The sequence below is a fragment of the Ostrea edulis genome, chromosome 10 (assembly GCF_947568905.1).
Source record: "Ostrea edulis chromosome 10, xbOstEdul1.1, whole genome shotgun sequence".
Lineage (NCBI taxonomy): Eukaryota > Metazoa > Mollusca > Bivalvia > Ostreida > Ostreidae > Ostrea > Ostrea edulis.
This window is the reverse complement of record NC_079173.1, coordinates 22,584,380-22,706,275: the sequence shown is the minus strand read 5'-3', so window position 1 is coordinate 22,706,275 and position 121,896 is coordinate 22,584,380. Positions and strand designations below refer to the sequence as shown.

The 121,896-nt window shown below is 35.6% G+C and overlaps 2 protein-coding genes and 2 long non-coding RNA genes across 5 annotated transcripts; all 4 read left to right on the top strand.

Annotated features, from left to right (window-relative positions):
* The first annotated feature begins 312 nt into the window (after window positions 1–312).
* On the top strand, window positions 313–3,502 carry LOC130051045 (uncharacterized). Its single transcript, XR_008799453.1, has 4 exons — window positions 313–476; window positions 1,885–2,053; window positions 2,344–2,524; window positions 2,815–3,502. It is a non-coding gene; the product is annotated as an uncharacterized LOC130051045 (long non-coding RNA).
* A 5,152-nt stretch (window positions 3,503–8,654) lies between these two features.
* Window positions 8,655–30,430, top strand: LOC130046429 (long-chain fatty acid transport protein 2-like). Of its 2 annotated transcripts, none has more exons than XM_056152293.1 (11): window positions 8,655–9,017; window positions 9,420–9,817; window positions 11,715–11,825; window positions 13,735–13,947; window positions 15,684–15,839; window positions 16,126–16,250; window positions 24,740–24,931; window positions 27,061–27,160; window positions 29,046–29,250; window positions 29,345–29,442; window positions 29,836–30,430. In XM_056152293.1, the coding sequence occupies exons 2-11, from the start codon at window positions 9,448–9,450 to the stop codon at window positions 30,147–30,149; spliced, it is 1,884 nt and encodes a 627-aa protein (XP_056008268.1). In that variant the 5' UTR covers window positions 8,655–9,017; window positions 9,420–9,447; the 3' UTR covers window positions 30,150–30,430. The 2 variants fall into 2 exon arrangements, with proteins under 2 accessions (XP_056008268.1, XP_056008269.1); XM_056152294.1 differs by having other exon boundaries at window positions 8,964–9,140.
* A 2,529-nt stretch (window positions 30,431–32,959) lies between these two features.
* LOC130051044 (uncharacterized) lies at window positions 32,960–44,672 on the top strand. Its single transcript, XR_008799452.1, has 6 exons — window positions 32,960–33,251; window positions 38,985–39,146; window positions 39,906–40,019; window positions 42,254–42,310; window positions 44,265–44,357; window positions 44,594–44,672. It is a non-coding gene; the product is annotated as an uncharacterized LOC130051044 (long non-coding RNA).
* Window positions 44,673–50,685: 6,013 nt separating this feature from the next.
* LOC125665548 (long-chain fatty acid transport protein 2-like) lies at window positions 50,686–69,664 on the top strand. Its single transcript, XM_056152292.1, has 11 exons — window positions 50,686–51,753; window positions 52,155–52,552; window positions 54,461–54,571; window positions 56,457–56,669; window positions 58,375–58,530; window positions 58,817–58,941; window positions 63,301–63,492; window positions 66,206–66,305; window positions 68,152–68,356; window positions 68,451–68,548; window positions 68,945–69,664. Exons 2-11 carry the CDS (start codon window positions 52,183–52,185, stop codon window positions 69,256–69,258), a joined length of 1,884 nt encoding a protein of 627 aa, XP_056008267.1. The 5' UTR covers window positions 50,686–51,753; window positions 52,155–52,182; the 3' UTR covers window positions 69,259–69,664.
* The last annotated feature ends 52,232 nt before the right edge of the window (window positions 69,665–121,896 follow it).

The following is a 121,896-nucleotide window of genomic DNA, read 5'->3' as shown; positions in this document are numbered from 1 at the left end:
AGGTATCTCTGCTTTTTTTAAAAAGCATAAAACCAATATTGGTTTATAACAGTTGCACAACCTACATGCAACTTCATAAAACACCTATTGAGAATGTTACATCGGCAGATTGAATTTTAAAAAAGATATATAAAGTACTTCAAATTCAGATATAAACGTTATATTTGTTCGGAATAGTAATAATTTTTTTCTCAGCCAAAGAAAGAAAACAAAAGAGAAGTTCGCCTATATATAGCCTGTATACTTTTATTTTTCCGTGATCCGGATCGCGGGCCTCGCGGGATTTTCTGAAAATGTGCACGGAGAACACACATGTTTCCGTTTCAACGAAAACAACACAGCTTCATCGTGATTGTCACAGCGATCGCTTGTATTTTACATCTTTAAAACGACCTGATGTCAGAAGAAGAAGATGCCCTGGATCTCCTGATGCAGGATGACTCAAACGATCATGCATTCAGTATAAATACGTACATGTAAGTTGATGTAGCCACATAGGCCGACTAAAAAGAAAAAAAAATTGCGGTTTTGTCATGTTATGAAAACTTCACGATTAATTAACCGCGATTTGATGCCATAATTTGTCGTTTCATGAAAGAAAATATTTATATTTTATGATACCTAAACCAAGTGAATAACACCCTGTCCGGGTCCGGCAGTTTGATTAACATCCACCCCCCCCCCCTTTCCCCCAGAATTATCTCCTTACCTGACGCGCGAGTGTAAGAAGGGGGTGTATTTAGTGTATAATGGGATGGGGTGGTTTTAATCAGACTGGACATTCACGACCGCTGGTGAGAAGGCTATTTTCCAAGGTTTTTCCATGTTTATAAAAGAAATTATCTTTCTATGAAAAGAAAACACTATCTGTTAGGAAAACACATTTTGCATTATTGTAATGTTAGAATTTATTATCAAAATTTGAATTATTTTCTTTATTCTGTAACAGAAATATAAAAAAAATGTGTGTTTGGGCCAAAATGGGGGTGGATTAACATCAATCAAAGTCTAATTATGACAGGCTAATGAAAAATCATATTGATTTCTCTTTTATCCAAATGCATGTATTTTATATACACTTAGTAGCTTTATGACCATAAATTACATGTGATCCATGCATGCTGGTACTTGTATGCTATGAGCTGATGGGCACGTGACCCCTTCTTGCCGGCCTCCTCCGTGGCCGAGTGGTTAGAGCATTGCGCTCAAAATAACACGGCCTCTCACCTCTGTCGGCGCGGGTTCGAATCCCGTTCGCGCCGGTAAGTGAGAAAGTTTTCCCAATTTACTTTCGAAAGATCGGTGGTCTCTCCCTAGGTATCTGGGTTCTCTCTTCCACCAATAAAAAAAAACTGGGTGCCACCAGATAACTGAAAAATTGTTGAGTTTAGCAGAAAACATCAATCAATCAATCCCCTTCTTGCCTAGATTTTCTCTAATTTCGACTAAATCCACAGCCCATCAGAGTACCATGCAAGGGGATTTAGACACTGGGTGCCTTTAAGAAGCAATTCAATTCAACTTTTATATCTGGGTTCATTCACTTTCCCTCAGAGTTTCAGTATTTTCGCTGGACCCTGTAGGTTTTAACCTGAATTTCTTCAGTATTTGCCCTCGTGTATAATATATGCTAGGCATAATGCAGATACCTACATAATACATATTTTTTTTCTTTTCATTACCCACTCTGCTACTCTCGCAATGTATAATAAAATATTCGATTCATTTCTAACGCATGTATGCAATCCCTTACCTTATCTTTAAATAAATTTGAGTATATAAATTTAAGTGCGAAACTGTTCCATGCTACCGTGAAACTTAGATTTTGCTTTTTAAACATAAACCAACAATTCGTAATTGTAATTTCTTTTCTTCTTTAAAAAGGGTATTGACACCCCAATATTTAGTGAGAAGTTCCCAAGTATCATCCGCTAGCGACAGTCTACTGGCAAATCCAGACATGCATTGGAAGGATGCTGATGTGGAGGACACAGGAACACCTGATCCCAGAACTGTGGCATTTCATTCGGGGTGACAACCTGGCTTTCAGTTGGTATGACTCTTTGAGGTTGAATATAGGGTTAAATCAGTATAAATTTGATTAACATTCAAATAAATCCAGATTATACATTCACAATTGGAATCATGGCATTATGGTACACTGATATGTGTGTACCATTTTACTGTTTTTTTGTTTGTGTTTTTTTTGTTGTTGTTGCATAACTAGGGATCGTATACATACAAAATGAGACAAAACAATTTCTAATTAGTTTCTAATTATAAGGTATGACACGTTTTAAGGTATGGTGGCCAATACTGATTTTATTTGCAATTTTCTTTCAGATATGGGACCCTATTATTCGGAGAACTGCAGATTTTATGAAGCTGTCTTTGACAGAAGATTTGGTTTTCTCCATCTGTGTTGCCACCAACCATTATGCTGAGATGGTCATATCTAGGGGGAAGGGTTGCCATATACTTCCCAAGGAAGTTTGCAGCCTCTCACTGAAGAGGAACTGTACAGGTATTACAAGTTTTAAAAACCGATATTGTGGCAGTGATTTCCAGTTTAAAAAGAATAATAAAACGCATAGTAAAAAGATTACCTTTACCAAAATTAATCTGGCTGTGGATGTAACTCATTTATTAAATGTGTACTACAATTACCTCTGATAAAATTTCATAAGTAATTAAATGCATACTTTTCAGAGGGCCTTGATTATCAAAAACATTTACAGAGCCAATTGAGTATTCAAAAACTTTGACAATACATTAGTATTTAGGACTAAGTATTAAGAAATACCTTTTTTCCAGATTTTTGTGCATTATCTTATACACGCCTGCTGTGAAGTTCCAGTCGATAGACAGATATTGGTCAACGCATGCCCATGTCGGAACAACTCATTATCAAGAATTATGTCTAGAAATAGGTTTCAAGAGGTTGAATATAAGAACATTTTTGTTAAATATGATGCAAGTACATTTAAATCTAGTGATTGAAAGTAAGTACTTGAACATTCGTATATGTTGAACTTGGAGAGGAAAAATGGTTAGTACTTTTTGATAACATTTGATAAGGTGTTGTTGCTTAGCAACCAAATATAATTGAATAAAAAAATATATTATTTTTAGATTAACAATAATTGAAAGATCTTTGTTTTAATGTTGCAATACTTATTCTATTTAATGGAACATAATGGCAAAACGTCAAATTATTAGAAAATGATGGACAAGTATATAAAGTACGAAGTTTCCATTTGATGACCTTTGACCTTAATTCTCTTCATCATATTTTTTGTTAAAAACCTTTTAAAATGATTAAGATCTATTTAAAGATTATATTTTTAAAATAATGTGACATTTACTAATCATCATGGATTGTAATTACGTTTAAATTGTGTCGAATGGATGCAGAAAGGCAAATTATGGTCAAAATTGTACTATGAGTGTTGTTACTTAGCAACCAAAAATATTTGTTTGTCAATAAAATTGATTAGTTTGATTTTGTTCTTTTTGTAGTATATTAAAAGGCACATTAGCTCAAACATTTAGAATTTCTTATTTTTGACTCTAATCTAGTGAGAGGGGTCGTAATATATATATTTCAGAGAAAAAAGATTGCAAAAATGTGCACTTATATGACCTTTGACCCCGTAGACCTATTTGAGGTCATGGGATACATTGACAAATTTTATAAGAAATTGTTCCCTGTCCAATTCCTAACAAAATTACATGTCATATGCCTACCCCAAATCGTGATCCATGCAGATTTAAATCGATTTAAAAATACTGTCATTTAGTCTTTAAAAACCTCTAAAATGTGCCGGTAGAGAAAGGGTTAAAATATATATGCAAATTAAAGATTGCCCAAGTCCTATAATGAAAAAATGACAAGCATGGTATTATGATAAATATGTACGTTTTTGTTATATGCATAATTTTGCAAGGAACTCTAGTTTTTTTTAAATGCATACATACCTACATGTATATACTGCCCACCATGAATAAGTATACACTCACCAAAATAAGTTACTTGTGCATAAAAAAGGAACATGTGTTACATCATAGATACAGATATTTTGATGCAAATACATAACTCTTGCAAATAAATATATAATGGTAGGCTTTTAACTTTTCATATCCTTCTGGTCTTTTTATTAAAATACTTGATTTTCTGAATTCTCTAAATAAGAGATATTATGTAAAATTTAAATTGAAACTATTTCGAACTATTTACTAATACATATTATTTTGTATTTGATGTGAATATAGTAACTTTTATAAGACCCTTTGATTTTTCAACTGTAATAAATCACTATCACAATTTAACAGACTATATCAAAATATTGAAAGTCCATTATTGTTTCACATATATTGAATTTGTACCCTTAACTAATTATTTTATTGAGCTTAATTGAAAGTTATATTCAGTGAATTAATTTGGCTCTTTTTCATTATATCATATACTATTGGCTATCATTAAGGTACAATGTATCTAGGTTTATATAATTGCACCTGTCAATAAGTTAGTCCTAATACTAAATGCAGTTTGGGCAAGACACACATCAAATATTTGATGCAAGTGTACCTCTAAGTTTTGAGAGGAATTCTTAAATCATTTAACACGTTAAGGGGCAATGGCGAAATCAAAAGTTCAATGTCTGACAAAAAACTAAATTCACATCAAAATTGGTACCGTATACGTTTTACATAGTTTTCACGAAATCACACCCCACTCCCCTTAAATCTAAATATTATGAATGGTGAAACTAATCGATTAACAAGTAAAAACATGCGAGTATAAATAATACTGTTATACTTTTACTTAAGAAATAAGGTATCATTTAAAAATATTTATCGGGATATAAATACGGGTTGGTCACGTGATCAAATTCCATAAAGCCCGAAACTTATTTGAGTTTTTACTCCCCCTGAGGCCCCCTAACTATTTGAATTTAATTTTTTTCCCTGACATTGGTCTTTTGATTTCGCCCCTAAACATGATGGACACTCAACAACCATGGATCAAATTCTGTATGTTGACTCTGCCATTGACCCAATAACCAGAAAACTTACTACAAAATTTATACTTAGTAATAAGTTTTTATACAGGACCCTGCATACAAAATAACCTCTAAAGTAATAATCTTGAATACTTATGATATTCATTGTAAAATTTAATATTGTTTATTTATTCTATTAATATATATCATAGGGGCACATACTTCGTTACGATTTTATGTCTTATTTTAAGTTATACATACACAACTACATGTATATAATTTATTGATTCTTTTAATAGATACCTAAAATTGTTCAAATACATGTTGTCAATATTTGAACAATGCACCCACAGGAAAGAAACATGGAAGAGTGTGGGATGCAAACACAAAACTAAACAATAGTAATTTGTCTGCATGTGCATGTACGCGCACGTACGTGCATTGCAATTTTGGTACAAAAAAATTGAAAATCAGAATTCACAAGGAATCAACATGAAACCTTGTTAGGATGATAGTATATCATTTGTATATACGCAAAATGATAGTCGTGTTGTCTGCACGCGCGTGCATGCACATGCATCACATTTTTCGTACACAAATTTTGTAATCAGTGTAACTTTTTTGTTGCTCATTCAAATGGTTTGATATTCATATTATAGGTAGATATTGAGATCCTTAACTGATCTGCATTGTCAAAATTACCAATCTGCACGCGCATGAACGTGCGCTTCTTTTTGATTGGATAATACATGTACTAAAACATCTGTAACTCTCTTATTAATGAAGTGAATGAGTTGATATTCACTTCATAGGTAGATGATATGTGTATCTATATATTGGTGTAACAAGAAATGCCAACGCAAACGTGCATGCACATGCATCATATTTCAAAAGTTAATTTTTTGAAGGACGATAATGTTTTTGTTTTTCATCAAATTCTTTTGATTTTGAGGTTTTAGGTGTGTCTTGGTACTCCTTACAAATTGGTGTGGTTAAAATTACTGGTCAGCACGTGCACGCACGTGTGCTGATTTCTGATTGGATGATTTTAAAATCACTATAACTTTCTTGTATTTGATGCAAACATTAAGAAATTCTTTCTGTGGGTATATGATAGAAAGGCCTGTACTAGAATGACATCAACAAAAGTACGGAATCATACTTGTGTGTGCGTGTATGCAAGTGCATTGCTTTCTTTTATTTTTTTGCACTGAAATGACCATAGTAAATCATAGTAAACGTACTACATGTAATTAAAGGCTAAAATAAAATGATTTTTGCTATAGGTTTACAATGACTTTACTTTTTAACTGGTTTGGGGAACATATGTAATGGTCCCAGTTACAATTAGAACTAGTTACAAATGGAATTTTGATTTTACTTTAGATTGCAGAATTTTTATCTTTGATATGATTTTATAAAGAAATGCAACTCATTTTTAGCTCAAGTGAGCATTTCTGATCACCCATTGTCTATCGTCTGACTGTCTGTAAACTTTTCACATTTTCGACTTCTTCTCCAGAACCACTTGGCCAATTTCAAACAAACTTGGCAAAAAGCATCCTTGGGTCGAGGCAAGTTAAGTCTGATGAAATGAAGGGTAACACCCTGCTCCAAGGGGAGATAATAGCGAAATAGTAGATATATATTGACAATTTTATAAAAAATTCTCCACAAAAATCCTGTGGGGATCTGTGTTGGAATAGATCCTCAGTACCCTCTTGCTTGACGCAAGAGGCGACTAAATGGGGCGGTCCTTCGGATGAGACTGCAAAAACCGAGGTCCCGTGTCACAGCAGATGTGGCACGAGATAGATCCCTCCCTGCTCAATGGCCCTAAGCACCGAGCATAGGCCTAAATTTTGCAGCCCTTCACCGGCATGGGTGACATCTCCATATGAGTGAAATATTCTCGAGAGGGACGTAAAACAATATTCAATCAATCAATCTCCAGTACAATACTTCCAAAACAAGCAGGCCAATTTCATGCAATGAAGGGCCATGCTACCTTTAAAGGTATGAAAGAGATAATTACAAAAATAGGGAGGGGTCAATTAAAAATCTTCTCAAGAACTGCTGGGCAAGGAAAGTTCAAATGTTCATGGTAGCTTCCTGACAGATTAAAGTTTGTTGAAACCATGGCTCCTGGGGGGTAGGATGGGGCTACAATAGGGGATCAAAGTTTTATATCTGAATATATAGGGAACAAATCTTTAAAAAGCTCCTTCATAAAGCAATAATTATATATAAATATTTATTATATTTAATATATATATTTATTTAATAGTAAATATATATAATGCTATCCATTTCACGTAATTTTTGGAATTTTTTAATTATTCTGATGTCAACCTTACACGTATATTTTTCACAGGTTTTGAATATAATGTCTCCAGTATGGATATGTTTGACGATTGTTACCATGGAAACGAACTCACAGACCAACATGTATGTCAAGACAGGTGGGTTTTTTTGGTAAATTAAATATAGTGGTACCCATTTCAATCAATTTTAGAATTTTTAAATTAGTCATACCCTTTCGTTTTTTGGTGGGTTTTTTTTACAGGTTTTGAACATGATGTCTCCAGCAAGGATATGTTTGATGATGGTTACCATGGGAACGAACTCACAGACCTATGTCAAAAATGTCATTTTCTGATAGAATAGACATAATGCTATCCATTTCACTTAATTTTAGAATTTTTTAATTATTCTGATGTCAGCCATACACTTCCGGGTTCTCTACAGGTTTTAAATATGATGTCTCCAGCAAGGATATGTTTGATGACGGTTACCATGGAAACGAACTCACGGACCTATGTCAAAAATGTCTTTTTCTGATAAAATAAATATAATGCTATCCATTTCATTCAATTTTAGAATTTTTTGGTAACGAACTCAAAGACCTATTTAGAAATGAATTTTTCTGTTAAATTAAAACTAATGCTAATTACTTTAATCACTTTAGGAATTTTTTCACTGCTCTGATGTCAGTTCCATACCCCCTTTTAGACAATTAGTAAATTTCAGTCAATTATAATGTCTCCAGCAAGGGTATCTTTGATGTTCGTTACCATGGAAACGAACTCACGAACCTATCTAAAAAAATGTCTTTTTTCGATAAAATGAGTACAATACTATCTATTTCACTCATTTTAAGGATTTTTTAATTACTCTGATGTCAATCCCATACATCCTTAAATATAAAAAGCATTCATAAATAGTTAAGCGCAGTCCGAAGATAAATTGGTCATGGTGAGCGTAACATTTCGTTATAATGAACAATTCCAGCTTGCAAACTCTCTGATTCCTATTTCGTTGATCCTATCTAGAGATAATACATACACAGTATACACATCTCTGAAATGTATTTTAGTCTACGATGCTCCCATCATATCGACAGTCGTTAACAGCTTCATATTGTCGTCCTGCTCATATTGCCGTCGGCGGGGATTTGTACATACATGTACCCCCACGGTACATATTGTCAACCGTCGGCACACGCTGTGGCTGAAGGCAATATATGCCGAGACCACCCTTTTCCCCAATTTAAGATGGTACAAATTGTCGTCGGCGAAACACACTATTACAATTATTAAATGTACATGGAGTATCAGGCACTGACACAATTTGAAATAAGTTTGGAATTTATTTTTTTTAGGTTTTTGCTTGTTTATCTATTTATTTTGTTTTATTTTATTGTATTTTATTTATCTATTTATTTTTATTTATTTTTTTGCTTGTGAGGATTTATTGAGAAGCCAATACCTCCTTTGCTGAAAAAAGATGTTACGTGTCTGACATGGTATAATATTTAAGGTGCAAAATGTTGATATTCCCTCAATGTCACCTTATCTGTGTATGTATGCACAGGAAACATTTTTAACGCAACAAACGTTCTATAAACTGACCTCCCGTGCGTAGATTACCTCGTCATACCGTGTGTTAAGTAAACAGACAGAAAAAAACGTTCATCAGTCGATCACCGATACACGCATAAGATATGTATTCACGGTAAGTTCATTGTTTGATTTATTCGTTCATTCCTAATATTCCATCCCCATGCATGGTCATAACAGTGGCGGATACAGAAGGGGGTTCCTGGGGTTGGATCCATTTTCTACAGAGCTATAACGGGTAAGAATAACGTATATTGAGGATCGAACTCCCTTTGAAAACCAAATTAATGATACACCCACCCCCCACCCCCCAATTCAAAACTTCCTGGATCCGCCCCTGCATAAGAAAATCCCTCCGTATGATTACCTGGAGCTTCCTTTGAAGTGAATGGCATACAGGAGTTTTTCAGAATACATCCACTGAATGATACATTATACATTTGACTAATATACCACTTATACTCCCCATAACATTTTCATTGTGGCATATTGAAGGGATATTAACAATTTTTTCCAGGTAATAACGGAAAACGAAAATCAAGAAAATGCCACATTCTAGAGACCTGGCTTTGATGGGTATCGGGGGATTCACTGGTTTATCCATTGTAGCCTGGCAAACCATGTTTCCTTGGCTAAAGTATGACCTGCAATTCATAACAACTGTCATGGATGTTGGCAAAAGAGTTGCAGATGACGAAGTGAATGAAAGATATTTAATTCGTATGTTTGAAGAAAGTGTTGCTAAATACCCGAAGAAGACAATGGTCATATTTGAAGACCGGGAATACACATACGAGTTTATGAATGAGCAAGCGAAAAGGGTGGCCAATATTGCATACGAGTGGAGGTTCAATACCGGAGAGACGGTTGCCTTATTGATGCAGAATCACCCGGCATTCATCTGGACATTTTTAGGTAAATATATCTCAAAAGATGATAATTGTTTAGAATAATTTGTCATTTCTATCACAATCAAGAAATGGGTATGGACCGCAGTTCATACCATAATGCATTTTCAAAAATGATTTTTATTTTTTGTACCGGTATTTACATTCTACTTTCATTTCTTTCCGGATTCCCAGTCGTTAAAATAGACGCACTATATTTATCTGTTTTCATACGCGCATTGTTTTACCCGCACTTTCTAAAGAAAGTTCGGGTATATTGTTGTTACCCTGGTCCGTCCATCCGTCTGTAACACTTTCTTCTTCCTCCAACTCCTCTTTTAGTTTACGTAGCTGCCAAATAATATTTTGGAATATGATGGGTGGTGCCCTGTTAGATGTCACAGGCAATGATATCGACAAAGTTTAAATTTCCTGTTAAACAGTAAAGGTATAGAACTTTAAATATAGGGTACTCAAATTCGCCGGGGAAAAACCAATAAACCCTTGGTATAAAATTCTACTCTGTATTCTAGCTTATTCACACATAATCAATCTATATCACCAGAGTTCATCCCGAAATTCCGTGTACTTACTAAGATATGCCAAAATGAAACTGCCTATTATTTTCGCTGGGCCCTGACACTGTACCACTGAAAAGAATATTTGTACAACAAGCGACAAGAAAGCATATGGACTCAAGTGTCAAATAGATCGCAAAAGGCCGACCCCGATTACACCCTTGGTTTAGTTTAAACTTACATGTAAAATAATGAGAAATAATCAAAACATTTACAAAATAATAGTTAAATGTCATAAGATACATACCAACTTATAAATACAATTAAATTGGGTGCATAAAACAGCATAAAAATCTCATCAGAACATTACACTAAATATCAGGACATTACACCCTCGTGTTTAAAAATGTTGAATTATTGTGTCAAAATGCATATAATTTTTTTAATTATTCTTTCATGAATGAAAAACGTATATTTGATAAGAACAAATCTTAAAATATCATATTTTTAAAATCTACATTAGTGTAGAGAGAAGTATTGCCCATCAGGTCAATCAGGACATTATACTTATCAGTACATTACACCGACCCAAAATACTTCAACTATGATATATACTCTCCTCCAAGGAAAACTAATGGCGATCGGCCTTGTGGCGGCCCGTACTTACATAGACTGCGCAACATTAGATATCATTTATAAGTTGAATGGTTTACCCCAATTCGTAAACTGATCATGAAGTCCATACAATAGCTCCAAATAATTGAAAATTACGGCCTGTTTTGACACGGGACCTCATTTGTTGCGGTCTCATCCGAAGGACCGCCCATTTAGTCGCCTCTTATGACAAGCAAGGGGTACTGAGGACCTATTCTAACCCGGATCCCCGGGGGTGAGGGTAAGAGGGGAGGTAATGAGGACCTATTCTAACCAGGATCCCCGGGGGTGAGAGTAAGTAATGAGGAACTATTCTAACTCAGATCTACGGGGATGGGGTACTGAGAACCTATTCTAACCCGGAACCCCGGGGGTGCGGTATTGAGGACATATTCTAACCTGGATCCCCACGAGACGACCAGTGTGATATTGTCGATCTAAAACGTTTAACATCAGTAGTGACTGTTCGTTCGTCAAACATCCGGCATTAGATGTGAAAGTCAGGTGTCTTTCTGATATGACTTAAAACGGAAATGACGTGTAGCGGCAGGCGTTGCCACGTTAAAGAACCCCCGTTGTTACTGCTGTAAAGCTTTTGCATACATAGAAAATTGTGATGCTTCAACTTTTAGCTGGTGCATTTCGCAAACTCTGTGCTAGAATAATATTTTTACATGTACAAAATCCATTAGCAGTTTCTGATGATATGTATATCTGTCTTCGGTACATTTTATTTGACTTTTCTCATTCCAGGACTTCAGAAAGTTGGTCTCTGTGTTGCGTTCTTAAACCACTATAACAAAGGCAGCCCGCTTCTACACACCATCAAAGCAAGCAAGGCGCGGGCAGTCATCGTCGGACCGGGTAGGATATATGTACCTACAAGTATCTACGATGACTATTGCATAAAGGCACTCTTAGTTGTCTTGCTTGTTTTACATTTTGGATACGTAAATGGATGGCCCAGTCCAGTGAATATCTATCATGATTTTTATTACCATTCTATAGTAAGATTTTATATCACTGAATCATCAATGTTTTATCTGTATTAAAACTTTCCTGTTTCATCGTATGATAACATTTCTTGATATACGCAATGCGATGCGCATTGGAAATAAACGTCTATACTCATATTAAAGAAACACACACACATGTGTTGTGTAAGTTTTGCACAGCAATGCATATCCCCTACCGACTCCAAGGCAAGTTGTCTGGTATACTCCAAGATTCCTGGAATTCCTCAAAATTCATTACGACAAATCTGTAACGTGTCATGGTAAACCAATGTACTAAATATCAAATGAATATCTGCTAGTATGGCGAAAAAAGTGCGGTTTACTGAGCATTTATGCTAGGTTTCTTAGTCCACGGGTCATAACGGAGCATGAAAAATCTACGGGTTAGAAGTTTACATTTTCGAATTTAATTCGTAACTTATCATGGCAAAGCAATGCATCAAATATCAAATGAATATCTGCACGTATGACGAAAAAAGTGCGGAAAACTGACAGACAGACGGACGGAAGGAGGGAGTGGAAACCTAACGTCCATCTCTCCTCCTCAAGTAGGGTACTAAAAAGTTGTGTCACAAACCTGAATAAATGGAATGAATGTCCAGTCAATTTATTAAATTGTTCAGTCAATTTATATGAAAAATGGAGGCATTATATCGATGAGTTCGAGCCCCGCTCGTGCCATGGCGGCCAAACGGAAGACGTAAAAATAGGTAGTGATTGCTCCTTTACCAAATACTCAGTATTTAGAAGTGAGAATCACGGGTATTTTGAATATGACCTTAGAAACGGAGGTTCTGTGTTGCGACAGGCGTGGCATGATATAAAAGAACCCTCACTGCTACGGCCCTGAGCGCTAATCATTGGTCTAAATTTCTGGTAGTTTACCTACAGCTGGTGACGTCTCAATATGAGTGAAATATTCTCGACGGAACGTACAGCAAGCAAGCAAGCAATCAATCAAGTATATCAATTTCTCAGATTATATAAAGTACTGCATATTTTCATAGTTGAAATTCTGATTATACAAAAATTACAGAAATCACCACGCGACCCATTCTTTACATCATCCCATTATGCAAACAACGTCGACGGTTGTTTCACAAATACAAAAATCATTCAAAATTCGCCATGATGGTGTTACGTCATTAGTTTATCACATCTACACAATTAAAATACACGTGCGATATTCATGTGCATCAAAATCCTCAAAAGTTGTGAATACACTGTACATACCTATTTAAAGTACATGTATGTTTAAACGCAAAATTTTTAATATCAAACCAAACTTCACCTATCATCTTTACTCTACGAAAACAACACCCTTATTATTTTATGCGGAAACACCATCGCGCATACTCGTGATTATTATTGATGCAGCAGATTAACAGAAAGTATCACAACTACAAACAATACACGGAGTGTTAAGATGACTCCCGTGCTTAACGAAAAGATTTGAAACCTCATCTTCCCCAATTCAGTTCAATTTAGCTGTCTGGCGTGTTTCATACCGATTGTTAGGCCGCTCTTGACAATCTGATTTAACTACGGATTACCCCGTTTATCTGATCAAGATATTGGGCTCACAGCGGGTGTGACCGATCGACAGGGGATGCTTTCTCCTCCTAGGCACCTGATCCCACCTCTGGTGTGTCTAGGGGTCCGTGTTTCCCAACTCGTTATTTTGTATTGCTTATAGGAGTTATGAGATTGATCACTGTTCGTTATCTTCAACTTTAAATGAGTGGATATCATTTCAGAGGCAGAACTGCACAATGCCATTGAGGAAATACGACCAGAGCTTGATATTCCATTATATCTACAGGGCTATTCGAAAACTACTGTTCCAGACCACTACATCTCCTGGGATAATCTCATGTTATTGTCTCCAACAGCTGAAATCAGCAAAAGTCTAAGAAGCAGCTTCAATATGCGTACACCTTGTATCTACGTGTTCACGTCAGGGACAACAGGTTTCACTTTTTGGAAATTTTTTATATGAATTTTTGTTTTGTGGTGAAATATGCTTTGTTTTTTATTCGGGGATTTGTGGTGTCCTGTTACGAACTTCGCATTTTAGACTAATTATCTGTCAGCGACAGTAACGTTTTATATTGAAACGAGTCTACAGGTGACAGTGACGCTTTCTGACAACAGTCTAAAGTTAACAAAAGACAGTGACGCTTTCTGACACGAGTCTAAAGTTAACAAAAGACTGACACGGGACTACAGGTGACAGGGACGCTTTCTGACACGGGACTACAGGTGACAGGGACGCTTTCTGACACGGGACTACAGGTGACAGGGACGCTTTCTGACACGAAACTACGGGTGATAGTGACGATTTCTGACACGGAACTACGGATGACAGTGACGATTTCTGACACGGAACTACGGGTGACAGTGACGATTTCTGACACGAGTCAAAAGTTAACAAGTGACAGTGACGGTTTTTGACACGAGTCTAAAGTTAACAAAAGACAGTGACACTTTCTGACACAGGACTACAGTTGACAGTGACGCTTTCTGACGTGAGTCTAAAATTAACAAGTGACAGTGACAATTTCTGACACGAGTCTAAAGTTAATAAGTGACGGTGACAATTTCTGACATGAGTCTAAAGTTAACAGGTGATAGTGCCGTCACGTTTCTGAAATGATTCTACAGGTGACAGTGACGCTTTCTGACACAGGATTACACGTGACAGTGACGATTTTAAACACGAATCCAAAGTTAACAAAAAACAGTCACGTTCTATAATGACATGAGTCAAAAGTTGACAAGAAACAATAAATTTCTATTGGACGAGTCTACAGTTTATAGAGACAGTAAGGCTTTCTATTGGTCCGAGCTTACAACTGACAGTGAGCTGTTTTATTGACATGAGTCGTATAGTTCACAGGATCACAGTAACGCTTGACTATGTATCATATATCAATAATCCGCACTCGATTCCATCGACAAATGATATATTTTTTATCAATAGTCACATTGCATACACTGTCTTGTTTTAAATTGGGAAAATGTCTCTATATACATCTTCAAAGTGAAATTTCAAGGGGCGGAGAACCGTGATAAATATACATGCAGCGATTTAGAGCAGGAATGTAAATTATGATGTTTGTATACATAAATACATTCTACTGTCACAAGGAGAGTTAATATTGTGTAAAATTGATTATGTGGCATTGAAAATGTTTTGATTTACAATGGTTGAATATATCTAAGTTGGGGTAATTTTGGTTAAGTAGAAGTGAAGATTAGCTACGTTTTCTTCATTTGTGTAGTTGACTTGAAATGATGACAGTACAACGTAATTGATAATTGGATGATCTTTTGACGTCATCGATTTACACAATTTCATATCATTCAAGACTGTACGAGTACATCTAATATTGTAAAAATAAGACAAAATTCCGCACTTTATTGTTGGATTTGAAGGTATCTGCAGTAACCTCCGAGACGGTGAACAAGTTGTCGATTCCAGTGAACAAGTTCTCGCTTCCAGTGAACAAGTTCTCGCTTCCAGTATATGATGTATTCCTTAAGATTAAGTTCGTCCATTCACTGACAATTACAAATATCACTGCATGCTGACACAATCTAAATGAAGACAATAAAGATGACGATTTGAAAAATCTAACACATTTAATTCATAACCATCAAGTATGAAATTATTTGTTTTTATTAACAGTGCATTTGTTTATAGGTCTTCCAAAACCAGCCATTGTGAGCCAAAATAAAGCAATTAAGATGACCAAGGTGTTTTATGCAGTTGGAGGGACACCAAATGAGATAGCCTATATAACTACACCGCTCTACCACGTGCTTGCTCTTTCGTCATTGTTCAGTGTCATAGAAATAGGTGAGAACATTTCCATTTCATATTTTACCTGATCAAACCATAGAGCTCACAGGAGTGTTACCGGACGACAGGGCATGTTTACTCCTCCTAGGCGCCTGATTCCACCTCTGGTATGTCTAGGGGTCCGTGTTTGCCCAAATCTTTATTTTGTATTCCTTATAGGAGTTATGAGATTAATCACTGTTCGTTATTTCACCGTTCATGGATACATTATAAATCCATTTTATTTAAGATTTGGTATCGTTCGGAAATCTACACTTCCTAACATTTTAAAGGTCTTTTCCAGGAGCTACAATCGTTCTCAAAGTCCAGTTTTCGGCTTCACAATTTTTTGATGACTGCAGAAAACACAACGTCACCTTTACCCAATACATAGGGGAGCTTGTCCGATATATCCTGCATCAGCCCGAGGTATACGATCATCACATTAATTGATATTTATTCAATACCTTTTAAGATAGCTCACTACGCTAAAGCTTATACTGTTTATGATATCACGTCACAAGATGGCGATTTAAATGCTTTGTGAAATTATTTGTATCGATCGATTTGTTTATGTACATGCATCACCGTTGTTCAGTGGTTAAAGTATTGGGCTGAAGAACCGCCGATTTCGAGTTCAAATCCGACAGAATTTTTTGTTCATATGTGTTGAAATAATTATTTTATTTTATTTTTTGGAAATCATGTTTTTATCCAAATTTGCATATTTTCTGCCTTTTTGGCATATATACTATTTTATATAATCCGACATGTATATTTTATGAATAAATCAATTCGTACTGATTTCAGAAACCATTTCAGGGTGTAGTGAGCCACCTTAAGGCACATTTATACAAAATCTTTGTTATTGAAAGGCGGTAACATGTCACCGTACACGAAGCATAGGAATGTTTCACTTTTTTCATATATGTACTTCTTCATCGATAAAATTCAACAGCTAACTTCCGGATTTATTTTAGATGTACATGATGTTAACACATGTAGAGCACAAACTGTTTAAAACATTTCATACGATGTTTTAACGCAGTTGATTTATAACTATTTTGTCATATTGATCATCATCATATCGTATTAATCATTAGATAAACATCGAATCGCGATAGCTCAACGGTAGAACAATCGCTTCGTAACCGGGAAGACATGAGTTCTGATTCCATGCCCCGTTCGTGTCATGGTTGCGTCCCACCTAGGTCGTAAACATATGTAGTGGTTGCTTCTTCGCCATACACTCGGTATTTAAAAGTGAAAATCACGGGTCTTTTGGGTATAACCTTAAAAACGGAGATCCTGTGTTGGGAGACGTGTTGTCACGTTAAACAACCCTCACTGCTACGGCCCTGAGCGATATGCATAGGTCTAATTTTGTGGTACTTCACCTACAGCCGGTGGCGTCTCAATGTGAGTAAAATATTTTCAACGAAACGTTAAACAAACAATAAACAGAGCTTCCTGCTGATTGACTGGTATTCAACAAACCAGAAACATGGATCGACATGTTCACCTCCACGTGCCTTCAAGGCAATCTCCAACGTTGGACTGTGAATTTCCAAATTAATACGAATTGTTATCATTCTCTGGTCGTTTAACAAAATCTTGTGTCTCTGATCACTTTCGATTATGAGTCTTGCTTTGTAGCTCTAGTTAAAATGGCCGACCGAGTACCGTTTCGTAGACTCGAATTCCCAATTTTGATGTTTCAAGATATTCAATCATATACTGTGCTCTAATATTGTACCTAGCCCATATCTTTGGTCCTCACGAAAACATTAACAGCCTTGAAGGAGAAACTTCAAACGTAATGTGCCACAACATATGCTAGAAGTAGTGTAAATCAATTATGGATTGTAAAAATTTCTGAAAAACTTTTAGTAAATTTGAAATCGCAAAACTTTTTTCAAATTAACATCAAAACGTATGTCTATTCTACAGTTTATATGTCCTTCCTCACGAAAATTAAAGAATAAACTTTTTGACATTATATGCAGTTGCTTCTTCAACAAAAATGGGAAAAGGAAATATTCATAACTAGTGATCAATCATCCCAAAAATTACTTTGTTAAACATTCCTCTAATTCTACGCACAAGTATTCGGAAATTGAAAAAAAAATATGCTGTAGTTTCTCATTGACAATATTTTTTAGTCTTTGGTGATATGGTCTTCCAACAGTTGAAGTGTTTTGATACTCTTATCAGGCAAAATTTATTAAGAAGCTATTGCATGGGTCCAGCTGGACATGTCATTACTGGTGATGTTGATATAGTTGAAAATGAGGACCTCAAATCACTTATTCTTAAAGGTCCTAAATACAGAGAACCTCGGTCTTTTAATTGGCGTCAGAACTTCATCTCTATTATGAGTTCTGTCGAAGATTATGCCAGACGATGGGCTAAATATGAAAAAGAAGAACTTCATGATCATACATTGTCAGAATGGGTTAAAAGCATAAGAGGGATATTAAAATCCCGCATTAGACACATGAAAACAAAAGTACGTACCATCTATCCTTTTGTGTTTAGTAAACCAGAAGTGATAAAAGAATTAGATAGGTTACATGAGGAATATGTTTTGGTTCCACTGACAAAGCTAGTAACAACATTGTCTTTGTTTGTAAGGCTCATTATTACAACTGTATTTTAAACGAACTTGGCATTAATTCCACTTTTGGTAATCATACTTATACTCCAACTGCTCTTTCAAAAGACGAAATTCTTCAAAACCATGCTTCAGTTTTAGACACATTTAATATTCCAGTCAATGGGTCGAATGAATATGAGTTACCGTACCTATACTGGATTCTTAAACTACATAAAAACTCTTACAAACAAAGATACATTGCTGGATCCAATAAGTGCTCTACCAAGCCCCTTTCTTTGCTCCTCACGAAAATGTTAACAGCTGTGAAGGAGAAACTTCAAACTTACTGTCCGACTACATATGCCAGAAGTGGTGTTAATCAAATGTGGATTCTAAAAAATTCTAAAGAACTTTTAGTAAACTTGAAATCACAGAATTTTTCCCAAATCAATAGCATTAAAACCTATGACTTTTCAACACTATACACGACCATTCCTCACGATAAATTAAAGACTAGACTTTTTGACATCATAGGCAGTTGCTTCTTCAACAAAAACAGAAAATGGAAATATTCATATCTAGTGATCGGTCATTCAAAAACTTACTTTGTTAAACACCACTCTGATTCCACGCACAAGTACTCTGAAGTTGAAATAAAAAATATGCTAGAGTTCCTCATTGACAATATCTTCGTGGTCTTTGGTGATCAGGTCTTCCAACAGTCTGTTGGAATTCCCATGGGCACGAATTGTGCTCCTTTGTTAGCTGACCTGTTTTTATATTCATATGAAGCAGAATTTATTCAAAAACTTCTACGTGAGAAGAAAAAATCCCTCGCTGTGACCTTCAATTCGACTTTTAGATATATCGATGACGTTTTGTCTATTAACAATGATAGCTTTCTTTCATATGTCGATTTGATATATCCCTCTGAGCTCGAAATAAAGGACACCACAGAGTCGTCCACTTCTGCTTCATACTTAGATATTTTATTGAAAGTAGACATTAACGGCAAACTAACAACTCAACTGTATGACAAACGGGATGATTTTAGCTTCTCCATCGTCAACTTCCCACATTTATGTAGCAATATTCCATTATCACCTGCATATGGTGTTTATATATCTCAACTGATTCGATATGCAAGAGCTTGTTCTGGGTATAGTCAGTTTTTAAATCGAGGTAAGCTACTGACAAACAAGTTGATGGTACAGGGATTTCAACAGTCTCGATTGAAGTCAGCATTTCGCAAATTCTATGGTCGTTATAACGATCTAGTTCGTCAATACAACCTCGCATTGGGTCAAATGCTGTCTGACGTGTTTCATACCGATTGTTAAGCCGTTCTTGGCACACTGATTTTGACTGCGGATAACTCCGTTTGCCTGATCAAGATATGGGGCTCACGGCGGGTGTGTCCGGTCAACAGGGGATGCTTACTCCTCCTAGGCACCTGATCCCACCTCTGGTGTGTCCAGGGGTCCGTGTTTGCCCAACTATCTATTTTGTATTACTTGTAGGAGTTATGAGATTGATCACTGTTCGTTATCTTCACCTTGCATGGGAAGAAAAATATCTTGCTGTGGCCTTCAACTTAATATTTATATATATCAACGACGTTTATGTATTAACATTAAGTATTTTCATTAACATGTCGATTCGATATATACCTTTGAACTCGAAATAAAAGACAACACATAGTCCTCCACATATGCTTCATACTTAGATATATTTGATTAAAAATCGATATTAATGGCAAACTAACAGCTCAACTTTATGATAAATCGGATGATTGGTCAACTTCCCATACCCATGTAGCAATCTTCCATTATCACCTGCATATGGTGTTTATATCCCTCAACTGATTCGATACGCAAGAGCTTGTTCTGCGTATGACCAGTTTTTGAATCGAAGCAGGCTTCTGACCACAAGCTGATGGTGCAGTGGTTTCTCGTTTATTATCAACATTTCGCAAATTCTATGGTCGCGCTATAACATTATAGTTTGCTAATACAACCTATCATTGGGTCAAATGCTGTCTGAGCTGATTCATACCGATAGTTAGACCGTTTTTGGCAAACTGATTTTGACTACCGATATCTCCATTTACCTTATCATGATATAGGACTCACGGCGGGTGTGACCGGCCGACAGGGGATGCTTACTGTTCCTATGCACATGATCATACCTTTGGTGTGTCCAGGCATCCGTGTTTGCCCAACTCTAATTTTTATTGCTTATAGGAGTTATGAGATTGATCACTGTTCATTATCGTCATTTTTCATTGATCATTAATAGACAATTAAATCGATAACTAATAATTCAATTATATAATCATAAAAATACAAATATATGCAACAAATTTATAAATGACAGAAGAACATTTGTCATTCCATATAAATTAATCGTCTGTATTTCGAAATCGATAGATATTTAAACAAAAATGACGATGCACGGACAAGTTAAATCTCTTCCTCAAATGTGCAGTTTTCTTGGACTGTGTATTCAAAACAGACTATAGACTTTGTCAACATCATATATTTTTCAAATTAGATATAGTATACCCTACCATCTCAGTTTTTGTCAGCAAAAAATGTAGGCCTAGTCCGTTTCGTAAATGACGTTACGATGACCTAATTCGTAGCTGTAAACGATCGCCTGTTTATTTCTGAGCCTTAGTAAATTTCTTGTTTTTATGATGATGAGGGATAATGTCCTTGGTCTCCAGATGTTGTTTGTTTTAATTATAAACTCCTCAGCTTTTATCCTGTAACATGTAAAACTTATACGGTACCAATTTTGATGCACCAGATGCGCATTTCGACAAATAATGTCTCTTCAGTGATGCTCAACCGAAATGTTTTAAATCCGATATAACTATGAAGTTTTGGGGCTAAATATAGCCAAAAACAGCGTGCCAAAAAAGTGGAGCCAAATTCGTCCAAGGATAAGAGCTATGCATGAGGGAGATAATCCTTAATTTTGAAATGAATTTCTAAATTTTATAACAGCAATTAAATATACATCCGTATTTTCAAGCTAGTAACGAAGTACTTAGTTACTGGGCTGTAGAGACCCTCGGGGACTAACAGTCCACCAGCAGAGGCCTCGACCCAGGGGTCATAATGTAAAACTTATACGGTACCAATTTTGATGCACCAGATGCGCATTTCGACAAATAATGTATCTTCAGTGATGCTCAACCGAAATGTTTGAAATCCGAAATAACTATGAATCCACAAAAATGCGAACTATTTTTCCTAAGGTAACCCCATACTCGCATTATTATTTGATAAGAACAAGAGGCCCAGGGGCCTTATAGGTCACCTGAGTATCATGTAACAACCTTCCAATGTTTGAATTAGGTTTGTGTTTAAATATAAGAATTTTACTTTTGGATGGAAGAAACATTGAATAGCTATGTGGTCAGCCCCGCCTTTGCACCAGAACCCCTGACCCAGGGGCCATAAATTTCAGTTTTGAAAGAAGCATCCTTGATCATCATTATCATACTATTAGTTTGTCTACTTAATACCCAGCAGCAGAGGAGGAGATTTTCAAAGAAATAAAATGCATTTTCATTATATGATCAATAGGGCCCCACCCTAATACCAGAACCCCTGACCCAGGGGCCATAAATTTCACAATTTTGAAAGAGGCATCCCTGCTCATCATAATCATGCTATTGGTTTCTCTACTTAATACCCAAGGACAGAGAAGAAGATTTTCAAAGAAATAATGCATTTTCACTATATGACTTATAGAGCCCCACCCTAGCACCAGAACCCCTGATCCAGGGGCCATGAATTTCACAATTTTTAACAAGAGGTACTGTGAGCAATGCTCACTAAGAATACCCCCAGCTTACCCCAATCTCCCAAAGGGTGTTGGTAATAGGTATAAACTACCTTTTTTCTGAGTGTTGCTACTTCGATGTCCAGTGCACATGACCTTTGACCTTTTGACCCCAAAGTCGATAGGGAACATCTTCATCCCATGGGTAGTCCATATGTATGATATGGTGACTGTAGGTGGAAAGGATAACGCTTTAGAGCCCGGAAACCATATTGCTACTTCAATGTCCAGTGCGCGTAACCTTTGACCTTTTGACCCCAAAATCGATAGGGATCATCTCCATCCCATTAGTAGTCCATATATATGATAAGGTGACTGTAGGTGGAAAGGATAACGCTTTAGAGCCCGAAAACCATATTGCTACTTCAATGTCCAGTGCGCTTGACCTTTGACCTTTTGACACCAAAATCGATAGGGATCATCTTCATCCCATTAGTAGTCCATATATATGATATGGTGACTGTAGGTGGAAAGGATAACGCTTTAGAGCCCGGAAACTATATTGCTACTTCAATGTCCAGTGCGCTTGACCTTTGACCTTTTGACCCCAAAATCGATAGGGAACATCTTCATCCCATGGGTAGTATATATGTTTGATATGGTGACTATAGGTGGAAAGGATAACGCTTTAGAGCCCGGAAACCATATTGCTACTTCAATGTCCAGTGCACTTGACCTTTGACCTTTTGACCCTAAAATCGATAGGGAACATCTTCATCCTATGGGTAGTCCATATGTATGATATGGTGACTGTAGGTGGAAAGAATAACACTTTAGAGCCCAGAAACCATATTGCTACTTCGATGTCCAGTGTGCTTGACCTTTGACCTTTTGACCCCAAAATCGATAGGGAACATCTTCATCCCATGGGTAGTCCATATTTATCATATGGTGACGGTAGGTGGAAAGGATAATGCTTTAGAGCCCGGAAACCATTGCATCTACAGACGGACGGACGGACAGACGGACAACTCGATTCCAGTATACCCCCCACAACTTGTTGCGGGGGGTATAAAGAGGCATCCTTGCTCATCATTACCATCCTATTAGTTTGTCTACTTAATACCCAGAGACAGAGAAGATTTTCAAAGAATTTCTACATTTTCACTATATGACCAATAGAGCCCCACCCTAACACAAGAACCCCTGCCCCAGGGGCCATGAATTTCACAATTTTGGTAGAGGGCTCAATGCTCATTATAATTATGCCCACAGTTTGGCTTCTTGATGTCCAGGAGTAAAGAAGAAGATTTTTTTAAATTACACTCATTTTGATGGTTTTTGCCATTTTCACTATATGACCAATAGAGCCCCACCCTAACACAAGAACCCCTGCCCCAGGGGCCATGAATTTCACAATTTTGGTAGAGGGCTCAATGCTCATTATAATTATGCCCACAGTTTGGCTTCTTGATGTCCAGGAGTAAAGAAGAAGATTTTTTAAAATTAAACTCATTTTGATGGTTTTTGCCCCACCCCTCAGGCCCCAGGGGGGCAGGGACCACGAATTTCACAATTTTTGTTCCCCTTCACCCACAGATGCTATATGCCAAAATTGGTTGAAATTGGTTCAGGGGTTTCAGAGAAGAAGCTGAAAATGTTCAAATGTTAACGCACGACGCACGACGAACGACGACGGACAAAAACAGATAGCAATAGGTCACCTGAATTCATTCAAAAAAGTATCAATACAGAGTGTTTTCACTTTCATTATTAGAGTTAGGACTAACAAATTATCAAATAAAATACATACATGTAGTTTATCGCACTTTTTGAGATGCGAGACACACATAAACAGACTTATAGGCTATATCAACGTCAGAACATTGCAGTTTTCCTTAAACAGCATTATCTACATTTCACAAAAACTGGATATAACGATATGAAAGTATTCACAATAATTTCATGAAACTGTTTCTGTATGTAAAAGAAAACATGCACAATGTCTGTGTAAGGAAAGGATATATATCGCATAATAGACCCGATAAAGACATCAATGGAAACAGGGTTATTTCCCTTGGATTCAAACTTTTTGAACATACAATCAATAATATATTAGTTAGACTTTTGAAATATTTTATGTTTAACAAGATTTTTTTTACATTAACAATCCAACAAAATTAATGCGAATTCTTAATAAATCATTGATTTTGCAAAATATGATGACGTCATAATTGTCATGAGGGTCGGATTACTTTGAATATCATATCATTATATCAAATAATTTTCCGATATCTAAAACATTGCCTATTGTCTGAATCTACTTCTTTCCAGGGGTCCGTGTTTGCCCAACTATCTATTTTGTATTGCTTTTAGTTGTTATGAGATTGATCACTGTTCGTTATCTTCACTTTCCAGACCATAAGAAATGTTCATAAATGTATATCATTTTACATCAGATACTTTTCCAGTTTCTGAAAACTTTGTCGACTATTTGAATCTATATTGCTATTATGTTTCTCACTAGAGACCAGAGGACGGAAATCACAAGATTAGAGTCATGATGGGTAATGGACTTCGAGTTGATATATGGGAAAAATTTCAGAAGAGATTCAAAATTCCCAAGATTATGGAGATTTTTGGAGCTACAGAAGGGACCGCCGCCTTTTTAAACACATGGGGGAGAGTTGGATCTTGTGGTAGATTGTCACCATTCCTCGTAAGTTAGATGCAGTGAAGTCATATATTCAATATAAAGTCATCCTATACTCAAACTTTTATCTATAGCGCTTTCGTCCTGCGGGCACGTCAGTAAATTTTTAAACAATGTAAACAAGTTCCATTATGACGTCATCCTCGTGACGTTATGTTGGCAACGTTAAACATAATACAGTCATGATTGTGACGTCAGAACATTATACAATGTTAATGTTAGACACTTTTAAAAATACAGACATATTTTAAACAGTTCAGTGTATAAGTTTTAAGCGCCTCTAAATTCCTGTACATTAAAGGAAACATTCTATTTAAAATGTACATGTTAAATAACATGAAGTAAAAATATTAACAGTTTAGTTTCGGCTTAAACAGTCTTATGAAATAGTTTTCCTTGGCTTTGCGTAATTGTTCATTTTCCTCTTTTACTTTGTAAAATGGGAAAATATAAAAACTGCCTTCCCGCATGAATCAAAATGTCCGCTACATGGTGTATATATATATATATATATATATATATATATATATATATATATATATAATGATATTTGGTTGCATTTTTGATTGATTAAAATATCAGTGATCAGTGTCTAGTCTGTATGTAAAGTGGTTTATAACGGAATACGTGATCAATTATCGCGTTTTCCATTGTAGTTAATTGTTTCACAAACCCAACAAGCTAGAAAGTGGTTCTTTATATTTTTATTTGAAAATGAAAACATAAAATCGACACCATGTTAATTTCATATTCCCTGTCCACTGATATCAAAGTTGCTGATTTGCATGCAGATGAAAAATTTACATGTTGATGTAATATTTTGGAAAGTTAACACATTGGATCTTCAAAGCGTTATCACAGAGAAAACAGTTTAAAATGTAAATATTATATAATACCTTGTACTGCATGTCTTTCGTCAGAATGTAACAAGTCTAGGAGTTTAAAACAGCTAGTTACATTTTACTTCTACGTGAGAAGAAAAAATCTCTTGCTTTGGCCTTCAATTCGATTTTTAGATATATGTCGATTCGATATATCCAAGTGAACTCGACATAAAAGACACCACAAAGTCGCCCACTTCTGCTTCATATTTAGATATTGTATTGAATGTAGATATTAACGGCAATCTAACAACTCAACTGTATGACAAACGGGATGATTTCAGCTTCTCCATCTTCAACTTTCCAATATTTACATGTATGTAGCAATATTCCATTATCACCTGCATTTGGTGTTTATATCTCTCAACTGATTCGATACGCAAGAGCTTGTTCTGTGTATGGTCAGTTTTTAAATCGAGACAAGCAACTGACAATTTGATAGTACAGGGGTTTCAACAGTCTCGATTGAAATCAGCATTTCACAAATTCTATGGTCGTTATAACGATCTAGTTCGTCAATACAATTTATCATCGGGTCAAATGTTGTCTGCCATGTTTCATACCGATTCTTATGCCGTTTCTGACACACTGATTTTGACTACGGATAACTTCGTTTACCTGATCAAGATATTGGATGCTTACTCCTCCTAGGCACCTGATCCCACTTTTAGTATATTTAGGGGTTTGTGTTTGCCCAACTCTCTATTTCTTATTGCTTATAGGAGTTAAGAGACTGATTACTGTTCGTTCTCTTCACCTTTCATCTACGAAAAAAAGAGTTCCAGCTAAAAACTTGAGAAAGCACTGCTATCATTTGACCATTAAACCATTAAATTCACTATCACTGTAAAGCTCGAATTGTAAAGATAATAATTTCGTTACTAAACGACAGGAAGTCTCCGACGTCAGACGTATTCAATCTCTAGAAAAATATCAATTCAACAACTTCCTTCCAACTAGACAAAGTCTGCGAAAACCCTCGATCGGTTGGTTGGTTGTATATTATACTATCTTATGGAGACTGGTGAAAGGCTCAAAAGTTAGGCCTATGGTAGTCGCTAACAGACTTTCGGGAAGGAGGTTTCTTTCTCATGTCATACTTACTGTGACATAGGACCTCGGTTTTTGCGGTCTCATCCGAAGCAAATAATTTTATTCAGCGAGTGGTGCTTCTCGCGAAATTACGTGGTAATAAAAAGCTATAGTATATCAAGCGTTGAATTACTGTCTTCACTTTACCCTATTTCTTTGTAGAATGCATTAGCTCCAGCCAAATCATACATTGTGCGTTATGATCCAGAAACTTGCCTGCCTTTGAGAAATAAGACTGGCCGATGCATTCCTTGTGATATAGGTATTAGAAAATATTATTTTCCCCCACTCAAAATTATCTTTGCTGTGTTTTATTTTTGTTCTCTAATAAGGGTCAGTGGGTATATCCACGAAGCTATCTTAAGACAAAAATGCGTCTCAGATACACGACATGTATTATATTCCTAAGGTAATGTGTGGAAGTTATGCTAACGTATGATATTTCTCAAAGGGTTTGATTCACGATGTCTCCCAAAATTTTGTTTTTGATTGTTAATTGTCAAAAGCTATTGCCTTATGTACTGAATAGATTTCACAAAAAATTGAGATTTTATATTATCACAAAAGCCCATTTTAGAAAGTTTATTATTTGTTTTGTAAATGAATAATAGGGGAGGTGATTGTTTACGAAGTCTTCAAAAGAAATGGATACCAATCTCAGTTTATTAAAACTATCACATTTCAAGTATTCTTTATTCTTATTCTTTAGGTAAAATGTGTCATCTAGCAGTTACATTTCTGATTGTACAAATCTAAGATGCTTTAAATTACAAAAACATTTCACTTTGTAAACATAAAAAGAGTCAATCCCTGTGTACGTAACACAGAGTTGAGGCTAACATATTGCTTTTATCCTTGTATTCAGAAGGCCAAGAGTTTGACCGTCAACATTAAACGAGTTATATTGTTAATATTTAACATCAATGAAAAATATATTTTAGAAAACGTGAACCAGTCTCTTTTAGAATTATCAAAGAGTTAAGACATCCTTTAAAACTGTCCTATTTTAATGTAATATATGGCTGTTGTTTTCCTCCGCTTCCTAGGAACGCTTCTTCTTGAGAACGCTTGGTTTGACAGACATTAAAAATTTGGTTAACTGATTTTACAAAAGGAGCAGATGACCCACATTGATTTTGAGATCACAAGGTCAAACTGGACATTTTAAAATTAGTGTCCGCTTAATATCTTGAGAACCATTTGCTTGAAAGACAAAAAACTTGGCACATTAACTTTTCCTAAGAAGTAGATTGATCACTTTTCGTTATCTTCACCTTTCATGAACCTTATTGAATTTTTGTCACAAGTTCAAGGGTCAAACTGGACACAGTAAGATATTGTCTGCTTAATGTATCGTGAACCCTTTGCTTCTCAGACATCAGATTTGTTCACTAGTTCTACATACAGAGTAGATGACTCCTATCGATTTTTAGGTTACCAGACCAATGGTGAAACGTCTCTGAACATAAGATATTGTCCATTGAACATATAAAGAACCCTTTCTTTGACAATTACCAAACTGTGGTTACCCCTAAAACGCAGATGTCCCTTATTGTTTTTCAAGTCAATGTCGGCCGGTGTGGCCGATAGACAGGAGATGCTTACTCCTCCTAGGCACCTGATCCCACCTCTGGGATCCATGTTTGTCAATTGCAAGCTCTCTACTTTGTATTCCTTATGTAAAACTTGTACGGTACCAATTTTGATGCACCAGATGCGCATTTCGACAAATAATGTCTCTTCAGTGATGCTTAACCGAAATGTATGAAATGTGAAAAAACAATGAAGTTTTAGAGCTATTATAGGGAAAAACAGTGTGCCAAAAAAGTGAAGTCAAATTCGTCTAAGGATAAGAGATATGCGTGAGGGAGATAATCCTTAATTTTGAAATGAATTTCTAAATTTTATCACGGCAATTAAATATACATCCGTATTTTCAAGCTAGTAACGAAGTACTTATAGGAGTTATGAGATTGATCGCCATTCGTTATCTTCACCTTTCAGAGAGAGAGAGAACGAGAGAGAGAGAGAGAGAGAGAGAGAGAGAGAGAGAGAGAGAGATTTGATATAAAATGTGATAGTTGAATAAGCATCACAAATTAAAATGTTATTAGTATTTTAATGGGAATTTTTTACTGATCAAACAGGTGAAACGGGTCTCCTGATCGTAAAAATAATCAATAAAGATGTGCTTGAGGATGGATTTTACCTGGGAGAAAAGGCTGCTAACGAGAAGAAATGTGTCAGAAATGCATTTGAAGAGGGCGATGTGTTCTTTAATTTCGGAGACCTGTTGTATGTAGACAAAGATTACTTTTTGTATTTCAAGGATCGAATAGGAGATACGTTTAGGTTTGTATGACTTTTAAATTCCATGGTGCCCTTTGTTTTATAACTTAATTTGTAATTTACTCCATGGTCTTGTTATGTCTGCGCTTTAAATCAGGTGGAAAGGTGAAAATGTGTCTACAAATGAAGTAGCCAACATTCTAACAGAGCTACCATTTATACAAGATGCTAATGTGTACGGAGTAGAGGTGCCAGGCAAGTATAATATCTCAACAATTTACATCTTATCCTAGTCAATGTGATATCACATAACATTATATTTATTTACTGTAAACCACCTTTTTTCGCGTGTGAAAATTTTTCGCGAAGTTAGCAACAACTGCATATTCACGTATATTTCTTGTGACCCAGTCCTGTAACGTCTCTTGTATGTTTAAGATAATCTCGGTCGTGAAAATTAATCTCCATGACACAGTTTATCACAGGGAAATCACGAACTAAAAGTTGGTATACAGTATCTGTGTAAATAATAACGTGGTATTTTATGATAAGGAAATACATGTATACACTTCCAATTCCTTGAGTTTGCAATGCACGTTTATATGTTACCGTTAATTATTTCATTTATCTAAAACTATATATGACAAGGTGCTGATGGCCGGGCTGGCATGGCAGGGATTCTATTGAAAGAAAATGTGAAATTTCAACTTGACCTATTACCGAAGATTTATAAGCACTGTGAGAAGAATTTGCCGATCTATGCCCGCCCGCTGTTCCTCCGATTCATAAAAGAAATGCCATTGACCACAACTCACAAACAGAAAAAGGTGCACTATGTTAAAGAGGGATTCGACCCCAACATCATTGATGATCCACTGTTTCGTATTTCTCCAGAGGCTAAAAGCTATGTTCCCCTGACAACAGATAACATTGGTACGTTGTTAGCCAAATCGCGCCTGTGATGTGAACATCGGAATTACTAGATTCGCATTGACATGTTATGCTTTAACAGATATGTACATCTTATTACAGTGTACATACAAGTTTAGTATAAGAGCTGGGAATAATAAGTATTTGATTGTCAAGAGATTTAAATTTGTGTCATATGATATCTTAATTAGTCCCTTAATTAATGTAGAATGATATCGCTTGTGCGATATTAAGAGCAAAACAGGTTACGATTTCAAATGAACCACTATGATTAATATGCTTATACTACAGCAAATAAATTTATATTATTCGGTTTATTATTCCCCGTAGTAGTGACTGTTAAAAGAAATATGACAAAAGAGTATCGTGATACTGTCATTTGTATGTATTAATCTATTTTATTAAGTATCTACAATAGAATACAGAATGATTGATTGATTGTATGTATATTGTTTAACGTCCCTCTCGAGAATCTTTCATACATACGGGCGCGTCACCATTGCCGATGAAGGGCTGCCCAATTTAGGTTTATGCTTGGCGCAGACAACCTTAGAGCAGGAAGGGGTCTTTATAGTGTCACACCTGCTGTGACACTGAGCCTCGGAAGTCTCTCTGACATTCTTGATAAATTTTAATATGTTTTAATGGACTGTACCAATCCCTCCACTTGTAGTAATTTGGGTTACTATTAAATCCTGGATACGAACCAAACTGCTCAACAAAGTAAAGTACTATTTTAAAAAAAAAAAAGTACTAGTTAGTGTGTGAAATATACTTAACTATCTCTCGTGGTCTTCTATATGAAATCTACTTTATGAGAAAATTAGTATTTTTAAAAAGACACCCCGCTCCAGAACCATAACACTTCGATTAATTCACTTTTGATGAAAGGTGAAGATAACGAACAGTGATCAATTCCATAACTCCTATAAGGAATACAAGATAGAGAGTGGACAAACACGGACCTCTGAACACACTAGGGGTGGGATCAAGTGCCTAGGAAGAGTAAGCATCCTTCGTCGACTGGTCTCATGTTTATTACATGCCCCTTCTGTAAAGTGAGACTGAGATCGAAAGTGAGCGCGTCTAAATCTAAGGCTCCGGCGCCAAGTACCACAACAATGGACGGGACTTTCCAAAATGTCTCAGACATTCTGGTGGAAGATGAAGGAATAAAGTCTGTGCGAGACAATTTGTTAAATAAGAAGAATGTTCTCATAGCTTGATCTTGTAGAGATACCATTATACCCCCCGAACGAAGTTCTGGGGGGTATATAGGAATCACTCTGTCAGTCCGTCCGTCCGTCTGTCTGTCCGTCTGTCTGTCTGTACAGATTCGTGTCCGGGCCATAACTTCTTTGTTCTTTGACTTAGGCATACCATATTTGGCACATGAGTGTATCACCATGAGACGATGTGTCGAGTACCTTCATGACCTCTATATGACCTTGACCCTTCACCTCAAGGTCAAAATTAAAGGGTTTTTTTTACAATGGATTCGTGTCCGGGCCATAACTTCTTTGTTCTTTGACATAGGCATACCATATTTGACACATGAGTGTATCACCATGAGACAATGTGTCATGCACCTTTATGACCTCCATATGACCTTGACCTCAAGGTCAAGATTAAAGGTTTTTACAATGGATTCATATCAGGGCCACGACTTCTTTGTTCTTTGACATAGGCATATCATATTTGACACATGAGTGTATCACCATGAGACGATGTGTCGAGTACCTTCATGACCTCTGTATGACCTTGAACTTTGACCTCAAGGTCAAAATTGATTCTAGGGTTTTGACATAGTCATACCATAAGACGTGGGTGTATCACCATGAAACCATGTGTCATGTACATTCGTGACCTCTTTATGACTTTGACCTTTGATCTCAAGGTCAAAATTATAGGTTTATACCATGGATTATATCTTCCATTTTCTTCTACAAAGGCATACCATATTTTGAGACTCAGGAAAGAGGTAATCTATACCTATTAACAACAGCCTTCGGGAGATTGGGATAAGCGTGGGTATTCTTAGTGAGCATTGTTATCAAGGACACAAATAGAGGTGAGGGAAACCTACATGGCAAACAAAACCAGCTTTGTGAATTTTAAGCATCGAGTGGAAGATACGGAATGAATAAACTGTTCCAAAAACTCCGAAACGCTTGCTCCAGAGTCACGGCTTGTAGTTTAGATGTTGTTTCATATGTGAAGTGAAGTCCTTAAAAGCTATAATTGAATTTTACTTGATCAGTAATTATTGTGAAATTAATCAAACGGTACATAATACGTCCGTGAAAATGCTTGTATGGGGTGTTTTTCTTAAGCCATACTTTGTAAAACTTTTGCTTCAGGTACTATCAACCATCATCACGCTGTCACAAACTTTTTTGCACAATATGAATAAAGGGTTTTAGCTTAAAACTGTGACAGGGGGTAGATAGACAAACCAAGAATTCTGTGTATAAAGATGTCCCCCAATTTGAGCGTGATCAACAACATGTAAATATTCAAAACATCAAATTAAAAATTGTTGAGGATTAAAATTCTTGCACTATGCACACCTTTAAGTTATTTACAAAGGCCCTAGCTTTCTAACTGTGATAGGAGTTAAACGGACAAATCATGTCTTTTATTTGATACAACGGACTAAGTTCAATAACCTGTAATTTTGTCAATAATTGAGGAAAATCAAAATCCCTGCCAAATGCACATCGTTCATGCCCATACAAATACTCTGCAAAATAAGACGGTCCTCACTTGAAAACTGTGAAAGAAAAAAGATAGATCATGTACGCTTCAAAACTGTGAGAAGGTCAACAACCTGTAATTTTCTCAAAATTCAAAGAAAATCAAAATCCCTGCCACATGCACACCTTTCATGCCCATACAAACACCATGATTGTTAAGTAAGAACGTTCTCATTTTAAAACTGTGGGAGACATTCATTTACTCTCCGTATGATACTCCCTCAAAAGGGACAAGCTCAACAACCTGTAATTTTCTATAAAAAGGGGATTAAGGGAAATTAAAATCTTTGGTACATGTACTTGCAGATCTTCAATATCCATACAAACACAGATCATTCTCAAAAGTTGTGAAATTGTGGGAGGAGTTCGTCGGAAAATGTATGTACCTCCATGTAACAATAATTTTTCAAATAAAGGGTTATACCTTCTAGAAGAGTTGTCGAAATGAATCAACATTGCAACATGATCTAGAGTGTTCCACAAAGAAGCTACATTGCAATTTTTAACTTGATATATGACAAGAAAAATGAAATTACAAACAGAAAAACACGAACAGACGAACGGACGTACATACATCTCTGTACCATAATATGTCCCGTATAAAGACGAGCGTATGAAAACCTACCATCGTTTTTCGATAGCATGAAATAGCAAAAGGAGAGCAAAGTGGGGTAAAAAAAATTCTGAGATTGATTACTGTTCGTTATCTTCACCTATCATATGATTAAATCAAAAAATAACTAATGATGAAAAGTGAATACAACGAACAGTGATCAATCTCATAACTCCTATAAGCAATACAACATAGATAGTTAAGTAAACACGGACCCTTGGATATACCAGAGGTGGGATCAGGTGCCTAGGATGAGTAAGCATCCCCTGTTGACCTGTCACACGCACTGTGAGCCCTATATCTTTCTTAGGTAAACGTAGTTATCAGTGTGCCAAGAACGACGGCATAAGAATCAGTATGAAAAATGTCAGACAGCATTTGACCTAATGATAGGTTGTAATGGCAATTCAAAAAATACTCATAAATCCCACAAATAATATAAAAATTAAGAGTAGAGCAAACACGGACCCCCAGACGCACCAGAGGTGGGATCAGATGCCTAGAGGAAGTAGGCATCCCTTATTGTCCGGTCACACCCATCATGACCCCTCTAGAAGTAGGCATCCCTTATTGTCCGGCCACACCCATCATGAGCCCTCTGTCTAAATCGGTTAAATGAAGTAATCCTTAGTAAAAATTGATGTGTAAAAAACTGTCTAAATTGGTAAGAATTCTTTTTTAGAAATTACGGTAAATTAGATCATTATAACGACCATACCATTTGCAAAATTCTGACTTTAATGAGACAATTGAAACACCTGTGATATGTTATTTTTCAGTCGCCTGTCTTTGTTGGTTTTTTTTTTAAAGATCATGCGCAGAACATGCTAGCGTATCGAAACATTTAAGAGATGTAAACACCATGTGCTGGTGTTAATGAACAGATTCCTACATAAATACGGGAAGGAGTAGGTACAGTTTCTAAGGTCATTTGGCCCAAAGTATCGATGATTTCACTTGGAGCTTAAACCCTGACATTGAAATAAGGAATAGATTAGCAAACCCAAAATCCGCTCAGTTTGGTCAGCAAAATGATTTGTGTCATATGACGAGGGCTAGAAGTTGGCATAAAATTGCAGAAATGCCATTGTCAATGAAAATAGCCACAAATTCAGAGGTTTTTCCTTTCAGAAAACATACAGCGCATGCGTCGAACAAATTCATATTCAAGTATGTTTTTCATCTTAAAATAATACACAATATATATCATTTTCATTTTGCTCGACAAATGCGCACATCTTTTCCTGAGCAAAAATATGTACGATATTTGGCAGTTTTCAGGTTTATTTTTAAAAACAAAGGCGGAAAATGTCTTATTCATGATGTCATAATGCCATCCAATTAGGAATACCATAATGATTTGTTGACATAGTATACCAGACACATTTTATTGAGAGAAATTTTTCATGTATACATGTATTGTACATTGTATACATTTTTCACGTATACAATCGTACCCCGCTTGTCATAAAATTGTGTTGTTAGTTTTTCGTTAACGTCCATGTTAAAATACATCCACAGGTGGTGCGTGTATAGAAGACAACAGGGTTTTATTTATTTCGAGTTCACTGGAATATATCGAATAGAAATATGCATGAAAGTGACTGTGAATATTGTTACTATATATAACGCCGTAAATCTATTTACATGTAAATACAAGGACATAGCAAAATATATTTTTTACTCGTGAAGCTTTTGAATAAATTCAGCTTCATAAGAATACAAAAACATATCAGCTAATAAAGTAGTACAATTCGTGCCCATGGGAATTCCAATTGACTCTTGGAAGACCTGATCACAAAAGACTACACAGATATTGTCAATGGGCGTAAAATTAGAGTGGTGTTTAACAAAGTAATTTATGTATGACTAATCACAAGATATGAATATTTCTGAGTTTCATTTTTTAGTGACCAGCGTCCTCCGTCATACGTTACCAATTGAACATTTTCAACTTCTTCTTGATAACTACTACTTCAATTCTTTTCAAATTTGATATGGAGCAATTTTGGGACAAGGGAAACAACAATTGTCCAATTTTGGGACAAGGGGAACAACAATTGTCCAATTTTGGGACAAGGGCAACAACAATTGTAAATTTAATGATGATGCATTGGCTATATAGTTACTTATAGTTACAAAACAATGATTATGAATACACATACTGGATTGGGAACCACAACAAGTAATTGAGGGAAAACTAGCGATTCCTTTTTATCACAAAGGCAGCTTATAAGTTAATTCAGAAGAATTTAAGGTGGCTCGCCACACTTTCAAAGAGTTTCTCAAATCAGCGCGAAATGGTTTAATTATGAAAGATCTTAGTTACATGGATTTTTGGCAGGGTATATGGACCTGCGGAACCAAATCTCCTAGCAGCATGTAACCAGCGCGCTATACCGCTCGACCATCTAGGCAAGTCAATATATATATATATATATATATATATATATATATATATATATATTCAATAAAAAAAATTCTTGGTATCGGGGTAGAATAAAGTAAAAAAAAAAAATAATAAAATCCAATACTCAAACTTTTATCTATAGCGCTTTCGCACTGCGGAGCCCGTCAGTAGATGTATAAACAATGTAAACAAGTTCCATTATGACGTCATCCTCGTGACCGTGTCTATGTACACGAACACGGTCAGCGAATTTGGTTCCTGTTTGACCTATATAGTTTTCTCCACATGTAGGGCACGTCATACAATAAAGAAGATTTTTAGATTTACACGTCATAGTTGAATCTACATTGAAGTTCATTCCGTTTTTGAACGTTATGGAGTGGCCGGTTTGTATAAATTAGCAAGTACCGCATCTTGGATCCTCGCATTTGAAGACTGCTGGTTTTTCGGGGTTTGATGTAAATTTGGCTTTAGTGAGAATTTTTTTTCAAATTTGGTGGTTGACGTCTGCTGTGGAGTATATCCGTGGGCTGAATGAGGTCATTTAATGTTCCTGATTGTTGAAGAATAGGGAATAACTGCTTGACTGTTTTGAATATGTTGTGATTTCTGGGGTTGTGTGTAAGAACGAAAGGAATTTTGTTGTTGGTTTCTTCTTGTTGTTTAGTAGTTCGCAATTCTGTTATGGGAGTTTCTTTAGCCTTTTGTATAGCTGTTTCAATTAATTTTGGTGGATATTTCTGTCTGCATAAAAATATCTTAAGTTCAGATAATCTTGTATTTCTGTGATCCTCATCTATTAGTATTGTGCAAATTCTCCGGGCCATGTTAAAAGGGATGTTTCGTTTGGTGTGAGATGGATGACATGAGTTAAACATCAAATATTGATGGGAATCTGTATTCTTGTAGTAGAGATCTGTTATGATTTTCACCCCCTCCTTTACAATCAGGATGTCTAAAAAAGGTAATTCATTTTCGTTAATTTCCATTGTAAATCGTATGTTATCGTGTAGGTGATTCAGCATGTTGTGGAAGTGTTGTAGATCTTGTAAAGATTTGGTCCAAAAAATAAAGCAATCATCCAAATAGCGTTACCAGTTATTCTCAATATACAGGCCAAATTCTTCTCCAAAACCTGATTTGCATTCTGTAAATAGTTTCTCCTCAAGAAAGCCCAAAACTAAAGTTGCGTAAGTGGGGGCGACTTTTGTCCCCATGGCTGTTCCTTTTGTTTGAAGAAAGTATTTGTTATCAAAAAAGAAATGATGGTACTAACGTTAGGATAGATAATATACCCGATGCAATAATATGTTGATGATACTAGCGATAGAATAGCAATGACAAAGCATTTTTCCCTGTTTTATTGAAGCACTATCTTGTCCATGGTATAAAAAAATCTAGTCTTTAATTCATTTTGAGGAATAGTCGTGTAACGTGCTGAAAAGTCCTACGTTTTTATGTTATTGATTTGGAAAAACGTTTTGTGATTTTAAATTTGCTGGTGGTTCTTATTTAGAATTCACATTTGATTTTCACCAATGCTGACACATGCTGTTGCACAATACGTTCGAAGTGCTTTCATCGCACCTGTTTATACTATCGTGAGAAGCAAATACGTGGGCCCTTCATGCCATTTATGTACATCTCCGAAGTTGCTCGCAGCACTTTTTAAGCACATAAATGTATCTGATAATTTGCATTTCTGAACCCACATGAATATTTATGTAAAAATAATTTAACAATGAAAAACTTTGTAAACCATACAAAATGTGAAATAAACGTATGTTTGAATTGTTAACTTCCTGTCTCCAATTTGAAATCCTAAAGAATATGCCATCTTAAGATCGAGGTCTGAGTCTATAAGAGATCCAAGACATCAAAATGCAAATGAGAGCTGTACTCAAAAGGCTATGCAAGTTGTTATTATTTTTTTTATCTAATATAACCGTAGGTTTGCAACTTGTGTCTTTCGATGAAGATGATGAAAGATACATCATAAGAAATTAATAGATATCGATCAAGTATTGAAAAATTGCATTAGCTGTCACGCATAAAGCATGCATTTTAAATCATATATCACAAAAGAATTTTGGGGGAAACTGTAGCACACAGCTTTTAAAAATGAAAGCTGATAAATATCAAATCTTATTTCAATTTAGAATGAAAAGCATCATGAATGGTTTACTTCGGTTTTATATCATTGACATATGTGCGAGTTGTAACCAGGGTTTATCTTTGTTTCAATAAAATGACGTGTACATGTATATATACAATGTGATTTTGTTTCAGAATTCTTTAAAATGTAAGTAACTTATTAACACGATGCAGGTGTTTCAACAGTCTCGTTTAAAGTTAGCATTTCGCAAATTCTATGGTCGTTATAACGATCTAGTTTGCCAGAATAACCTATCATTTGGTCAAATGTCGTCTGACGTGTTTCATACCGATTGTTATGCCGTTATTGGCACATTGGCTTTGACTACGGATTAATCCGACAGGGGATGCTTACTCCTCCTAGGCACCTCTGGTGTGTCCAGGGGTCCGTATTTGCCTAACTCTCTATTTTGTATTGCTTATAGGAGTTATGAGATTGGTCACTGTCCGTTAAATTCACCTTTCATGTGCAATGATGAGATAGCAGTACCACTTTTTTACAACGTCTGTAGAGCCCTCTGACATGATAATGTTTTGGAGATGATTACTCCTACTGTTTGACATTGCTGTTCAAAGTATGGAGTATTTCAAATGACACAGAAAGAGAAGGTGTGATGAAAAGAAATTGCTGCTAAATGTCACAAAAGGACAAATAAATGGTACCTTTGTATACGTGATATCATAAACGGAATGATTTATCTCTTACGTGTAGAACTATTGCTTAGATTGACCTACGGATATGCACATGCTTGTTCTTCCAGTTTATACAATTGTCCTTGATTTGTATAACTCCGTTTACCAGATCAGGATATAGGGCTCACGGCGGGTGTGACCGGTCAACAGGAGATGCTTGCTGCTCCTGGGCACCTGGTCCCGCCTCTGGTGTGTCCAGGGGTCCGTGTTTGCCCAACTATCTATTTTGTATTGCTTGTAGGAGTTGTGAGATTGGTCGCTGTTCGTTGTCTTCACCTTGTATTCATAGGGCATGAAAAGAGTCCAGGAATCTGTAGAAAAGCTATTAACACGTACGTGACATGCCATACCAAAGATATGGGAAACACTGATGGAAATCAAGTCTCCACTTAAAACGTACCAGGTGAGATCATAGGTTGTATTCCTCTATAATGTCAACATTTCAATTCAATACAGTTTGTCGAGCACACAGTTGTATTGTAACTTGACATATGTGTTTCATAATCATGATCCATTGTCAAAATGTGCACTACCTTTTATATTCCTTACTACGTGTCGTTTCGCCAATTTCAACGTAATGCACCTATCCATTTGCGTTTGGTTAAAAATGTACACTACAACTATATCATAAGATTCAGATTTCAAAAAAATTCAACGATTTTGATCATCCCAAATCAACGACACTTGCTACAAGTAAATTTTTTTTTTTCAAATAATGATAATGAGAACTAAATTTGTTTTTAAAAGTACATATTTCAAGTTTTGAACATCATAGGAAATTTACAAGTCCCGTTTCTTTTAGCAATTTTATATCTACAATCACTGCAACCAAAATAAGCCAAAACATATATTATATCAATCTGTGCATACTTTTGTCTGTATTGAATGCTCCATCACCAATAGGCAAACTTACATTCTCGGATAAATAAAAAATACGAAATGTCATAGATGTGGGTGTGACCGGTCGACAGGGATGGTTACTCCTCCTATACACTTGCTCCCACCTCTGGAATATCCAGGTGCATGTTTGCCCAACTTTTTATTTTGTATTCCTCATAGGAGGTTTGAGGTGGTCATTGTTCATTATCTTCACCTTTCATTGATCACTGTTCGTTTTTGTTAAGTTTTACATTTGTGAGATAGATCACCTTTTGCATTGCAGGATCACACAAGACTTCTGGAGTCTGTAGCAAAATTGATTACATTTACATGTTCTGTGGGAACAACGATTCGGAAAAAACTGATGGAAATGACGTCGCCATATCAAAGGCACCAGGTGAGGTATTAGATATAACCACATCAAATTCAATGCTGCAATATGGACGTAGATGATCGAGGGCACCTTGCTTCAAAATTGGCAGCCAGCGAAGAATGATGAAAATATGATGACTCCTTTACTTCAGAGAATGATTGTCCAGTGAGAGACCCAACTCGTTAAATACACACCATAAGGTTCCACTTAAGCCAAACTACTTTCATACATTGTTTAGCCACATTTCTAATTGTCTGTCAAATGTCAGTATTTAGTGTTAAACATTGATATATTTACCATTATATCGCAAATACTAAACAACATGTTGATCAGCTCCTCTCCAATTCTGTATATTCTGATCAGTGGAAATGAGAACAAAACAATGCGCTTTTCGGAAAATGGGGGCGAGTGTTTTTTAAGCTTGAAGACAAAGATATTTGAACAGTTTACAAGAGTTGTGTTCTATAAGTAAATGCTATATTGAATTGATAAAGAAAATGCAATAGAAGAAAGCTACTTCCATATAACACATTTACACGTTATTTTAAATCCTTTGATCTTTGCTTAAAATTATAAAGACCGAATCACAAACTTCAGTATGGCGTTTGGATCTCGGTCCCCCGTGTGCAGAATAAAAACAAAGTTTTATTGCCCTTTCCCGTCTCAGACAACGTAAAAGCACCTCATTCGATGGCTAGAGAAGTTGATGTTAATACTGCGAACCAAACACAAGAAATTAATCCAAATCCGGGATTTTTCATCAATTCTTCATTCGGTAATTCTACTTTCAATTTCTCAAAGTGGACTGGCACTGGTTCACTGCCTGATAGTGATTATATCTAAGCTCTTTACAATTAAATGAATTTGAAAAAATATGAATTACTTCAGATTGCACAACTTTGTTAATAATTTGATGCTTATGAATATGATATTAAATTGGATATCAATTCCAGAATTTAATTTATTGACCCTTTTCAACATTATGCACTCTTAAACGATATGACATCACATATACCGTTCTTGTGGATGTTCCGAAAATCCCTACTTATCCAAAGGATTACGTGTAAATTTTAATACAGACTTTTAAAATCCACACGTTAGAAAAGATTTGAAAATGTAAAAAAAATTAGTAATTCAGAGGTATATAAATATATATATAATGCTATAAAAAGTAACAACGCTTTAAAAAGTTTCGTATGCAAAAGTATTACCCCTCTAAGTATCTACAAGACGAATTTCGATGATTTTTACAAGTACGTAAAGGAATATTGATTAGCATTATTCATACTTCATTAACCGCCGCTTTGGTCTAGAGGGGCGGTAACCGTTTCACTTTGGCAGAACGTTTACCACATGACTGCCGTGGTGTGGCTACATTATAGCACTGTAACCACGTGCTTACAAATATGTTTAAGCAATCTTTTTTAAAAACATGGTTAATGTTTTCATAGCAACTCCCAACACTTAGCTTTTCCGTGAAATGTCCCGTACTTGTTCCTATACACTGTACGAAATAAATTAATTGCACGGTTTAATAAATTCAACTTAACATTGACCAGGCAATAAACACCTTTGCATCAACTGTAAAATACAACTTTTATTCCTTTATTATACAGTTATCATATACAAAATTGCATGAAAAGAAATACTGCATCTAGTCATCAAACACATAGTCCTAAGTCCCAGTTTCACTGTAGTATCAATATTGGTTGCTTAATATGTAATGACTAAGTCTTTAGTTGATGTTTTGGTGTATAGTTCTTGCTTCTTTGGTACCCGTTGGTATGTGTGGTTTTTTAATTGCTTTGAAAATATTTGTTCCTATATATTCGATTTTAAGTTCACAATAGGAAAAATGAAGACGAAATCGGCAAATCTGACTGTGGCCTTTGTAGAGCTCGTTCTGTACAACTGCAATATAATTGTTGAAGTATTATAACTATTACCAGAAAAATATGCTCATCTTCGGGGGCTACTAATCCCAGACTCCCCCCCCCCCCTCCTAGCATTTATTTAATCCCTAGCTACGCCACTGATGAATGTTTTATAAGTGTTGATCAATAGATATCGAAAATTTTCACCATCAGTAGACAAAGTGTAGGGTATTATAACAGACCTGTTGTCATTGTCAATCGGATCTGTCAGTTACAGCAATATCAATGCAAAATGATTTTTGTTTTCCTACCAGTAACAATTCATGATTCCTTGGCAACTATTTTAAGGAAGTTAATCTCTATATATTCTATTTTCTCAAACAGTATCAATCTCTGAACCGCGAGATACAGAAGACGGCAATGGCCATGAAATAGCATCAAGTAAATTTATATTTATGCACTTTTCATTTCAATTATTTGATATATTCAATGTCTCTGGTGTTACAAAAATAATTTTGAAACCGAAGCATCATTCTTGCAATTTATCAAATTTTCAAAGATATCGTTTTGAAGTGCAATTCGTTGACATACTTGCTTTTACTAATTCCAACTCCAAATCCTTTGTTTCATTCGAAGGTTATTCATTCTAGGCGTCTGGTATATCCAGGGGTCCATGTCTGCCAGACGCTTTATTTTGTATTCCTTATAAGAGTTATGAGATTGATCACCGTTCGTTATTTTCACCTTTCATTCTTACTATTTGCTTCCAACGTTAGAAATCCACTTCTACAATCTAATTGTGCAATCACATTTGAAGATGATTACCTATAATTCTAATTTCAATGCGTTAATCGCAGCTTTACTTTACTTGTGGAGCGGCTTACATCAAAATTTCATTGAAATGAAAAGTGAAGATAACGAACAGATATCTCAATCTCATACCTCCTACAAGCAATACAAAATAGAGAGTTGGGCAAACACAGACCCTTATAATATAAAATATTTCACTTGTGGAAACAATCACGAAATTTAGCACACATATTGGTTAGATAATATTGATTCTCAAATTATCGTTGGTCATTGTAATTTCCGTCATTTTCAAACTGGCTGTTGTTTAATTTTCATGCTGGCCTGTCCGACTTGTAGTCATATTTTCAGTCATATTTTTATATATTTTGGCATAATTTAGTTTTCTACATGATATTTCAATTGTCTAATTTTGAAATAAAATGAAAATCATTTTCATATCACTCAATTCTGGTCTGAAATGTATCGATTTCGAGTTGTAAATTTCTAAAATACAAAACATTGTTCTGCAATTTGGGGGTTCAGTGTTACTTATGTTTTATTTCAAAACATGAATCTATAAAAACAAAAGCCACGATAACGAGTAGTGATTATAATCATAATTCCTGTAAAGAATGAACAATTCATAAGTGGACCTGGACAAACATTAATTGATTCATGTATTATTCCCTAACGGTTGGCTTATAAAATAATTGACAACACGATAGGACCATCTAATATCCAACTTAGCTGAATACCAGACTGTTAGTATTAAAAGTTACTATAGTTTCATAGCATGGCATACAAAAGATCTTACTCTAGCAAATAAGCTTGTAATACATATTTTTGTATATCGAAGTAAAATAATTCTCAAAGAAATTTAGTTTATATGATATGGCTCTCAACTTCTTAGCTAAGTCAGTATGCAAGGTGAAGATAACGAACAGTGATCAATCTCATAACTCCTATAAGCAATAAAAAATAGATAGTTGGGCAAACACGGACACCTGGACCAGAGGTGTTACGATTCCATTCACACTGACATCAATTTTGACTACGGATTTCTCCATTTACCTGATAAAGGGCTCACGGCGGATGTGACCGGTCGACAGGGGATGCTTACTCCTCCTAGGCACCTGATCCCACCTTTGGTATATCCAGGGGTCTGTGTTTGCCCAACTATCTATTTTGTATTGGTTATAGGAGTTATGAGATTGATCACTGTTCCTTTTCTTCACCTTTCATTGGTATGATTAAGGAATATATACGAGACAATTATACGTAGATAAGAAACTTATATATCTATCTTATGAAGTCCAATGTAAAAATCGGGATTATAAAATTTCGATACACAATTTGAAAAACAAGAAATTTATAAAACGCAATACCCAAATTTTAATTAAGGGTAACACCCCTCAGATACAATCCAATCTCTAAAATATTTCCATCAATAATGTAAGATGCTGAAAACTCCATTGATCAATTTTCAAAAGAACAATATAACTGTTAAATGTACTGTGCACTAAATATAGAAATTTAGGTACTTTATATCCTTCTGTTTTAATGCATGAGATATTTCAAGTTAATATTTTACCTATATAATTCAAAGTGACTACAGAGGCAGTAGACTCTCCTACAACACCGGATAATACGCTTTAAGATTTGAAAAACCATGTGCAGAATTTCACTTCGCAAGAATCTGGTGAGAAACCATCTAAATGTTTATCAGAAATTATGATAATGATTCATTCTTACAAATCATTCGTTAAAATGAAAATATTCCAAAATAAGTGCTCATCAGTCCATACGATTTCTTTTTATCCTGTTCGAATCCTTAATACTGGAATTCTATGCCGTCTATCAATTACATTTCCTTAATTTTCACATCCCTTAGATAACCATTAATCTCGTTGACATTCATGATATTTTCTCTTTCAGGCTGTCAAACAGTTCGAATTACTTCAACATCTCCATTGCAATTATATTATGTGAATAAAAGACAAATATCGAAGATTTATTTTATGTGTGTATGCACAGTAAAGAAGGCGTATATCGCACAGACCCTGAAGCGTACTACTACACAATTTGAACCGTTCCGTTCCTACATCAAACCGTTACCCGTTCCATTCCAATGCCAAAGCATTCCGTTCTTATCTAAAACCGTTTGTTGTCTCAAAGGGCCCCTTCCCTCAAACCGTTCGTTCCTGTATGGTCATTCGGAACTCGCGCGTCAGCCTGTCATTGTATGTCAACATGTCGCTTGATAGAGGAAGATTGATTGATTGAATGAATATTGTTTAACATCCCTCTCGAGAATATTTCACTCATATGGAGACGTCACCACTGCCGGTGAAGGGCTGCAAAATTTCGGCCTATACTCGACGCTTATGGCCTTTGAGCAGGGAGGGATCTTTATCGTGCCACGCCTGCTGTGACACGGGGCCTCGGTATTTGCGGTATCATCCGAAGGACCGCCCCATTCAGTCGCCTTCAACAACAAGCAAGAGGTACTGAAGACCTATTCTAACTCGGATCCCCACGGGATCGATAGAGGAAGAAGAAAACTATAATAATTGTTTTTGATTCAACATAATATTCTAAAGTTGCAGAATGCTAGACTTTCCACAGTTCAGATAAATTACCAATTCACCACAAGTTAGAGCATATTTTTATTTTGGGGTAAAAGGGAAATTAACTTTCACCAAAGATAGATACCGGAAATAAGCTAATTGAAGAAGAAAATAAGTGAAAACGGATTTTGTTTTTAAAATTTTGAAACCAATAAATAGCGATAATGTTACTGTTGATGAAAAGATGTGCGTTGAAGTTTTTATTTGTCGAAAGAGGATTTTGAAATTATAATATCTATTATAAGTAGTATGCTTCTCAAACTAATATGAATTTGACATGTTTTGGGTAAAAAGTTGGAAAATTAAAATGAATTTAATTACTTACTTTTTAGTATTTCAACTCAATTCAAAAGTAGGTATGAAGTGATATAGACACACCGAGTTGCTAGAGTAACTGACCCTGCACTAGTCTACGCGAACATTGACACGGAGTGCACCCTATAGGTCCCCGTTTCCTGTGACATTGGTTCCCTTGATATCCCTTTCTAAATGTTGGCAGATGTCATTAAAGTCTTTTAATGTATGTGTACCTAATGAGTACCATTACGAATACCATCAATCAACATCATAAGTTATTACGATCATTAAAACAATGCAGGCATTATCTTATCTTGAAACTTGACTATACAGCAGAATTACCCCCATATAAAGACTACTATACAGTGAGATCAACCCTTATAATAGTCACACAAAAATACAACAAATAACAAGAGGATCACTTGAAAATGCCCTAAAGTCAGAGAGCCCCGGTCTTTCAACTTGAGACAGAACTTCATTTCTCTTATGAATTTTGTCGAAGATTATGCCAGACGATTGGCTACATATGAAAAAAAAAAGAACTTGATGCCTTGTCAGATTGCATAAAAAGTACATGTGTATAATAGGAACATTAAAACCACGTATTGGACACAGAATAAAGTGCGTTCTAGCTATTATTCTGTGTTTAGTAAACAAGAAGTGATAAAGGAATTAGATAGGCTACATGAGGAATATGTTTTGGTTCCAGTTGACATAGCTTTCAACAACATTGCCTTTGTTTGTAAGGCTCATTATTACAATAGTATTTTAAACGAACTTGGTATTAATTCTACATACGGTAACCCTACTTATACATGTACTCCGGCTTCCCTTTCAAAAAATAAAATTCTTCAAAATCATGTCTCAGTCTTAAAACACATTTAAAGTTTAAAGTCAGCATTTCGCAAATTCTATGGTCGTTATAACGATCTAGTTTGCAAATACAACCTATCATTTGGGTCAAACGCTGCCTTACGGATTCTTAAGCCGTTCTTGGCACACCGATTTTGATTACGGATAACTCCTTTACCTTATTAAGATAGGGGTCATAGCGGGTGTTGCCAGTCGAAAGGGGATGCTTACTCTTCCTAAGCACCTGATCCCACCTCTGGTGTGTCCAACTCTCTATTTTGTATTGCTTTTAGGAGTTGTGAGATTGATCACTGTTCGTTATCTTCACCGTTCACATAATATTCCAGTCAATGGGACAAATGACTATCAGGTACCTATACTGGGTTCCTAAACTTCACAGAAACCCTGACACACATAGATTTATTGCTGGATCCAGAAATTATTCTTCCAAGCACTTACGCTTATTCGTTATGAAAATATTAGGTGTTCTGAAAGAGAAACTTCAAAAGTATTGTGCCATGACATATGTCCCAAGTGGTGTGAATCAAATGTGGATTCTAAAACATTATAAAGAACATTTAGTAAATTTGAAATCATCAAATTTTCTTGAATCAACAACATCAAAACATGAATTGAGACAGACTACTGATAAATAAGTTGGTGTTACAGGGGTTTCAACAAGATTGTAAATATGGTTGTTACATGTTTAACGATCTGATTTGCCAATTCAATCTGTAATTGGGTAAAATGTTGTCTGATATGTTTCATACCAATTGATGCCATCATTAACACGCAGATTTGGACTATGGATTACTCCCTTTACCTGATCAAGATATAGGGCCCACGGCGGGTGTGACCGGTGTTGTATAGCAGCCTTTCCCCCATATTAACTTTACCCCCCGAAAAAATGGCTATATAGTAGCCTTTCCCCCTAGGGGGAAAATCTACTATATAGTAGATCTTCCCCATAGCAGGGTTACACCTTTACGTTTTTGGTTTTGATTTTAGAAAACAGATTATGGAAAGTCAGTCTGGCTTTGTACAACAAATATTGATATTGCATAGATCTGAGTATCGAATAGTGTATGTTGCCGATAATTTGAATGTAGATACATGTATTTTCATAGACATACATTTTAGAGATATAGTTTACGGTATTACTGAGAAGGTATAAAACATGCGAAAATGATGCACAAATTCATAAAAAGCATTTTTGTGGAAAACAAAGAGTAAGACCACTTACAATGTATCAGAATAAATCTTTATGTTCAATGATGGTCTGCAGTCTTAATTGTATCGATATCTTGAATTAACAAGAGGCCAATCGACCTTGACGGTCACCTGAGCCCATGCATGGACCTGTATGAAAGGCTCTTATTTGCATAATCCCCCCAAAGCCTTTACAATTGAATCATTTGGTAGACTGCATTATCTAACCTCTTTACAAAAGCATTCAGTGTTCCATATCTCAATATATTTTGGCATATTAATAGACGGAATTTCAGACACCACCAACACCCTTCAGCAAAATGTAAAACTTATACTGTACCAATTTTGATGCACCAGATGCGCATTTCGACAAATGATGTCTCTTCAGTGATGCTCATCCGAAATTTCTGAAATCCGAAATAACAATGAACTTTTAGAGGTATTTTAGGGGAAAACGGAGTGCCAAAAAAGTGGAGTCAAATTCGTCTAAGGATAAGAGCTATGCGTGAGGGAGATAATCCTTAATTTTGAAATGAATTTCTAAATTTTATAACAGCAATTAAATATACAGCCGTATTTTCAAGCTAGTAACGAAGTACTTAGCTACTGGGCTTTCCCCAAAAGTATTACTCGGGTAGGCAGCATCTTGATCACTTCATCTTTCATCTTTTTATTTATCTAGTTTTCATATAACATCAAAAGAACTAGACATAAGGTTTTAAGCATTATAAACATTAACTCTCTTTGACCATTTTATCTCCCCCTTCCCCCATTCTGAAACCCTGCAACCTGGTTGTTAGATCATGAAATTTACAATTTTGTTAGAGGTTCCCTTGCCCATCATTACTATCTGCTCAGTCTGTCTGTTATTTGCCTAGTAGTAGAGAAGATTTTAAAGGAATTATCACTATGTGACTTTTATGGCCACGGCCTACCACAGAAACCTCTACCCCAGAGGTAATGGAATTTACAATTTTGGTAGCGGCTTTCTGGCTCATCATTACTATATATTCAGTTAGTCTGCTATATGCCTAAGAGTAGAGAAGATTTTTAAAGAATTGCATAAACAGACGATGGACAATGGACGAGGACTGACGCAGACCAATAGCAATAGGTCATCTGAGTGACCCAGGTGACCTAAAAATGTTTATTATAAATGGTATTTATAAGTTACGTAATTTATATTCCAAAAACGGCTCCTCAAGTAGCAAGGTATTAGCAATTTACAAGGAGACAAAATAGGGAGAAAATTAGTGAATCTCTTATATTCACCTTTAGATGAATATTTATAGGATTTCCAGTTGCATTCTAGAAATGAGATGGAAACATTCAAGAATAGTCGCTTTTCATTTTATTTGTAAAAGAATATTAACAAAATAAAATCCACAAATCAGAGAGAAACGCACATGAATGTATGTGCAGGACTGCAGCTTTGACACTTGAATAATTCTATCATACAATTTTATAAAATTGTTACATACAAAACTTAAAAAGTAACGAGAGGCCCATAAGCAACATTGCTCACCCGAGCAGCAGGTCCTAGCAATAAACAAGCTTGAGCAAAACTGTCATTATACTAGTACTTTGATTCAGAAACAAAAATTCAAAGGTAACAACAAACAATTCGTTATTTGATTATTATGTCCCCCAGTAGAGGCCGTATGACCCTTCATTTAAACATATTTAATCTAAGAATGCTTTGTGCCAAATTTTGGTTGAAATTGACCCAGTGGTTTTGGAGAAGATTTTTAAAAGTCGTCAATGCATTTTTACTATTTCGCTGTTAATGTGGCCCTTCATTTAAATAACCTTGAATCTCCATTACCCCAGGTAGCTTTGTGCCAAGTTTGGTTGAAATTAATCCAGTGGTTCTGGAGAGGAAGTCGAAAATGTGGAAAGGTTGCAGACGGACAGACGACGGACAAGAGGTGATCAGAAGAGCTGAAAACGTTTTAGGAGTGCATACTAAAAATCAAAACATTCTTCGTATAGGAATGAAATATGATGACGTTGTCCATCTGTCAGATTCAAAATAAATTCATCTATGGAGAGATTTTGTAAACAAATATGTATAAATCAAAGTACTGACAGTACATCTGGGACTGATTTGCACCGCCTGGAATAATTACGATTATATCGATAGCATGTTCACATCTATTAATCCACCAATGACCCGAGAACAGTTGGGGGAAGTTTTCTTTCAAAAACATCTAATTCAATTGAAAAATCCCACTTCCCTCTAATGAGGTGTAAAGAATCATGTCTAGCGAGAGAGCGAGTTGATTTCTTAGTAGCGGCAATTTGGAATCAGGGGTAGGCAACCAACAAAATTGTACAATTTAAGTTTACTCCACTATCTGTATGAAAAGTTTTTGTGTTAATCAAATGGAGAGAGACAATTTTGATTCCTCAAACGATAAATACTTATCCGTTTAATTAACAAATTCTGAGTTGCCTAAATGGGTGCTGTTTTAAAAGCACGAAATATTCTGATTTTACATTCTAAATACGTATATGATTGTTTTACATAACATTCGACTGAATGAAACGATGTTTGTTGAATTAATAATATTTCCAAAAATCCCAATCAAGGGAATTCGGAAATTAACTATCCATTTAGGATATAAAAGAAATGAATAGCCAGAAAAGGATTAATTTCAGAATGGAAAGAATATATATGGGAATGGTCCGCCGTAAACGTAACCGGAATGAAAAGAAGGGGGGAAATCTACTATATAGTAGGTTTTCCGTGGGGGTCATCTGGCTATAAAATCTTACTATATAGCCACATTTCCGTGAGGGAAGATATACTATATAGCCATCTTTCCGGGGGGACTACTATATAGCAATTTTTACGGGGGGAAAGATGACTAGAGGGAAAGGCTACTATACAACACCAGTTGACTGGGGATGCTTACTCATCATAGGCACTTAATACCGTTTTAAATCAAATGTAGCTGCAATGTGGCATTTCAATTTGGAAATGCATGTTTTACCCTGATGATGTGCAGAAAACATTTTGTTACAGATTATTTAATAAACATATGTTTAACATAAAGCAGGTGTTATCAACAGTTCATTGGGTTGTCGGGGTGGGTTGGTATGAAGACCACCCTTTATGGATTCGTTGATCATAATTAAACACACAGTTTCGTATTCAACGCAGTTGCTTGATCCCAATCTCTATACCAGTTCATCATTGGAAGTTAAATATAGATTTGTAATATTACAAATATCTTCAATAAATGTTAAATATAAAAAGCATTCATAAATAGTTAAGCGCAGTCCGAAGATAAATTGGTCATGGTGAGCGTAACATTTCGTTATAATGAACAATTCCAGCTTGCAAACTCTCTGATTCCTATTTCGTTGATCCTATCTAGAGATAATACATACACAGTATACACATCTCTGAAATGTATTTTAGTCTACGATGCTCCCACCATATCGACAGTCGTCAACAGCTTCATATTGTCGTCTTGCTCATATTGTCGTCGGCGAGGATTTGTACATACATGTACCCCCACGGTACATATTGTCGACCGTCGGCACACGCTGTGGCTCAAGACAATATATGCCGAGACCACCATTTTCCCCAATTTAAGATGATACAAATTGTCGTCGGCGAAACACACTATTACAATTATTAAATGCACATATACATAAAGTATCAGGCACCGACACAATTTGAAATAAGTTTGGATTTTTTTTTTTTTTTTTTTTTTTTTGTTGTTGTTGTAGGTTTTGGCTTGTTTATCTATTTATTTTGTTTTATTTTATTGTATTTTATTTATCTATTTATTTTTATTTATTTATTTATTTATTTATTTTTTTGCTTGTGTGGATTTATTGAGAAGCCAATACCTCCTTTGTTGAAAAAAGATGTTACGTGTCTGACATGGTATAATATTTAAGGTGCAAAATGTTGATATTCCCTCAAGGTTACCTTATCTGTGTATGTATGCACAGGAAATATTTTTAACGCAACAAACGTGCTATAAACTGACCTCCCGTGCGTAGATTACCTCGTCATATCGTGTGTTAAGTAAACAGACAGAAAAAAACGTTCATCAGTCGATCACCGATACACGCATAAGATATGTATTCACGGTAAGTTCATTGTTTGATTTATTTGTTCATTCCTAATATTCCATTTCCATGCATGGTCATAACAGTGGCGGATACAGAAGGGGGTTCCTGGGGTTGGATCCATTTTCTACAGAGCTATAACGGGTAAAAATAACGTATATTGAGGATGGAACTCCCTTTGAAAACCAAATTAATGATACACCCACCCCCACCCCCCAATTCAAAACTTCCTGGATCCGCCCCTGTATAAGAAAATCCCTCCGTATGATTACCTGGAGCTTCCTTTGAAGTGAATGGCATACAGGAGTTTTTCAGAATACATCCACTGAATGATACATTATACATTTGACTAATACACCACTTATACTCCTCATAAAATTTTCATTGTGGCATATTGAAGGGATATTAACAATTTTTTCCAGGTAATAGCGGAAAACGAAAATCAAGAAAATGCCACATTCTAGAGACCTGGCTTTGATGGGTATCGGGGGATTCACTGGTTTATCCATTGTAGCCTGGCAAACCATGTTTCCTTGGCTAAAGTATGACCTGCAATTCATAAAAACTGTCATGAATGTTGGCAAAAGAATTGCAGATGACGAAGTGAATGAAAGATATTTAGTTCGTATGTTTGAAGAAAGTGTTGCTAAATACCCGAAGAAGACAATGGTCATATTTGAAGACCGGGAATACACATACGAGTTTATGAATGAACAAGCGAAAAGGGTGGCCAATATTGCATACGAGTGGAGGTTCAAAACCGGAGAGACGGTTGCCTTACTGATGCAGAATCACCCGGCATTCATCTGGATATTTTTAGGTAAATATATCTCAAAAGATGATAATTGTTTAGAATAATTTGTCATTTCTATCACAATCAAGAAATGGGTATGGACCGCAGTTCATACCATAATGCATTTTCAAAAATGAAGTTTATTTTTTGCACCGGTATTTACATTCTACTTTCATTTCTTTCCGGATTCCCAGTCGTTAAAATAGACGCACTATATTTATCTGTTTTCATACGCGCATTGTTTTACCCGCACTTTCTAAAGAAAGTTCGGGTATATTGTTGTTACCCTGGTCCGTCCATCCGTCTGTAACACTTTCTTCTTCCTCCAACTCCTCTTTTAGTTTACGTAGCTGCCAAATAATATTTTGGAATATGATGGGTGGTGCCCTGTTAGATGTCACAGGCAATGATATCGACAAAGTTTAAATTTCCTATTAAACAGTAAAGGTATATAACTTTAAATATACATGTAGGGTACTCAAATTCGCCGGGGAAAAATCAATAAACCCTTGGTATAAAATTCTACTCTGTATTCTAGCGTATTTACACATAATCAATCTACATCACCAGAGTTCATTCCGAAATTCCGTGTACTTTCTAAGATATGCCAAAATGAAACTGCCTATTATTTTCACTGGTCCCTGACACTGTACCACTGAAAAGAATAGTTGTACAACAAGCAACAAGAAAGCATATGGACTCAAGTGTCAAATAGATCGCAAAAGGCCGACCCCGATTACACCCTTGGTTTAGTTTAAACTTACATATAAAATAATGAAAAATAATCAAAACATTTAAAAAATAATAGTTAAATGTCATAAGATACATACCAACTCATAAATATAATTACATCGGGTGCATAAAACATCGTAAAAATCTCATAAGGACATTACACTAAATATCAGGACATTACACCCTCGTGTTTAAAAATGTTGAATTATTGTGTCAAAATGCATATAATTTTTTTAATTATTCTTTCATGAAAGAAAAACGTACATTTGATAAGAACAAATCTTAAAATATCATATTTTTAAAATCTACATTAGTGTAGAAAGAAGTATTGCCCATCAGGTCAATCAGGACATTATACTTATCAGTACATTACACCGACCCAAAATACTTCAACTATGATATATACTCTCTCCAAGGAAAACTAATTGCGGTCGGCCTTGTGGCGGCCCGTACTTACATAGACTGCACAACATTAGATATCATTTATAAGTTGAATGTTTTACCCCAATTCGTAAACTGATCATGAAGTCCATACAATAGCTCCAAATAATTGAAAATTACGGCCTGTTTTGACACAGGACCTCAGTTGTTGCGGTTTCATCCGAAGGACCGCCCATTTAGTCGCCTCTTATGACAAGCAAGGGGTACTGAGGACCTATTCTAACCCGGATCCCCGGGGGTGAGGGTAAGAGGGGAGGTAATGAGGACCTATTCTAACCAGGATCCCCGGGGATGAGAGTAAGGGGGAGGTAATGCGGAACTATTCTAACTCGGATACACGGGGATGGGGTACTGAGGACCTATTCTAACCCGGAACCCCGGGGTGGGGTATTGAGGACATATTCTGACCCGGATCCCCACGAGACGACCAGTGTGATATTCTCGATCTAAAACATTTAACATCAGTAATGACTGTTCGTTCGTTAAACATCCGACATTAGATGTGAAAGTCACGTATCTTTCTGATATGACTTAAAACGGAAATGACGTGTAGCGGCAGGCGTTGGCACGTTAAAGAACCCCCGTTGTTACTGCTGTAAAGCTTTTGCATACATAGAAAATTGTGATGCTTCAACTTTTAGCTGGTGCATTTCGCAAACTCTGTGCTAGGACAATATTTTTACATGTACAAAATCCATTAGCAGCTTCTGATAATATGTATATCTGTCTTGGGTACATTTAATTTGACTTTTCTCATTCCAGGACTTCAGAAAGTTGGTCTCTGTGTTGCATTATTAAACCACTATAACAAAGGCAGCCCGCTTCTACACACCATCAAAGCAAGCAAGGCGCGGGCAGTCATCGTCGGACCGGGTAGGATACATGTACCTACAAGTATCTACAATGACTATTGCATAAAGGCACTCTTAGTTGTCTTGCTTGTTTTACATTTTGGATACGTAAATGGATGGCCCAGTCCAGTGAATATCTATCATGATTTTTATTGCCATTCTATAGTAAGATTTTATATCACTGAATCATCTATGTTTTATCTGTATTAAAACTTTCCTGTTTCATTGTATGATAACATTTCTTGATATACGCAATGCGACGCGCGTTGGAAATAAACGTCTATACTCATATAAAAAAAAAACCACACACACGTGTTGTGTAAGTTTTGCACAGCAATGCATATCCCCTACCGACCCCAAGTCAAATTGTCTGGTATACTCCAAGATTCCTGGAATTCCTCAAAATTCATTACGACAAATCTGTAACGTGTCATGGTAAACCAATGTACTAAATATCAAATGAATATCTGCTGGTATGGCGAAAAAAGTGCGCTTTACTGAGCATTTATGCTAGGTTTCTTAGTTCACGGGTCATAACTGAGCATGGAAACTCTACGGGTTAGAAGTTTATATTTTTGAATTTAACTCGTAACTTATCATGGCAAAGCAATGCATCAAATATTAAATGAATATCTGCACGTATGACGAAAAAAGTGCGGAAAACTGACAGACAGACGGACGGAAAGAGGGAGTGGAAACCTAACGTCCATCTCTCCTCCTCAAGTAGGGAACTAAAAAGTTGTGTCACAAACCTGAATAAATGGAATGAATGTCCAGTCAATTTATTAAATTAAATTGTTCAGTCAATTTATATGAAAAATGGAGGCATTATATCGATGAGTTCGAGCCCCGCTCGTGCCATGGCGGCCAAACTGAAGACGTAAAAATAGGTAGTGATTGCTCCTTTACCAGATACTCAGTATTTAGAAGTGAGAATCACGGGTATTTTGAATATGACCTTAGAAACGGAGGTTCCGTGTTGCGGCAGTCGTGGCATGATATAAAAGAACCCTCACTGCTACGGCCCTGAGCTAAATTCCTGGTAGTTTACCTTCAGCTGGTGACGTCTCAATATGAGTGAAATATTCTCGACGGAACGTACAGCAAGCAAGCAAGCAATCAATCAAGTATATCAATTTCTCAGATTATACAAAGTACTGCATATTTTCATAGTTGAAATTCTGATTATACAAAAATTACAGAAATCACCACGCGACCCATTCTTTACATCATCCCATTATGCAAACAACGTCGACGGTTGTTTCACAAATACAAATATCATTCAAAATTCGCCATGATGGTGTTACGTCATTAGTTTATCACATCTACACAATTAAAGTACACGTGCGATATTCATGTGCATCAAAATCCTCAAAAGTCGTATATACACTGTACATACCTATTTAAAGTACATGTATGTTTAAACGCAAAATTTTTAATATCAAACCAAACTTCACCTAACATCTTTACTCTACGAAAACAACACCCTTATTATTTTATGTGGAAACACCATCGTGCATACTCGTGATTATTATTGATGCAGCAGATTAACAGAAAGTATCACAACTACAAACAATACACGGAGTGTTAAGATGACTCCCGTGCTAAACGAAAAGATTTGAAATCTCATCTTCCCCAATTCAGTTCAATTTAGCTGTCTGGCGTGTTTCATACCGATTGTTAGGCCGCTCTTGACAATCTGATTTAACTGCGGATTACCCCGTTTATCTGATCAAGAATTTGGGCTCACAGCGGGTGTGACCGATCGACAGGGGGTGCTTTCTCCTCCTAGGCACCTGATCCCACCTCTGGTGTTTCCCAACTCGTTATTTTGTATTGCTTATAGGAGTTATGAGATTGATCACTGTTCGTTATCTTCACCTTTAAATGAGTGGATATCATTTCAGAGGCAGAACTGCACAATGCCATTGAGGAAATACGACCAGAGCTTGATATTTCATTATATCTGCAGGGCTATTCGAAAGCTACTGTTCCCGACCACTACATCTCCTGGGATAATCTCATGTTATTGTCTCCAACAGCTGAAATCAGCAAAAGTGTAAGAAGCAGCTTCAATATGCGTACACCTTGTATCTACGTGTTCACGTCAGGGACAACAGGTTTCACTTTTTGGAAATTTTTTATATGAATTTTTGTTTTGTGGTGAAATATGCTTTGTTTTTTATTCGGGGATTTGTGGTGTCCTGTTGCGAACTTCGCATTTTAGACTAATTATCTGTCAGCGACAGTAACGTTGTATATTGAAACGAGTCTACAAGTGACAGTGACGCTTTCTGACATCAGTCTAAAGTTGACAAGTGACAGTGACGATTTCCGACACGAGTCTAAAGTTAACAAAAGACAGTGGCGCTTTCTGACACGAGTCTAAAGTTAACAAAAGACTGACACGGGACTACAGGTGACAGGGACGCTTTCTGACACGGGACTACAGGTGACAGGAACGCTTTCTGACACGAAACTACGGGTGACAGTGACGATTTCTGACACGGGACTACGGGTGACAGTGACGATTTCTGACACGAGTCAAAAGTTAACAAGTGACAGTGACAGTTTCTGACACAGGACTACAGTTGACAGTGACGCTTTCTGACGTGAGTCTAAAATTAACAAGTGACAGTGACAATTTCTGACACGAGTCTAAAGTTAATAAGTGACAGTGACAATTTCTGCCATGAGTCTAAAGTTAATAAGTGACAGTGACAATTTCTGACATGAGTCTAAAGTTAACAGGTGATAGTGACGTCACGCTTTCTGAAATGAGTCTACAGGTGACAGTGACGCTTTCTGACACAGGATTACACGTGACAGTGACGATTTTGGACACGAATCCAAAGTTAACAAAAAACACTGACGTTCTATATTGACATGAGTCAAAAGTTGACAAGAAACAATAAATTTCTATTGGGCGAGTCTACAGTTGAAAGAGACAGTAAGGCTTTCTATTGGTCCGAGCTTACAATTGACAGTGAGTTGTTTTATTGACATGAGTCGTATAGTTCACAGGATCACAGTAACGCTTGACTATGTATCATATATCAATAATCCGCACTCGATTCCATCGACAAATGATATATTTTTATCAATAGTCACATTGCATACACTGTCTTGTTTTAAATTGGGAAAATGTCTCTATATCCATCTTCAAAGTGAAATTTCAAGGGGTGGAGAACCGTGATAAATATATATGCAGCGATTTAGAGCAGGAATATATGATGTTTGTATACATAAAAACATTCTACTGTCACAAGGAGAGTTAATATTGTGTAAAATTGATTATATGGCATTGAAAATGTTTTGATTTACAATGGTTGAATATATTTAAGTTGGGGTAATTTTGGTTAAGTAGAAGTGAAGATTAGCTACGTTTTCTTCATTTGTGTAGTTGACTTGAAATGATGACAGTACAACGTAATTGATAATTGGATGATCTTTTGACGTCATCGATTTACACAATTTCATATCATTCAAGACTGTACGAGTACATCTAATATTGTAAAAATAAGACAAAATTCCGCACTTTATTGTTGGATTTGAAGGTATCTGCAGTAACCTCCGAGACGGTGAACAAGTTGTCGATTCCAGTGAACAAGTTCTCGCTTCCAGTGAACAAGTTCTCGCTTCCAGTATATGATGTATTCCTTAAGATTAAGTTCGTCCATTCACTGACAATTACAAATATCACTGCATGCTGACACAATCTAAATGAAGACAATAAAGATGACGATTTGAAAAATCTAACACATTTAATTCATAACCATCAAGTATGAAATTATTTGTTCTTATTAACAGTGCATTTGTTTATAGGTCTTCCAAAACCAGCCATTGTGAGCCAAAATAAAGCAATTAAGATGACCAAGGTGTTTTATGCAGTTGGAGGGACACCAAATGAGATAGCCTATATAACTACACCGCTCTACCACATGCTTGCCCTTTCGACATTGTTCAGTGTCATAGAAATAGGTGAGAACATTTCCATTTCATATTTTACCTGATCAAACCATAGAGCTCACAGGAGTGTTACCGGACGACAGGGCATATTTACTCCTCCTAGGCGCCTGATTCCACCTCTGGTATGTCTAGGGGTCCGTGTTTGCCTAAATCTTTATTTTGTATTCCTTATAGGAGTTATGAGATTAATCACTGTTCGTTATTTCACCTTTCATGGATACATTATAAATCCATTTTATTTAAGATTTGGTATCGTTCGGAAATCTACACTTCCTATCATTTTAAAGGTCTTTTCCAGGAGCTACAATCGTTGTCAAAGTCCAATTTTCGGCTTCACAATTTTTTGATGACTGCAGAAAACACAACGTCACCTTTACCCAATACATAGGGGAGCTTGCCCGATATATACTGCATCAGCCCGAGGTATACGATCATCACATTAATTGATATTTATTCAATACCTTTTAAGATAGCTCACTACACTACAGCTTATACTCTTTATGATATCACGTCACAAGATGGCGATTTAAATGCTTTGTGAAATTATTTGTATCAATCGATTTGTTTATCTACATGCATCACCGTTGTTCAGTGGTTAAAGCATTGGGCTGAAGAACCGCCGATTTCGAGTTCAAATCCGCCAGAGTTTTTTGTTCATATGTATTGAAATAATTATTTTTAATTTTTTTTTTTTTTTTTTTTTGGAAATCATGTTTTTATCCAAATTTGCATATTTTCTGCCTTTCTGGCATATATACTTATTTTATATCATCCTACATGTATATATTATGAGTAAATCAATTCGTACTGATTTCAGAAACCATTTCAGGGTGTAGTGAGCCACCTTAAGGCACATTTATACAAAATCTTTGTAATTGAAAGATGGTAACATGTCACCGTTCATGAAGCATCGGAATCTTTCTCTTTTTTCATATATGTACTTCTTCATCGATAAAATTCAACAGCTAACTTCCGGATTTATTTTAGATGTACATGATGTTGACACATGTAGAGCACAAACTGTTTAAAACATTTCATACGATGTTTTAACGCAGTTGATTCATAACTATTTTGTCATATTGATCATCATCATATCGTATTAATCATTAGATAAACATCGAATCGCGATAGCTCAACGGTAGAACAATCGCTTCGTAACCGGGAAGACATGAGTTCCGATTCCATGCCCAGTTCGTGTCATGGTCGCGTCCCACTTAGGTCGTAAACATATGTAATGATTGCTTCTTCGCCATACACTCGGTATTTAAAATTGAAAATCACGGGTCTTTTGGGTATAACCTTAAAAACGGAGATCCTGTGTTGGGAGACGCGTTGTCACGTTAAACAACCCTCACTGCTACGACCCTGAGCGCTATGCATGGTCTAATTTTGTGGTACTTCACCTACAGCTGATGGCGTCTCAATGTGAGTAAAATATTTTCAACGAAACGTTAAACAAACAATAAACAGAGTTTCCTGCTGATTGACTGGTATCCAACAAACCAGAAACATGGATCGACATGTTCACCTCCACGTGACTTCAAGGAAATCTCTAACATTGGACTGTGAATTTCCAAATTAATACGAATCGTTATCATTCTGGGGTCGTTTAACAAAAACTTGCGTCTCTGATCACTTTCGATTATGAGTCTTGCTTTGTAGCTCTAGTCAAAATGGCCGACCGAGTACCGTTTCGTAGACTCGAATTCCCAGTTTTGATGTTTTAAGATATTCAATCATATATTGTGCTCTAATATTGTACCTAGCCCCTATCTTTGGTCCTCACGAAAACATTAACAGCCTTGAAGGAGAAACTTCAAACGTAATGTGCCACAACATATGCTAGAAGTAGTGTAAATCAATTGTGGATTATAAATAATTTCTGAAAAACTTTTAGTAAATTTGAAATCGCAAAACTTTTTTCAAATTAACATCAAAACGTATGTCTTTTCAACAGTTTATATGTCCTTCCTCACGAAAATTAAAGAATAGACTTTTTGACATTATAGACAGTTGCTTCTTCTACAAAAATTGGAAAAGGAAATATTCATAACTAGTGATCAATCATCCCAAAAAATTGCTTTGTTAAACATTCCTCTAATTCTACGCACAAGTATTCTGAAGTTGAAATAAAAAATATGCCGTAGTTTCTCATTGACAATATTTTGTAGTCTTTGGTGATATGGTCTTCCAACAGTTGAACTGTTTTGATACTCTTATCAGGCAAAATTTATTAAGAAGCTATTGCATGGGAAGAAAAATATCTTGCTGCGGCCTTCAACTTGATATTTACATATATCAACGACGTTTATCTATTAACATTAAGCATTTTCATTAACATGTCGATTCGATATATACCTTTGAACTCGAAATAAAAGACAACACATACTCCTCCACATATATGCTTCATACTTAGATATATTTGATTAAAAATCGATATTAATGGCAAACTAACAGCTCAACTTTATGATAAATCGGATGATTGGTCAACTTCCCATATCCATGTAGCAATCTTCCATTAACACCTGCATATGGTGTTTATATCCCTCAACTGATTCGATACGCAAGAGCTTGTTCTGCGCATGACCAGTTTTTGAATCGAAGCAGGCTTCTGACCACAAGCTGATGGTGCAGTGGTTTCTCGTTTATTATCAACATTTCGCAAATTCTATGGTCGCTATAACATTCTAGTTTGCTAATACAACCTATCATTGGGTCAAATGCTGTCTGACCTGATTCCTATCGATAGTTAGACCGTTCTGGGCAAACTGATTTTGACTACCGATATCTCCGTTTACCTTATCATGATATAGGACTCACGGCGGGTGTGACCGGCCGGCAGGGGATGCTTACTGTTCCTATGCACATGATCATACCTTTGGTGTGTCCAGGCATCCGTGTTTGCCCAACTCTAATTTTTATTGCTTATAGGAGTTATGAGATTGATCACTGTTCATTATCGTCATTTTTCATTGATCATTAATAGACAATTAAATCGATAACTAATAATTCAATTATATAATCATAAAAATACAAATATACGCAACAAATTTATAAATGACTGAAGAACATTTGTCATTCCATATAAATCAATCGTCTGTATTTCGAAATCGATAGATATTTAAACAAAAATGACGATGCACGGACAAGTTAAATCTCTTCCACAAATGTGCAGTTTTCTTGGACTGTGTATTCAAAACAGACTATAGACTTTGTCAACATCATATATTTTTTCAAATTAGATATAGTATACCCTACCATCTCAGTTTTTGTCAGCAAAAAATGTAGGCCTAGTCCGTTTCGTAAATGACGTTACGATGACCTAATTCGTAGCTGTAAACGATCGCCTGTTTATTTCTGAGCCTTAGTAAATTTCTTGTTTTTATGATGATGAGGGATAATGTCCTTGGTCTCCAGATGTTGTTTGTTTTAATTATAAACTCCTCAGCTTTTATCCTGTAACATGTAAAACTTATACGGTACCAATTTTGATGCACCAGATGCGCATTTCGACAAATAATGTCTCTTCAGTGATGCTCAACCGAAATGTTTTAAATCCGATATAACTATGAAGTTTTGGGGCTAAATATAGCCAAAAACAGCGTGCCAAAAAAGTGGGGCCAAATTCGTCCAAGGATAAGAGCTATGCATGAGGGAGATAATCCTTAATTTTGAAATGAATTTCTAAATTTTATAACAGCAATTAAATATACATCCGTATTTTCAAGCTAGTAACGAAGTACTTAGCTACTGGGCTGTAGAGACCCTCGGGGACTAACAGTCCACCAGCAGAGGCCTCGACCCAGGGGTCATAATGTAAAACTTATACGGTACCAATTTTGATGCACCCGATGCGCATTTCGACAAATAATGTATCTTCAGTGATGCTCAACCGAAATGTTTGAAATCCGAAATAACTATGAATCCACAAAAATGCGAACTATTTTTCCTAAGGTAACCCCATACTCGCATTATTATTTGATAAGAAAAAAAGTATCAATAGAGAGTGTTTTCACTTTCATTATTAGAGTTAGGACTAACAAATCATCAAATAAAATACATACATGTAGTTTATCGCACTTTTTGAGATGCGAGACACACATAAACAGACTTATAGGCTATATCAACGTCAGAACATTGCAGTTTTCCTTAAACAGCATTATCTAAATTTCACAAAAACTGGATATAACGATATGAAAGTATTCACAATAATTTCATGAAACTGTTTCTGTATGTAAAAGAAAACATGCGCAATGACTGTGTAAGGAAAGGATATATATTGCATAATAGACCTGATAAAGACATCAATGGAAACAGGGTTATTTCCCTTGGATTCAAACTTTTTGAACATACAATTAATAATATATTAGTTAGATTTTTGAAATATTTTATGTTTAACAAGATTTTTTTTTACATTAACAATCCAACACAATTAATGCGAATTCTTAATAAATCATTGATTTTGCAAAATATTATGACGTCATAGTTGTCATGAGGGTCGGATTACTTTGAATATCATATCATTATATCAAATAATTTTCCGATATCTAAAACATTGCCTATTGTCTGAATCTACTTCTTTCCAGGGGTCCGTGTTTGCCCAACTATCTATTTTGTATTGCTTTTAGGAGTTATGAGATTGATCACTGTTCGTTATCTTCACTTCCCAGACCATAAGAAATGTTCATAAATGTATAATATCATTTTACATCAGATACCTTTCCAGTTTCTGAAAACTTTGTCGACTATTTGAATCTATATTGCTATCATGTTTCTCACTAGAGACCAGAGGACGGAAATCACAAGATTAGAGTCATGATGGGTAATGGACTTCGAGTTGATATATGGGAAAAATTTCAGAAGAGATTCAAAATTCCCAAGATTATGGAGAGTTTTGGAGCTACAGAAGGGACCGGCGCCTTTTTAAACACATGGGGGAGAGTTGGATCTTGTGGAAGATTGTCACCATTCCTCGTAAGTTAGATGCAGTGAAGTCATATATTCAATATAAAGTCATCCTATACTCAAACTTTTATCTATAGCGCTTTCGCCCTGCGGGCTCGTCAGTAGATTTTAAAACAATGTAAACAAGTTCCATTATGACGTCATCCTCATGACGTTATGTTGGCAACGTTAAACATAATACAGTCATGATTGTGACGTCAGAACATTATACAATGTTAATGTTGGCCACTTTTAAAAATACAGACATATTTTAAACAGTTCAGTGTATAAGTTTTAAGCGCCTCTAAATTCCTGTACATTAAAGGAGACATTCTATGTAAAATGTACATGTTAAATAACATGAAGTAAAAATATTAACAGTTTAGTTTCGGCTTAAACAGTCTTATGAAATAGTTTTCCTTGGCTTTGCGTAATTGTTCATTTTCCTCTTTTACTTTGTAAAATGGGAAAATATAAAAACTGCCTTCCCGCACGAATCTAAATGTCCGCTACATGGTATATATATATATATATATATATATATATATATATATAATGATATTTGGTTGCATTTTTGATTGATTAAAATATCAGTGATCAGTGTTTAGTCTGTATGTAAAGTGGTTTATAACGGAAGATGTGATCAATTATCACGTTTTCCATTGTAGTTAATTGTTTCACAAACCCAACAAGCTAGAAAGTGGTTCTTTATATTTTTATTTGAAAATGAAAACATAAAATCGACACCATGTTAATTTCATATTTCCTGTCCACTGATATCAAAGTTGCTGATTTGCATGCAGATGAAAAATTTACATGTTGATGTAATATTTTGGAAAGTTAACACATTGGATCTTTAAAGCCTTATCACAGAGAAAACATTTTAAAATGTAAATATTATAGAATACCTTGTACTGCATAGAGAGTATGTCAGAATGTAACAAGTCTAGGAGTATAAAACAGCTAGTTACATTTTACTTCTACGTGAGAAGAAAAAATCTCTTGCTGTGGCCTTCAATTCGATTTTTAGATATATGTCGATTCGATATATCCAAGTGAACTCGACATAAAAGACACCACAGAGTCGTCCACTTCTGCTTCATATTTAGATATTGTATTGAATGTAGATATTAACGGCAATCTAACAACTCAACTTTATGACAAACGGTATGATTTCAGCTTCTCCATCTTCAACTTTCCCATATTTACATGTATGTAGCAATATTCCATTATCACCTGCATTTGGTGTTTATATCTCTCAACTGATTCGATACGCAAGAGCTTGTTCTGTGTATGGTCAGTTTTTAAATCGAGACAAGCAACTGACAAACAATTTGATAGTACAGGGGTTTCAACAGTCTCGATTGAAATCAGCATTTCACAAATTCTATGGTCGTTATAACGATCTTGTTCGTCAATACAATTTATCATCGGGTCAAATGTTGTCTGCCATGTTTCATACCGATTCTTATGCCGTTTCTGACACACTGATTTTGACTACGGATAACTTCGTTTACCTGATCAAGATATTGGATGCTTACTCCTCCTAGGCACCTGATCCCACTTCTAGTATATTTAGGGGTTTGTGTTTGCCCAACTCTCTATTTCTTATTGCTTATAGGAGTTAAGAGACTGATTACTGTTCGTTCTCTTCACCTTTCATCTACGAAAAAAAGAGTCCCAGCTAAAAACTTGAGAAAGCACTCCTATCATTTGACCATTAAACCATTAAATTCACTATCACTGTAAAGCACGAATTGTAAAGATAATAATTTCGTTACTAAACGACAGGAAATCTCCGACGTCAGACGTATTCAATCTCTAGAAAAATATCAATTCAACAGCTTCCTTCCAACTAGACAAAGTCTGCGAAAACCCTCGATCGGTTGGTTGGTTGTATATTATACTATCATATGGAGACTGGTGAAAGGCTCAAAAGTTAGGCTTATGGTAGTCGCTAACAGCCTTTCGGGAAGGAGGTTTCTTTCTCATGCCATACTTACTGTGACATAGGACCTCGGTTTTTGCGGTCTCATCCGAAGGACTGTTCCATTTACTCGTCTCTTACGACAGGCAAGAGCTACACGGGACTAATGTTACTTGAATTGCCACGGAAATATTTAAATACTTAAATCCTTCAAAATGTCATGCACATATAAATTGGAAAAATGATAAGGGAAATTTAAGAATTAATAAAATGGCTACCACGTAATATTTACCATCACAAAGTTGAATTCTTCTATACTCGTAGCAGTTTGTGAAAGATAGAAAATACTGAAATCCCAAATTTTGAAGATTTAAATGTTTTGGCAATGGAACACCGTACGACCGGCCTCAAAAATCTTTCTTTGATGTAGATATGTTGACGTCATTCTAACAATAGCTTAGATTATGAAAGCCCGAGAGAAAATTTCATACATAACGATCTGTGGTGTGTAGTTGGGACATTCGGAGCATCTGTAGTTATTCCAAGCTGATCGCATTTCCTCACTGCTTTAACTAATGTAGATTCCTTATTTTACGCGAGTCCAATGTACTTGATATCGTAAAATGACCCATACACGTCAATTCGCGAGAGCATAAATTCGCGAGTGCTCTGTTGATCAAGAATTTTTGCAATATCAAATTAAAGCAAATAATTTTATTCAGCGAGTGGTGCTTCTCGCGAAATTACGTGGTAATAAATAACTATAGTATATCAAGCGTTGAATTACTGTCTTCACTTTACCCTATTTCTTTGTAGAATGCATTAGCTCCAGCCAAATCATACATTGTGCGTTATGATCCAGAAACTTGCCTGCCTTTGAGAAATAAGACTGGCCGATGCATTCCTTGTGATATAGGTATTAGAAAATATTATTTTCCCCCGCTCAAAATTATCTTTGCTGTGTTTTATTTTTGTTCTCTAATAAGGGTCAGTGGGTATATCCACGAAGCTATCTTAAGACAAAAATGCGTCTCAGATACACGACATGTATTATATTCCTAAGGTAATGTGTGGAAGTTATGCTAACGTATGATATTTCTCAAAGGGTTTGATTCACGATGTCTCCCAAAATTTTGTTTTTGATTGTTAATTGTCAAAAGCTATTGCCTTATGTATTGAATAGATTTCACAAAAAATTAAGGTTTTATATTATCACAAAAGCCCATTTTAGAAAGTTTATTATTTGTTTTGTAAATGAATAATAGGGGAGGTGATTGTTTACGAAGTCTTCAAAAGAAATGGATACCAATCTCAGTTTATTAAAACTATCACATTTCAAGTATTTTTTATTCTTATTCTTTAGGTAAAATGTGTCATCTAGCAGTTACATTTCTGATTGTACAAATCTAAGATGTTTTAAATTACAAAAACATTTCACTTTGTAAACATAAAAAGAGTCAATCCCTGTGTACGTAACACAGAGTTAAGGCTAACATATTGCTTTTATCCTTGCATTCAGAAGGCCAAGAGTTTGATTGTCAACATTAAACGAGTTATATTGTTAATATTTAACATCAATGAAAAATATATTTTAGAAAACGTGAACCAGTCTCTTTTAGAATTATCAGAGAGTTAAGACATCCTTTAAAACTGTCCTATTCTAATGTAATATATGGCTGTTGTTTTCCTCCGCTTCCTAGGAACGCTTCTTCTTGAGAACGCTTGGTTTGACAGACATTAAAAATTTGGTTAACTGATTTTACAAAAGGAGCAGATGACCCACATTGATTTTGAGATCACAAGGTCAAACTGGACATTTTAAAATATTGTCCGCTTAATATCTTGAGAACCATTTACTTGAAAGACAAAAAACTTGGCACATTAACTTTTCCTAAGAAGTAGATTGATCACTTTTGGTTATCTTCACCTTTCATGAACCTTATTGAATTTTGGTCACAAGTTCAAGGGTCAAACTGGACACAGTAAGATATTGCTTAATGTATCGTGTACCCTTTGCTTCTCAGACATCAGATTTGTTCACTAGTTCTACATACAGAGTAGATGACTCCTATCGATTTTTAGGTTACCAGGCCAATGGTGAAACGTCTCTGAACATAAGATATTGTCCATTGAACATATAAAGAACCCTTTCTTTGACAATTACCAAACCGTGGTTGACCCTAAAACGCAGATGCCCTTTATTGTTTTTCAAGTCAATGTCGGCCGGTGTGACCGATAGACAGGGGATGCTTACTCCTCCTAGGCACCTGATCCCACCTCTGGGATCCATGTTTGTCAATTGCAAGCTCTCTATTTTGTATTCCTTATGTAAAACTTGTACGGTACCAATTTTGATGCACCAGATGCGCATTTCGACAAATATCAGTGATGCTCAACCGAAATGTTTGAAATCTGAAAAAACAATGAAGTTTTAGAGCTATTATAGGGAAAAACAGTGTGCCAAAAAAGTGAAGTCAAATTCGTCTAAGGATAAGAGATATGCGTGAGGGAGATAATCCTTAATTTTGAAATGAATTTCTAAATTTTATCACGGCAATTAAATATACATCCGTATTTTCAAGCTAGTAACGAAGTACTTATAGGAGTTATGAGACTGATCACCGTTCGTTATCTTCACCTTTCAGAGAGAGAGAGAACGAGAGAGAGAGAGAGAGATTTGATATAAAATGTGATAGTTGAATAAGCATCACAAATTAAAATGTTATTAGTATTTTAATGGGAATTTTTTACTGATCAAACAGGTGAAACCGGTCTCCTGATCGTAAAAATAATCAATAAAGATGTGCTTGAGGATGGATTTTACCTGGGCGAAAAGGCTGCTAACGAGAAGAAATGTGTCAGAAATGCATTTGAAGAGGGCGATGTGTTCTTTAATTTCGGAGACCTGTTGTATGTAGACAAAGATTACTTTTTGTATTTCAAGGATCGAATAGGAGATACGTTTAGGTTTGTATGACTTTTAAATTCCATGGTGCCCTTTGTTTTATAACTGAATTTGTAATTTACTCCATGGTCTTGTTATGTTTGCGCTTTAAATCAGGTGGAAAGGTGAAAATGTGTCTACAAATGAAGTAGCCAACATTCTAACAGAGCTACCATTTATACAAGATGCTAATGTGTACGGAGTAGAGGTGCCAGGCAAGTATAATATCTCAACAATTTACATCTTATCCTAGTCAATGTGATATCACATAACATTATATTTATTTACTGTAAACCACCTTTTTTCGCGTGTGAAAATTTTTCGCGAAGTTAGCAACAACTGCATATTCACGTATATTTCTTGTTGTGACCCAGTCCTGTAACGTCTCTTGTATGTTTAAGATAATCTCAGTCGTGAAAATTAATCTCCATGACACAGTTTATCACAGGGAAATCACGAACTAAAAGTTGGTATACAGTATCTGTGTAAATAATAACGTGGTATTTTATGATAAGGAAATACATGTATACACTTCCAATTCCTTGAGTTTGCAATGCACGTTTATATGTTACCGTTAATTATTTCATTTATCTAAAACTATATATGACAAGGTGCTGATGGCCGGGCTGGCATGGCAGGGATTCTATTGAAAGAAAATGTGAAATTTCAACTTGACCTATTACCGAAGATTTATAAGCACTGTGAGAAGAATTTGCCGATCTATGCCCGCCCGCTGTTCCTCCGATTCATAAAAGAAATGCCATTGACCACAACTCACAAACAGAAAAAGGTGCACTATGTTAAAGAGGGATTCGACCCCAACATCATTGATGATCCACTGTTTCGTATTTCTCCAGAGGCTAAAAGCTATGTTCCCCTGACAACAGATAACATTGGTACGTTTTTAGCCAAGTCGCGCCTGTGATGTGAACATCGAAATTACTAGATTCGCATTGACATCTTATGCTTTAACAGATATGTACATCTTATTACAGTGTACATACAAGTTTAGTATAAGAGCTGGGAATAATAAGTATTTGATTGTCAAGAGATTTAAATTTGTGTCATATGATATCTTAATTAGTCCCTTAATTAATGTAGAATGATATCGCTTGTGCGATATTAAGAGCAAAACAGGTTACGATTTCAAATGAACCACTATGATTAATATGCTTATACTACAGCAAATAAATTTACATTATTCGGTTTATTATTCCCCGTAGTAGTGACTGTTATAAGAATTATGCCAAAAGAGTATCGTGATACTGTCATTTGTATATATTAATCTATTTTATTAAGTATCTACAATAGAATACAGAATGATAGATTGATTGATTGTATGTATAGTGTTTAACATCCCTCTCGAGAATCTTTCATACATACGGGCGCGTCACCATTGCCGGTGAAGGACTGCCCAATTTAGGTTTATACTTGGCGCAGACAACCTTAGAGCAGGAAGGGGTCTTTATAGTGTCACACCTGTTGTGACACTGAGCCTCGGAAGTCTCTCTGACATTCTTGATAAATTTTAATCCGTTTTAATGGGCTGTACCAATCCCTCCGCTTGTAGTAATTAGGGTTACTATTAAATCCTGGATACGAACCAAACTGCTCAACAAAGTAAAGTACTATTTAAAAAAAAGTACTAGTTAGTGTGTGAAATATACTTAACTATCCCTCGTGGTCTTCTATATGAAATCTACTTTATGAGAAAATTAGTATTTTTAAAAAGACACCCCGCTCCAGAACCATAACACTTCGATTAATTCACTTTTGATGAAAGGTGAAGATAACGAACAGTGATCAATTCCATAACTCCTATAAGGAATACAAGATAGAGAGTGGACAAACACGGACCTCTGAACACACCAGGGGTGGGATCAAGTGCCTAGGAAGAGTAAGCATCCTTCGTCGACTGGTCTCATTTTTATTACATGCCCCTTCTGTAAAGTGAGACTGAGATCGAAAGTGAGCGCGTCTAAATCTAAGGTTCCGGCGCCAAGTACCACAACAATGGACGGGACTTTCCAAAATGTCTCAGACATTCTGGTGGAAGATGAAGGAATAAAGTCTGTGCGAGACAATTTGTTAAATAAGAAGAATGTTCTCATAGCTTGATCTTGTAGAGATACCATTATACCCCCCGAACGAAGTTCTGGGGGGTATATAGGAATCACTCTGTCAGTCCGTCCGTCCGTCTGTCTGTCCGTCTGTCTGTCTGTACAGATTCGTGTCCAGGCCATAACTTCTTTGTTCTTTGACTTAGGCATACCATATTTGGCACACAGGTGGATCACCATGAGACGATATGTCGAGTACCTTCATGACCTCTATATGACCTTGACCCTTCACCTCAAGGTCAAAATTAAAGGGTTTTTTTTTTACAATGGATTCGTGTCCGGGCCATAACTTCTTTGTTCTTTGACATAGGCATACCATATTTGACACATGAGTGTATCACCATGAGACAATGTGTCATGTACCTTTATGACCTCCATATGACCTTGACCTCAAGGTCAAAATTAAAGGTTTTTACAATGGATTCATGTCAGGGACACGACTTCTTTGTTCTTTGACATAGGCATATCATATTTGACACATGAGTGTATCACCATGAGACGATGTGTCGAGTGCCTTCATGACCTCTATATAACCTTGACCCTTCACCTCAAGGTCAAAATTAAAAGGGTTTTTTTTACAATGGATTCGTGTCCGGGCCATAACTTCTTTGTTCTTTTACATAGGCATACCATATTTGACACATGAGTGTATCACCATGAGACAATGTGTCATGTACCTTTATGACCTCCATATGACCTTGACCTCAAGGTCAAAATTAAAGGTTTTTACAATGGATTCATGTCAGGGCCACGACTTCTTTGTTCTTTGACATAGGCATATCATATTTGACCCATGAGTGTATCACCATGAGACGATGTGTCGAGTACCTTCATGACCTCTATATGACCTTGAACTTTGACCTCAAGGTCAAAATTGATTCTAGGGTTTTGACATAGTCATACCATAAGACATGGGTGTATCACCATGAGACCATGTGTCATGTACATTCGTGACCTCTTTATGACTTTGACCTTTGATCCCAAGGTCAAAATTATAGGTTTATACCATGGATTATATCTTCCATTTTCTTCTACAAAGGCATACCATATTTTGACACTCAGGAAAGAGGTAATCTATACCTATTAACAACAGCCTTTGGGAGATTGGGGTAAGCGTGGGTATTCTTAGTGAGCATTGTTATCAAGGACACAAATAGAGGTGAGGGAAACCTACATGGCAAACAAAACCAGCTTTGTGAATTTTAAGCATCGAGTGGAAGATACGGAATGAATAAACTGTTCCAAAAACTCCGAAACGCTTGCTCCAGAGTCACGGCTTGTAGTTTAGATGTTGTTTCATATGTGAAGTGAAGTCCTTAAAAGCTATAATTGAATTTTACTTGATCAGTAATTATTGTGAAATTAATCAAACGGTACATAATACGTCCGTGAAAATGCTTGTATGGGGTGTTTTTCTTAAGCCATACTTTGTAAAACTTTTGCTTCAGGTACTATCAACCATCATCACGCTGTCACAAACTTTTTTGCACAATATGAATAAAGGGTTTTAGCTTAAAACTGTGACAGGGGGTAGATAGACAAACCAAGAATTCTGTGTATAAAGATGTCCCCCAATTTGAGCGTGATCAACAACATGTAAATATTCAAAACATCAAATTAAAAATTGTTGAGGATTAAAATTCTTGTACTATGCACACCTTTAAGTTATTTACAAAGGCCCTAGCTTTCTAACTGTGATAGGAGTTAAACGGACAAATCATGTCTTTTATTTGATACAACGGACTAAGTTCAATAACCTGTAATTTTGTCAATAATTGAGGAAAATCAAAATCCCTGCCAAATGCATATCGTTCATGCCCATACAAATACTCTGCAAAATAAGACGGTCCTCACTTGAAAACTGTGAAAGAAAAAAGACAGATCATGTACTCTTCAAAACTGTGAGAAGGTCAACAACCTGTAATTTTCTCAAAATTCAAAGAAAATCAAAATCCCTGCCACATGCACACCTTTCATGCCCATACAAACACCATGATTGTTAAGTAAGAACGTTCTCATTTTAAAACTGTGGGAGACATTCATTTACTCTCCGTATGATACTCCCTCAAAAGGGACAAGCTCAACAACCTGTAATTTTCTATAAAAAGGGGATTAAGGGAAATTAAAATCTTTGGTACATGTACGTGCAGATCTTCAATATCCATACAAACACAGATCATTCTCAAAAGTTGTGAAATTGTGGGAGGAGTTTGTCGGAAAATTTATGTACCTCCATGTAACAATAATTTTTCAAATAAAGGGTTATACCTTCTAGAAGAGTTGTCGAAATGAATCAACATTGCAACATGATCTAGAGTGTTCCACAAAGAAGCTACATTGCAATTTTTAACTTGATATATGACAAGAAAAATGAAATTACAAACAGAAAAACACGAACAGACGAACGGACGTACATACATCTCTGTACCATAATATGTCCCGTATAAAGACGAGCGTATGAAAACCTACCATCGTTTTTCGATAGCATGAAATAGCAAAAGGAGAGCAAAGTGGGGTAAAAAAAATTCTGAGATTGATTACTGTTCGTTATCTTCACCTATCATATGATTAAATCAAAAAATAACTAATGATGAAAAGTGAATACAACGAACAGTGATCAATCTCATAACTCCTATAAGCAATACAACATAGATAGTTAAGTAAACACGGACCCCTGGATATACCAGAGGTGGGATCAGGTGCCTAGGATGAGTAAGCATCCCCTGTTGACCTGTCACACGCACTGTGAGCCCTATATCTTTCTTAGGTAAACGTAGTTATCCGTAGTCAAAATCAGTGTGCCAAGAACGACGGCATAAGAATCAGTATGAAAAATGTCAGACAGCATTTGACCTAATGATAGGTTGTAATGGCAATTCAAAGAATACTCATAAATCCCACAAATAATATAAAATTAAGAGTAGAGCAAACACGGACCCCCAGACGAACCAGAGGTGGGATCAGATGCCTAGAGGAAGTAGGCATCCCTTATTGTTCGGTCACACCCATCATGAGCCCTCTAGAAGTAGGCATCCCTTATTGTCCGGCCACACCCATCATGAGCCCTCTATCTAAATCGGTTAAATGAAGTAATCCTTAGTAAAAATTGATGTGTTAAAAACTGTCTAAATTGGTAAGAATTTTTTTAGAAATTACGGCAAATTAGATCATTATAACGACCATACCATTTGCAAAATTCTGACTTTAATGAGACAATTGAAACACCTGTGATATGTTATTTTTCAGTCGCCTGTCTTTGTTTTTTTTTTAAAAGATCATGCGCAGAACATGCTAGCGTATCGAAACATTTAAGAGATGTAAACACCATGTGCTGGTGTTAATGAACAGATTCCTACATAAATACGGGAAGGAGTAGGTACAGTTTCTAAAGTCATTTGGCCCAAAGTATCGATGATTTCACTTGAGCTTAAACCCTGACATTGAAATAAGGAATAGATTAGCAAATCCAAAATCCGCTCAGTTTGATCAGCAAAATGATTTGTGTCATATGACGAGGGCTAGAAGTTGGCATAAAATTGCAGAAATGCCATTTTCAATGAAAATAGCCACAAATTCAGAGAGTTTTCCTTTCAGAAAACATACAGCGCATGCGTCGAGCAAATTCATATTCAAGTATGTTTTTCATCTTAAAATAATACACAATATATATCATTTTCATTTTACTCGACAAATGCGCACATCTTTTCCTGAGCAATAATATGTACGATATTTGGCAGTTTTCAGGTTTATTTTTTTTAAAAAGGCGGGAAATGTCTTATTCATGATGTCATAATGCCATCCAATTAGGAATACCATAATGATTTTGTTGACATAGTATACCAGACACATTTTATAGAGAGAAATATTTTGGGCCTTTTCACGTATACAATCGTACCCCGCTTGTCATAAAATTGTGTTGTTAGTTTTTCGTTAACGTCCATGTTAAAATATATCCACAGGTGGTGCGTGTATAGAAGACAACAGGGTTTTATTTATTTCGAGTTCACTGGAATATATCGAATAGAAATATGCATGAAAGTGACTGTGAATATTGTTACTATATATAACGCCGTAAATCTATTTACATGTAAATACAAGGACATAGCAAAATATATTTTTTACTCGTGAAGCTTTTGAATAAATTCAGCGTCATAAGAATACAAAAACATATCAGCTAATAAAGTAGTACAATTCGTGCCCATGGGAATTCCAATTGACTCTTGAAAGACCTGATCACAAAAGACTACACAGATATTGTCAATGGGCGTAAAATTAGAGTGGTGTTTAACAAAGTAATTTATGTATGACTAATCACAAGATATGAATATTTCTGAGTTTCATTTTTTAGTGACCAGCGTCCTCCGTCATACGTTACCAATTGAACATTTTCAACTTCTTCTTGATAACTACTACTTCAATTCTTTTCAAATTTGATATGGAGCAATTTTGGGACAAGGGAAACAACAATTGTCCAATTTTGGGACAAGGGGAACAACAATTGTCCAATTTTGGGACAAGGGGAACAACAATTGTAAATTTAATGATGATGCATTGGCTATATAGTTACTTATAGTTACAAAACAATGATTATGAATACACATGCTGGATTGGGAACCACAACAAGTAATTGAGGGAAAACTAGCGATTCCTTTTTATCACAAAGGCAGCTTATAAGTTAATTCAGAAGAATTTAAGGTGGATCGCCACACTTTGAAAGAGTTTCTCAAATCAGCGCGAAATGGTTTTTTTTATGAAAGATGTTAGTTACATGGATTCTTGGCAGGGTATATGGACCTGCGGAACCAAATCTCCTAGCAGCATGTAACCAGCGCGCTATACCGCTCGACCATCTAGGCAAGTCAATATATATATATATATATATATATATATATATATATATATATATATATATCTCCAAATTGTGTTTTTAAAAAAATCACAGTGTCCGGTATAAAATATTAAAAGAAATAGAATAAACAGTATACAAAGTCAAAAATTTAACGCAAGCGCTTTCATTTTATAATCCTCAGGCGTTACATTTTAAAATAGTTTTGAAATGGTCTGACGTCATAAAGGCGTTTTAGAATGTAACGCCTGAGGATTATAAAATGAAAGCGCTTGCGTTAAATTTTTAACTTTGTATACTGTTTATTCTATTTCTATATATATATATTCTCTGACAGAGATTGTGAGTTCATATACCCTGCCAAGAATCCATATAACGAGAATCTCCTACTGCAGAGCAATCAACGTAGAAATAAATGATGTTTATTTTACAAAGCGGTTAAGTATATAGATCTATCGAAGCCATTTTATATCCAATATATCTTGGCTGGGCACATGGCCTCGTATTCCCGGCTTGTCGTCCAATCAAAATGCCTAATTTTTACTGCAGTAGGACATGATGATACATGTAATAAATGTAAGTACATATATCAAAAAGGCAAAAAATATGCAATTTTGGATTTAAAACACCACGGTTTACAAACATTTATTGCAATACATATGAAGAAAAGACTAGACAAACAAATAGATATATACAAACATTTATATCGCTACCTTGTGATGTATAATCTTAAAAGGTCTTGCATAGTGTAATGAGCAACCTTAAGAACATCTTTTGACCACAAGTTCCTCTATCCCTCATCTTTTACCATTTACTCACAACACTTTTAATTGTATGCTCTAAGAGGTGTGATACCCAGGTTAGCTTTAAGTTCCGTGGATCTCTTGTTATTGAATAAAACACAAGTTTGCAATGTTAAAGTTGCTTAGTGAAATCTACAATGTAATATCAGCATGACATAACAAAAATATCCGGTTATAAATACATGTACTTGTATCTAGTAATAGTTTTCTATAATTATATCCGGTTATATATACACGTACTTGTACCTAGTAATAGTGTTCTATAATAATATCCGGTTATATATACACGTACTTGTACCTAGTAATACCGAGCGAAGCTCGGACGGGCCGAAGGCCCGTCCGCGAAGCAAGGCTCTAAAGGTAACACGTATGTAAAAGAAAAAAGTCAAAATCAGCAAAAGAAAAAGAGATAATCTCTATATACGTTCACTGAAATTTTCGTGATCCATATGGGCGCCGCCATTTATTTTTTCATTACCTGCTTCAACAGTTATTCGTGTTTTATTTTGAATGCCAATAATAGAAAACTCTGACGTGCAATTCGTAATTTAAACACTCAGTTTGTTCAAAGTGAATAGTATAATTATCATTGTAACAGGTTTTAGCAAATAAATACATATAAAACCGTAATACGACTAAATAGATGAACGAGTTCATGAGTTTCTTTGAATAAGAATATACGATAAAATTACGGTTACTTTTTTACAATTTTGAATTCATTGGTTAATTTTATTTAGTTTTAACGGCCTTTTTCATTGCATACGCATTGTATTATTGTTGTTTATAATTGCTTTGAAAACGAGAAAAAAGTCGAGGCTAAATGTGACGTCACGATGCACTGTTTACGTCGCCTTGCGTTTTATTTCCCGCGTTCAATGAATAGGCGGATCCCGTAAAACTGTTGTCCCCATATAAACCCCTTTAATACTGAGATGTTACTGGGTGTTTAGCGCAAGGAAAATTTCAATCAAAATATATATTTTTAAATGAATCATAATCTACCGTACTTAACGGAATCATGATTACCACTTGCGACTCTCCAATGACAATTACATTCTTCGCTCGGTCCAACGGTCACACCGTATACATATTAGTGTTCTATAATAATATCCGGTTATATATACACGTACTTGTACCTAGTAATAGTGTTCTATAATAATATCCGGTTATATATACATGTACTTGTATCTAGTAATAGTGTTCTATAATGATATCCGGTTATATATACACGTACTTGTATCTAGTAATAGTGTTCTATAATAATATCCGGTTATATATACACGTACTTGTACCTAGTAATAGTGTTCTATAATAATATCCGGTTATATATACATGTACTTGTACCTAGTAATAGTGTCCTATAATAATATCCGGTTATATATACACGTACTTGTACCTAGTAATAGTGTTCTATAATGATATCCGGTTATATATACACGTACTTGTACCTAGTAATAGTGTTCTATAATAATATCCGGTTATATATACACGTACTTGTACCTAGTAATAGTGTTCTATAATAATATCCGGTTATATATACATGTACTTGTATCTAGTAATAGTGTTCTATAATAATATCCGGTTATATATACACGTACTTGTACCTAGTAATAGTGTTCTATAATAATATCCGGTTATATATACACGTACTTGTACCTAGTAATAGTGTTCTATAATAATATCCGGTTATATATACACGTACTTGTACCTAGTAATAGTGTCCTATAATACTTTTTTGGACATTTCCTTCTATGGTGTTAGATCGGAACATTATCAAAATATCAAAACGGGTTGGTGATTTTTAAAAGGAGGTATTCTACATCATCATAACGACTCACTTTCTTTTAAAACATGAATGAAAATATAAATATCAGCACTATTTGTGCATTTGTAGATTTCATTGACAAGCTCTGGGTACGCCAATAGGTAAGTGTGTCGACTGCTGAACTGTAGATCTTCTAGATCAGCGAGTTCGAGTACAGCAAGGTTTAAATTTGTTTCAGATTACTTTCAACTAAAACTGCATTTTGAACTGAATAAAGTAAATCTGGATATTTTAAATTTCAATATATATATATTGTTGTACATGAACATATTCTCCAGTTTTCATCCATATCAAATTTCACTGATGTAGTATACCTCCTTAAGCGATTTTCTTCAGGAACCTAAGGACGTCATCAAAAAGTTTAACTAACTCTAACATCAGCGAGATTCATCGAGGCTGGATATTTGGACTAACGTCTCTTCCAACTTTCAGACCAGCGTCACAAAGTTATTCGGGAAATATTGCCTGAACTTCTGCTGTTTGCTGCGATTAAAATGGGTGAAATGTCATTCTAACTAAAATGAAACATGCATTTCTTACCTTTACATAGTGTAAATTCCAAAGTAAATAAAGTTGGCTATTTTTCTAACCGTTGCAAATGGCCACCATCTCATATTTACCTTCTCAACACGAAAGAGTTCTGATAGTATATTCCATGATAGTTTGTACTACTATTGGAGATACAGAATTTACTGATTGACAATTACTTTACATAAAGCATGTAAATTAAAGGCAATAGAAAGAAAAGTGTGTAACTTTTAACCAATCTATTCGAAGGCGTCGTAAACTATCGGAACTCTTCAGTGTTGAAAAGGTAAAAATGAAATGTTAGCCATTTGAAACGGCTTCAAAAACAGCCAACTTTATTTACTGTGGACTGTACATTATGTAAAGGCAAGAAATGCATGTTTTATTGTGATTGGAAGTTACTAGTATGTCCAAGGCGAAAAGTTGAAGCGGACAAGAAATTCAATTTAACTCATTTTAATCGCAACATTTGCCGAAAATCAGGCAAGATTTCCCTAATCCCTTTGTGTGACATTGATCTGAGATTTGGAAGAGGCGTTAGTCCAAATATCCAGCCTCGAAGAATGTCGCTGAGATTAAACTAACTCTAATGCAATCCTGTCATGCTTTCGGTGGATTCATCCAGACCACTGGAATTGTAACCTCCAGGAGGAGACTTGTCCGACCTTCGCAACAATCTCTCCAACATATTACTGGTGGAGGGTACTGGAGACAAGTAATTACTGGTGGTTACTGGAGACAAGCAATCACTGGTGGTTACTGGAGACAAGCAATTACTGGTGGTGGTTACTGGAGACAAGCAATTACTGATGGTGGTTACTGGAGACAAGCAATTACTGGTGGTTACTGGAGACAAGTAATTACTGGTGGAAATTACTGGAGACAGGCAATTACTGGTGGAAATTACTGAAGACAAGCACCCTTGTTGTGCAGGAACGTGTGGTTGAAGAGAAAAATCCGTGGATGGTACTGTTTCATTTCCGTTTCCGTTTTGGTGGTTCTCAAACAATTCGAGTAAAATGTTGCATTGCTCTTGAGATATCTCAATTACTTGTTTTCCATCTTCTTTAAAATCAATCCGGACATCGTTAGCCCGCTCCAGCTGCGTCACGTGTTGAGGGAAGGTTGTGGTTTTATGTACGACATTCTTCCCCTGATAACCATCAATCGTGCCTTCTAGTAATGGCAGAGTGGAGCTTCTAACTTTACGGTGAGTCTGTGCAGTCCTTCCACTGACGGAAGTGCTGACGTTTACATCCGTTCGTCCTCCTGTCGCTCGTTCTCCTGCCGCACGTCCTCCTGCCGCCGATATCTTTCTACTGAGGTGTTGTCTCACGGTAGCCCTGACATCTTGAATGGGTTTTTCATTACCATAGCACGCTTGGTTTTTCTTCTTGTCAGGAGGTGTTATTTTAATCTTCTTTTCTTGGGAAGATTCCACCATACTGTGTCTTATATGCTCTTCCACCATAGTGTTTATTTCGGAAAAACGTTTCTTCTGATTTTTATTTTTCTTTCCTCCAAAGTTCTCTGACATGGTATATAATTTCAATTTCAATTCCACCTGCTGTAATACAAAGAAAGGGAAATAAATATTCCTACAATTGAGATGAAATGCCTAATTTAGAATATCACTTTGATCGAGGATAAACAGAAGATACCTCAGAATATACGATGACACCGAATAACAGCGAAGTTACAAAGCTTACCAAGACTAAACAGATTACGCGGTCCCGACGCTTACCACGACATCGGTATTTGAGGTTCCGACGCTTATCGCGACACAAGGTGTCGGTATTATTAGTTACCCAGTCATCTAGTGACCTGGTGCGGGATGATACCAGGTCACTATGTTCTATACCGGGCGATGCGAAGCCGAGCCCGGTATAAAACTTAGTGACCTGGTGTCATCCCGTACCAGGTCACTAGATGGCTAGGTAACGAATTTACCCCACCGATGACCTATTATGATAATATGCATGAGGCTATTGCGTACCAGAACTACAGTCAACACCGTACCATAAATGTTCCTTGTTCAAAGACTACTGTATTTAAACAAACTTTTGCTTGGACAAACATCATACCATTATACGTATTCATCATACCATTATACGTATACATCATACCATTATATGTATACATCAGCGCAAATATACCCAGTGTGATTATCAGTAATTTCTTCTTTTTTTCGATCTCGTCTGCTGCCAAACTTGCAAACCGTTTGACCGCCATTGTTGTTGACAAATGCAACAAAAAAGATAACTCTCAAGGAAGCCTGGTATAAATTTTGACGGTGACATGGGATAGAATATCCCACGTCTTCACGTGACCGTAATGAGCCAATCACTATTCAACTAAACAACTAAACTTGTCAAGGGTGGGGTAAATGAGGTTCCGACGCTTACCGTGACACAAGGCATCAGTATATGAGGTTCCGACGCTTACCACGACACAAGACATCGGTATATGAAGTCCCAACGCTTACCACGACACAAGACATCGGTATATGAAGTCCCGACGCTTACCACGACACAACGCATCGGTATATGAAGTCCCGACGCTTACCACGACACAAGACATCGGTATATGAAGTCCCGACGCTTACCACGACTCAAGGTATCGGTAGATGAGGTTCTGACGCTTACCAAGACACAAGACATCGGTAGATGAGGTTCTGACGCTTACCAAGACACAAGACATCGGTATATCATGTTCCGACTCTTACCGTTACACAGAACATCAGTTTACGAGGTACCAACGCTTACCACGATACAGGACCTCGATTTACGAGGTTTCCATGCTTAGGTACCAAGGCACAAGAGAATCGTAAACCTCATTTAAGGCGATCACTAGTCTCGAATCCTGACAGCAATACATTATTACATATTAGTAAGAAACGAATAGTAAAGCATTTAAACATATGAAGTTGGATCAACAAAGATCAACGCAACTTTTTATGTATTTAATTATTCCTAAGGGTTGTTTTAAATTGTTTCATATGTTATTAGAGTAATCATATCATATCGCTATATATTAATAATAATACTTATGCATTTTAATTCTGACACTATAAATATTTTATTCACATGTATGTGCACATCGATTTTATATTATCTTTTCTTTCACATTTGTAAAGCGCTTTAGAGAACTAATGTTGATAGGGCGTTATATAAATCTTTTAATTACAATTACAAAAGAGTACATGGCATGACTTACAGGTGATAATTTCAGATTTGATCATTGACATTAACAAAAACAACAATGAATTCTTACAAACATTCTGGTGAGCAGTTTTTGATGTTTGGAATCCATCAGCTTCTGGTTCTCCTCCAGTTTTTCTATCCTTTGTCTGTCTGTCTTGAGGTCCTTCATATGCTTCACAGATTCCGTCAAGATAGAGCCTTTGTTCTGCTTTTGTTCCCTGTAACATATAAATACATGCATACATTGTTAGATCGTTCTTTGCATATTGATTCTGACTACGTATTGCTCCATTTGCCTGGTCGAGATATAGGGCTCGTGGCGGGTATGGACGGTCCACTAGAGATGCTTACTCCCACTAGGCACCTGATCCCACCTCTGGTATGTACAGTGGTCCGTGTAAAACTTGCCCAGCTCTTCATTTTGTATTCTGTATAGGATTTATGAGATTCATGACTGTTTTACTTTAAAAAATAAATCACTACTTCTGTCGCAGAAGAAACTCGCTACCATGTTGCTAACGGAGTACGACGCGTCACCACTGCTAATTTAGATACCTAGCGTCATCGCTGTTAATTCGCATACGACGCGTCACCGCTGCTAATGTACATGCAAGGTGAAGATAACGAACAGTGATCAATCTCATAACTCCTACAAGCAATACAAAAATAGATAGTTGGGCAAATCACGCGTCACCGCTGCTAATTTACATACCACGCGTCACCGCTGCTAATTTACATATCACGCGTCACCGCTGCTAATTTACATACCGAGAATTAACTGTATAATGTGGAAGAAGTGTGACCAACATGTAAATCTGACAATGATGAATTACCTTGACATTAAGCAAACAGAAATATTTGACCTTAACTTTTTATTTCATCTTGTATAAAGTCGCTCTCATGTAAAAGTCAACGTATGTCCAAGGTTAAACTTACGAAGAGAAAATGAGACAAACTGTTCCTATATCATGTCAACGAGGGTCAAAGGTAACCAGACAATTTGAAAATATGATTGCAAAAAGAGATAATCGCATATTCAAAGGCAAACCACCAACATTAATTTTGTTGGTGGAAATAGAAGGAGGGGAACACGGCCTTGAGATCCGTAATTTCGTGAGGCTAAAAAAAACTCAGCGGCTCTCGTGTTGATGTTCAGGAACATCTGTTTGTGAAATACAAATACAATGTGCTCCTGTGATAGCAAAACATGTGGTAGCCATTACTCCTGTCAGGTAGGTGCAAACCTGTAGCTTACTGGGAAAATATTTGAAATTTACCAGAGAGCTACAAATTCACCGCTAATACAATATTCGATTGTCAGTACAGTTTCTGTCTGCGCATGCCTGAGGTCTGTACTGCTGTAGTCTTCCAATACCGCCTCAAAATTTTAATTCATAAAAATTCTAACCTACTTTCCACTACACCCGTGTCAAGACATACTTTCAGAAAATTATCAAAGCTCCAAGCAAACCAGAATATCCAGGATTCATTTGATTCGATTTAATTCGAGAAATTAATGATCTAATATTTATAGATATAGTTAATGAATATAATTTCTGAAACACAAATACATATTGTATATAATAATGGTATTAAACAAATATGTTTACATCCGCTAAAACCGCTGGAATTAATAAAAGAAAAAGTGAGCTCACACATCCAACGCTCCGACATTGCTTGACAATGCCTTACATAATGAATGGTAATGGTATCCATTACTGCAAGAACAGGACATGCTTAAGTTCAAAAGGGGCATAACTGCCAGAACAATTACTGAATCAGAATTTCCTGGGAACACATATGTATGCACATCTACACAGTGCAATGTGTCTAATTAACTACAAAGTTTCACGAAATTCTGTTGAGCGGTCTCAGAGGAATTGCGATGACAAGAACAGGACAGCCAGGCTCGAAATCTAAGTTCAAAAGGGACATACCTCCCAGAACAATTATTGAATCAGAATTTCCTAGGATATGCACATCTACACAGTGCAGAGTGACCTTATTAACTACAACGTTCCACAAAATTCTGTTGACCGGTCTCAGAAGTTGCGCTGATAAGAAAGGGACTGACGGACGGACGGACTGACGGACGGACTGACTGACTGACGGGGTCAGAAACATACCCTTCGCAACTCGTTACGTGTGGTATGATTAATTATCTTATTGAGTGAGTTTTTTTTTTTAAAATATATGTATCAGAAAATGCCTGCATTCAAATCTCTCTTTCTCTGTCTCCCCCTTTGTGTTTCCCTCAAAAAATGTATACTAATACCTTCGGAAGTTTGTTATAAATAGTTTCTATGAGTGGTTTGCAGAATGTATAAAACAAATCACAAGTTACGTGTAAATAAAACAAAAAGGTCTAATCAATGTCGGGTTCCCCTGCCCTGAAGATGACCTGACAGTACGTATTTAGGTGAGTGATATATTAGTGTGTCCCACTAATCTCAATATCATAAACGTCATGTAACATCATTAATAATTTATTGTCACCGTCGGCGGTCTGCAAACAGTCTCTCTCTCTCTCTCTCTCTCTCTCTCTCTCTCTCTCTCTCTGGCTGAATGGCCGTTTTGCTGACATCAAGTGTCTTTCGCACAGAACCCCATTTGCTGGGTAATGATTATCATCATATATCATATTATTATTATTATATTACATTTACAATTCCTTCCTTCCGCGAGGGTGTCATCTTTCTTTGGTTTGTGAACTTTTTATCACAAATTTACGACAATAAAAGTGACATTTAAGGCATATAGTCATGCCATGAGATTACTTTGTCTAATTGTATGCTGAATTCATATTGTTTAAAGCTACGGAATACCTAAAAAGACGTTAACACTTTAAAGTTAAACATGTTTTAATCAACTTAGATGAGACTTGAATGTGACTTAGTGGGAAATTATTTGCGAGTTGAATCACAATTTTGGAAATTTTCCAAATTTCAATACGGGTTTGGTTTTATACTGTTTTTAACGTCCCTCTCGAGAATTTTTCACTCATATGGAGACGTCACCATAAATGGTGAAAGCTGCAAAATTTAGGCCTATGCTCGGCGCTCGTGAATGGTCTTTGAGCAGGGAGGCATCTGTATCGAGCCACACCTGCTGTGACACGGAACCTCGATTTTTGTGGTCTCGTCCGACTGACCGTCCCATTTAGTCGCCTCTTACAACAAGCAAGGGGTACTGAGGACTTACTCTAACCCGGATCCTCATGGGATTACAATAAAGGAGTAGTAACAGATAATAAAGCTGTAATCCATCAAAATGGAAAATTTGTACAATGATTTTCTAAAGTCAAAAACTTTTTTTTAAATTGTTTTCTTTAGCAGAAAATGAAAGGTAAACTATTAGAATCCTTGTAAGAGTCGAATTTAAGATCTAGATCTACATATCGCCAGCTGAGCTAACATTTAAAGGACAAGGAATATTTTATATATATTGATATTTATTTTTCATTTTGAAAGGCAGTCAGCCATTAAGACGTGTTGTATTATACCTCCTTAAGTTACTTGAATGAATGTTGATGAACATACCGTGGTGTATATACAGTCTCGCTATTTCTCGTTCCACGTTACGTTCGTAAAATTCACATTTACCAATAATTATGATATTCAATTAGTCAATTTAGAAGGAATTTATAACTTCATAAAAAAAAAACAAATTTAGACAACTTCGGAGTACTCGTCAAGAAAACTTGCAAAATGATAATCATATCAATATGAAGATTTTGCATTTACAAAAGAAGGCAGATTTTTTTATTCCAAGTGAAAAGAAAATTGATATCGAAAGCCTTTGTAATTACTTTATATATTGAGACATTATCGATTTTAGAAAAGAAAAATCCTGTTGAAGAGAATATCATTTTTATGAATAAATTTTGTTTTATCGGGTGATGAAGGTAGTAATCATTGCAATTTTCTTTTACTCAATTTGCGTAGTTTTTGTGCGCTACCGTTCAATTACGGTAGAAAAAGGGTTAATCAAATAAGTGAACACCGACCGTTGTCCTCACGCCACCAGCAAAGTAAAGCAAACAGAATCCAGTGTTTTATCAATACCACGAGTCTTTCCGCTCTCCTTGTACATGTAATGGTAAAACGTACATATCAAGGTCATATGACAAGGTTTTGATTTATTTTGTAAGCAGAAGGCAAACCACAGGAGTCCTTGTGCTAATCACAGTCGCACACGGCGCCACAAAAGCATAAAAAAAGGGGTCTTTCTTCGCATTCAATGAAGTTCGCCGCGCTATATCTTATTCGAAGTACTATTGATTTAAATAATTTTCTATACATAATTTCAAAAATACAATTAAAAGGAGCAATTGTATATGATACGTGAGAGTTCGTAGGAATCATATTGTACATGTATAAGTTTTAAATTTCGTTCGCATGAATTATGCACACTTTCCTATTACACACCCATATATGTTGCATCTGCACATGATGTTAATATCTCTTAACTGTTTAGATATGTAAGACCTACAAAAATGACCTGAATTGTCGACCCGTTTTAAATCATATATTGTGATATTGTATATTAAATATTCAAAATAATCACTTGGTAACTTGTCCTCCTATCAACATGTAACTTTGAGGACCCATATCTCACCAAATGTAGGTCGGAAAGTGAATGTAAATACTTATCAAACATCATCGCAAGAGTAACATCTATGATTGAATTTATCTTACGGGATGACGCTGGGTGGCAGAAGATTGGCCAGATCCTTAATTCTGTCATTTATGTTATAACGGCGGCGTCTTTCAACTGAAATAAGAAACAAATCTTGCAGAAAATTTCATATTCCTAATCACAACACACACGCACACACACACACACACAGGTACACACACACACGCACACACACAAATATCAACTAACAATTTTGGGGTTATATTACCTTCTCGTTTATATCATATATATAATCATATATATAATGTTGTATCGTATATACGTATCAACACTTCGCCGTGAGTTACGTCCCTTTGCAACGTCAGTCAAAGGTCAATCGGTCAAAAACCAAATGTAATACGTCATTACTGCGAATTTTAACTAAATATTAAACTTTCATACAAGTTATTGGACTGTCTTAGCGTGGTCTATTATTGTAGTTGACTGCAGTCAATGGAAAAAATAACAGATGTCAAAGCTACAGATAAGAAAATCACAAAGGGCATCGAAGAGAAATACGATTTTAAACCGGGACAAGGGACATAAGTTGCGCAAAGTGTTGATACGTGTATTCTATTCACATTTATATTCTGCACACAATGTTGTGTTCTCCTTGATAGTGTGTACATAATGTTGTGTTGTCTGTGATAGTGTGTACATAATGTTGTGTCTGATAGTATGTACATAATGTTGTGTTGTGTGTGATAGTGTGTACAAAATGTTGTGTTGTGTGTGATAGTGTGTACATAATGTTGTGTCTGATAGTGTGTACATAATGTTGTGTTGTCTGTGATAGTGTGTACATAATGTTGTGTTGTCTGATAGTGTGTACATAATGTTGTGTTGTCTGATATTGTGTACATAATGGTGTGTTGTGTGTGATAGTGTGTACATAATGTTGTGTTGTGTGTGATAGTGTGTACATAATGTTGTGTGTGATAGTATGTACATAATGTTGTATCTGATAGTGTGTACATAATGTTGTGTTGTCTGTGATAGTGTGTACATAATGTTGTGTGTGATAGTGTGTACATAATGTTGTGTTGTCTGATAGTGTGTACATAATGTTGTGTTGTATCTGATAGTGTGTACATAATGTTGTGTTGTGTCTGATAGTGTGTACATAATGTTGTGTTGTCTGTGATAGTGTGTACATAATGTTGTGTTGTGTGTGATAGTATGTACATAATGTTGTGTTGTCTGTGATAGTGTGTACAAAATGTTGTGTTGTCTGATAGTGTGTACATAATGTTGTGTTGTATATGATAGTATGTACATAATGTTGTGTGTGATAGTGTGTATATAATGTTGTGTTGTCTGATAGTGTGTACATAATGTTGTGTTGTCTGTGATAGTGTGTACATAATGTTGTGTGTGATAGTATGTACATAATGTTGTGTTGTGTGTGATAGTGTGTACAAAATGTTGTGTTGTGTGTGATAGTGTGTACATAATGTTGTGTTGTCTGATAGTGTGTACATAATGTTGTGTTGTCTGTGATAGTGTGTACATAATGTTGTGTTGTCTGATAGTGTGTACATAATGTTGTGTTGTCTGATACTGTGTACATAATGGTGTGTTGTGTGTGATAGTGTGTACATAATGTTGTGTTGTGTGTGATAGTGTGTACATAATGTTGTGTGTGATAGTATGTACATAATGTTGTATCTGATAGTGTGTACATAATGTTGTGTTGTCTGTGATAGTGTGTACATAATGTTGTGTTGTATCTGATAGTGTGTACATAATGTTGTGTTGTGTCTGATAGTGTGTACATAATATTGTGTTGTCTGTGATAGTGTGTACATAATGTTGTGTGTGATAGTGTGTACATAATGTTGTGTTGTCTGATAGTGTGTACATAATGTTGTGTTGTATCTGATAGTGTGTACATAATGTTGTGTTGTGTCTGATAGTGTGTACATAATGTTGTGTTGTCTGTGATAGTGTGTACATAATGTTGTGTTGTGTGTGATAGTATGTACATAATGTTGTGTTGTCTGTGATAGTGTGTACAAAATGTTGTGTTGTCTGATAGTGTGTACATAATGTTGTGTTGTATATGATAGTATGTACATAATGTTGTGTGTGATAGTGTGTACATAATGTTGTGTCTGATAGTGTGTACATAATGTTGTGTTGTCTGTGATAGTGTGTACATAATGTTGTGTTGTCTGATAGTGTGTACATAATGTTGTGTTGTCTGATACTGTGTACATAATGGTGTGTTGTGTGTGATAGTGTGTACATAATGTTGTGTTGTGTGTGATAGTGTGTACATAATGTTGTGTGTGATAGTATGTACATAATGTTGTATCTGATAGTGTGTACATAATGTTGTGTTGTCTGTGATAGTGTGTACATAATGTTGTGTTGTATCTGATAGTGTGTACATAATGTTGTGTTGTGTCTGATAGTGTGTACATAATATTGTGTTGTCTGTGATAGTGTGTACATAATGTTGTGTGTGATAGTGTGTACATAATGTTGTGTTGTCTGATAGTGTGTACATAATGTTGTGTTGTATCTGATAGTGTGTACATAATGTTGTGTTGTGTCTGATAGTGTGTACATAATGTTGTGTTGTCTGTGATAGTGTGTACATAATGTTGTGTTGTGTGTGATAGTATGTACATAATGTTGTGTTGTCTGTGATAGTGTGTACAAAATGTTGTGTTGTCTGATAGTGTGTACATAATGTTGTGTTGTATATGATAGTATGTACATAATGTTGTGTGTGATAGTGTGTATATAATGTTGTGTTGTCTGATAGTGTGTACATAATGTTGTGTTGTCTGTGATAGTGTGTATATAATGTTGTGTGTGATAGTGTGTATATAATGTTGTGTTGTGTCTGATAGTGTGTACATAATGTTGTGTTGTATCTGATAGTGTGTACATAATGTTGTGTTGTCTGATAGTGTGTACATATTGTTGTGTTGTCTGATAGTGTGTACATAATGTTGTGTTGTCTGATAGTGTGTACATAATGTTGTGTTATCTGATAGTGTGTACATAATGTTGTGTTGTATATGATAGTATGTACATAATGTTGTGTTGTCTGTGATAGTGTGTACATAATGTTGTGTGTGATAGTATGTACATAATGTTGTGTCTGATAGTGTGTACATAATGTTGTGTTGTCTGCTAGTGTGTACATAATGTTGTGTGTGATAGTGTGTACATAATGTTGTGTTGTCTGATAGTGTGTATATAATGTTGTGTTGTATATGATAGTATGTACATAATGCTGTGTTGTATCTGGTAGTGTGTACATAATGTTGTGTTGTCTGATAGTGTGTATATAATGTTGTGTGTGATAGTGTGTACATAATGTTGTGTTGTCTGATAGTGTGTACATAATGTTGTGTGTGATAGTGTGTACATAATGTTGTGTGTGATAGTGTGTATATAATGTTGTGTTGTGTCTGATAGTGTGTACATAATGTTGTGTTGTGTGTGATAGTGTGTACATAATGTTGTGTTGTATCTGATAGTGTGTACATAATGTTGTGTTGTCTGATAGTGTGTACATAATGTTGTGTTGTCTGATAGTGTGTATATAATGTTGTGTTGTCTGATAGTGTGTACATAATGTTGTGTTATCTGATAGTGTGTACATAATGTTGTGTTGTATATGATAGTATGTACATAATGTTGTGTTGTCTGTGATAGTGTGTACATAATGTTGTGTGTGATAGTATGTACATAATGTTGTGTCTGATAGTGTGTACATAATGTTGTGTTGTCTGCTACTGTGTACATAATGTTGTGTGTGATAGTGTGTACATAATGTTGTGTTGTCTGATAGTGTGTATATAATGTTGTGTGTGATAGTGTGTACATAATGTTGTGTTGTCTGATAGTGTGTATATAATGTTGTGTTGTATATGATAGTATGTACATAATGTTGTGTTGTATCTAGTAGTGTGTACATAATGTTGTGTTGTGTGTGATAGTGTGTACAAAATGTTGTGTTGTGTGTGATAGTGTGTACATAATGTTGTGTTGTCTGATCGTGTGTACATAATGTTGTATATGATAGTATGTACATAATGTTGTGTTGTATCTGGTAGTGTGTACATAATGTTGTGTTGTCTGATAGTGTGTATATAATGTTGTGTTGTATATGATAGTATGTACATAATGTTGTGTTGTATCTGGTAGTGTGTACATAATGTTGTGTTGTGTGTGATAGTGTGTACATAATGTTGTGTTGTGTCTGATAGTGTGTACATAATGTTGTGTTGTGTGTGATAGTGTGTACATAATGTTGTGTTGTGTGTGATAGTGTGTATATAATGTTGTGTTGTCTGATAATGTGTATATAATGTTGTGTTGTATCTGATAGTGTGTACATAATGTTGTGTTGTCTGATAGTGTGTACATAATGTTGTGTGTGATAGTGTGTACATAATGTTGTGTTGTCTGATAGTGTGTATATAATGTTGTGTTGTATCTGATAGTGTGTACATAATGTTGTGTTGTGTGTGATAGTGTGTACATAATGTTGTGTTGTGTGTGATAGTGTGTACATAATGTTGTGTTGTGTGTGATAGTGTGTACATAATGTTGTGTTGTGTGTGATAGTGTGTACATAATGTTGTGTTGTGTGTGATAGTGTGTATATAATGTTGTGTTGTCTGATAGTGTGTACATAATGTTGTGTTGTATCTGATAGTATGTACATAATGTTGTGTTGTCTGATAGTGTGTACATAATGTTGTGTTGTATATGATAGTATGTACATAATGTTGTGTTGTATCTGGTAGTGTGTACATAATGTTGTGTTGTCTGATAGTGTGTATATAATGTTGTGTTGTATATGATAGTGTGTACATAATGTTGTGTTGTATCTGATAGTGTGTACATAATGTTGTGTTGTCTGATAGTGTGTACATAATGTTGTGTTGTCTGATAGTGTGTACATAATGTTGTGTTGTCTGATAGTGTGTATATAATGTTGTGTTGTCTGATAGTGTGTATATAATGTTGTGTTGTATATGATAGTATGTACATAATGTTGTGTTGTATCTGGTAGTGTGTACATAATGTTGTGTTGTCTGATAGTGTGTATATAATGTTGTGTTGTCTGATAGTATGTATATAATGTTGTGTTGTCTGATAGTGTGTACATAATGTTGTGTTGTCTGATAGTGTGTATATAATGTTGTGTTGTCTGATAGTATGTATATAATGTTGTGTTGTCTGATAGTGTGTACATAATATGTTGTGTGTGATAGTGTGTACATAATGTTGTGTTGTGTGTGATAGTGTGTACATAATGTTGTGTTGTGTGTGATAGTGTGTACATAATGTTGTGTTGTGTGTGATAGTGTGTACATAATGTTGTGTTGTCTGATAGTGTGTACATAATGTTGTCTGTGATAGTGTGTACATAATGTTGTGTTGTCTGATAGTGTGTACATAATGTTGTGTGTGATAGTATGTACATAATGTTGTGTGTGATAGTATGTACATAATGTTGTCTGTGATCGTGTGTACATATTGTTGTGTTGTCTGGTAGTGTGTACAAAATGATGTGTTTTGTCTGATATTGTGTAGGCATACTTACTTATATTATGGTTGTCCTTCGTTTTTCTGTTTTTTATCCAATTTTCTTCTTCTTTCGCTGTCATTGAAATATTGCAGCCATTTTGCGATGAAGTGTCTGTGTTTTCTGTTGTCAGTCCTGAGTTAGGGAAACAGTTGTCTGTGTTGTCATGGTAACCCATCTATAAACGTCAGACAGTACCGAAGTGAATACACCCTGTACATGTTCACATCAATAATTACAATACTACTTATCATAATAGTCATGTTTTTATTATTTTTATGTGGTTAATGCTCATCAATTGTACAACGAGATGTTTGTTTGTTTTTTTGTTGTTGTTTTTTTTTTTGTTGGATTTTTTTTTTGGAATTGAGAGCTCTCTTATACAAAAGAATTCACTGTGTCAAATTCTTAATACTAGCGAGGTCGACCATTACGGTCTGAATCGAAGTCGCGAATTGTGGTGCCAAAAAACAAAGCAAATGACATCAAGAAGTCAACATCTCTTGAAATTCAAAAAAAGTCTTAAAACTCATTTTAATAAATTGGCTTTTTGGATTCTAACATGTATAATGTATAAACTGCACTGTTTTAATTATCAACCCCCCCCCCAAAAAAAAACAAACCTTTTTAACTATGGATCTTAATCATAGTGTTTTATTTTGATAATTTTACAGATATGTAAGATCTTATGTCATTCTCATCTGTCAGTTAATTTCATTTAATTGTTTTATCGTTGTATTCCTCTTCTTACCCCTGTAAAGCGCCTTAAAGGCATAGGGTCTATCTTTCATCTCAAAAATGACATCACAATATTTTGCAAGAAGAACTCCAAAAAACAAATTTGTAGTATATTTTGAGTTATCTATAGCTGCAGCGCTTTGATAATGAAGTCATTTTGACGTTTTAGCCCTGTATAAAAATTTTGTCTGGAGGATAATATATTAAACTGGTACTCCGCTGATTGGTGGCTACAAACAAGCATAAGAGATGCGAAATCAACAGGATACCAGTTTAGGCAAATGAGAACAGGGAATTATTTTTATTACTATCATATCCAATGTGTTTGTAAACATTCTGAAGAACTTTGTGTGATTTTTTGGTTATTATCTTAAATTTTGCCACCTTTTTGGAACATGCAAAATGTCACCAATATCTTAGACCCTATGCCTTTAAAGTAATTTGTTTTATATAAGGCGCTATATAAATTTTATTATTATCAAAAATCTCAAGAGTACATACATGTATAAAAATCAAAATACTTAATAACTTGCGATCTTTCTTTTTAATTAGTATATTGAAACGTATTTGTGGTTCATTTATTCTAAAACATTCAAGTGGAAATTGAATAGGTTTTTGTTTTGTTTTTCCATCGTCAGAAACCCACGGTAAACGGAATGCGACCGACCGTAGATTTCCGACAATGTTTCATTTCAAGAGATGTACTTTGTAAATTTTTTTTTTTTTAAAATTGTGACTCATAAATCATTACACAATTCAGTTTTACGAAAAGAACACATTCCCTAGAATACATTTTTTTCTTTAAAATTTATTTCATAAAGTTTGGTTGTAGAGCTTTGAGGCAATACATGGCGTATCACAATACAGGAATATATAAAATCTTAGTACGTCAAACGGCTGGGAATTCCGACAGAAATGAAAGTAAAATGTAAATATGAACAATAGATTACATGAGGGTATGAACTGCAACGCCTCAGGCCGGCATATTCATGAAGTATGCCGCCGCTATGTACATGTAGCATCGCTGTTCATATCCTTGTGGATTTTCAAAAACATGAATTTTACATGCATTTCCTAAATATCATCAGTAAAACAGGGCCGTAAATTACATGGAGGCGGAGGAGGCAGCTGCCTCCTCCAACTTTTCAGCCAAAAAAAATTAAAATTTAAAGTTCATTAGAATTTATGTTGTTTCCAATAACTAAGAACATGATACCTCCCTTAAAAAGCATTCCAAATCTTTCTTTTAGAATGAGTTAGTCAAGTAACATCTTAGAAGGCCCTAGAATCAAGGATTTTGCACGAAACGTGTTCAGTGTGCGCAAAATGTGACCCCCGCCTAATTTCCTGCCTCCTCCAAATTGAAGGTTAATTTACGGCCCTGGTAAAATGTTCATTTCACGCAGAAAAATGCGAAATATATTGACTGATCTTTAAGAACTTCAACATGTTATCAAGGATAGTGTCGTTTTTGTTTTTGTGTCATGTCCACTTTTCGTTATTTTGGGTTCATAAGAGGAAAATGAAGAGAAAAAGATGGCAAAATCAATCCACAATTTAGAGACTTGGCCTCGCCCTGTTTCCACCACGATTTGTGATATCCATCTTTTAATATCGTTGTCATTTCGCCCCATTACATGTATTTGCGATCTAAGTTTGTACAAATGTAGCTTTTCTGCCTAGGAAAGGAGGTGGAAGACCCAAAGATGACAAAAAATTACTTTTCTTTAATAGATATCTAACCAAAGGAGGTTATAACCCCCCTCTAGAACCGCCAATGATACATGTGTGATTCTAAAGGTGAGATACGTACTAGCTATGGTAACGTTCATACTAGTACAGTCATGTACTTCAAAATCTATCAACCAAATAAATAGGGCTTTACTTGGTGTCGGAGGGGGGAGGGGGGGGGGGCGAAAACACATGCAGTTATTGTTTTCCCCATTTTTCGGAATCCGACAGAGGGTTTTGTCTATCAATGACACGACTCTCAGTTTACATGAATCTTAATTTCCCATTCCGTTAGATTAGAGAGCATTTGTGACAAAAAGATCGGAAAATAGCGGGGCTAAAAGACGAAACGTCGATATATTTGTTTGGGTGTCTCTTGGTTATTTTGAGGCGAGAAACTGCTTTGTTGTTTTATAATCTTTTCGTTCTGTTGTCCCGAAATAACGAGGAGGGGGGGATGACAATAACAAACTAATTATTGTCATTTAAAAGAAACAGCTTTAGGGTTTGAAGAGAAATTATCGCGCATAACCGAGAAATAACTCGGTAGATGGAAGTTTGAAATGAAGGGCACATAATTCATTGCATGGTGGTATATGGGTTTGTGGTTTTTTTAAAAGTACAAATACGACCTAAAATATAAAGTCTTCCTTTATAGTTTTAATGACTTTTTATCAGAACTTTCAAATGTTTGTAGGCATTTGTCTAAAATCAACATAACATATTAGTGAGTATGCCAACGGTTTTTATTGAGGTCTATTGAAAAAAAAAATTAACCAGTATGGTTGATTTTTTTTTTTGTGGTGGTGGTGGTAGTTTAGGTATTTTCGTTGTGTGTGTGGAATTTTAACGCCTTGTTCACTGATGATAAGTTAATAGATTGCGCTAAAAGCCAGTATCACGATTTTTTTTTTTTTACCCGGCCGGCGTTAGGGATCGGTAACAACTATCTACATCAGAATACATGTAAATAAGTTTCACAACTTCCGATTACAAAAGCAAGATAACTACACATATCGTCCTTTGAATTAGATAACTAATCCCATTAATAAAACTAGTTCTAATTGTAACGGGGACCGTTACATATGTTCCCCAAACCTCCCCCAATTAAAAAATGATGTTTTTGTGAATCTATAGCAAAAAATCATTTTATTTTAGCCTTTAATTACATGTAGTACGTTCAATATGGTCATTTCAGTACCCAAAAATGAAAGAAAGCGTTGCACGTGCATACACGCGCACGCGTGTATGATTCCCAATTTTTGTTGATGTCGTTCAACAGGCATGTGTATCATATACCTACAGTGTGAATTTCATAACGTTTCCATCAAATATAAGGAAGTTATAGCGATTTTAAAATCGTCCAATCAGAATTCAGCACACGTGCATGCACGTGCTGAGCAGTAATTCTAACCACAGCAATTTGTAAGGAGTACCAAGACACATCTAAACCATTAATATCAATAGAATTTGATGAAAAACAAAAACGTTATCGTCCTTTAAAAATTGAACATTTAAAAAACGTTGCACGCGCATGCGCGTGTACGTTGGCATTTTTTTGTTACACCAATATATAGATACTCATATTGTCTACGTATGCTGTGAATATCATCTCATTCGCTTCATAAATAAGATAGTTACAAACGTTTTAGTATTATCCAATCAAAATGAAGCGCACGTGCATGCGCGTGCAAATTGGTAATTTTGACCATGCAAATCAGTTAAGGGTCTCAATATCTACCTATGATATGAATTTCAAGCCATTTCAATGAACAACAAAAAAGTTAGACTGATTCCAAAGTTAGCGTACAAATTTTGTAATGCGCGTGCACGCGCATGCGTGCGCGTGCTGACAAAATAACTATTATTTTTCATATGTACAAATGATATACTATCATCCTATTTAGGTTTTATATCGCTTCCTTTAATATTCTGATTTTCCATTTTTTGTACCAAAATTGCAATGCACGTGCGCGCGCGTGCATGCACGTGCAGACAAAATGACTATCACTATGCACATCTACAAACGCTATACTATCATCCTGGAAAGTTTCATATCGATCCCTTCTGTAGTTTCTGAGAACACTACCGGACAAAAAAGTACCGGAGAAAAAGAATAACTAGTTCTAATTGTAACGGGGACCGTTACAGATGTTCCCCAAACCTCCCCCAATTAAAAAGTGATGTCCTTGTGAATCTATAGGAAAAAATCATTTGATTTTAGCCTTTAATTACATGTAGTACGTTCAATATGGTCATTTCAGTACCAAGAAATGAAAGAAAGCGTTGCACGTGCATACACGCGCACGCGTGTATGATTCCGAATTTTTGTTGATGTCGTTCAACAGGCATTTGTATCATATACCCACAGTATGAATTTCATAACGTTTCCACCAAATATAAGGAAGTTATAGCGATTTTAAAATCGTCCAATCAGAAATCAGCACACGTGCATGCACGTGATGAGCAGTAATTCTAACCACAGCAATTTGTAAGGAGTACCAAGGTACATCTAAACCCCTAATATGAATAGAATTTGATGAAAAACAAAAACGTTATCGTCCTTTAAAAATTGAACATTTAAAAAACGTTGCACGCGCATGCGCGTGTGCGTTGGCATTTTTTGTTACACCAACATATAGATACGCATATTGTCTACATATGCTGTGAATATCATCTCATTCGCTTCATAAATAAGATAGTTACAAACGTTTTAGCATTATCCAATCAAAATGAAGAGCACGTGCATGCGCGTGCAAATTGGTAATTTTGACCATGTAAATCAGTTAAGGGTCTCAATATCTACCTATGATATGAATTTCAAGCCATTTCAATGAACAACAAAAAAGTTAGACTGATTCCAAAGTTAGCGTACAAATTTTGTAATGCGCGTGCACGCGCATGCGTGCGCGTGCTGGCAAAATAACTATTATTTTTCATATGTACAAATGATATACTATCATTCTATTTAGGTTTTATATCGCTTCCTTCAATATTCTGATTTTCCATTTTTTGTACCAAAATTGCAATGCACGTGCGGGCGCGTGCATGCACGTGAAAACAAAATGACTATCACTATGCACATCTACAAACGCTATACTATCATCCTGGAAAGTTTCATATCGATCCCTTTTGTAGTTTCTGAGAACACTACCGGACAAAAAAGTACCGGAGAAAAAGAATAATAATAATAATAAGAAACAGTAAAAACAATATGTTCCCAAACTTTGTTTGGGGAACATAATAATAACTAGATGCAATCTCGTTGCGAGCAACGAGTGGGTCTTCCGTCCAATTTTAGATGTGAGGAGATAAGAATTTGACTGAGATTTTCGTTCATAAATAATGATACAAATATTTTGTCTAGACGTACAATTTAGCTTCGGTAATGTTTTACAAATATTGATCATTTAAGTGCTATGAATTAAAGAATCTCTGCCGCACTCGGCCACTAATGAAAGGGGTCAGCCTTTTTTTCGACAAAAAAGTTAATAATGTTATTTACTGCGATACAAAGTCGACTGATCAGGCGAGTCATGTCGCCCGGAGGCCTTTTTTTTATCATTCTAGATATACCTCGCAAAACTGAACAAATTTTGTTCTACATGTCCTATTAAAATTTTCTTGAGAAAAAAGTTATTGATTGCGACATTTATGAGACTGTTAAGGCGAGTCATAAGGCCCGTGGGCCTTTTTCTTGGTATCGTTTGAAAGATCTTGCAAACCTGAACAACTTTTGTTCTACATGTCTTATCAAAAGTTATTCGAGAAAAAAGTTATTGATTGTGACACTAATCAAACTGTTCAGGCGAGCCATGAGGCCCGTTCGCCTTTTTCATGATGTTGTTCGAAATATCTTGCAAAACTGAAAAACTTTTGTTCTACATGTCTTATCAAAAGTTATTCGAGAAAAAAGTTATTGATTGTGACACTAATCAAACTGTTCAGGCGAGCCATGAGGCCCGTTCGCCTTTTTCATGATGTTGTTCGAAAGATCTTGCAAAACTGAAAAACTTTTGTTCTAGATGTCTTATTAAAAGTTTCTTGACAAAAATGTTATAGCTTGCAACAATAACCCAACTGTTCAGGTGAGCCATGAGACCTGCAGGCCTATTTCTTAACATCGTTAGTTAACGTTTGCGAAACTGAACAACTTTTGTTCTACATGTCTTGTCAAAAGTTTCTCGAGAAAAAAGTTATTAATGTTATTAATTGTGATACAAATTCGACTGTTCGGGCGAGCCATGACGCCCTGAGGCCTAGTTTTTGATATCATTAGATAGATCTTGCAAAACTGAACAACTTTTATTCTACATGTCTTATCAAAAGTTTCGTGAGAAAAAAGTTAATCATTGTAACAGAAATACAATGGTTCAGGCGAGCCATGAAGCCTATGGGCCCATTTCGTGATATGACACGAAAGATCTCAATAAACTGTACAACTTTTGTTATATATGTCCAAGCAAAATATTTACGAGTAAAAAGTTATGATTTAAAACGTGGAAAAAAATGGACACTTTTTAAAACTCCATTTTGGACCCCTACCGAGCTTCCATACTAGGCACTTCCGGAAATTTTTAAAACCGATGTGCACAACTACAACATGTCGTCTAACATCACTGAAAATTTCAGCACTCTAGCTTTTATCGTTTTTGAGATTTTGGCTGGACAAAATGGTCATCTGAAAATCGATAAAAGGGAGATAACTTCCAACCGGAAGTGAATTTTCAAAAATTCAAAAAAAGATATAAACTTCAAATAGCAATGCATCAACCCTAAAAATTTGAAGTAAATCGGTCAAGCCATCTCTGAGAAATCCTCTGCACAAAATCGGTAAGGAAAAAAAAAAAGAATAATAATAACTAGACACGATCTCGTTGCGAGCAACGAGTAGGTCTTCCGTCCGATTTGTTGATGCACTCGGAGTTAAAAAAAAAAAAAGACAAATGAGTCCCAATTTAGTTTCCGACTTTAAGACACTTTAGATATAATCAATTTTTCATATCATAAGCTTCTGAAGCAAAGTTGCGGTGAAATTCGTTTGAAATTCGACTCTCCAGGCGAGCCATAAGGCCCGCGGGCCTATTTCTTGATGTCATTTGTTAGCCCTCTATAGACTCAACAACTTTAGTTCTATATGTCTTTACAAAATATTTACCTGTAAAAAGTCATTGAGATCGACCAATATCGACAAAAAATCGACTCTACAGGCGACCCATTAGGACCATAGGCCTATTTCTTGATATCAATCGATAGATCTCGATAAACTGAACAACTTTTGTTCAATATGTCCTTACAAAATATTTACCAGTTACAAGTTTTTGAAATCGACTGATATCGACAAAAATCGACTCTACAGGCGAGCCATGAGGCCCACAGACCCATTTTTTGATATTGATCGATAGGTTATGACACATTGAACAACTTTTGTTCAATAATGCTTTTCAAAAAATATGTCGTTTTAAAGATATGAGGCATCAAATATTTACGATTTTGGCCCTTAAAATCTCTAATTACGTAACATATGACCTACTTTTTGATTTGATAAGATCAAGCTCGTTGAGATGAACATTTCCGCTTCTACAACTTATTATAAAATATTAATAGTTTCTGAGATATTCTCAAAAACATTTGGACCCTTCTGAACCCCTAATTTAAAGGGCCAGCCCGTTTTGCTTGATATCGTAAGAAAGGCCTTGTCATTTGAAACATTTTTTGCTCAACAAGTATTTAGAAATTCTTTACCGTTCTCGAGTTATCTCTACAAGAAATATTTAGGGGCCAAACTGTAGCTCCCTAACGGGGCCACATAGGGAAAAAACGAAATGTACATATTGTTTAGATTATCATTCTGAACAACTTTTGTTCAATAATGCTTTTCAAAATATTTGTCGTTTTCAAGATATGAGGCGTCAATTATTTATGATTTTGGCCCTTAAAATCCCTTATTACGTAACATATGACCTACTTTTTGATTTGATAAGAACAAGCTCGTTTAGATGAACATTTCCGCTTCAATGACTTATTACAAAATATTAATAGTTTCTGAGATATTCTCATAAACCTTTGGACCCTTCTGGGCCCCTAATTTAAAGGGTCAGCCCGTTTTGCTTGATATCGTAAGAAAGGTCATGACATTTCAAACATTTTTTGTTCAACAAGTATTTAGAAATTCTTTACCGTTCTCGAGTTATTTCTAGAAGTAATTTTTAGGGGCCAAACTGTAGCTCCCTAACGGGGCCACATAGGGTAAAAACGAAATATGCATATTGTTCAGATCATCATTCTGAACAACTTTTGTTCTTTATTGCTTTTCAAAATATTTGTCGTTTTCGAGATACAAGGGGTAAAAAATTTATGGTTTTGGCCCTTAAAATCCCTTATTACGTAACATATGACCTAAATTTTTATATGAATAGATTTGGATTGTTGAGATGAACATTTTTTGTTCTTTGACTTATACCAAAATATTAACGATTTTTGAGATATTTGATCTAGACTTTGAGCCCTTCTAGATCCCTAATTTAAGGGGTTAGCCCCTAAATCTTGATATTTTCGAAAAGATCTCGTAAATGTGCACAACTTTTGTTCTACATGTCTTAACAAAATATTTGCAAGAAAAAAGATATTGGAGATCAAAGGTCAAAAATCGCCGAAATCGGCGAAAAATTTTGGCATCCATTTTTTCAGGTGCAGGCGAGCCTTTAGGCAAATCGCCTCCGGTAAAATCGAATCCCCCACAAATCTTCTAAAATGTTTACTCTATCTTGTGTAGAAATTTCAAGACTCTAGCTTCAAAACTAACGGAGGAGATGTGTGGACAACAAGGCCCTTCAAAAAGTCACTAAAAGAGAGATAACTCCTGACCGGAAGTGACGTCAAGCACGAAATTTTGCAAGCAAAGTCTCGTCACCAAAAGACATCTTTCCTGAAAATTTCGTGAAAATCGATCGAGAAATGGCTGAGAAAAACGCGTGTACTACCAAGGAAAATAATAATAATAATAACTAGTAATGAGTAGGTCTTCCGTTAGACCACTTCCGGTAAAGAGCTTTCTGTTCCTTCGAAAACCATTTAAATATATCAGAAAATAAGCCTTAACAATGAATGAGAAATGTATTTTCGAACCTTTTACTCATTTCTTGTAACTTTCCGTGATGACCGGAAGTACTTTTATGATGCGTTTTCCTATAAATGACAGCGACTCTTTACTGTCTATATTCCCTGAAAATTTCACGTCTCTATCTGAAAGAGTTCTCAACAAAAAGAAGTAGACTAAAGAAAGAAAAAGTAGTAGGTTACTACCGACCGGAAGTCAATTTTGAAAAACAAAATGATCAAAACTTTAGAAGTTGATACTTTTATTATGACCTGTGAAAATCATATGAAAGACTTCAAATATAAGCGAGATTTATGGGGACAAAGAGATGAAAAGTAAAAAGGTATTTTATCAAGAAACCGGAAGTAGTTGTTTTGACTACCAACGGAGTCAATATTCTTTTGACACTTTCAAAGAGACTTAATAAACTAGTATAAGTTTCAATTTAAAAGAAAAAGTTTGAAATTTGCGATTCTTTCAATCACTTCCGGTGACGACAGGAAGTGAGGGTCGACATGTTCAACCCTCTACTGCACGACTGCAAATGGAGATTTATAATTCCTGAATAATTGATGAACCTATATTTTACCTTTTCCAACAAAAATGCTGGACAAAATTCCTTTTGAGAAACAGAAAATCGGCCATATTTTCCGACCGGAAGTGAATTTTGTAAAAACAAAAAAAGTTATAGCAAGGTCCTTTCATAAGACATTATTCCTGAAAATTTCAAGAAAATCTATCCACCATCTCTGAGAAATCACTGGAAGAAATCGGAAAATCGACATTTTTCAAATACTTCCGGAATAGACCGGAAGTGACGGACGAAAAACTTGAATGTATGTGTACAATGGACTAATGTTAGTTGATCAACTCTACAAGTTTCAAGCGTGTATCTATATTCATTATTGAGAAACTGAAAAAATAAGGTTTCAATATGTTCACCCCATATCTCACGACCGGAAGTGAAATTTAAAAAAATATTCAAATTTACTCTAGACATTTATAGTGTCTATAACATATGTAAAATTCAAATCATTAACTTATTTTATGACCGAGATTTATGGCACTGAAAAATGAGAGAATGAAAAGTCTTTCTTTGATATAACCGGAAGTTGGAGATTCAACTTCCGGTGGGGTCAATAGTTTTTGAGAATTAGAACGAGACCTAATAAACCGATATAGGGTTCAGTTTGAAAGAAAAAAGTTTGAAATTTATGATTTATTAATCACTTCCGGTGACGACCGCAAGTGACGGCCGACATTCTTACCCCCCTAATGCACGCCTACAAAGTGAGATCTATTAACTCTGAAAATTTGGTGACTCTATCTTTTACCGTTTCTGAGAAAAATGCTTGACAACGAAAACTGCTCATAATCCGTATTTGCCGACCGGAAGTGAATTTTACAAAAATATTTAACGTTACTCTAGACATTTATAGTGACTATAATATATGTAAAACTCAACTCATTAACTAGTTTCATGACCGAGATTTACGGCACTGAAAAATGAGAGAATGAATAGTCTTTCTTTGATATAACCGGAAGTTGGAGATTCAACTTCCGGTGGGGTCAACATTTTTTTGAGAATTAGAACGAGATATAGTAAACCAAAGTAGGTTTCAATTCCATTCCAAAGAAAAAAGTTTGAAATTGATTATTTATTTAATCACTTCCGGTGACGACCGGAAGTGACGGCGACAAAAAATATTACGTGCATGCACCATAGACAAAAGAGATCTATCATCCCTGAAAGTTTCATTCGATTATCTTTAGTGGTTTTCAAGTTTACCCCCGGACAAAGTTTCTTTCAAAAACCGGAAAATCGGACGTATCTGACGAACGGAAGTGAATTTTGAAAAAATGAAAAAAATACCTTGAGGTACCATCGTTCCCTATAACCTGTGAAAGTTTCAAGAAAATCCATCCAACGGTCTCGGAGACGAAAGGGAAAAAAAAAATAATAATAATAACTAGTACTTATTGTAACGGGGACCGTTACAGATGTTCCCCAAACATTCCCCCATTTAGTAAGTGGTGACATTTATTTCAGTAGAAGTGGTTTTGACCATTACAAACTGTGTAGCATGTGAATATATAACTATCTTATAACGTTCAGTCCATTTCATACTAGTTCAAATCAGTTATAAAGATCTGAGAGTTTTGTGCACATGCACGTACGTGCATGCACGTGCAAATAAATAATTTTAGAAGTCTTACTGTATGAGTACAAGAGAAGTTTCACAACTGTTCAATGAAAAACGAGAAATTAACGGCAACTCAAAACTACAAAGACCGAAATCAATGTACGTGCATACACGTGCGCGTGAGTACCACACAGCAATTTTGTTGATGCTATTCAATAGACATTTGAACAATATACTTACTATATAAATTTGGTATCGATTGCTTCACACATAAGAAAGTTATTGGGATTTCATAATCGTCCAATCAGAATTAAGCGCACGTGCATGCGCGTGCAGGGAAGTGATTTTGAGACTATTAATGAATTGAGAGGCCCAAAACATACCTGCAACCTAATTTTCAAACCTATTCATTGCAATCTCAAAATGTTATAGACCAATACTTAAATTTAGACGTCAAAAATTACAATGCACGCGCATTCACGCGCACGCGATTTTGATAATGGAAAATTTGCTGACACCATATCATAGACATTCATATCATAGATCTTCAGGGTAAATTTGAATTCATTTCAGTTTTTAATTCAATAGTTATGACCATTTTAGTACCCGAAAAATGAAAAAAAAAAAAAGATATGCACGTGCATACACGGGCACGTGAGTATGACTCAGCATCAATGTTGATGTCATTCAATAGACATTTGATAGATATACTTACAGTATAAATTTCATATTGTTTCCATCATTTATAAGAAAGTTATGGCGATTTGAAAATCGTCCAATCACAATTTAGCACACGTGCATGCACGTGCCGGATGGTAATTATGACTATACACATATGTTAAGAATATCAAGATACATATACAATACAAGTTTGAAAAGATTTTGACAAAAAACAAAAAAGTTATGGTCATTGAAAGAATTGAAACTTCAAAAGACAATGCACGTGAGTGCTCATGCGTGTTTGCAATTTTTATTACATCGATCTGTAGATATTTGGCATGTCTACTTATCCTGTAAATATCATTAAATTTCCTTAATTGGCATGAATGTTATAAACGGTTTTGTATTATCCAATCAAATTGAAGCACACGTGCATGCGCGTGCAGAATTGAAATTTTGACGATGCCAAACAGTTAAGGGTGCCAAGTTATACCTACGATATAAATAGCAAACGATTTCATTGAAAAATAAAAAAGTTAGACTGATTCCAAAGTTTGTAAACAAAAAATTCAATGCACGTGCATGCACATGCATGCATTTTCAGACAAAATGACATTCGTTCCGCACATCTACATATGCTATACTATCATCCTAAAAAGGTTTCATATTGATCCCTTGAGTAGTTTCTGAGAACACTCGTGGACAAAAAAGTCCCAAGAAGAAAGAAAGAATAATAATAATAACTAGACACGATCTCGTTGCGAGCAACGAGGAGGTCTTCCGTCCGATTTGTTGATGCACTCGGAGTTAAAAAAAAAAAAAAAAAGACAAATGAGTCCCAATTTAGTTTCCGACTTTAAGACACTTTAGATATAATCAATTTTTCATATCATAAGCTTCTGAAGCAAAGTTGCGGTGAAATTCGTTTGAAATTGGACTCTCCAGGCGAGCCATAAGGCCCGCGGGCCTATTTCTTGATGTCATTTGTTAGCCCTCTATAGACTCAACAACTTTAGTTCTATATGTCTTTACAAAATATTTACCTGTAAAAAGTTATTGAGATTGACCGATATCGACAAAAAATCGACTCTCCAGGCGAGCCATTAGGACCATAGGCCTATTTCTTGATATCAATCGATAGATCTCGATAAACTGTACAACTTTTGTTCAATATGTCCTTACAAAATATTTACCAGTTACAAGTTTTTGAAATCGACTGATATCGACAAAAATCGACTCTACAGGCGAGCCATGAGGCCCACAGACCCATTTTTGGATATTGATCGATAGGTTATGACACATTGAACAACTTTTGTTCAATAATGCTTTTCAAAAAATATGTCGTTTTAAAGATATGAGGCATCAAATATTTACGATTTTGGCCCTTAAAATCTCTAATTACGTAACATATGACCTACTTTTTGATTTGATAAGATCAAGCTCGTTGAGATGAACATTTCCGCTTCTACAACTTATTATAAAATATTAATAGTTTCTGAGACATTCTCAAAAACATTTGGACCCTTCTGAACCCCTAATTTAAAGGGCCAGCCCGTTTTGCTTGATATCGTAAGAAAGGCCTTGTCATTTGAAACATTTTTTGCTCAACAAGTATTTAGAAATTCTTTACCGTTCTCGAGTTATCTCTACAAGAAATATTTAGGGGCCAAACTGTAGCTCCCTAACGGGGCCACATAGGGAAAAAACGAAATGTACATATTGTTTAGATTATCATTCTGAACAACTTTTGTTCAATAATGCTTTTCAAAATATTTGTCGTTTTCAAGATATGAGGCGTCAATTATTTATGATTTTGGCCCTTAAAATCCCTTATTACGTAACATATGACCTACTTTTTGATTTGATAAGAACAAGCTCGTTTAGATGAACATTTCCGCTTCAATGACCTATTACAAAATATTAATAGTTTCTGAGATATTCTCATAAACCTTTGGACCCTTCTGGGCCCCTAATTTAAAGGGTCAGCCCTTTTTGCTTGATATCGTAAGAAAGGTCATGACATTTCAAACATTTTTTGTTCAACAAGTATTTAGAAATTCTTTACCGTTCTCGAGTTATTTCTAGAAGTAATTTTTAGGGGCCAAACTGTAGCTCCCTAACGGGGCCACATAGGGTAAAAACGAAATATGCATATTGTTCAAATCATCATTCTGAACAACTTTTGTTCTTTATTGCTTTTCAAAATATTTGTCGTTTTCGAGATACAAGGGGTAAAAATTTTATGGTTTTGGCCCTTAAAATCCCTTATTACGTAACATATGACCTAAATTTTTATATGAATAGATTTGGATTGTTGAGATGAACATATTTTGTTCTTTGACTTATACCAAAATATTAACGATTTTTGAGATATTTGATCTAGACTTTGAGCCCTTCTAGATCCCTAATTGAAGGGGCTAGCCCCTACATGTTGATATTTTCGAAAAGATCTCGTAAATGTGCACAACTTTTGTTCTACATGTCTTAACAAAATATTTGCAAGAAAAAAGATATTGGAGATCAAAGGTCAAAAATCGCCGAAATCGGCGAACAATTTTGGCATCCATTTTTTCAGGTCCAGGCGAGCGTTTAGGCAAATCGCCTCCGGTAAAATCGAATCCCCCACAAATCTTCTAAAATGTTTACTCTATCTTGTGCAGAAATTTCAAGACTCTAGCTTCAAAAGTAACGGAGGAGATGCGTGGACAACAAGGCCCTTCAAAAAGTCACTAAAAGAGAGATAACTCCTGACCGGAAGTGACGTCAAGCACGAAATTTTGCAAGCAAAGTCTCGTCACCAAAAGACATCTTTCCTGAAAATTTCGTGAAAATCGATCGAGAAATGGCTGAGAAAAACGCGTGTACTACCAAGGAAAATAATAATAATAATAATAATAAATAATGAAGAAGAACGCGAACAATAATAGTAAGGTCTTCCGCAGGAGACGGCATTTCGTGAAAATCGATCGAGAAATGGCTGAGAAAAACGCGTGTACTACCAAGGAAAATAATAATAATAATAATAATAATAATGAAGAAGAAGAACGCGAACAATAATAGTAAGGTCTTCCGCAGGAGACGGAAGACCTTAATAACTAGATGCGATCTCGTTGCAAGCAACGAGTGGGTCTTCCGTCCAATTTTAGATGCGATGAGATAAGAATTTGACTGAGATTTTCGTTCATAAATAACGATACAAATATATTGTCTAGACAATTTAGTTTCGGTAGTGTTTTACAAATATTGATCATTTAAGTGTTATAAATTAAAGACTCTCTGCCCCTATCGGCCACTAATTAAAGGGGTCAGCCTTTTTTCGAGAAAAAAGGTAATAATGTTATTTTCTGCGATACAATTTCGACTGATCAGGCGAGTCATGTCGCCCGGAGGCCTAAATTTGATATCATTCTAGATATATCTCGCAAAACTGAACAAATTTTGTTCTACATGTCCTATGGAAATTTTCTTGAGAAAAAAGTTACTGATTGCGACATTTATCAGACTGTTAAGGCGAGTCATAAGGCCCGTGGGCCTTTTTCTTCATATCGTTTGAAAGATCTTGCAAAACTGAACAACTTTTGTTCTACATGTCTTATCAAAAGATTCTCGAGAAAAAAGTTAGTAATTGTGACACTAATCAAACAGTTCAGGCTAGCCATGAGGCCCGTTCGCCTTTTCATGATTTTGTTTGAAAGATCTTGCAAAACTGAACAACTTTTGTTCTAGATGTCTTATTAAAAGTTTCTTGACAAAAATATCATAGATTGTAACAATAACCCAACTGTTCAGGTGAGCCATGAGACCCGTCGGCCTATTTCTTAACATTGTTAGTTAACGCTTGCGAAACTGAACAAATTTTGTTCTACATGTCTTATCAAAATTTTCTCAACAAGAAAGTTATTGATTGTGACAATAATCAAACTCTTCAGGCGAGCCATGAGGCCTGTTCGCCTTTTTCTTGATGTTGTTCGAAAGATCTAGCAAAACTGAACAACTTTTGTTCTAGATGTCTTATTTAAAGTTTCTTGACAAAAATGTTATAGATTGCAACAATAACCCAACTGTTCAGGTGAGCCATGAAATCTGCAGGCCCAATTCTTAACATCGATAGTTAACACTTGCTAAACTGAACAACTTTTGTTCTAAATGTCTTGTCAAAAGTTTCTCGAGAAAAAAGTTATTAATGTTATTAATTGTGATATAAATTCGACTATTCAGGTGAGCCATGACACCCGGAGGCCTATTTTTTGATATCATTAGATAGATCTTGCAAAACTGAACAACTTTTATTCTACATGTCTTATCAAAAGTTTCGTGAGAAAAAAGTTAATCATTGTAACAGAAATTCAATGGTTCAGGCGAGCCATGAGGCTTATGGGCCGATTTCTTGATATGGCACGAAAGATCTCAATAAACTGTACAACTTTTATTATATATGTCTAAACAAAATATTTACGAGTAAAAAGTTATGATTTAAAACATGGAAAAAAATTGGGCACTTTTATAATCTCCATTTTCGACCCCTACCGAGCTTCCATACTAGGCACTTCCGGAAATTTTTAAAACCCAGGTGCACAACTACAACATGTCGTCTAACATCACTGAAAATTTCAGCACTCTACCTTATGTCGTTTTTGAGTTTTTGTCTGGACAAAATGGTCATCTGAAAATCGATAAAAGGGGAATAACTTCCAACCAGAAGTGATTTTTCAAAAATTGAAACGGCGGTACAAACTTCAAATGGCAACGCATCAATCCTGCAAATTTGAAGCAAATCGATCCAGCCATCTCCGAGAAATCTTCTGCACAAAAATCGGTAAGGAGAAAAAAAAAAGAATAATAATAATAACTAAATGCGATCTCGTTGCGAGCAACGAGTGGGTCTTCCGTCCAATTTTAGATGTGATGAGATAAGAATTCGAATGAGATTTTCGTTCATGAATAATGATACAAATATATTGTCTAGACGTACAATTTAGCTTCGGTAATGTTTTACAAATATTGATCATTTAAGTGCTATGAATTAAAGACTCTCTGTCGCTCTCGGCCACTAATTGAAGGGGTCAGACTTTTCTTCGACAAACAAGTTAATAATGTTATATATACTGTGATACAAATTCGACTGATCAGGCGAGTCATGTCGCCCGGAGGCCTATTTTTTTTTAATATCATTCTAGATATATCTCGTAAAACTGAACTAATTTTGTTCTACATGTCCTATCAAAATTTTCTTGAGAAAAAAGTTATTGATTGCAACATTTATCAGATTGTTAAGGCGAGTCATAAGGCCCGTGGGCCTTTTTCTTGAAATCATTTGAAAGATCTTGCAAAACTGAACAACTTTTGTTCTACATGTCTTATCAAAAGTTTCTCCAGAAAAAAGTTATTGATTGTGACACAAATCAAACTGTTCAAGCGAACCATGAGGCCCGTTCGCCTTTTTCATGATGTTGTTCGAAAGATCTTTCAAAACTGAAGAATTTTTGTTCTAGATGTCTTATTAAAAGTTTATTGACAAAAATGTTATAGCTTGCAACAATAACCCAACTGTTCAGGTGAGCCATGAGACCCGCAGGCCTATTTCTTAACATCGTTAGTTAACGCTTGCGAAACTGAACAACATTTGTTCTACATGTCTTATCAAAAGTTTCTCCAGAAAAAAGTTATTAATTGTGACACTAATCAAACTGTTCAGGCGAGCCATGAGGCCCGTTGGCCTTTTTCATGATGTTGTTCGAAAGATCTTGCAAAACTGAACAACTTTTGCTCTAGATGTCTCATTAAAAGTTTCTTGACGAAAATGTTATAGATTGGAACAATAACCCAACTGTTCAGGTGAGCCATGAGACCCGCAGGCCTATTTCTTAACATCGTTAGTTAACGCTTGCGAAACTGAACAACATTTGTTCTACATGTCTTATCAAAAGTTTCTCGAGAAAAAAGTTATTGATTGTGACACTAATCAAACTGTTCAGGCGAGCCATGAGGCCCGTTGGCCTTTTTCATGATGTTGTTCGAAAGATCTTGCAAAACTGAACAACTTTTGCTCTAGATGTCTCATTAAAAGTTTCTTGACGAAAATGTTATAGATTGGAACAATAACCCAACTGTTCAGGTGAGCCATGAGACCCGCAGGCCTATTTCTGAACATCGTTAGTTAACGCTTGCGAAACTGAACAACATTTGTTCTACATGTCTTATCAAAAGATTCTCGAGAAAAAAGTTAGTAATTGTGACACTGATCAATCTGTTCAGGCGAGCCATGAGGCCCGTTGGCCTTTTTCATGATGTTGTTCGAAAGATCTTGCAAAACTGAACAACTTTTGTTCTAGATGTCTTATTAAAAGTTTATTGACAAAAATGTTATAGATTGCAACAATAACCCAACTGTTCAGGTGAGCGATGAGACCCGCAGGCCTATTTCTTAACATCGTTAGTTTACGCTTGCGAAACTGAACAACTTTTGTTCTACATGTCTTATCAAAAGTTTCTCGAGAAAAAAGTTATCAATGTTATTAATTGCGATACAAATTCGACTGTTCAGGCGAGCCATGACGCCCGGGAACCTTTTTTAAGATATCATGAAATAGATCTTGCAAAACTGAACAACTTTTATTCTACATGTCTTACCAAAAGTTTCGTGAGAAAAAAGTTAATCATTGTAACAGAAATTCAATGGTTCAGGCGAGCCATGAGGCCCATGGGCCTATTTCTTGATATGACACGAAAGATCTCAATAAACTGTACAACTTTTGTTATATATCTAAACAAAATAGTTACGAGTAAAAAGTTCTGATTTAAAACGTGGAAAAAAATTGGACACTTTTTTAAACTCCATTTTCGACCCCTACCGAGCTTCCATACTAGGCACTTCCGGAAATTTTGAAAACCCAGGTGCACAACTACAACATGTCGTCTAACATCACTGAAAATTTCAGCACTCTAGCTTTTACCGTTTTCGAGTTTTTGTCTGGACAAAATGGTCATCTGAAAATCGATAAAAGGGGGATAACTTCCAACCGAAAGTGATTTTTCAAAAATTGAAACGGCGGTACAAACTTCAAATGGCAACGCATCAATCCTGAAAATTTGAAGCAAATCGATCCAGCCATCTCCGAGAAATCTTCTGCACAAAAATCGGTAAGGAGAAAAAAAAAGAATAATAATAATAAGAAGAAGAAAAGTGAAAAATCAACAATAGAATAATAGAAGGGTCTTCCGCTGAAGACGGAAGACCCTAATAATAAGAAAAGTGAAAAATCAACAATAGAATAATAGAAGGGTCTTCCGCTGAAGACGGAAGACCCTAATAAGAAAAGTGAAAAATCAACAATAGAATAATAGAAGGGTCTTCCGCTGAAGACGGAAGACCCTAATAATAACTAGATGCGATCTCGTTGCGAGCAACGAGTGGGTCTTCCATCCAATTTTAGATGTGATGAGATAAGAATTTGACTGAGATTTTCGTTCATAAATAATGATACAGATATATTGTCTAGACGTACAATTTAGCTTCGGTAATGTTTTACAAATATTGATCATTTAATTATAAGTGTTATAAATTAAAGACTCTCTGCCCCTCTAGGCCACTAATTAAAGGGGTCAGCCTTTTTTCGAGAAAAAAGTTAATAATGTTATTTACTGTGATACAAAATCGACTGATCAGGCGAGTCATGTCGCCCGGAGGCCTAAATTTGATATCATTCTAGATATATCTCTCAAAATTGAAACAAAAATTGTTCTACATGTCCTATGGAAATTTTCTTAAGAAAAAAGTTATTGATTGCGACATTTATCATACTGTTAAGGCGAGTCATAAGGCCCGTGGGCCTTTTTCTTGATATCGGTTGAAAGATCTTGCAAAACTGAACAACTTTTGTTCTACATGTCTTATCAAAAGATTCTCGAAAAAAAAAAAGTAATTGTGACACTCCTCAAACTGTTCAGGCGAGCCATGAGGCCCTTTCGCCTTTTTCATGATGTTGTTCGAAAGATCTTGTAAAACTGAACAACTTTTGTTCTACATTTCTTATCAAAAGTTTCTCCAGAAAAAAGTTATTGATTGTGAAACTAATCAAACTGTTCAGGCGAGCCATGAGGCCCGTTTGCCTTTTTCATGATGTTATTCGAAAAATCTTACAAAACTGAACATCTTTTGTTCTAGATGTCTTATTAAAAGTTTCTTGACAAACATGTTATAGATTGCAACAATAACCCAACTGTTCAGGTGAGCCATGAGACCTGCAGGCCTATTTCTTAACATCATTAGTTAACGCTTGCTAAACTGAACAACTTTTGTTCTACATGTCTTGTCAAAAGTTTCTCGAGAAAAAAGTTATTAATGTTATTAATTGCGATACAAATTCGACTGTTCAGGCGAGCCATGACGCCCGGAGGCCTATTTTTTGACGTCATTAGATAGATCTAGGAAAACTGAACAACTTTTATTCTCTATGTTTTATCAAAAGTTTCGTGAGAAAAAAGTTAATAATTGTAACAGAAATTCAATGGTTCAGGCGAGCCATGAAGCCTATGGGCCCATTTCGTGATATGACACGAAAGATCTCAATAAACTGTACAACTTTTGTTATATATATCTAAACAAAATATTTACGAGTAAAAAGTTATGATTGAAAACGTGGAAAAAAATTGGACACTTTTTAAAACTCCATTTTCGACCCCTACCGAGCTTCCATACTAGGCACTTCCGGAAATTTTGAAAACCCAGGTGCACAACTACAACATGTCGTCTAACATCACTGAAAATTTCAGCACTCTAGCTTTTATCGTTTTTGAGTTTTTGTCTGGACAAAATGGTCATCTGAAAATCGATAAAAGGGGGATAACTTCCAACCGGAAGTGATTTTTCAAAAATTGAAACGGCGGTACAAACTTCAAATGGCAACGCATCAATCCTGAAAATTTGAAGCAAATCGATCCAGCCATCTCCGAGAAATCTTCTGCACAAAAATCGGTAAGGAGAAAAAAAAAGAATAATAATAAATAATAAGAAGAAAAGTGAAAAATCAACAATAGAATAATAGAAGGGTCTTCCGCTGAAGACGGAAGACCCTAATAATAAGAAAAGTGAAAAATCAACAATAGAATAATAGAAAGGTCTTCCGCTGAAGACGGAAGACCCTAATAATAATAATGAAGAAGAAGAACGCGAACAATAATAGTAAGGTCTTCCGCAGGAGACGGAAGACCTTAACTAGACACGATATCGTTGCGAGCAACGAGTAGGTCTTCCGTCCGATTTGTTGATGCACTCGGAGTTTAAAAAAAAAAAAAAAAAAAAAAGACAAATGAGTCCCAATTTAGTTTCCGACTTTAAGACACTTTAGATATAATCAATTTTTCATATCATAAACTTCTGAAGCAAAGTTGCGGTGAAATTCGTTTGAAATTCGACTCTCCAGGCGAGCCATAAGGCCCGCGGGCCTATTTCTTGATGTCATTTGTTAGCCCTCTATAGACTCAACAACTTTAGTTCTATATGTCTTTACAAAATATTTACCTGTAAAAAGTTATTGAGATTGACCGATATCGACAAAAAATCGACTCTACAGGCGACCCATTAGGACCATAGGCCTATTTCTTGATATCAGTCGATAGATCTCGATAAACTGAACAACTTTTGTTCAATATGTCCTTACAAAATATTTACCAGTTACAAGTTTTTGAAATCGACTGATATCGACAAAAATCGACTCTACAGGCGAGCCATGAGGCCCACAGACCCATTTTTGGATATTGATCGATAGGTTATGACACATTGAACAACTTTTGTTCAATAATGCTTTTCAAAAAATATGTCGTTTTAAAGATATGAGGCGTCAAATATTTACGATTTTGGCCCTTAAAATCTCTAATTACGTAACATATGACCTACTTTTTGATTTGATAAGATCAAGCTCGTTGAGATGAACATTTCCGCTTCTACAACTTATTATAAAATATTAATAGTTTCTGAGATATTCTCAAAAACATTTGGACCCTTCTGAACCCCTAATTTAAAGGGCCAGCCCGTTTTGCTTGATATCGTAAGAAAGGCCTTGTCATTTGAAACATTTTTTGCTCAACAAGTATTTAGAAATTCTTTACCGTTCTCGAGTTATCTCTACAAGAAATATTTAGGGGCCAAACTGTAGCTCCCTAACGGGGCCACATAGGGAAAAAACGAAATGTACATATTGTTTAGATTATCATTCTGAACAACTTTTGTTCAATAATGCTTTTCAAAATATTTGTCGTTTTCAAGATATGAGGCGTCAATTATTTATGATTTTGGCCCTTAAAATCCCTTATTACGTAACATATGACCTACTTTTTGATTTGATAAGAACAAGCTCGTTTAGATGAACATTTCCGCTTCAATGACCTATTACAAAATATTAATAGTTTCTGAGATATTCTCATAAACCTTTGGACCCTTCTGGGCCCCTAATTTAAAGGGTCAGCCCCTTTTGCTTGATATCGTAAGAAAGGTCATGCTATTTCAAACATTTTTTGTTCAACAAGTATTTAGAAATTCTTTACCGTTCTCGAGTTATTTCTAGAAGTAATTTTTAGGGGCCAAACTGTAGCTCCCTAACGGGGCCACATAGGGTAAAAACGAAATATGCATATTGTTCAGATCATCATTCTGAACAACTTTTGTTCTTTATTGCTTTTCAAAATATTTGTCGTTTTCGAGATACAAGGGGTAAAAAATTATGGTTTTGGCCCTTAAAATCCCTTATTACGTAACATATGACCTACATTTTTATATGAATAGATTTGGATTGTTGAGATGAACATTTTTTGTTCTTTGACTTATACCAAAATATTAACGATTTTTGAGATATTTGATCTAGTCTTTGAGCCCTTCTAGATCCCTAATTGAAGGGGCTAGCCCCTAAATCTTGATATTTTCGAAAAGATCTCGTAAATGTGCACAACTTTTGTTCTACATGTCTTAACAAAATATTTGCAAGAAAAAAGATATTGGAGATCAAAGGTCAAAAATCGCCGAAATCGGCGAACAATTTTGGCATCCATTTTTTCAGGTCCAGGCGAGCGTTTAGGCAAATCGCCTCCGGTAAAATCGAATCCCCCACAAATCTTCTAAAATGTTTACTCTATCTTGTGTAGAAATTTCAAGACTCTAGCTTCAAAAGTAACGGAGGAGATGTGTGGACAACAAGGCCCTTCAAAAAGTCACTAAAAGAGAGATAACTCCTGACCGGAAGTGACGTCAAGCACGAACTTTTGCAAGCAAAGTCTCGTCCCCAAAAGACATCTTTCCTGAAAATTTCGTGAAAATCGATCGAGAAATGGCTGAGAAAAACGCGTGTACTACCAAGGAAAATAATAATAATAATAATAATGAAGAAGAAGAACGCGAACAATAATAGTAAGGTCTTCCGCAGGAGACGGAAGACCTTAATGAAGAAGAAGAACGCGAACAATAATAGTAAGGTCTTCCGCAGGAGACGGAAGACCTTAATAATAAGAAGAAAAGTGAAAAATCAACAATAGAATAATAGAAGGTTCTTCCGCTGAAGACGGAAGACCCTAATAATAAGAAACAGAGTAAAAACAATATGTTCCCAAACTTTGTTTGGGGAACATAACAAGAATAAACACATGTCTTTCTGACAATTTTTGTTGTTTTGAAAAGTAGATATAATACATGTATAGCAATGAAAGACTCGCAGATATTCGTACAGGTCTCCATTTGTTAAAAGCTACGACTTTGATGGTTTATTTTATAAACATCTTTGAAAAACTGTTCGATTACCCCATATATTTTTTCATTAAGGTAGCAGGGGACAGTTTCGCACTATAGGCCCGGTCAACTTTTTCAAAAAATGGAATTACCCGTATTTGAAGTGATATTACATGTGTAAAAATGTATACAATAATTTTAGGATGCATGTCAAATGTAGCTGAGTGCTTAGTAAAAATGTTGATATACAACATGTAGGTGTCACCATGATTCCTAGCATATAGATGGGTGCAAATACGAAACTAAGACACATGGTCAGTTGCTGAAGAAATTCCGGTGAAAACATGCAGGGTCTAGCAAAAGGTCTGTAGCTGTGAGGGAAGGTGGATGGCCCCATATGAGAGGTAGATTTTTGAGAAGGGCAGATAGGGTTCTTGATTGTGCACAGTGTCTAAATCCCCATGTTTGGTACTGTGATGGTGTGGGGGTGGTGCGGATTAGCCCAAATGAGGGAAAATCAAAGCAAAAAAGGGGAACCTGCTCAGAGCATGTTTTGTGCACCAGCACCAGTATTTATAGATTACATGTAATTTAGGGTCATAATTTATTAATTACACTAATATGAAATACAAGTATTGACATAAAATGGAAATGTGATTTTTCATTAGTCTGTCATAATCTGACTTTGGTGTATACCCCCTATCCACATGTTTCAAAACCAAAGAAACTGTCCCCTGCCACCTAATATTTTTTTAATTGTTTTTGTTGCGTTTTGATAATGATACAATTAAGATTCGTATCTCTTTATGCATCGTGTGATTCAATGGAAAACAGCTTCGCTACTGCTAAAAGAACAATATATTCAGACGTATCAACACTTCGCCAAAGTTACGTCCCTTGTCCGCCATCTCCCGGATAAAAATCGTATATCCCTACGTTGGCCTTTGTAATTTTCCTATCTGTAGCTTTGATATCTGTTATTTTTCCATCAATTGCAGTCAACTACAATAATGCCCCAGATTGGGGCAACCCATTAACTTGTATGAAAACTTGGTAAATGGCTAAAACTCAAAGTAATAATATCTTACATTTGATAAGGTAAAGAAGGAAAACTTGGTTTTTAACCGAATGACCTTTGGCTGACCCCGAAAAAGGGACGTAACTCGTGGCGAAGTGTTGATACGTGTATTACTAAAACAAACTGTGCTGTTCAATAAAAACAAAACAATTTTTACACACTAATACATGTTATATACATTACATTGTCAATTTTTAAGACATTACACATCTGTTAAAATTTCAGGTGGGATTTTCAAGTGAAAAATAATGTTACCCCGTGACCAGAAAATGTTACCCCGGTCCTGAAGTTACTAATGTCCTTGATATTATTCATTTAAATATAAGAAGCATTAGGAACAAAATAGCCTATTTAAATACTTTTGTGCATGACTTTGATATCCTATGTTTTACCGAAACTCATCTAGACAATGCAATCCCTAATGAGGCTTTAATCTTAGACGGTTTTAGTTGTATTTTACGCAAAGATAGAAACTCTTTCGGAGGCGGGGTCATGATTTATTTGTCCAATTTGCTACGGGCTAATCGCTGTTACGAATTTGAACCCTCTAACACCGAATGTATCTGGATTGAAATAGATAACCTTACCTGTAATTACTTTTTATGTTGTATATACCGTCCTCCTAATTCTGATGGTAGATTCTGGACCAATTTGGCGTGGTCCATTGAAAAAGTCCAAGAAAAAACCCAGAAAAATCATAATTGTAGGAGATCTCAACGTAGACTTTTTAAATATCCCACATAATCATCCAATCCGAGATATACTGTCCAGCAATAACCTTGTAAACAAAATATGCGAACCCACGAGAGTCTCGAACACCACGCGTACACTCATTGACCCCATTTTAATTTCTTTTGAATTAAACGTCGTGGAATCGGGCACTCTCGGGGTAGAGTCTTCACTCAGTGATCACAAAGCTACATATATCTCAGTCTCGTTAAAATATAATCTAAAACGCGCTTATAAACGCAAAGTTTGGGTATACAAAAATGCTGGTATAGATAAGCTAAATACATCAGTAAAAGAACATGATTGGAAACTAATTATTAATTACTCTAACTCAATAGAACTTGCGACGAAAAACATTTCTGATCAATTTTTATTCTTTGTGCGAGAATGTATACCTGAAAAAACAGTTACAATTCGTCCTAACGATAAACCGTGGTTTGACTCTATTATAAGGAAAACAATTCGGACTAGAAACCGATTACGTCAAAAAGCTTTAAAATCAAAAAGGAAGAGCATTGGACAGATTATAAGAAAGTTCGAAATATGGTAAACAACATGAAAAAGCACGCTATTCTAAACTACTACAATAACATTGAAACGTATTTAAATGACTACTCAAAAAATAATAACAAGTTATATTGGAAACTAGTTAAAGAGGTCTTCCAAGTTAAAGCAGATAATGAAATTCCACCCATACAATTTACTTCTGATAATGGTTTCAATATGGTAGCTTTTTCGGATAAAGAAAAAGCAGAAGTTTTAAACAAATATTTTTCTTCAACTTCAAATATCGATGACTCAAGCCACAATCTGCCAAATGCACACTCTTTAAGCAATGGCAATCTATATGATATCCTTATTGAAGAGCAAGAAACCATAGATATAATTTCCACCCTCCCTGTAAACAAAGCTATTGGGCCAGACTCTATAAGTCATAGGATGCTAAAATCAACATCACATACCATTTCTAAACCACTCTGTATGCTTTTCAACAAATCTTTGAGCGAAAAATCCTTTCCAAATTGCTGGAAGGAGGCACATATTCTTCCTCCTTTCAAAAAAGACGACCCTTCTTTGTCTAGTAATTATAGACCTGTAGCTCTTTTAAGCTGTGTAAGCAAAGTTATGGAAAGAATAATTTTTAAACATGTATACAATTTTTTTCACAAAAACAACCTATTTTACAAATATCAAGCAGGTTTTTTACCCGGTCATTCTACAGTTTTCCAATTATTGGAGACTTATCATACTATTATAAAAAGTATTGACGATGGAAATTTTTGTTGTATGGTCTTCTGTGATCTATCTAAAGCATTTGATAGAATTTGGCATAAAGGTCACTTATTTAAACTACAGACATACGGGATCAGAGGCAATATTTTTCAATGGTTTACTAATTATCTGTCTTGTCGTAGCCAAAAAGTTATGTACAAAGACCAGTTATCTTCAAGTGCAAGTTTAAATGCAGGGGTACCCCAAGGCTCTGTTCTTGGACCTCTATTATTTTTAATCTATGTTAATGATGTTGCGGAAAATATGATGTCTTTCTGCAGATTATTTGCTGATGATAATTCAATTCAACATTCATCTAAGAATTTAAGAGAAATAGAATTTACGATAAATCATGACCTTCGTGTTCTAGATGAATGGTCAAAAAAATGGTTGTTACAATTTAATCCCTCTAAAATTAAAGCTGTATTTTTTTCATTGAATAAGAACACTGATCCTTCTAAATTATTCTTTCAACATTGTCAGTTGGAGTATGTGCCAGTGCACAGACATCTTGGATTGTTTGTTTCAAGCGATATGGGTTGGTCTCATTATATGAATACAATAACAAGTACGGCTTACAAAAAACTAGGACTTCTTAAAAAACTAAAATTTACATTAGGAAGAGACATTCTTTTAAAAATGTATAATACTTTCATAAGACCAGATTTAGAATATGCGTCTGTTGTTTGGGATGGATGTACTTCATCCGATAGTGATATGCTAGAAAAAATCCAATTATGTGCAGCGCGAATTATTACTGGCCTTCCTATACTAGCGTCTAGAGATTTTTTGTATTTGGAAACTGGTTTAGAACCTCTGTCTTTTAGAAGAGCAACCGCTAAACTAGTTACTATGTACAAAATTCATAATAATGAGGTTCCGCAGTATCTAAAAGAAACAATACCTAATAAAACAAACAAAAAGTCCATGTACAATCTCCGTAATGGAGACAACTATACAGTACCAAAATGTAGACTTGAACTTTATAAAAAAAATCATTCGTTCCAGATGCTGTATCAATGTGGAATTCTCTTAGTATTGAATCAAGACAGGCTTCTTCAATTAAACAATTCCGTAAAAGTATTAGCTCTAATAATATCAATAATTCTAAACCACCTATATACTTTTCATGTTTCCTGAATATAATTCATACCAAACTAAGACATGCATGTGTTCTGAATTATGATCTGTATAGACGCAATATTGTTGATTCCCCGTTGTGTTCATGTGGCATGCGTGAAGATGCATACCACTTTTTCTTTACTTGTAATAAGTATTCAAATGCTAGCTAGATATAAATTAATAGATAGATTGCTAAGGTTAAATGGTTTGGTAATAATTGATACACATGTACTACTTTGGGGTGATAATGTTTTATCTATTGAACTAAATAAATTTATTTTTTCAAATGTTCAGACGTACATTCAAGAAACCAAAAGATTCAATTAATGCTATATTGTACTACTACTTATAGAATATACCTATATGTACCATTATTGAATTAACTATTTACTGTATATTAATGACAATTGTGTGTTATTCTATTTTCTATAAGGAGAAGAACTCGTAAGTTGCAAGAACTTGTTTCTAATCCTTTTATATATAGTATATACAATAGAATATGTTCAAATCAAACCAGAACGCGCTCTACGCAAGCTTCGCTTTCACTTGTGTTGCGGAGTGTAGCGTAACGCCCTCTGGTGAGAGATTGCCTGTGACCTACGGTAACTTCGCCGCGCTTTTACTCACCGGTTCAAGAACGGAATGGTCCACAGTGTGCAGCTCTTCGCCATACAGTGTTTCCATTTCCATCGGGGTCAGGTTTCCAATGAGATTATCTACCTAAACCAACAAAATCAATCCATGTTCGTTGGCGGATCCAGAAAATGTTCAGGGGGAGGGGGTGCGGCCCAAGTTTTGGACACCCCCCCCCCCCCTAAAGGAAGGGGAAGGAAGATCTCAAAATCGCAAAAATTACCATTTTTGTATTTTAAAATTAATTTAAGTTTCTCGTTAGATCCGCCACTGCTACTCTATGTATTCATATGAAACAAAATTGCACTGCAATAAGCATACACCATGAAAATCAGATTCTACATGCGCGGGTTTAAATGGGACCTGGGAATTTATAGAAATATGTATTTTCATCAATATGGTAGCTTATCAAAAACCATAGGCTGGATCCCCCCACCTCCCCCAGTTGGACTAACCCCCCATCCTGAATAAAAAAACGTGGATCCGCGCATGCTCCAAAACGAATCATCTCAGACGAGAAACCTAAAACTTTAAAATTAACCATTCTTCCTCTCCTCGTTTTCTTCATCCCTCCGTGGGGATCCGGGTTAGAATAGGTCCTCAGTATCCCTTGCTTGTCGTAAGAGGCGAATAAATGGAGCGGTCCTTCGGATGAGATCGCAAAAACCGAGGTCCCGTGTCACATCAGGTGTGGCACGATAATTAAAGATCCCTCCCTGTTCAAAGGCCATAAGTGCCGAACATAGGCCGAAATTTTGCAGCCCTTCACCGGCAGTGGTGACGTCTCCATTTGAGTGAAATATTCCCGAGAGGGACGTTAAACAATATTCATTCATCCATCTCTCTTTCTTTCCGCTCTCCCCACCCCTCCTTCCTGATCCTTTTTTATGACTCGCTCGTAAACAATACTGCGTCAAAACTATCACTGCTGCACTGTAAATTAGTCATAATAGATTGATTGATTGATTGTGTATTGTTTTAACGGTCCACTCAATAATTTTCCATTCATATGGAGACGTCACCATTGCCGGTGCTCAGCCTTTGAGCAGGGAGGGATCTTAATCGTGTCATACCTGCTGTGACAC

What these genes read in the sequence shown, in the direction of transcription:
- LOC130046429 (XM_056152293.1), top strand. Translation starts at nt 9,448, where the DNA reads ATGCCACATTCTAGAGACCTGGCTTTGATGGGTATCGGGGGATTCACT. An exon ending in ATATCCTGCATCAGCCCGAG is followed by an intron (nt 16,251 to 24,739) that starts GTATACGATCAT and finishes GTTTCTCACTAG; the next exon opens with AGACCAGAGGACGGAAATCA. An exon ending in GTAGATTGTCACCATTCCTC is followed by an intron (nt 24,932 to 27,060) that starts GTAAGTTAGATG and finishes ATTTCTTTGTAG; the next exon opens with AATGCATTAGCTCCAGCCAA.
- LOC125665548 (XM_056152292.1), top strand. Translation starts at nt 52,183, where the DNA reads ATGCCACATTCTAGAGACCTGGCTTTGATGGGTATCGGGGGATTCACT. An exon ending in GTTCACGTCAGGGACAACAG is followed by an intron (nt 56,670 to 58,374) that starts GTTTCACTTTTT and finishes ATTTGTTTATAG; the next exon opens with GTCTTCCAAAACCAGCCATT. An exon ending in CGAATAGGAGATACGTTTAG is followed by an intron (nt 68,357 to 68,450) that starts GTTTGTATGACT and finishes GCTTTAAATCAG; the next exon opens with GTGGAAAGGTGAAAATGTGT.